The 139,322-nt window shown below is 54.4% G+C and overlaps 3 protein-coding genes across 15 annotated transcripts in view; 1 reads left to right on the top strand and 2 right to left on the bottom strand.

The window, feature by feature from the left end:
• Positions 1-3,724, top strand: part of CCNQ (cyclin Q) — a 13,102-nt gene extending 9,378 nt beyond the window's left edge. For 4 of the 5 annotated variants that reach the window (XM_066356748.1, XM_066356746.1, XM_066356747.1 and 1 more), the window contains one exon: positions 3,186-3,724. In XM_066356748.1, coding sequence (XP_066212845.1) covers positions 3,186-3,275 — 90 coding nt within the window. In that variant the 3' untranslated portion in view covers positions 3,276-3,724. The remainder of the gene's footprint in view (positions 1-3,185) is intronic. The other variant, XM_066356745.1, reaches the window with a different exon arrangement.
• An 18,034-nt stretch (positions 3,725-21,758) lies between these two features.
• On the bottom strand, positions 21,759-96,122 carry ATP2B3 (ATPase plasma membrane Ca2+ transporting 3). Of its 8 annotated transcripts, none has more exons than XM_066356190.1 (23): positions 95,908-96,122; positions 75,441-75,631; positions 74,755-75,102; positions 70,684-70,881; positions 70,218-70,475; positions 69,683-69,808; positions 68,782-68,907; positions 65,393-65,434; positions 63,547-63,711; positions 62,972-63,186; positions 61,871-62,113; positions 61,291-61,532; positions 57,470-57,704; positions 52,693-52,872; positions 52,448-52,535; positions 51,712-51,818; positions 50,537-50,728; positions 48,462-48,675; positions 45,646-45,857; positions 44,498-44,605; positions 41,963-42,145; positions 35,919-36,005; positions 21,759-24,747 (listed from the first exon to the last, which is right to left on the bottom strand). In XM_066356190.1, the coding sequence occupies exons 3-23, from the start codon at positions 74,960-74,962 to the stop codon at positions 24,427-24,429; spliced, it is 3,750 nt and encodes a 1,249-aa protein (XP_066212287.1). In that variant the 5' UTR covers positions 74,963-75,102; positions 75,441-75,631; positions 95,908-96,122; the 3' UTR covers positions 21,759-24,426. The 8 variants fall into 8 exon arrangements, with proteins under 8 accessions (XP_066212287.1, XP_066212289.1, XP_066212288.1 ...); XM_066356192.1 differs by lacking the exon at positions 95,908-96,122 and adding an exon at positions 75,902-76,079; XM_066356191.1 differs by lacking the exon at positions 95,908-96,122 and adding an exon at positions 75,920-76,079.
• Positions 96,123-103,947: 7,825 nt separating this feature from the next.
• Positions 103,948-119,440, bottom strand: BGN (biglycan). 2 transcript variants are annotated; one of them, XM_066356842.1, is made up of 9 exons: positions 119,300-119,438; positions 111,375-111,472; positions 109,164-109,415; positions 108,700-108,812; positions 107,530-107,743; positions 106,933-107,043; positions 106,678-106,771; positions 106,459-106,597; positions 103,948-105,149 (listed from the first exon to the last, which is right to left on the bottom strand). In XM_066356842.1, the coding sequence occupies exons 3-9, from the start codon at positions 109,411-109,413 to the stop codon at positions 104,952-104,954; spliced, it is 1,119 nt and encodes a 372-aa protein (XP_066212939.1). In that variant the 5' UTR covers positions 109,414-109,415; positions 111,375-111,472; positions 119,300-119,438; the 3' UTR covers positions 103,948-104,951. The 2 variants fall into 2 exon arrangements, with proteins under 2 accessions (XP_066212939.1, XP_066212938.1); XM_066356841.1 differs by lacking the exon at positions 111,375-111,472 and having other exon boundaries at positions 119,300-119,440.
• Positions 119,441-139,322: the final 19,882 nt, after the last annotated feature.

The following is a 139,322-nucleotide window of genomic DNA, read 5'->3' as shown; positions in this document are numbered from 1 at the left end:
ATATAGATAGATGGTAGATAGAAAGGTATAGTAGATAGTGAGACAGATAGATGACAGACAGATGGATGTATGCAGGATTAGATAAGATAGATGATAGGTGGAGAGAGAGATGAGATTGATGATTGATAGATTCCCCTGACTCCCCCAAACTGACACAATCCAGAGTGCAGATGGTAGAGAGTGAGCTGAAATCTGTTCGTGGGAAGGGCTGTGCTCAAGGACTTCTGCGATCCTGTCAGATTTTCCCTGACTAGTCCTATTGTTCCAAAATGGAATTTTGAGTTTATTTTCTGTTTTTTCTTTCCCATACTTGAAGCTTGCTGTTCCTTTCTTCATAGCACCTCATTGTCTGGCCTTGTCCTAGAATGAGGTGCTATGTTAGCAGAACTTGAAGTAGCTGAAGGTCTCTACTTTTTGTGCATCACCCCTCCTCCACAAACCCACAAGTGGTGAGAAATCTTCTAAATGTGTCTTATTTCCCTGAAGGAAGTGTGCCTCGTGGGTGCCATCCTGGGCCTGCTCCTTGCTCCCCCTCCCCTCCTGCAGCTCTTGGCTTAAATGGCGCCTCCCCCTTTCCTTACACTCCCTCCCCCTGGTCTGCCTGCCCTTCGTGGGAGACCACAGCTTCTCCTCCTCTTTGCTGGCATTTATTGTCTGTTGAATCCCTCCCCCCACTTGCTAGATTGTAAGTGACCAGGGGTCTTGTCTGCTTTATCAACTGCCCTGTGTCCAGTGCCTAGACCTTGCAGGTGCTCACATGCCTGAACAAATGCACCCATAGGTTGATCTTGGGCCAGATGCACCCCCACAGCGGCATGGGGGTGAGAGGGCGTCTGTGTGGGCAGGAAGGATTGCTCCAGGCTGAGGCTTCTCAGGGAGTCCTACAGCATGTGCCTGCAGTGTCCCTGATCTGTTGAAATCGGGGGGGGGGCAGAGGTGCTGCCACTTTATGGCACTGCTTTCTGAGGACATCTGGTGGGCATGGAGGCCCCAGTCCCTCAGCTGCTTGGATCTGCAATGTCGTCACTGGTTTCCCATTGTTCCTGCTGCCTCCCTTCTGTGTCTGCCTGTCTGCGCTCCTTTCTGTTCTCTTTCTCCTGAACTTCACTGGGCGCCACTCCCTGTACTGCCTCTGCTTCACACTCTTGGTCCGGTCCTCACGAGGGAATAGCGCCAGGAAGTAGCACCCCATGAGCCTGTTTTCTGAGTATCACAGACTTAACTAGTAATTGTTACACTGGGAAGAAGTGGCTCCTTTGGGGATGGTCCATTCATGTCTGCTTGCAGACCTGTTCTGGATGGCTCCGTGCCATGTGCACTGTGAGCGTCCAGAACCGGGCACCCTTTGGACTTGTGGACTGTGAGGGCCAGCTCCCAGTGATGCCGTGCCTGCCCAGCCCCGGAACGCTTAGGTCCGATCTGTAAAACGCATGTCCTGCTCAGTGCTCTCTGCTGCCACTTTTTGCAGCAACCACCTCTCTGTTGTCACTTGTCTGCTGTGGGCTGGGGTTCCGCCGTGCTGGCCAGGAGAGTTAGCAAAGCTTGATGCGCTTCCCTGCCAGAACCTTGCCTGCACTCGAACGTGCTAGTGGCAGCAGGCCCTTGTGCTCAGCCATGGCAAACCTCCGGGTCCCTGAGGCACCACCTCTGCATCAGTCGTATGTGTATATGTGTCCGAGTGTTCCTTCTCGTTAAGGCTGAATACTGTGCATGGTCTGGGTGGACCACACTGGGTTTGTTCAGCCCTCCTGGAGGGCCGCTTGCTGCCTCCAGCTTTTGGCCCTGGCCTGCCTTTTAATAGTCACTTCTTGGCTTGAGGTCTCCAGGAGCACACAGGTAGTGGACCCGGACAAGCAAGCTTGTATTTCTGAAGTATATGTTTTCCACAGAGTCCAGGGTGAGATGGCCAAGCTTCCTGAACCAGGGTTCGGGGGTTTTCAGGTCACTGTTGCCCACCTGAGGTGGTAGCCGGTGTAGGAGTGGGACTCAGGTCCAGTTTTTGTCCTGGCTCAGCCCAAGGCCTGATGCTCATGGCACCTTGGTTCCCTGGGCAGCAACCACCTGGCCCCGGGCGCCACAGTATCCAACCAAGGGCTCTTTGTTTTGCTTTTTACTTCCCATGTCATCAGGCGTCCCTAAGAACACTGCTAGGCTTGATGCTTGGCTAGCAGGACTCACAGACTCAGAAAAGCCTTTACACTTGTGGCCATGGTTGTTAATGGTTAATACAGTGAAAAGCTACAGGTTAAAATTGACAAAAACAAAAGGAGCATACTTGAGACCAGGCGCAAGCTTCCGGGTCCTGGCCAGTGGAGTCGTGCGGATAGCACAGTTTCTCCCAGCAGTGACGTGTGACAACCTGCACAGAGTGCTGCCACTGGGGACGCTCCCCTGAGCAGAGGTGTCTAGGGACGTCACTGGGGCTCGATCCTATAGGCCTGGAGTGCCCACGAGGCTGACCTCCGTCTCTCAGCCTCCAGCTTCTGGAGGTCAAGCTCATATTTTCGGCCCAAGCCCCCATCAGAAAGCACTGTCAGCAGACTACCCGGCAGGGCCCTCGGCCCAGGCAAACCAAAACCTTCTCTTTAGGCAGGACAGCCAAGGACCTAGAGGTCCCCTCCCAGGAGCCAGGCAAGGACCAGACCTTCCTTGGGAATTGAAGGGTTAGCGCTGAGCTGCACACCACTTTTGGTTTGGGCCCCTGGGAACTTATCTTACAATTTTGTGAACCTCTCGGGCACAGTCAAGAGGATGTCTGGTCCAGACTATAGAGCAGGTCCCGGTGTTCCCCAGGGCCCAGGCTAGTTTGAGGTGGGGTCCAGAAATGGATAGCCACCCCTGACTCTCCCAAGAGCCCAGAGACACCTGACCTGAGAGCCTGGACAAGGTTGGGGGAGGCAGGAGCCCGTGGTCTCGGCCCTGCTCTAGTACCAACTCCCTGTGTAGCTAGGACAAGTCCCCTTTCCTCTGGGTCAGATTGTCACCCAGGCCTCTTCTGTCTGGAATGTTCTCTGCTTTGTGATCAACCTTGGCAGGCAGGAATCGAACCGCCTTTGCAGAGAGCCAGTTCCGATAGTGAAGTCCTCGTGCCATTCCCCCTGTGCAATGTGACTGCGCTTAGTGGCAGGAGCCTTGTTTAACACAGAGGGAGTCTAATCAGAGCCTGTTTTCCTTCTCCTTTCTAGGTGTTTAGTGACGACCTTACCAAGCCAATCATTGATAACATTGTGTCTGATCTCATTCAGATTTATACCATGGACACAGAGATCCCCTAAGGCCCTGGTCCAGGCCTGCCCAAAGAGAAGCCTGGGACGCTCGGTTGCCAGGGGACGGCGCCACCACATCGCTGTGACTGCCAGTCCCCAGAGGACTGGCTGGGAGGACTGGTTTTGTGCTGCTGGAGACGGGCTGGTGAAGGCGATGACATGCTGCCACTTTGATTCTCATGCTTTGACTGTCCCCGGCAGCAGCAGCCGTGGTCCAGATGGTGCCGGAGCTGAACCTGCAGGGCAGGAGTGTGCTGTGTGGGCCGGCTCTAAGGCGTCCGTGTCGCTTGTGTCCTTTGAGAGGCTGTAGACTACAGTTCCGGTTTGGAATCATGAGAAGGAAAATCAAAGACTAGATGGAACTGTACCCCTGGGGATTTTTTAAAGGCCAGATTTATAGAAAATATGAATGTATAACATAGATGAAATTTTATTTTGTATAATAAAAGATGATACAAATCAACAAAGACACCTTGTCTTTACTTTGTAGCCAGTGCTGCCCTGGGCTGTTTATGGGTACTGCCCAGATTTGATTTCTCCTCGTTTCTTTGTTTGTTTAATTTTAAAATTTTATTTAGCCTGACCCGCGGTGGCGCAGTGGATAAAGCATCGACCTGGAACTGATGACATGGAACAAAGCTGAGGTCGGCAGTTCAAATCCCTGGGCTTGCCTGATCAAGGCACCTATGGGAGATGGTGCTTCCTGCTCCTCCACGCCCTCCCTTTTCTCTCTCCTCTCTCTAAAATGAATAAATAAAATCTAAAAAAAAATTATTTAGAAAATTAACTTTAATACAGTGACATTGATCAATAAAAGTACATAAGTTTCAGGTAAACATTTCTACCATTTGAACTGTTGATTATGTTGTATAGCCATCACCCCAAGTCAAATCATTTTCTGTCACCTTATATCTGTCCCTCTTTACACCTTTCTCCCACCCCCTCCCTATCCTCCTTCCCTTGGTAACCCCTTCACTTTTATCTATGTCTAAGAGTCTCAGTTTTATATCCCACCTATGTGTGAAATCATACAGTTCTTAGCTTTTTCTGATTTACTTATTTCGCTCAGTATAATGTTCTCAAAGTACATCCATGTTGTTGTATGTAAATTGGAATATGTCATCATTTCTTATGGCTGAGTAGTATTCCATTGTATATATGTACCACATCTTCTTTATCCAGTCCTCTATCAAGGGAGACTTTGGTTGTTTCCATGTCTTGGCCACTGTGAACAATGCTGCCATGAACATGGGGGTGCATGTGTCTTTATGTACTAATGTGTTTGAGTTTTGGGGGTAGATACCCAGTAGAGGGATTGCTGGGTCAAATGTTAGTTCTATTCTTAATTTTTTGAGGAACCAACCATATTTTCTTCCATAATGCTTGTACTACTTTACATTCCCACCAACAGTGAATGATGGTTCCTTTTTCTCCACAGCCTCTTCAACACTTGTTATTCCCTGTCTTGTTGATAATAGCCAATCTAACAGGTATGAGGTGGCATCTCATTGTAGTTTTGATTTGCATTCTCTAATAGCTAGTGAAGATGAGCATCTTTTCATATATTTGTTGGCCATTGTTATGTCTTCTTGGGAGAAATGCCCTTTCAGGTCCTTTCCCCATTTTTTAATTGGATTGCTTGCTTGTTTGTTGCTGAGCTTTGTGAGTTCTTTATGTATTTTGGAAATTAACCCCTTATTGGAACCATTATTTGCAAATATCATCCCCATTTAGTTGGCTGCCTATTGATTTTGTTCTCAGTTTCTTTTGCTGTGCAGAAGCTTTTTAGTTTGATATAGTCCCATTCATTTATTGTTGCCTTTACTTCCCTTGCCTCTGGGGTCAAATTCAAAAATTGTTCTCTATAGCCAAGGTCCATGAGCTTAGTACCTATGTTTTCTTCTATCTAATTTATTGTTTTGGATCTTATATTTAGGTCTTTGATCCATTTTGAATTAATTTTTGTGCAGGGGGACAAACTGTATTTGAGTTTTATTCTTTTGCATGTGGCTTTCCAATTTTGCCAGCACCATTTATTGAAGAGGCTTTCTTTTCTCCATTGTGTGTTTTTGGCTCCTTTGTCAAAGACTGTCCACATATATGTAATTTTATTTCTGGGCTCTCGATTCTGTTCCATTGGTCTGTATGTCTGTTTTTCTGCCAATACCGTGCTGTTTTGATTATCATGGCTCTGTAGTATAATTTGAAGTCAGGTAGTGTGATACCTCAAGCTTCATTCTTTTTCCTCAGAACTGCTTTGGTTATTCAGGGTTTTTTGTGGTCCCATACAAACCTGGTAATATTTTGTTCTATTTCTTAAAAAAATGACATTGGGATTTTGATGGGGATTGCCTTAAATTTGTGTATTGCTTTGGGTAATATGGCCATTTTAACTATATTGATTCTTCCAATCCATGAACATGGAATATTTTTCCATTTCATTGTGTCTTTTTCAATTTTTTCAGTAATATTTGTAGTTTTCAGTATATAGATCTTTCATATCCTTTGTTAAGTTTATTCCTAGGTATTTTATTTGTTGTTGTGCAATTGTAAAAGAAATTTTTTTTAGTTCATTTTCCAATGTTTCATCATTGGTGTATAGGAAAGCAGTGGACTTTTGTATATTGATTTTGTATCCTGCCACTTAACTGTATTGGTTTATTGTTTTTAATAGTTTTTTAGTGGAGTCTTTGGGGTTTTGTATGTACAAGATCATGTCATCTGCAAAAACTGATACCTTTACTTCTTTCCTGATATAGATGCCTTTTATTTCTTTCTCTTGCCTGACTGCTCTGGCTAAAACTTCCACAACTATGTTGAATAAGAGTGGAGAGAGTGGGCAACCTTGTCTTGTTCCTGATTTTAGAGGAAAATCCTTCATTTTTTTTTTACCATTTAGTATGATATTAGCTGATGGTTTGTCATATGTATATGACCTTTATTATGTTGAGGTACTTTTCTTCTATTCTGATTTTATTGAGTGTTTTAAACATAAGGGGTGTTGTACCTTATCGAATGTCTTTTGGCATCTATTGATAGGATCATATGGTTTTTGTTCTTTGTTTTGTTGATATGGTATATTACGTTGATTGATTTTCGTATGTTGAACTGTCCTTGTGCTCCTGGAATGAATCCCATTTAATCGTGATGTATTATTTTTTTAATGTGTTGTTGTATTCAATTTGCTAGAATTTTGTTTAGGATATTTGCATCTGTATTCATTAGAGATATTGGTCTGTAGTTTTCTTTTTTTGTGTTGTCTTTGCCGAGTTTAAGTATGAGGGTTATGTTGGCCTCATAAAATGTGTTGAGGGATATTGCTTCTTCTATTTTTTGGAAGACTTTGAAAAGGACAGGTACTGAATCTTTGAATGTTTGGTAGAATTCAGTAGTGTAACCATCTGGTCCTGGACTTTTGTTTTTGGGGAGGTTTTTGATAGTTGTTTTAATTTCCTCCCTGCTTATAGGTCTATTTAGGTTTTTCACTTCTTTGTAACTCAGTCTAGGAAGATTGTATCGTTCTAGGAATGTATCCATTTCCTCTAGGTTGTTGAATTGGGTGCCATATAATCTTTTATAATATTCTATTATGATCCTTTCTCTTTTTTGTGTGTGACAGAGACAGAGAGAGAGACAGAGAGAGGGACCGATAGGGACAGACAGACAGGAAGAGAGACAAATGAGAAGGATTAATTCTTCATTGCGGCACCTTAGTTGTTTATTGACTGCTTTCTTATATGTGCCTTGACTGGGAGGCTAAAGCAGATCGAGTGACCCCTCGCTCAAGCCAACAACCTTGGGTTCAAACTGGTGAGCTATGCTCAAACCAGATGAGCCCGTGCTCAAGCCGGTGACCTTGGGGTTTCAAGCCTGAGTCCTCTGTGTCACAGTCCAACGCTCTATCCACTGTGCCACCACCTGGTCAGGCTGCTATGATCATTTCTATTTCTATGATGTCTGTGGTAATTTTTCCTCTTTCATTTCATATTTTGTTTATATGAGTCCTTCCTCTTTTTTGGTTTGTGAGTCTAACCAGTGGTTTGTCAATTTTATCGATCTTTTCAAAGAACCAGCTCTTTGTTGTATTAAACTTTCTATAGATTTTGTTCTCTAGTTCATTTAATTCTGCTCTAATTTTTATTACTTCCTTTCTTTTGCTGACTTTGGGTTGCCTTTGTTCTTCTTTTTCTTGTTCTTTAAGGTGTGATGTTAGGCTGTTTACTTGGGATCTCTCTTGTTTCTTGATATAAGCCTGTAATGATATAAACTTTCCTCCTATTACTGGTTTTGCTGCATCCCAGCAATTTTGATATGTCATGTTGTCATTTTCATTTATCTGTATATATCTTTTGTCTCTGCTTTTATTTCTTCTGTGACCCAGTCATTTTTTAGAAGTATGTTGTATAATTTCCACGTTTTTGTGAATCTCTTTACTTCCTTTTTATAGTTGAATTCTAATTTCAAAGCCTTGTGATCAGAAAATTTTAATCTTGACTTTGTTGATGTTAGTTTTAGGGCCCAACATATGGTCTATTCTTGAGAATGTTTCATGCCCACTAGAGAAGACTGTATAATCTGATGTTTGGGGATGAAATGTCCTATAAATATCTATTATGTCCATTTGGACCAGAGTATCTTTTTTTTTTTTTTGTATTTTTCCGAATTTGGAAATGGGGAGGCAGTCAGACAGATTCCCACATGCACCCGACCGGGATCCACCCGGCATGCCCAGCAGGGGGCGATGTTCCACCCATCTTGGGGCATCGCTCTGTTGCAATCAGAGCCATTCTAGCGTGTGAGGCAGAGGCCACAGAGCCATCCCCAGCGCCTGGGCAAACCTTGCTCTAATGGAGCCAGCCCTGGCTGCGGGAGGGGAAGAGAGAGACAGAGAAGAAGGAGAGGGGGAGGGGTGGAGAAGCAGATGGGCGTTTCTCCTGTGTGCCCTGGCCGGGAATTGAACCCGGGACTCCTGCACGCCAGGCTGATGCTCTACCACTGAGCCAACCGGCCAGGGCCATGGACCAGAGTATCTTATAAGGCTGATATTTCTTTGTTGATTTTCTGTTTGGATGATCTATCTAAAGCCGTCAGTGGTGTGTTGAAATCTCCAAGTATGATCATGTTTTTGTCTGCTTCTAATTTTAGATCAGTTAGTAGATGTCTTATATATTTTGGTGCTCCCTGGTTCAGTGCATATATATTAAGAAGTGTTATTTCTTCTTGGTACAATGTTCCCTTTATCATTATGAAATGTCCATCTGTCTCTGGTTACTTTTGTTGTCTTGAAGTCAGCATTGTCACATATAAGCATGGCTACACCTGCTTTTCTTTGGATATTATTTGCTTGGAGAATCATTTTCCAACCTTTTACTTTGAATCTACTTTTGTCCTTGTAGCTTAGATGTGTCTTTTGAGGGCAGCCTATTGTTAGGTTTTGCTTTTTGATCCAATCTGCTATTCTGTGCCTCTATATTGGTGAGTTCAGTCCATTTGTATTTAGGGTAATTATTGAGGATTTCTTATAGCCATTTTATGTTTTGTTTTCTTATAGCTCTGTGTCTTGTTTGGTCCTTCTCTTTGTGGTTTCTGTCAGTTGTTTTTGTTTGGTGGTATTCCATACTTCTTCCCTCTGTTTCTTCTTTTTTTAAGCTGTGTACTTCAGTAGTGGCTTTTTCATGGGTGGTTACTATTAGGTTATTTAGAGAAAAATGTTTATATATACAAGAGTTTTTTGTCTTATGAGTGCTTCTGCACTCCATCCTCCTTTGCTACTGCAGATCCTTATCCTCTCCCCTTTTATGTTACTGTTGTCACAGATTATCCTTGTTTTTATTGTGACCTTGTTGGAGCTTTTACTTGTAGTTTTTGTTTTGTTCTTTGTATCTGGTTGAAGAACCCCCTTGACTATTTCCTGCAGTGGGGGTTTTCTGGTGATAAATTTCCTCAGCTTCTGTATGTCTGTAAAACTTTTTATTTATCCTTCATATTTGAAGGGTAATTTTGATGGACATATATTCTTGGCTGGCAATTCCTCTCTTTTAGTACTTTGAATGTTTGAGTTCACTCTTCTGGCTTGTAGAGTTTCTGCTGAGAAGTTTGATGATAACCTAATGGGCCTTCCTTTATATGTTATATTCTTTTTTTCCCTAGCTGCCTTGAGGATTCTTTCTTTGTCATTGATTTTTGACAATTTTATTAAGATGTGCCTTGGAGTAGGCCTGTTTAGGTTGTGGTAACTCTTTATTCTGTTTGCTTCTTGGATTTGAGGCTCTTTCCATAGGCTTGGGAAATTCTCATCAATTACATATTTGTTTGAATAGGTTCTCCATTCCCTTCTTCCTCTTTTTTTTTTTTTTATTAAATTTAATGCAGTGACATTGATAAATCAGGGTACATATGTTGAGAGAAAATATCTCTAGATTATTTTGACATTTGATTGTGCTGTATACCCCTCCCGCAAAGTTAAATTGTCTTCTGTCACCTTCTGTCTGGTTTTCTTTGTGCCCCTCCCCTCCCCTAACCCCTCTCTCCTTCTTCACCCCATCCCCCCTCCCCCAACCCCCCGCCCCTGTTGCCATCACATTCTTGTTCATGTCTCTGAGTCTCATTTTTATGTCCCTTCTATGTATGAATTCATCTTAGTTTTTTTTCTGATTTACTTATTTCACTCTGTATAATGTTGTCAAGGTCCATCCATGTTATTGTAAATGATCCGATGTCATCATTTCTTATGGCTGAGTAGTATTCCATAGTATATATGTACCAAAGCTTTTTAATCCACTCGTCCTCTGACGGACACTTGGGCTGTTTCCAGATCTTCGCTATTGTGAACAATGCTGCTATAAACATGGGGGTGCATTTCTCCTTCTGGAACTGTTCTATGGTGTCCTTGGGGTATATTCCTAAAAGTGGGATAGCTGGGTCAAAAGGCAGTTCGATTTTCAGATTTTTGAGGAATCTCCATACTGTTTTCCACAGTGGCTGCACCAGTCTGCATTCCCACCAGCAGTGCAGGAGGGTTCCCTTTTCTCCACATCCTCGCCAGCACTTATTCTGTGTTGTTTTGTTGATAAGCGCCATTCTGACTGGTGTGAGGTGATATCTCATTGTGGTTTTAATTTGCATTTCTCTAATGATTAGTGATGTTGAGCATTTTTTCATATGCCTATTGGCCATCTGTATGTCCTCTTTGGAGAAGTGTCTATTCATCTCTTTTGCCCATTTTTGGATTGGGTTGTTTGTCTTCCTGGTGTTGAGTTTTACAAGTTCTTTATAAATTTTGGTTATTAACCCCTTATCAGACGTATTGTCAAATATGTTCTCCCATTGTGTAGTTTGTCTTTTTATTCTGTTCTTGTTGTCTTTAGCTGTGCAAAAGCTTTTTAGTTTGATATAGTCCCATTTGTTTATCCTGTCTTTTATTTCACTTCCCCGTGGAGATAAATCAGCAAATATATTGCTCTGAGAGATGTCCGAGAGCTTACTGCCTATGTTTTCTTCTAAGATGCTTATGGTTTCACGGCCTACATTCAAGTCTTTTATCCATTTTGAGTTTATTTTTGTGAGTGGTGTAAGCTGGTGATCTAGTTTCATTTTTTTGCAGGTAGCTGTCCAATTTTCCCAACACCATTTGTTAAAGAGGCTGTCTTTACTCCATTGTATTTCCTTACCTCCTTTGTCAAATATCAGTTGTCCATAGAACTGTGGGTTGATTTCTGGGTTCTCTGTTCTGTTCCATTGATCTATATGCCTGTTCTTATGCCAGTACCAGGCTGTTTTGAGTACAACGGCCTTGTAGTATAACTTGATATCAGGAAGTGTGATACCTCCCACTTTATTCTTCTTTTTTAAGATTGCTGAGGCTATTCGTGTTCTCTTTTGGTTCCATATAAATTTTTGGAATATGTGTTCTATATCTTTGAAGTATGTCATTGGTATTTTAATTGGTATTGCATTGAATTTATAGATTGCTTTGGGTAATATAGACATTTTAATGATGTTTATTCTTCCTAACCATGAGCACGGTATATGCTTCCACTTGTTTGTATCTTCCTTGATTTCTTTTATCAATGTTTTGTAATTTTCCGAGTACAAGTCTTTAGTCTCCTTGGTTAAGTTTACTCCTAGGAACTTCATTTTTTTGGTTGTAATTGTGAAGGAGATTGTTTCCTTAATTTCTCTTTCTGACTGTTCATTGTTGGTGTATAAGAATGCTTCTGATTTCTGAGTATTGATTTTATATCCTGCCACTTTTCTGAATTTATTTATCAGGTCCAGTAGTTTTTTGACTGAGACTTTAGGGTTTTCTATATACAATATCATATCATCTGCAAATAATGATAGTTTTACTTCTTCTTTTCCAACTTGAATGCCTTTTATTTCTTCTTCTTGTCTGATTGCTGTGGCTAGGACTTCCAGGACTATGTTAAATAAGAGTGGTGAAAGGGGGCACCCCTGCCTTGTTCCTGATCTTAAGGGTATTGCTTTTAATTTTTTCCCATTGAGTATGATGTTGGCTGTGGGTTTTTCATAGATGGCTTTTATCATGTTGAGGTATGTTCCCTGTATTCCCACTTTGCTGAGAGTTTTGATCATGAATGGGTGCTGGATTTTATCAAATGCTTTTTCTGCATCTATTGAAATTATCATATGGTTTTTCTCCTTCTTTTTGTTTATGTGATGAATCACATTGATTGATTTACGAATATTGTACCAGCCTTGCCTCCCCAGAATAAATCCCACTTGATCATGGTGTATGATTTTTTCCATATATTGTTGGATCCGGTTTGCTAATATTTTGTTGAGGATTTTAGCATCTATATTCATCAGAGATATTGGCCTATAATTTTCTTTCTTTGTGTTTTCTTTGCCTGGTTTTGGAATCAGAATTATGCTCGCCTCATAAAAGGAGCTTGGAAGTCTTCCTTCTTATTGAATTTTTTGAAATAGCTTGAGAAGGATAGGAGTTAGTTCTTCTTTGAATATTTGGTAGAATTCAGTTGTGAAGCCATCAGGCCCCAGACTTTTCTTTGTTGGGAGTTTTTTGATAACTGTTTCGATCTCATTTGTTGTAATCGGTCTGTTTAGGTTTTCTGATTCTTCCAGATTGATTTTTGGAAGATTGTATGTTTCAAGGAATTTGTCCATTTCATCTAGGTTGTCTAGTTTTTTGGCATACAGTTCTTCATAGTATTTTCTTACAATATTTTGTATTTCTGTTGTGTCAGTTGTTATTTCTCCTCTCTCATTTCTAATTTTATTTATTTGAGTCCTCTCTCTCTTTTTCTTGGTGAGTCTACTTAAAGGTTCATCAATCTTGTTTACCTTTTCAAAGAACCAGCTCCTAGTTTCATTGATCCTCTGTATTGTTTCTTTAGCCTCTATGTCATTTATTTCTGCTCTGATCTTTATTATTTCTTTCCTTCTACTACATTGGGCTTTACTTGCTGTTCTTTTTCTAATTCTTTTAGATGCAGGGTTAAGTTGTTTATTTGAGCTTTTTCTAGCTTCTGAAAGTGTGCCTGTAGTGCTATGAACTTCCCTCTCAGCACTGCTTTTGCTGTGTCCCATAAATTTTGAGTTGTTGTATGCTCATTGTCATTCGTTTCTAGGAATTTTTTTATTTCTTCTTTGATCTCATTCTTAATCCATTCATTATTTAACACCCTGCTATTTAGTTTCCATGTGTTTGAGAATTTTTGAGCTTTTCTGCTGTGATTCATTTCTAGTTTCATGCCGTTGTGATCGGAGAAAGTGCTTGATATGATTTCAGTCTTCTTAAATTTGTTGAGAGCACTTTTGTGCCCTAACATGTGGTCTATCCTAGAGAATGTACCATGAGCACTTGAAAAGAATGTATATTCTGCTGCTTTAGGGTGAAAGGTTCTGAAGATATCTATTAAATCGAGTTGATCTAGTGTTTCCAATAAGTCTGCTGTTTCTTTGTTAATTTTCTTTCTTGAGGACCTATCTAGTGATGTTAGTGGGGTATTGAAATCCCCTACTATTATAGTATTGCTGTTGATCTCGCCCTTTAAATCCATCAAAGTCTGTTTTATATATTTGGGTGCTCCTATATTAGGTGCATAGATATTTATAATAGTTATATCTTCCTGTTGGATTACTCCCTTTATCATTATGTAGTGGCCTTCTTTATCTCTTACTATATCCTTTGTTTTAAAGTCCAATTTGTCTGATATAAGTATTGCTACCCCAGCTTTTTTTTTTTGCTGTATTCTTTTCCCACTTTGATCTGTTTACACCAGGCCCCTTAATATTTCCTGCAGCATTGGTTTGGTTGTAATGAATTCCTTGAGTTGTTTTTTGTCTGGGAAGCTTTTTATTTCTCCTTCGATTTTAAACTATAGCCTTGCTGGATAAAGTAGTCTTGGTTGTAGGTTCTTGTTCTGCATTACTTTGAATATTTCTTGCCATTCCCTTCTGGCCTCAAGTGTTTCTGTTGAGAAGTCAGATGTCATCCTTATGGGGGCTCCTTTGTAGGTGATAACTTTTTTTTCTCTTGCAGCTTTTAATATTTTCTCTTTATCGCTTAGCTTTGGTATTTTAATTATGATGTGTCTTGGTGTAGGTTTCTTTGGGTTTCTCTTTAATGGAGTCCTCTGTGCTTCTTGGATTTGTGAGAGTTTCTCTTGCATTAATTTAGGGAAGTTTTCAGCTATGATATGATTGAACAAAGTCTCTATCCCTTGTTCTTTTTCTTCTTCTTCAAGAACCCCTATGATGCGGATGTTATTTCTCTTCATGTTGTCACAGAGCTCTCTAAGAGTTTCCTCTGACTTTTTTAGTCTTTTTTCTCTTTTCTTCTCTGCTTTCATGCCTTCATTCCAGTTGTCCTCTAACTCGCTGATTCGATCCTCTGCTCTATCTATCCTGTTTTTAATTCCTTCCATTGTGGTCTTTATTTCTGATATTGTATTTGTCGTCTCCAACTGATTCTTTTTTATACTTGCTATTTCTTTATTTAGGTTTTCAAACTGCCCCTCCATTGTTGTTCTAAGATCCCTAAGCATCCTTACAATCATTATTTTGAACTCCGCATCTGGAAGTTTGATTATTTCCATATCACTCAGTTCATCTCTCGAAGGTGTCTCTTGTGGTTTCATTTGGATTGCACTCCTTTGTCTTCTCATCTTCTTTTTTTTTGTTTTATTTGTAGAGTTGGTTGAGTCTAGGCTTGGTGTTGTCTGCCTCCAGTTTTCAGTTGTGTTATTTCTAGGTCTTCTTGGGTTGGTATCAGCTATTATTTGTAATCCACTTTCAGATTTGGGCAGCTTTGAAGTCTTGATTTGTTTGTTTTCTTAACAGGTGATAGTCTTGTTAACTGATCTCAGCAGGGGGCTTCCTTGAAACTGTAACCAGGAATGCTGTGGGTGTAACCTGAGACGCTGAAGGTCTCTTCCACCAACTAATCTCACTGGGGGCAGGGTTTTTTCTCAGCTTCAGTAGGGGGAGGTGTATCTCAGATCTCCATGGAGAACTGAGTTACTGCCCCTCCTCCCCACTTCTTGTTTTCAGCTGTGTCTTGTTGCGCTGATTGGAGCTGGATAGATGTCCGGAGATCTCTGATCCAGAAGCACTTCAGCTCTGTTTTGTGAAAGGTTCAGTCCCTCCCCCAGCTATGGCCGCCTCCAGCATGAATGAGTCAGCTTTTTTATTTCGTTTCTTGCATACCTTAGCCCCTCATAGTCTGTCCCTCTCCCTGTCCTTTCCACTTGGGAGATAAGCTGGTCTTTTCAACCCACCTTGCTCCCTGGTTGCCAGGTAAGTGGCTGTGAGCAGTAGTTTCTGCTCTTTTTCCTCTATGAAATCCTCTCTGGGCTCTCAGCCTCACCCCCCCCCCCCCCTTCCGTTCCTATAAGCAGAGGAGATTCAGGCACTCCTTACCAGGATTATTGTGGCTTCCTCTTTGCTCCTTGGTTTTTGAGAGCTGTTCTTGCAGTTCAGTGTTGGTTTTTCATGCTGATTTTTCCTAAATTGATTTGTATTCCAGTTTGGTGTTGAGAGCTGGGCGTCTGTGCGTCCGCCTACTCCGCTGCCATCTTGGAGCTCTCTCTCTTCTTCTCATATACCCATTAGTCTTATATTGCTCTTTCTGATAGAGTCAGACAATTCTTGTAGAGCTCTCAGTTTTGTTTTGTTTTTAGTTTGTTAATCTCTCTCTTTTCTCTGTAGCATCTCTAGTTGCCTGTCTTTGTCACTGATTCTTTCCTCTATCTGGCCTGTTCTGTTAGCTAAACTTGCTACCCCAGTCTTCAATTTATGGATTGAGTTCTTCATCTCTGTTTTAAAAGTTTCAGACTCCTTATTGAGATATTTGTTTTACTGACCTGTGGTGGCGCAGTGGATAAAGCGTTGACCTGGAAATGCTGAGGTCATCAGTTCGAAGCCTGGTCAAGGCACATATGGGAGTTGATGCTTCCAGCTCCTCCCCCTTCTGTCTCTCCTCCCTCTCTCTGTCTCTCCTCCCTCTCTCTGTCTCTCCTCCCTCTCTCTCTCTATCTATCTCTCCCTCTCCTCTCTAAAATGAATAAATAAAAATTAAAAAAAAATAAATAGAGATATTTGTTTTGTTCACTAATATGTCTTCTGAGCTCATTAAGTTGTTTATTGATGTCTTCTAGCATCTCATTGAGTATTTTCAGAACTTCAATTTTTAATTTTATATCATTTAACTCCAAGGTTTTCATGTGATTGAGATTTTTTTTTCTGAAGATTTTAAAATTTTCTTTCTGAAATATGTCTCTGTCTTGTGTAGTCATTGTATTCTAGTTCTTCTTCCTTTATGGCATTTGAGAGTGGTATTATTAAGAACCCTAACAAAAGAAAGCAACTAAAAAAATAAAAAAACCCTAGTCACTCCTGGTTTGTCTCCTCTCCTCTCCAAAGCCCACTGTGAATATGTTTTATCTTCTGCCCTCCCCTTCACCCCATTCCACTGTTAGTCCATTTGGTGCATTAATTTTTTCAGGCACACCTGTGAGCCCAGCTGGTGTTCCTTCATTGCATTATAGTTGTTCGATTTGTTGAAATTTCAAGGGGAGAGATCAGGAATGTCTTTAATGCTGCCATTACTCTCCAATTTTCCCTTAAATGCTCTGCTTTCCAGATGTGATTGCCCATTTTGCTCCCGATATGTTCCTGTGGCAGGTCCTCCATCACTTCCTGAGGGCATGATGGCACAGTGTGAGCCCATGTCATGTCGGTGTCTTCTAAAGGAGCCTATGTGTTATCACTCCTACACTGGGATGTTTGCAGGCCTTGGCAATCATCCTGCTTGGTGAGTGAGCATAAATTTTGGAAAGGAAGGTTAGATATTATCATTTGGATTCAAAAAACGCAAATATGATCAAAATGTAAGTACGAAGTAATAAATTTTTAATGTTGAGATACTGATTCTAGATGGAGTGTCTAGAGAATCTCAGAGCCGTGGCACCCCCTCCCCCAACTCCCACTCAAAAAGCACTCCTTCATGAAGGACTATTCTTGGGTGCATTAAAGAAACAGACCAGCCTGGTTTGTTCTCCCTGGAAATCCTCACTGGGCTCAACATACATTGGTGGGACCATCCTGTCAACAGACAATAGCACAGGTTCTGGGAGACTGTCCCAGGTACTTTGTTTCATTTAAGAGGTTGTTACCAGGAGAGTGTGGGCTGTGGACACTGGCTGCCATGCTTAATGGCACCCCCTGGTGTGGAGGATGGCTGGAATGCCTGGAGTACTCAGCCCTGGTTGGGGGCACAAGGACAGGTCACACTTCTTGACATGTCACTCAGTGGGGCTTGCTTGAGTTTACAAAGTGATTGTGTTATTTATCTTCAGGGTGAGGGATTCAAGCAAGTGTCCCCTTTTCCCACCGTGTCCTTTCTACATCTGTACACCCAACTTAATTGGGAGCCCTTTGAGGCCAGGGTTGGCACCTAGGCTCAAGACCCAGGGCTGGGACTCTGAGCCTAGAGGGTAGTGGGTGAGGCACCCAGTCCACAGGCCTCTGAGGACAACTTCAGTGCTCTTGCCGATCCTTTCTGCCTTCTGCTGTTTAAAAAACACCTTGCGCCTGACCTGTGGTGGCACAGTGGATAAAGCGTCGACCTGGAAATGCTGAGGTCGCCGGTTAGAAACCCTGGGCTTGCCTGGTCAAGGCACATATGGGAGTTGATGCTTCCAGCTCCTCCCCCCTTCTCTGTCTCTGTCTCTCCTCTCTCTCTCTCTCTCTCTCTCTCTCTCTCTCTCCCTCCCTCCCTGTCTCTCCCTCTCCTCTCTAAAATGAATAAAATAATAATAATTAAAAAAACCCACCTTGCCTCTATCATGCCCTTCTTCCCCACAAACCGGGCACAGGCACCCCTGACCCTCTGTTCCCCAGGCCTTGCCTGTACTCTGTTGACAGGGCACTGTCCTTGGCCAGTGATACTTTGATTTGAATGGAACGAAAAGATGAAGCTTCCACTTTTGGATTCTTTTTTCAAGATCACAAGCTCCTACAGAAGCTTCCATTTCTTTGGCTCTCCTCAGGCTCAGCCTCCAGCGAGGCGGCTGGCCCCCATGGCCTTGATGAGAGGCCATGCTTTCAGCTCTCAGAAGGCAGAATCCCCTGCTCTGGACAGGAGAGCTCTCCAACTACACCTGTTCCAGTTCATCCTCTCCCCACACCCTGCCCCAGGACAGATCACACCCGGGGGGGGGGGGTGTCGGAAAAAGCTCCCTAAGGATTTAAGGACCATCCCCACCCCCCACTGGTAGCTACCACACTGAACCAGCAAAGCACAGTCTGGAAAGCTCTAGGTGACAGGGGCTAATGCAGTCACTGGAGATTTTGTGGGTCTAGCTTTCCTTTTCTGATTACTAGATGCCAGGCGAGTGGCTCTCTATGGGACTCAGTTTCCCACTTTATAAATTGAGTGGGCTGGACCAAGTCATCACAGATTGTGCTTGCCATTTTAAAATCCCTTGACAAAAAAAAAAAAAAAAAAAAAAGGTGAGCTGGGGGAGAAAAAACAAAAAGAAGAAAAAAAAATCCCTTGGCTTGCTTGTTTGTGCACCTGTAATAGGCTGGGGCCTCCACCTTCAGTGTGTATTGTCATTGGAGTAGAGATGAAGAGAAAGTATCGGGATGTATGTGACACTGGGAATATGTGACATGCCAGCCCTGCTTTGTAGGGACACTCGGCCATAGATATAAAGTCAGTGGTACAGGGTAGTTTTGGTTTGTTTGTTCATTTTGGCTTCTATTAGTGAGACTTTTGTAAAAAGTAATGGGGATTGAAGATACACAACTTCCCATATTCTTTATTTTAGGTTCAAAAATGTCAGCAATGGGAGACTGAGGTTTTCTAGAACCTGAAGCTTCCAGGAACTTCGTAGTCCGGAGCACATTTTAATTACTGTAAAGTGACCAATGGCGGAGCCTTACTCAGCGTGTCAACCTGGTAGAAAGAGGAGGGCATCCAGGTCCTACGAGGTGCTGGCCCCATCTCTTCTTTTCCGACTGCGATGGAGTGAACGCATCCTCCAGAAAAGGTGTTCACATCCCAACCCCCCCGGGAGTGAGACCTGAGTTCAAAATAGGGTCTTTGCAGATGTCATCAAGGTGATATGGACCCCATAGGAGAGGGGGCCCTAACGCATCATGGCTTGTGTTCTTATAAGAAGAGGAGAAACACACGGAGGGAGAAGGCCACGTGACAACGGAGGCAGGGACAAGTGATGTAGGCATGAGCCAAGCAACGCCAGGGATTGCCAGGCACCAGCAGAGGCTGGGAGAGACAAGGGAGGATCATCCCCAAAGCCTTGAAGGAAGTGTGGCCCAGCCGACTCCTTGATCTCAGACTTCTGGCCTCCAGAACTGTGACAGGATGAATGTTTGCTGTTTGAACTCCGCTAGTTTGTGAAACTTTGTTACAGTAGCCCCGGGACACTCCTATGTGGGCCTTCCCCAGATTACCAGTATGTGCCCTCGGTCCCAGGGTGTCACTGTGTGGTGAAGATGGTGCCGGCTTTGTGGGAGGGAGGATGGGTGTTGTAGTGTTTCCTTGCCTCAAGCCATTTGGCTAAGTACCAGTTTTGTCCCATGTCATATTTGATAGTGTGAATCAGTGGAAAACAGAATCCACAGACGCAAATTAATGATTCTTTTGGGGGAGCATAATATCTCTCCAGAAGGTGCTATCTTGATATGGTGTTTGGCTCAATCTAGACTTACTTAGCTGTATGGTTCAAGAAGGACTTACACATCAATGAAGAAGCAAGGGCTCTTCGTTACTTGTTTGCAGTTTTTAGCTATTTGTCTTTTTGCCTTTTTCAGAAATATAGATTCTGGTGGTTGGGAGGGAACTGAGAAGCAATTTTTCTCCTTTCTTGGCACCTTCCCTGGAAAATGTATCCTCTGGCACTACCAAGTCTAAGAGGGTGATGGCCAGAGTGGAGAAATAGAAATATGAGAAAATGAGATGCTGGGAGTCTTGGTGCCGTCTCTGCAGTTGTCACTGGGAAGTCTCAGGCTGGAGTTGACTTTGTGGCTCTGCTGGTAAAGTGGAGGGGGTGGGCCACAGACCACAGATGTCTTGTCTCCTTGCACAGGTGTTCAGACACCTAGTAATTAAAGTATGAATAGGGGAATGACCCATGGAGCAAGTGAATGAGTGAAACAACAGGCCTTTTTCCCATGGATTTCGGTTGAAGAGAAAGTCTCTGGGACACTGGGCAGGGGGGCGGGGATAAAATGGTACAGGTGTATCTGACTGGCGCAGTGGATAGAGCGTCAACCTGGGATGCTAAAGTCCCAGGTTTGAAATCCTCGAGGTCACCACCTTGAATGCGGGTTCATTAGCTTGAGTGTGGGATCATTGGCTTGACTACAGTATCATTGACATGATCCCATGGTCACTGGCTTGAGCCCTAAGGTCGCTGGCTTGGAGTTCAAGGTCACTGGCTTGAGCAAGGGGTCACTGGCTCGGCTGGAGCCCCACGGTCAAGGCACATATGAGAAGCAATCAATGAACAACTAAGGTGCCACAACTATGAGTTATACTTCTCATATCTCTCCCTTCCTCTTTCTCTCACTCCCTAAAAATAAAATAAAATATAAAATAAAATAAAATAGTATAGGCACTGTGGTATACAATTTGGCAGTTCCTCAAAAAGTAAACATAGTGTTGCCACGATCCAGCAATTCCAGCTCCGGGTATATACCCAAACAGATTGAAAGCAGAGACTCAAACAGATATTTGTACACCCGTGTTCACAGCAGTAGTACTCACAGCAGCCAAAAAGTGGAAGCAGCCCAAGTTTCCATTATTGGTGAACAGATAAACAAAACGTGTTTTATCCGTGCCGTAGAGTGTAATTCAGTCTTAAAAAGGAAGGAAATTCTGATACATATCCCTACATTGATGAACCTCGAGGATATTATGCTGAGTGAAATAAACCAGTCACAAAAGTACGAGTATGGTTTCATTCTGTGAGGTTTCTGGAGGAGTGAAACTCATAGAGACAGAAAGGGAGAGGGTGGGTGCCAGGGGCTGAGGAGGGGGGAGGGAAGTTAGTGTCTAATGGGGCCAATCTCAGTTTGGGAAGACGAAAAGTTCTGAAGATGGGTGGGGGCACTGCAATGTGAATGTGCCTAATGCCACTGAACTCGTTAAAACGGTTAACATGGTCACTTTTTTTTTTTTTTTTCTGAAGCTGGAAACGAGGAGAGACAGTCAGACAGACTCCCGCATGAGCCTGACGGGGATCCACCCGGCACGCCCACCAGGGGCGACGCTCTGCCCACCAGGGGGCGATGCTCTGCCCCTCCGGGGCGTCGCTCTGTCATGACCAGAGCCACTCTAGCGCCTGGGGCAGAGGCCAAGGAGCCATCCCCAGCGCCCGGGCCATCTTTGCTCCAATGGAGCCTTGGCTGCGGGAGGGGAAGAGAGAGACAGAGAGGAAGGAAGGGGGGGTGGAGAAGCAAATGGGCGCTTCTCCTATGTGCCCTGGCCGGGAATCGAACCCGGGTCCCCCGCATGCCAGGCCGACGCTCTACCGCTGAGCCAACTGGCCAGAGCCAACATGGTCACTTTTATATTATGTATATTTTAAAATAAAACGAAGAGGGGGTCTACCTGTGTGTCAAGATGCTGGTGTTGGGTCATTGTGATCATCTCTAGTCCCCCCACCCCCACCATCCTCTGAGGACACACCAGGGTAGACATTTAGGAGAGGCCCTTCCAGGTCAAGACAGTTACAGGATCACCGTGCAAACCTCTGCCAGGAACACCCCTGACCCCACGGGATGGGGGAACCCCTTCCATAAGGATTAGAAAGGCGGTCGTGCACTCAGGGGAACTGTGTCACTGCCAGGGCTTGACCCAGCTGGGCGAAGCAGATGAAGACACTTTTCTTTTGTTCCAGATGAGAAATCACCAAACAATAAATCACACACATTATCCAGAACAGGATTGTAGGAGCCTTTCATTTTTTTTATACACAGAAATTTTGGTCTAGTCTTTAATTGGGAAATTCAACTACAGACTTTAAATTATTATGCATCTGTGGTCTTCCTCATTAAGATATTTTTTGTTTATCTTTATAACAAGCAGATAAAAATGTAAAACATATTTAATAACTGAACACAGTTGACCAAGCCATTCCATATAATATAATGTTTTATAGAGAGGGGCCCCCTGATGGGACAGGTCCCTCGGCCTGAAGATGACAGAAACCAGAGCAACAATCCGAGGTCATGGCCCCCCATTTTGAACCACACACCCCACAAAAAAGGCAACCTAGGGACTAAACAGTCGACACGTACAGTAGGCAACTTTGTACAGCAGCAGCGAGGGTTTTTAAATATAGATGGACCATTTGTTCTATCAATGTGTCTACAACAGTGAAAAGAAGCCCATGAGTGTAGCATTATGGAGTTTATCTTCTTCAGGTTGAACATTTCCAATTTTATTTCTTGTTTAAGAACACACAGACCCTCAACAAATTGAGTTGCCCTTTTTGTTGTGGTTGTTTAAACAAGGACATAGGGAACAATTTACAAATGGGTAACATTCTCAATGTGCCCTTTGGAAAAAAAGGGATGGCTTTAAGTTATCTGTAGCTGGCATTTTAAGTGGGATTTTCTTTTCTAACCGAAATTCCTTTGCCCGAGATTTGACTACTCCTGCTCAGGGGTGACGTGGCACTCATGTTATAGTGGAGCCCCATCATGTTTTGGCTGCCAGCATGGGTGCCCACAGATGCAGATGGAGGTAAGACAAGACCCCACTGGTGGGCGCTGGATGGAGTGGGGCGTGACGGGCGGACCAGCCTTGCCACCAGTCCAACTGCTGCCCAACTGCTGAGTGTGCCCATCTGCACCTGCGGTTTCCATCCTGACCCTCTGTCCCTCAGTTCCCAGCTGTCCCCCAGTGGCTCAACCCCAGGCTCAAGTGACAGGCACACAGAGAAGCTGTCGTTGGACCCCAACTGCCTCTCTGAAAAACGTGAGACATGAATTCAGATGGTAAAAGAACCTTTGCTTTTTCTACATTTCTCTCCCTGGCTAGGGTGCATTCGGGGAAACTGAGGCTTGGCACACTGGGTGCCTACAATGCAAGGAGAGGATCCCGAGGGAACCATCTGGGGAGCCCAGGCCCAGCTCTCCCCACCTGCAGACCAGGTGTTCAGCCGATGTGGTGAAGCTGACCTCCTCAGCCTTCCAGACTCATGAAAAAGAGCCACAGGTGGAATTAGAGCAATAGCCACGAGGTGCCACGGCTCCCAGTAGTCGTCTGCAGACACAACTCCATGCTATCATGGGTCATGGTTGTCTCTGAACAAGAAGACTGGGCTCGGAAGAGCGCTTTGGCGGGCTGTGACCAAGAACTTTTCCCAGTTGCTTCACGGGTGCCTCAGCGCCAACTTCTTGGCATTTGTCAAAGCGAAGAGTGGGAGTCCAGCTGGAGGCGCCCAGAGGGCCGTTGTCTGCACCGCGGCCGGGTCAGCTCCTCTTGGGTTTTGATGGTACCTCTTTCTTCACTGCTTTCTGTCTGACTTTTGTCACTGTCACTACCCCCTCTTTTCAGGTCCCCCATGGGGTCAGAGGCAGAAAGGAGCAGAGTTTCATGCTCTTGAAGTTGGATCTTGGACAAAGAAAGCCCACCAGCCAGAATTCAGCACTTGGAATTGGAGTTGAAGCCAAAGGAAGCTTAAAGCAAAACTTCCCCTTCTACCTCCTGGAAGGGGTCATTCTCATTGATACTTTGGTATTTTCCTTTTAAATAAAAATTCCATCAAAAAGGTTTTTTTCCCCTCTATAGGCAGGGGTCTCAAAGTGCAAATGTTCCCATTGTAACTGCTTCCACCTTAACCTTCCCCTTCCCTCCCCTGACCTTCTACTGGGAATCTCAATGGTGACGTTGCCAGGAATGGTGACAGGAGGAGGGACGACAGAGGGGAAGAGAAGGGGAGCCTGGAGCAGGGCAAACAACAACAAAAAATGCTCTTGCAGTCTAGTTCCCTGGAAAAAAAAATTGGCACAATAAATAATGAAATTTCAAAATAAAAACACCTAATAAGAGGAATGGAAATATGCCGGTAAATAGTTCCTTATTCCTTAAATATGGATCTGGTCATATATGTACGTATATGTCTATACGCACACACGCGCACACACACAGGGACTGCACAAATGTCCTGGGTGCTTGGCGGTTTGGGCACGTTTGCAGGCAGCTCCCTCAGGTGGGCTGTCTGGGTAGGGGCGTCCTTCCCACCTGCAAAGCAGTGCTTGCCTGTTTTCCTTTTCTGTGAATCTGTTGATCCAAGTGCTCTCCACTGGATGCAATAAAGTTCCCAATAAACCAAACCCAAACCAACCCCCTGCCCCACTGCACAGCCCAAATGACAAACATCTAGTGGCATTGTAGTGTTCATTTAAAAATAAGCTTCGATAGAAAAAAAGAGGGGAACACAGCTCTTTTTGTCCTCTAGTTTTTCCTTCCTCCTCCTCTATCTTCTCAGTCCCAGGTAAGAAGCCTTAAATGGATTGGCTTCTTGCAAGTGCTGTGTGAGCAATGTCTTCAGCCGCCCTGGCTGTGCCCTCTTTGCAGGCTGTACGTCTGCCTGGGTGACCGTGTGTGCAGGGGTGCGCGTGCTGAGAGCAGTTATGCTTAGAGGGATGTCTCCATGCTGTGGAGCGGACTCCCGGGTCTGGAAGAAAACACTGACGAGGTAGCTGACTTGGTGCCATGCGTGGTCAGGTAGATGCCGCTGTCTATGGCGTTGTTGTTCTGGTTGGGGGATGGGGCTGGGAGGGCCCTCAGGCGCTCCTCGTTCTCGTCCACGTCGGTGTCATCTATGAGCGGAATATTGTGGGTGTAGTCATTGATCAGAAATTCAGGCGTTGCCATGAAGTTATGGATGGAAGTCTTGGATTCCGGTTTCTCCAGGCCTTCATAGAGCGAGCTACGGAATGCTTTCACCACTCGGATCTGGAGCAAGATGTGGAGGGACAGGGGCCCGAGGTGGGAGCATGGAGGGAAGGAGGGAGCGAGGAAGGAGGGAGAGAGAGAGAAGAAAAGAAAGGAGACAATCAATGGCAGACTGGTGCCAGCAAGTTCCACCCACATCAATGGCAGGGGGTCGCTGTGTGACAGATGTCATCCATTGGAATGGAGCAATTGTGGTGGCTATGCCTGGCTGTGGTAAGGGTTTCAGTTTGGGTCTCAGTCTTGTCAACTGATCCACATGTGGTACAAGTGGCAGTGGCTTTCTCTAGACTGGCCTGGGCAGATATTCTGGAACTCAAGAGTGACAGAAACATTGGACTCTTGGCTGCTACCTCCCCTTTCCCTGCCCTGGGGGAGGACTGGCTTAGCTAATCTGGGGGTCTCTCCCACATCTGAATTCTAATTTGGTAGAACAGAAAGATAATCTGAAAGAGGGAGAATGCTGGATAGTGGTTTCTCTATTTTCTCTTACCAGAAAATCTGAAGAACTTCCTGGTAAGAGAAAGTCCCTAGCCTATGGTTACACTGCCAACCTTTCTTGGGTCTCCCTCTAGGGTCCTCTTTTCGGCCTTCCCAGATCTCCTGGTCACAGCCAGCACCTGCCATGCCTAGACCCAACTGGCCATCAGTCTCCCTGCTAAGTTCAGCAGCCATTTCTGTGTATCTATCGTATTTGATCCCTCAGGCACACTCAACCCAGCAGACTGTCCCTTTCTGGAAACTTCTGGCTTCCCTGACATTGGCCACGCCTGGCCCCCCTCCTACCTCACTGGCTACTCTGGCCCCATCTCTTCCACTGTCCCTTCCTCTGTCTCAGGGTGCCCCAGAGCCCTGGCCTGGCCCTGGCCCTCCTCTTCTCTGTCTACACCCGCGGTCCACCTGCCAGCCCTGGACATGGCTCTGGAACTCATCTGCTTATAACCCCGGACTGTGGTCCAGGCCCTTCCACAGAGCTCCGGGCTCGAGAGCCTTCCCGTTCCCCATCTGGAGGCATCCAAGACAGAAAATGGCCCCACTTTTTATTTGCTTCGACTAAGCCTGTCTCGCCCAGATGCCCTGATCAGCTGTGGCAGTTCCTTGTGTCTCTTTCCAACCCCCTGGCTGGTGGCTGGGCACATCTCATTGGGTCATCATTTCCCTTAGAAGACCCTTCCATCCATGCATCTCCTACCACCAGAAGCTCTTTGCAATCTGGCACTGCATGCCCTTCCAGCCTTTCTCATGCTGTGCTCTTCTCCTCTTCAGTCTCCAAGACAACCTCTTTCAGTCCTTCCAATCAGGCCTTTCTACGCCTTGTTCCCTGGCCACCCCACTACCATTTGCTCTGCAGATCTCAGATCAGCATAACTCCCCACAGGGAAGAGCTTCACACAATGCCCTGCTCCCAGGCCATGGCAACCCTCTGACCCCTGCACCTCCTGCAAGACCCTGCTCCCACCCTTAGCCCCGCCCCCATCTCTCTGACCCCTCCCTTCCTTGGTGCTCCACCTTACATGTGTGCTCAAGTCTCATCAGGTTTACAAGTCACAGAGTTGCTGCCTCTCTTTGCTTACTTCCTGGCCCCTCAGCCTGGGCTCCCTCTTGCTTTTAGAAGCCAGAGTCAATAAGAAGGCCTTTGCTGGGCCCCACTTGAGCTAGCTGGCCTTGTGCTGAGATGGAGAAGCCAGCCCCTCCTTCTGTGAGTGAGTGAACACATCAGTTCCAAAGTCATTCTAGGTCCAAGGTTCTAGGATTTGGTTTTCTTGGTTTAGATAAGGTGTTGGCAAACTGTGGCCCAAGGGCTAATTCTGACCCTCAGTCTAGTTTTGTAAATAAAATTTTATTGGCACACAGCCACGCCCTTCATTTATTCATTGTCTATAACTGTGTTTGAGATCCCAGGCGAGAGTTGTATTGTTGGGACAGAGACCTGGCCAGCAAAGCCCGTTTTAGGAGAAGTCTGCCGCCTCCTCATTTAGACCATGAATCGCATTGTTGACAATAAGTCCCTTTTAACTCGAGCAGCTGGACCCTCAGTGTTGCTCCACTAAACACAGGGCTCCTCGATCAGTTTAAACCAGGCAAACCTCACAGTCTTTCAAGTGCAAAATAGTGAGCCAAAGAGCTCCATAAGATTGGAATTTTCTACCTCCATATATTAAATCCAGTTAGGGCTTTCTCTGAATTAGGTGAAATCACATCTTCCAGACTCAGACAGCCATCTATTTACACTTCGTTCCTGAATTCTCCCAGATTAACTTTGGAGATAGGGGTAACACAGAAATTGAGCATTGTTTGACATTTTTAATAAAAAGAAACAGAGTATACTTTTTCTAGCCATTGCAGATCTTCATTATTTGGGCCTTTTCTGGTACCAGAATTTGGGGGGAGCCACTATCGTGGCTGTGTGGTGGTGGTGGAGTACCTATTCTAGCTGTTGGCCACACTCCTGAAGTCACAGAAATGAGAGCAAGCTGCAAGCTGTTGCCTTTGACCCCGGGGGCCTTTTGTGGTGGTTTTGCCAGCAATGATCCGGTGACTCTGGCTACACCCTTCCCTTTGCTAAGCTGGTCCTCTCACTCGGACCTGGCACAGAGCAGCCACTCAATCACCAACTGGGGATGCCACGGCTGTCTGCTCAAACATTCTGCTGGTTGGGGTTTTCAGTTGGCTTTGTGCCATCCTGAGAGTCTGACCTTCAGGCTTTGTTCCCCTGTATTCTAATCGTGGGCTATTAACAAAGGGGTTGCCATTTGTCTTATGATGGGGGGTTTTCAGGCCACTCAATGCTGAAAGACATAATCAATCCCTGAGACACTGGCTTGGTGAGAAGCGGCAAACATGTTTAAGAGACAGCTGCCCTGGCAGCCCAAGCTTGCACAGAGGGTACAGAGACATTCCCATGGTGGAGGTGAGCGAGTGCCAGCGAGGGCTGAGTGGAACCAGTCCCTTTCCCCAACACGTGACCTGTACTGTCTGCTGGTCTGGGATGGTCCCGGGGGCTCAGGTAGGGTCCTCAGGTCACCTCTCCATTTCTACCAGTCCTAAAGGGACCTCACCACCCTCAAGGCTGTCTGTCAATGATGCCTGCAGCCCACAGACCACCTTGATGCTAAATATACCCTCTGTACCACTTTCAACTGAGTCTGCAGCCAGGGCCCACCCCTTCCCGGCATGCTAGATTATGTGCCTGCTGCTCCTTCACCTCTCCTCAGATGCTAAGGGGCTGGCCCCTGCTGGCCCTGACCCTCTCCCAGTCTTCCCTTCCCAGTGCAGGGCTCCAGCTGCACCTCGGAGGCACCTGCACACTTGTCCCCAGTGCCATACATCAGTGTGTCTGTCTTGTGGCCCCTAGTTCCCAACGTCTTCATGGTGGAACCCTCCCCGCCTCTGTTGCTGCTGCCATGTCTTCCAGGGCCCTGGAGGCCCCTTAGGGTCCACAGCCCTGTGGGCAGAGATCCCACCTTCTTGGTCCCTCTATCTTTTCCAAGCTCCTACCTGTGTGGCAGACATTCTTGGGGTCCCTTCTCTCTGACTATTGAGTCATACCCTTTCCTCCTCCACCTTGCCAGTGGGGACTCCAAACATCTCAGCAGGATAATTTAGAGAGAGAGACATAAGCAGCACTTTCCAAGGCTCTGGCCAGTTAGCTCAGTGGTAGAGCATCGACCCAGCATGTGAAAGTCCCAGGTTCGATTCCCGGTTAGGGCACACAGGAGAAGTAACCATCTGCTTCTCCCTCCCTTCTTCCTCCACCTTATTTCTCTTTCTCTCTCTTCCCCTCCCACAGCCATGGCTCGATTGATTTGAGCATGTTGTCCTCGGGTGCTGAGGATTGCTCTGTGGAGCCCCCACTTCAGGCACTAAAAATAGCTTGTTTGTGAGCATCGGCCCCAGGGGCATTGCCAGGTGAATCCCAGTTGGGGCACATGTGAGAGAATATCTATTTCCCCTATTTTCACTTAAATTAAAAAAAAAAAGAATCATTTTCCAGTAAAGAAGTCTTAGGGTTATGGCTGAGGCATCTGGGAAGGCTGAGGAAGATCAGGTTGGAGTGGGACTGGGAAGCTCCCTTAGAGTTTCCTGTCTCACTCTCATCTGAGGCCTGATGTCCCCCCATGATCCTGATTCCTTCTTTACTGCCTGGGTGCTCACCCTGGCCCCTGCACCCATTCCAAGATGCTGCCCGAGCCATCTCCCTCTTCCTTGTTTAGGTTACTCATTTGTCCTATCTTGAAAGAGACTCTCTCTTGGTGCCAAAGTCTCCTATTGGTGACACCCTGGAGAGAGTCGTTGGTAATCACGACCCCCATTTTATTTCACCCTGTTCTCTACTGCCCCCACTCCCTGGGAACCTCCCCGCTGGGCACTCAGTGCTCCCCACACCACACCTCTGTTTCCCAGCCGGACTGGGGTCTCTAGGTCCTCCTCCTTCCTCTCCGTAGCCTCTCACATCCAAGGGCCCCAGGCCTTTTCTCTTTTTCATCTGCATTCATGCATTTCCTAGGTGCTACTGTCTGCCATGGCCTTCATATCAGCTCCCTGGTAACCACTCTCACACCTCTACCTCCAGACTCAGAGCTCTGCTTGCCTCTTCCACTCTACCCCCTGCCTCCACGCCTCCTCCTTGGTCCTCCTGCTGTTGCCTAGACCTCTACAATCTATTCTCTGAGTGGCAGCCTGAGCAATCCTTTCAAACAGAAGCCAGAGCATGCTCTACCCTCCGCTGGTCTGACCCCTGCAATAGCTGTTTCACTCAAAGGAAAACCTCTGCTTCAGGCCATTCTCTCCACCTTCTGCCTTTGTTCTCTCTGGCCGAGGCCTCCTGTCTCTTCCTCACGGATGCCCACCCGGTATAACCCCTGCCTCAGGGCCTTTGCACTGGGAGTTCCCTCCGCCAGAAGGCTCTTCCTCTGTGAACCTCATGGCTCCCTCTCACCTCCTTCCTTGCTTAGAGTTGCAACCCACCTGTCTCCCTCAGCACCCCTGCACCCCTTCTGCTTCACTTGCTCCCCAACATGGCTCACCTTTAAACATCTCACACATCCCATTATTCTCTCCTGTCTCCTCTCTCTGGGACACGAGGCCCTGAGGGCAGGGGTCTGTCTGTCTGGTTCACTGACGTACTCAACACCTAGCACGGCACTTGCATCCCGCAGGGGCTCAGTGCGCTGGTGCTGACATCAGGGGGCCTGGCATGTGTCTGCCATGATGGCTTCACCAGACCGGTGGCTCTCTACTCACTAACTAGCTAGCCTGAGCTACCCCCACCCCTGGCCACGACACCTGCCCTGTCCCCTGCCTAGGCTGTCCTTCTGCCAGATCAGCCCATGCTGGCCCTTTCTCATTTGAAACTCAGTTCACATAGCCAGCCTCTTAGAGGCTGTCCCTGACAACCTTTATCTCAAATAGTGCTCCTAACATTTCTTTGCTCTGCTTTCTTCTCTTTGGAGGCTTGTGACCATCTGCGCTTGATGTAAACTAGCTTCTCTGCTTGTATTTGCTGCCTGCCCCGTGCCTCTGCATGTAAGCCCTGGCCAGCCTTCACCTGAACTGTAAGCTCTGTTAGTGGGGACAGTGGGTGACACTCTGGACTCACAGGACCACCCCAGGCACACCGAGCTGAAGCAAAAAGGATGCTTATGTCAGACTCCGCCATGTGACCCTACTACTGCTAGATGGTCAGGGCTCAAGCAGAAGGGGTGATGGTCACGGCTGACAGTGCATGTGCCCCGTTTTTGTTTTGACTTCACTGACTTGAGTTTGCAATGAAGGTGGTGGTGGGGATGGAGAAGGGAGGCAAGCCAAGGACTGAGGGAACACCTACCCCATTAAAGAAATGCAAAAACGGAACAAAAGGAAAAGAAGAGAAGAGAAAAATAAAAGCAAAGGCTCCTGAACAATGATGACGACAATAACAACGGAAACTGGGCCTGACACCTTCTGGCCTCCTCCCACCCCGTGCTGTCAGAAGAGCAGGCTTGGCGGGGTGTCGCCACGCTCTCTGCCTCACTGTGAGGCTCCCAGAATTCTTCTGACTCCTGCTCTCCCATCCGCTCTTCCCTGAAAGCCCCCACACACTCGACAAACACGCCTGTCTCTGTACCAACCACTCATCCAGACCTTCTGCAGGAAGAAGGGACCCATCACTCCCCTGGCATCTGGGCTTTGGGTTTAGAGAAAATTCTGGATACAGCAGCCAGGGAGAGCTATGGGAACTGTTTGCCGGGAACTGAGGACTTCCCAGATCCCAAACGTTCCTGTAAGTGAGGGGGAACCATTACTTTGAAAGCAACACAAAGAGCTGGGGGTGATGTGCCCCCGACTGAAGGGGCAGCAAGGGGAAGGCTCCCTTTCTTTGCCACAGGATTAGAAAATCTGAAAATGCAATCTCCAGAGCTGGCCCTTTCCCTGAGGGATTGAGTCTAAACCAAATTAGAGACACAGCACTGTGAATGTCGGCAAGCCAAATACTAATGCTGGTGAGTTTTGTGCAAGTTGCCTCCTATCTTGTGTGTAAGCATGTGGCCCCGGACCGGGAGAGCCAGACTCGTGCTACTAATGTAAACAGGACATTGCGTTGAGCTGACCCAGGCATGGTGAGTCCCGGGCTTTTCAGAGGGTTTGTCCTGTCTCTCATCCTGAGCACGCCCAGCGGCAAGGCTTCAGATAAGCCTCGTGAGCTCCCTGGGCCCTGGCTCCCAGCCTTGGGAATCAGCCTGGAAATGCCTGCCGGGAGAGCTCAGAGTAGTGGTTCCGGGGTCTGGCCTAGGCTGTGGGCTGCCATGTGCTTTCAGAATCGCCTGGACGGCCCTTCCCTGTGGTTGCAGGAAGGCTCGGAAAGGGCCGGGCTGATTCTGTTCCTCGTATGGAGACAGTGTGGACAATGTGAGATAGCCGAGAAAGAAATGCGAAAACATTATTCCCAGAAACCCAAGAGGGGAGACTTGGCTCTAAATCCATGAACTTCCTAAGAAAGGAGCACACGAGACCGCCTCTTCCTCTGTGGGCCTGCCTCGCTGACGGGAGCTGCTGCTCTGTGAGTGTGTGATGAGTATGCTCTTTCTGGGCTCCGCGAGGGTGTGTCCAAGGAAACCGTGGGGGGCTCACCTGGCCTGGCTTTGCACAGTTGGACAGGTTATAAAAGCCAATTAAAATAAAGCGACTGCCGTGATCTGGTTCCTGCGTGGTTAATCAGAACTAAGCAGCCCGGGGAAGCCCTCCTGGCCACATCTTACCACCCCTGTCACTTTTTCCAGGTTGGGTCAGAAGCCCTCTCATGAGCCACTGTCACAGTAAACGTTTGAGTATAGAGGCCCAGCATTGCTTCAGGAAGGGTCGGGCCAGGCTCAGCTGCCTGTTGGAATGGAGGGCCATTGGGGCAGGTTGGCAGGGAACAGGCTTTAGATGTGTGGCGGGGAGGGGCTGGGTGTGCCTGTGTGGGCCGGCTCGCACCCGGAGGCAGCTCTCCAGTGCCCTGGACTTGCTGCTCATCTCTGGCCACATCTTGGGGTTTCTGATACGCAGCTGGGGGATGTGATTGGGGCAAGAATGAGAGGTGGGGCGGGCTGACATACCAAGGCAGGATAAGATGTTGTCCCCTCTTGGTTTTGAAAAGACTGAAAATGGTTATTAAAGAATGCTTTTTCCTGAGCTACTCATATGGGCCAGCCTCAAGGCCACAGCTGAGGCTCTCATGAAATGAGGTGGTGGCCATGAAGGGGAATAATACACTCTGAGCTGAGAATGAAATAGCCATGATGGGGGAGGGGGAGGGCGCACCAGGCTAGGCAGGGTAGAGAAGTGGCTGTGCGTGTGGGGAGGAGGCAGTCAAGGCCATCCTGGAGCTCGGAGGTGATTGTGCAGCACCGTGGGAGCAGGGACCGTGTTGGGACTCCTGAGTCCTGAAAGGACGAAGGTACATGTGTGTACACAGGTGTGGGTTGTCTGGGGCATTAGAGGTTGGCTATAAAGGTGGGCAGGTATGGATGAGGACATGCTGAGTCTCAAAAATTCACAGCCTCTCTGGCTTCCCCTGGTCACCCCTCTGGGGAGTGCTTCTCTCCCTCTGGTTCCAAGGACATTCTCCAGACACTTCCTGCATTGGTACCATGTGCTCGGGCCTGCACTGGTGAGAGAGGTCATGTATCACTCTGACCTTCAGGCCCCCTGTCCACGCCCTGCACTGGGCCTTCCGTCTGGAGAGCCTGAAATTCTCACTGGAAGTGGTGCGGGCCCAGGGTGGTGGAGAGACTTGCCCCAGCACGTGGGATAAGTGCAGACTGGCTGGGAAGTGGGCAAGAACTACAGGAAACTTTGCACAAGAGTCGGGGGTTTTCTTTAGGAAACCTTGTGACCTGTGGTCACTGCACCTCCTACAATGCTGCCTTTTAGCTAGGCTGGGAGCTCGGTCATGGCCGGTAACCTGCCTTCCTTCTAGCAAGTTCCAAGAGAGGGTGAAGATCTGGGGCTAGCTCCCACTCTCCTAGGCCTTTCCCTGATGAGGGTGCTGGGTTTGGTGATTTCTGGGGTCCTCGCAGCTTGGACTGGGGGCTGGTTCAGAGTCCCAAACCAATCTGCCACACAGTGACGATGGCAGGAAGCAGTTTGGGCCAGCGACTTCCAGAAGCAGGTGTGTTCCCTGGTGTTGCCTGGTCCTCCAAACAGCATCTTTCTCCACAGTGGGCTCCTTTCTGAGGTGCTGCCACTTAACTGGGCTGACCCTGCTAGGCCCACCCTTGTAAGTCAGGGCATCGGGCCCTTTGTTGTCACATCAACGCCCTCCTCAGACAGAAGCTGCTCAGCTCCGCCTTGGGCCCCGCTCCCTGCTCCTTGTCCAGCAGCACGTGGTGTGGAGGGGACAGTGGCCCTCTGGCTAAGTGCCAGAGGTCCCCCTGGAGTGGCTCCTGACCAGTGGGAGTGGTGGCACTGCTGGGCTCCTGGAAGTGGGAAGGAAGGGGGCGTGTGGGGGGGACAGGGGGCTGCAGAAAGAAAGAAGGTACTAAGAACAAGGGACGACAGAGAAGGAGAAGCTGTCCCCAGGGAGAAAGCCAGAGGAATTCAGAGGGAACCAAGAGCCAGCCATCCTCACTAGGAGCACGGACGGGAGGCCTGGGCTGGCTCGGGGGCGGCAAAAGGCTAGAGCTACTGAGTAAGCCTGAGGGGCATGTGGTGTGGGCTCACGTCAGCAGACAGGCAGGAGGGCAGACAGCAAGCGCAGAGAGATGGCAAAGGAACAGGCGGGCAGAGTCAAGGGGGAGGAAGGGATAGGAGCAGGTCAGGGTGTGCTGCTCACACAGGCCCGTTCCCCCCTCGTCCCCTTGTCCCCAGGAAGGAAGGTGCTTCTGCCCAGCCGGGGCCGGGCTGAGATGCCCCTAGGAGGATGTGCACCGTTTCTGTCCTTAGCTGACTGTGGCCGAGACTCTGCAGACCTCTCTGGGTGCAGTGGTGGGGTGGTCTTTCTGGGCCAAGGCCAGAACTTTCTAGTTCACCTGGGATGTCTGTCGGCCAGTAGTTGTGGCCCAGGTGGGTGGCCCAGTGAGTGTGAGAGGGAGATAGAGGTGTGTGTGGCCTGTGGTTTGGAAAAGGGGTGTGTGTGCACCGTTTCTGAAGGGGAGGGAGAAAGTGGCCCGGAGGGGACCAGTGCAGCTCACATCCCTTCTTTAAAGGGCAGAGTGGCCTGAAATGACAGCTTTAGCAGGAGGAGGGATGCCCCCCATTGGGACCTCTCACCAGTTCCTAAAAAAAAAAAATTAAACAAAAAAGAAGAAGAAAACAAAAGGAAAAGGACAAGACAAGACAAAAGAAAAAAAGAAAAGAGATGAAATCAAGCAAAAGAAAATCCCAGGGTCTGGTGGGGGAAACGACGTGGTTAACGAACTGCCGTCTGTGGGGAAGGTGTGTTCACGGAGGTGAGAGCTGCCGGGTCTCACTGGAAGGAAAGGAGAGAGGTAGCATCGAACCATCCTGGCAGGGACTCTGGGCTCATACTTGAAGGTTTACTGTTTGGTTTTTGAAATCTCAAGTTTGTTACACGAAGCAGACTGCCTTGGGTGGGAGCAGGGGGCCCATACCATTCCCTGGGCTGGTGGGTTCCATGGTCGAGTGGCTTGCCCTTTGTCTTTGTGAACAGAGGTGAGCAATTCTGGAAGTTTCTACTTCTTTAGGATAGCCCCTGGGTTCTCTTTCAAATATGAAGGACATGGCAGGAACTTTTCACTGGAACATAGTAAGGGGATTGATTTCTCCCAGCTTCACAAAGGAAGATGGAGAAAGGGGGACCAGATCAGATCAGCTTCAGACCTTCCAATGCCAAGGCCTGTCTGGAGAGACTAAAGGTGCGTTGGGAACGAGTGAAAATGCAGTATATAGAATGCAGGCTCGGGGCGTGAGGAGGGCTCCGGCTTGCAGTCCACCCTCAGCACCTCAAATACCCGGAGGGACTCAGGCCAAGGGTCTACGGGGCAGGTAGTACCTGAGCGGGAGCAGCTGGCCACTACTGAGCCCACCTGGGAGCATGTGAAGGCGGCCTCCTGAAGCTCACATAGGTCCAGTGCCTTTGGGAACCATTTAAGGAGAGTTTTGGAAACTGACACTTGAGTCCCAAATAGGTGGGTTGGGCTCTTCCGCTGCAAGTGATGCCCAAAAGGCGCCTGCCTTCCCCTCCAGCCCTGGAAGGTGGCCCTGAGCCTGCTTGCCTCCCTTTTACTGCCCCACCGAGCACCGACCCAGGCCCCACCCTGACCCCAGACACCACTAGCAGCAGCAGCCCAAATTCATGAAGAACCATCAGCAAATGCAAACGAGTTCAAGAAAAGAAAACCAATGACAGGAAGAGCACCAAATGAAAACCAAAAAAAAAACAAACAAACAAAGAAAAGGACAGAAAGTCCAGCCGTGCCATGGATTCAGTACATTTCATAAGAGAATATGGCTTTCGAGAGACACACCATCTGGGCGGGAAGGACTGGACAGGGCAATAAAGAAAGAACGGAAAAGCCACGGTGAGCGGAGGATGCAAGACTGGAAAAAAGAGAAGGAAGAGTTGGGGAGGCTTTTTCTCCCCCAGAGAAGCCATTTATGAGAGAAAAGGGGACTCAAGACTCACTCCCAGCGGCACTGGTGAGATTGGCAGCAGAGAGAATTACGTGAGTAGGGGTAGAAAGATTGGTTACGTCATGGAGCTGGCTGAGGACCGAAGACCGCCGGCGCACAGCACCCTGAAATGAACCGCTTCTCTTGAAGGTACTCACTACCTCCATCTGTGGGAGAGAAAATGAGATAAAGTTTGGCTTGCACTGTTGTCCAGGCTACTGCATGGGGGAGGGGCTGGGCGAGGACAGGGATCATACTGGGCACATATCATGACAGCAAAGCCTCATCTAGGTTGCCCAGCTCCCTGGAGGGGGCTGTGGCCATGACCCGGGTCGGCCTCTGTGTCATCCACCGAGAGAGGGTTTGCTGAGCAAAATGGTTAGCACCCAGGAGACCTGGAGGGCGGGTGGTTAACAACCAGGCACACTGCAAACATTTAGTCATTTGCATTCACAGTAAGCTCATGGCAAGCTACTTGTCAATAAATACCTGTGTCTGGCAATACTTTGTTATCCTAGGTCAGTGGTTCTCAATCTTTTTTTCACCCCAACATACCTGAGGGATATGACACACTCTTATTAAAAACAAGGGTCCCTGTGGCAAACTCCCTCATGGCAGGGCAGGGGGGACAGGGGCTCTTCTTTGAGCCCGTCCTTTGTTTATACTGCACCTCACCCTGCCCAAATGCGCTTCTCCTCTATTAGGTGTGGCCACCACTCTCTGTCTGTGGCTCCTCCCAGTGACTGAGGGGCACCCAGGGGAACGCTCAGTAGAGAAAGGAATTTAAAAAGAGGGGGGAGGAGCACGGCAGCGAGGAGGACAGAGAGCCTGGACTCTGGGGAGCAGACACAGCTTTTGCTTTGTCCCCCACCTTTTAAGCTTCCTAGGAATCAAAAACGCAGTGAGTCTTCCGAAAATGAGAACCATGCGGGTGAATTCTCTGGGAGTCATAGTGTCTTTGGACCTCCTGACTTGGGGGCCTTGAACTGGCATGCGGGCCCAAGGGGGGATCAGACCCGGTGTGGGGTTCCAAGGAACTGCAACTGAGTGGCCACAGTGAACGCCCCACCGTTGGGAAACCATGTACCCAGATTCCGGGAGGCCAGCCCAGGGTGGCGCACTCTCAGCCACCTTTCTGAGAATGCCCTCGGAGCGGGGATTGGCAGGGTAGGGGGAGTCTTTGGTCTTGGTAGGCGGGTCTGATTTCTGGAAAGTGCTCTATAGTTCACTGGATGACGGGAAGAGCAAAGCAAGCATGCATTTCTGGAGCCTGGAGTGCACTGGTTATCTGCCTCGGGCCCGAGGACCTGCCCCACCCTCAAGCCCTGCAGTGGCTACGAGGTCACCAGCAGGTTCAGTGGAGTATCTGACATGGGACCAGGCTTCTTGAAAGAAGGCAGCTTGAGTGCACAGACTCCTCATACCCCAACCAAAATGAATATGTCTGCCATTTCAGTCCAGGGCGTGCCATGTAACTTATTGTTATGCGTAAAGACTTATTGGGGGCTGCTGACCCCGCTTCTGCGCAGCACATCCCATGCTTGAGCAGGGGGACCTCACGACCAGGACTGAGACCTGTGAGTAAGGCATACTGAGCCCCCGCAGGAGGCTGGCACAGTACTCAGTGTGACTCAACACACTGAAGGAAGATGACCCATACCATGATGTCACTGTCTCTTTAGGGGGGAGGTAGCATCTCCTCCTTCGACTGAGCAGATGTTTCTAAGGCCATGGAGACAGGTTTGTCTCCAGAGGGGACTCTTCCTGGGGCAAAGGTGAGGACAGAGGGGAAGATGCCTTTCCTGACTCTGATTTAGCCTCTCTGTGTGGCACTTTGATGCGATGATGACATCAGACAAAACCCTGCAAAATTGTCACCCATCCTCCACCCCTGGAAGTCCAGACTCTGCTGAAGCTTTGCATTAGTTTATAACAGAATGTGAAACACACCACATCATGAGCACTCCAAAAAGCTCCACATTCTGGGTTTCAAGTTCTTTTCTATTGTGAAATGGCACCGTAACCATCTGGTGCATTCATATGTCAGTATGAAGTAATGGTGAGAGCAAGCAGCAGTTACAAATGCCCTCGCTTAGCAACATAAAAAGTTGTTCTGACCTCCAAAATCTGGGGAGCGATTTTGTGGTTCACAAAATCCAGAAATCTGTGGCCAACTCTCTAGAGAATGTTTCTCTTAGCTTGGGGTACACATACAACCCGGGGGACTTTATTTCTGTTTTCCAAGCAGGTATTTTGAATGAAAAAGAATAGACAGTGTTAAAAAGTGAGCTAAAGTAACCGATTGGTCCAGCATTGTTGTGAAGCTGACATGAATGTGACATGACAGTCAAGAGCTCGTGGAAGAATGAGTGGCTCTGTGGAGAGGGCGGGAAGTATACCAGGGGGTCAGGGGACAGAGACTTGGTCTTTAGCATGCCCACACTCTTCCTTGGTGACCTTAGTTAAGTCCCTTCTCTCTGGGATCCACTTCCTCTTGTGTAAAGCAGAGAGCTGATCAGCCAGTGTCTACATGGACACTGGCAGCTGGAACAGCTTGGAAAGTCCAAGACTCTGACAGCAGGGACCTGCTCTACTACCTGGGCAATAGTGGCAAACCCTAGAGCAGGGGTCCCCAAACTTTTTACACAGGGGGCCAGTTCACTGTCCCTCAGACTGTTGGAGGGCTGGACTATAAAAAAAAAAACTATGAACAAATCCCTATGCACACTGCACATATCTTATTTTAAAGTAAAAAAAAACAAAACGGGAACAAATACAATATTTAAAATAAAAAACAAGTAAATTTAAATCAAGAAACTGACCAGTATTTCAATGGGAACTATGGGCCTGCTTTTGGCTAATGAGATGGTCAATGTGCTCCTCTCACTGACCACCAATGAAAGAGGTGCCCCTTCCGGAAGTGCAGCGGGGGCCGGATAAATGGCCTCAGGGGGCCGCATGTGGCCCGCGGGCCGTAGTTTGGGGACCCCTGCCCTAGAGCTCACAGGCACACAGAAGACACAGACACACAGGTGGCCGGGGCACTACTGACCTCCCCTGAGATGCCTCAGATCAGGACAGGGCTGCTTCTCAGCTGCTAGAAAAGCTAGGCTCACCACCTTCAGTTCACTGCTGCTTTCCCTCCCAGCCCACCCCTACCGTGGCTCAAGCTGGTTTCAGGCTCTGCATGACAGACAAAAAGAGCCCATCAGGGCCAGGACGGGGTGGGTGGGGGCTCACAGCTGAGTGGCTAGAAGGCAATAGGAAGACCTAGATATCTGACCGCAAAGGCTACTCCTGTTCTTCTACCCAGTGCTCACTGTTCTGTCAGGCCTAAGACATTCTTCCCTGGCCACACAGGCTTAAGTGCTCGGCACACCAAGAGGAACGAGGCAGAAACCCGGCCTCCCGCTTCCCCGCTACAGAAGCCAGTTGGACCCTCCCGATGGGCTCCTTAAACATGGAGTTCTTTGGTGCGACCTCACCCAGCCCTAAAGGATCCCAAGATCTGGGGGGGGGGGGGGGGGGGGCTGGACTGTGCAGCTTTGGAAAGTTCCGTACGGTATTCTGCTCCTCACTGATTCCAGCACCTCGCGCTGGGAGCACAGCTGGCTGGCCCCAGGGAGAAATAGCTGCTGTAAGTGTGTGTGCTACAGATCTGTGAAGGTCCATGGTGGCGGAAGGGAGTGGACTTTGAAAAGGTTTCACGAAGCAGGGGCCTTGAAGTGGGCTGCTGCAGGAGGAGGAGGGGCCCCGAGGGGACACAGCGGAGCTGAAGAGGCCTAGCGCCCAGACGGCGGCCCGCAAGGGGGCGCAGCTAAGCAGGCGGGCAGAGTGTACATCTGGAAAAGGCAGCAAGGGTTGCAAGGGTGCGGGGTGTGTGGGGTGACACCAAGAGGCAGGGGCTTGAAGGCTACGGACTAGAGCCTGAACCGGACCCTTAGGCCAGGGAGAAAGGCTATACAAGCAGAGGTGTAGAGAGTGGTGCTAGAGGGCCGAGTTAATTAAGCAAAGGCTGGGGGAGCTGGCAGGGGGCTGGGAATTTGCGACCAGAATTGAGGCTGGAGTCTGGGGAAGAGAGGAGGGCTCCCTGACGGTGAGCCCTACAAGCCCCCCAGGGGTTGTGCAGGAGCAGCTGCTGAGCCATGTGTACTGGGGACTGGACCTGGGTGGGGCAGGTGCAGGCTGCCAAGGAAGGGTGCTTTGGGCACATTGCATGGAAGATTCCTTGGGACGAGCCTGTGGCAATGTGTGCCAGGCTGGAGGGAAGACATCAGGGAGAGATGTGTCTCAGGTTCTGCCCCAGGCTGAGGGGCCCAAGGCAGGAAGGTGCCTAGACAGACTCTGGAGAAGGGCCAAGCCAGGTCAGGGGGTGTTGTTCCTTCCGGTGGGAGCCCCAGGAGGAGAAGCAGTTGGGGCTGGGTCAGGCGCAGTGGCGCGGGGGGTCGCGGACTGAAGGCAGGGCAGCAGGAAGCCCCGGAGGGGCAGGGAGGGGCTATGCCGAAGGCAGGCTGCGGGGCGCCAGGGTGGCAGCAGGGCTGGGGACTCGGACTGAGGGGCAAAGCTGAGCGGATGAGCCGTGCCAATGCACAAGTGTGCAGGGAGACAGAGGGTCTGGGGCGTCTCTGGGGCTGAAAGTGGGGGGCTGGCAGGAGGTGAGCTGGGGACTCTAGGGCCTGCGGTCTGGTCTGAGCCCAGTGTGGGTGCCATGAGGCATTTCTGTCTGGGTGTGGAGCTCCAGGATTCCTGGCTGGGCAGAGGAGGTGGCGGTGGTGAGTGAGGGGCACCGTGAGCTGGCCAAGAAGAGACCAGCATGGGGCCCAGTGGGGTGGGTTGTCAGGGGGTGAGGGAGAAGCCGGGAGAAAGGGGGCTCTGCAGTTGACTCGATGGGGCTGAGGGCTGAGGGTCAGCTCTCACCCGCTCCTCCTTCCTTCCCTATTGGGTCTGGTGCCCCCAGGTCTGTGAGATTTTCAACACAGAAGAACCACAGCAGGGTGGACCGATGTCTCAGCGGGAGGCGGAGTTGCCAGGTGGGAGCAGAGAGTAAGGTGGAGAGAGGACAGCAAGCTGCCAGGGAGAGCAGGGATGATGGCACTTCTGGAAGGGTGCTGGGAAGAAGCTTCGAAGCAGGAAGGAAGGACAGACAGCCTGACCCTGAGAGCGAGACGCCTTGCCAACCTTGACGAGAACCTCTGGGATGCTAATGGCGGAGGCTAGACTGTGATGGGGTCAGAAGTGGGTGTGTAGGAAAATCATGGAGAGACAATGAATATGGAACATTCTGGCAAGAAGGCTGGCTGGGAAGAGCTGGGGGCAGGGCTGGCTCTGGCAGAAGGGCTCACGAAACTTTGGCAAGTGCCCACAGCTGGGCGATCGTTGAGGCTGCATGACTTTATAGAGGACGGCAACCCTGAGATTTGTAAAGTGCAGTGAGCAGAAAGGACCCACTTGGTGGCCAGAGTCCACTTCCCAAATGATACTTTCCCCACAGAATTCATAGCATATCCCAATGAATGGTGAGTTCGCCAAGTGCTACTTGAAACAGCATCTAGTCAGGGGTCCCCAAACTTTTTATACAAGGGGCCAGTTCACTGTCCCTCAGACGGTTGGAGGGCTGCCACATACAGTGCTTCTCTCACTGACCACCAATGAAAGAGGTGCCCCTTCTGGAAGTGCGGCGGGGGGCCGGATAAATGGCCTCAGGGGGCCACATGCGGCCCGCGGGCTGTAGTTTGGGGACGCCTGATTCATCCCCAGAATGTCCCTTTCCCGTGATGTGGGGCAGTTCCTGCCAAATACAGCGAGGTCCAGCAGCTCCTCAGAGCCCCCAGAGGGATAGGCACCGTCACCACACACGCCTGTGGCTGCCGCCTGTTCTCACTACGGGGAGGACCACCGGGGCTCTGAGGGAGGTGCTGGGGACAGGTCATTGCAGTGCCACAGCTGCCGGTGGCTATGTCTGTGGATGGTATAGAGACACTAGCAGCTGTCCTGATCATCATGGTTGCAAGACCCAAGGGTTCCCTGTCAGTCTTGGGCTCACTTTGCCCACTCTCTGTCTTTTGCTTGCTTGCCGCCCTCTTAAGGCAGAAAAGCCGAGTAACCTGGTGGCATGGCAGCTTACCTGCGTCTGGATCCGGTTGAGGCCCCGGAACCAGAGAATCTGGCCTCTGCGGAGCTCCCGCTCGGCATGGTCGATCTCCTCCTCCCCTTCAGCCAGCTCCTCGTCAGTCATCTCGTCCTTCCCGGGCCCGTGCCCTGCTTCCTTCAGGCACTTGAGCTGACTGGTGGGAATGGTGGCGATGACCTGGGGGGACAGAGGCAAGGTGCAGTAGGCAGAAGTGACCACCAGAGCAGCGCTGGGCTTTTCAGTGTGGGAACTCTGCTGGGGCCCAGAGGGAGCCCATCTCCCTCTGACAGCGGCTGGGCCGGTGTCCGTGTCTCCCCACACCTGGGACCGGACATCCCTTCCTTGTTTCTGAGGCTACATACCTGGGCTGCTTTTGCCTAGTGGCAAATACACTGTCCAGTGGGAGAGCCAGCCTCTTTCCTCTGGCGGGCTTTCTTTCCCATGTTTAATCGAAGAGAGAAGACTCAGAGCAGTCCCTGGGGAGCTGAGCATGAAGTTATTTCCCAGAGAGGGGGCAGTGATATGGCTGGAGCCCAGGGCCCTAGGCTGGGAAGTGGGGTGGGCTACAGCACCCTAGTGTGTATGCCAATGCTCCTCCTCCTCACCCCCCAGCCAGCCCGAGGGCTGGAGGAGCAGCTGGTGCAACCTTCCCGCGTAATGTGTGAACTAAGGGATTTGCCTTACTAGAGGGAGCTCCTGCGTTGGGCCTCAGCTCCTGGGAGGGGACCTCTAGGTCCCTGGAAGACCTGTCTAAAGAGAAGGTTTTGGTTTGCCTGGGCCGAGGGCCCTGCCGGGTAGTCTGCTGACAGTGCTTTCTGATGGGGGCTTGGGCCGAACATATGAGCTTGACCTCCAGGAGCTGGAGGCTGAGAGACGGAGGTCAGCCTCGTGGGCACTCCAGGCCTATAGGACCGAGCCCAGTGACGTCCCTGCTCAGGGGAGCGTCCCCAGTGGCAGCACTCTGTGCAGGTTGTCACACGTCATTGCTGGGAGCTGGGAGAAACTGTGCTTGTCCGCACTACTCCATTGGCCAGGACCCGGAAGCTTGCGTATGGTCTCTCCTGGACCTACCCTATGTATTTTGTGTGTGTGTGTGTGTGTGTGTGACAGAGACAGAGAGAGGGACAGATAGGGACAGACAGACAGGAAGGGAGAGAGATGAGAAGCATCAATTCTTTGTTGTGGCAACTCAGTTGTTCATTAATCGCTTTCTCATATGTGCCTTGACCGGGGGTCTACAGCAGACTGAGTAACCCCTTGCTCAAGCCAGCGACCTTGGGCTCAAGCTGGTGAGCCTTGCTCAAACCAGATGAGCCCTCACTCAAACCAGCGACCTCGGGGTTTCAAACTTGGGTCCTCTGCGTCCCAGTCCGATGCTCTATCCACTGGTCGGGCCACCCTATGTATGTTCGATCTTGGACTTCCAGCCTCTAGAGCTGTTCGAGAATAATCTCTGCTGTTTAAGCCGTCCAGTCTGTGGTATTTGTTGTGGTGGCCTGAGGTGAGTAATGCACAGGATGATGTGGCTCGGGGACTCAGAGTTCTATGCCAGTAGTCTAGATTTCTGGAGAAATGCTTCCAGAGGCCCAGGCCGGCCCCTCCTGCGCTCTGAGCAGCCCCAGCACCCGGCTCTTCTTTCCTCACTTAATCCCCAGGTGCTGTGAACTCTCCTCTGTGCATGGCTCTAACTGCAGCCCACAGAGCTGGAAATGTCAGTTTCACTTTTCATCAGCTCAAAGTATTTCCTCATTTCCTTCGAGATTTTCTTTTTGCCCATGGAGGACTTAGCAGGTTGTGGTTTGTTTTCAAATATGTGGAGATTTTCCAAGGCTCCTAGTTTTAAGGCAGGGGTCCCTAAACTACGGCCCGTGGGCCGCATGCGGCCCCCTGAGGCCATTTATCCGGCCCCCACCGCACTTCCGGAAGGGGCACCTCTTTCATTGGTGGTCAGTGAAAGGAGCATAGTTCCCATTGAAATACTGGTCAGTTTGTTGATTTAAATTTACTTGTTCTTTATTTTAAATATTGTATTTGTTCCCGTTTTGTTTTTTTACTTTAAAATAAGATATGTGCAGTGTGCATAGGGATTTGTTCATAGTTTTTTTTATAGCCCGGCCCTCCAACAGTCTGAGGGACAGTGAACTGGCCCCCTGTGTAAAAAGTTTGGGGACCCCTGTTTTAAGGGATGCTTTTCAGGTCCTATCATGAAAAGGGGAGTGGCTAGTGGTTTTGCCAAAGCCCTGTGACATCCTAGCCATGGCCCCTTGCCTTCTTTCTGCTGACACTGTCACTTGTGGCCTTGTGCCTGAGTCATGGCATGTCCCAGCTCTGAGCCCTGCTGTGTGGTGCCACCCACATCAACGTGCTGCATGTTTTCCCAGGCTTGGGCTCGGAGGCTCTGGAGCAAGGAGATGAGGCAGGGATCCCCGGGCTGCCCACAATTCTCTGGCCTTGTGCCTGTCACCAGCACGGTTGCAGAGCAGGTGTAAAGGAGATAAGATTAGGACAGCTGATGAGGCAGACACTCACCTGTCCCCAGACCAGCTCCCCAACGCCAACAAATAGGCACCAGAGCCACTGCTCCGTGGACAGTGGGGAGCAGCTGAAAGGCTTTCCACCAAACTGGACGATGACAATCTGCAGGAGAGGGGTGGGAGGGAAGCAGGTCCAGCTGGCATACCTACTGATCCACCCTCCTCCGCCAGAGCCCAGGGCCCATCCTGCACTCTGGGTTGGTCTGGCCGCCGCTCACAGGACTCAGAGGGCTGCTGGTTCCCCAGGCAGATGGGCTCGGCCGATTAGCGCATTTCCAGCTTCTGCAACCTTGATGTTTTAACATCGACTCTGTGTGCGTATACTGGACATACCTGTTCTGGACACCCTGGTGACATGCCCGAGACACACTGTCTGGGCCTCCTGCTCCCTCCTTGCCTCCTCCTTGAGAGGAAGCTTCTGCCCAGTGATGAGCTTTTAAAATATAGACCAACCACCTCTGTTCCTGGGCTGTCCCATTCCAGGGCACTGTTTCTTGCCGTATTCACCCAGGGCCAGATTCCAGACAACCAAGGACAGCCATCTGCCCCAGAACCATGAAAGCACTGTCACTAGCCAGTCCTCAGCCTGCTCACCCCACCTCACAGTTCCTCCCTTAGAAACTGTAGCAAAGGCTCTTTCTTGTCCATGGCTCCCCACTCTCTTTCAGCCTCCTGACCGACCTACGTGCTTTCCTGGTGGTCCCCCATGGCGTGGCAGACCCCTCCTCTGAGAACTGCGAAGAACAAAGTGATCTGGCCTGTTCGCCTCACTATGCATCACATTTTTATTAATATACCTTATGTTCAAATGTTCAGTCCCTCCTGTAGAGCTGACTGAGCAGCCTGTCTACAGCACTGTGGTAGACAGACACCTGCATGGCGGCCCTGGGGACAAGGGCATCTCCGAAGGAAACTTTTGGAGTTATGGTGGCCTCCCACCAATGAAGCAAATGTACAACACAGCAGTGGCGGACCCAGAGGGACCTGTGAGAAAGTCAGGTCGGAGGAGGCCCACTGAGTCCCTGTGGACGCCAGCAGGCGGGCCCGGGGTGAGGCCTGCTTTGATTCAAACGGAGGCCAATAGCAAGGGAACATGGTCCCCTACTCCCCTGCCTTTACCGCGAGTGGAGCCAGCCCTCCTACCTGGATCGCAAAGGTGCCCAGGACGATGCTGCAGAAGATGGGGTTGCCGAAGATGCCGTGGAAGACGTTGCGCTCGCCGTGGATCTTGCGGGCATTGATCTCGTTGAAGAGCTGCATCATGACGAAGGTGTTGAAGATGATGGTGTAGTGCTCTGAGGGCGGCGAGTGCAGGGGCGCGTTCCTCCCACAGTCGATGTCGAAGAAAAGCTCCCCTGCGAGCCAAGGAGCACGTGAAGGGAGCAGGGCCCAGCGCCAGGCACAGCCCTGACCCCCTGATGCGACAACTGGAAGGAGTTCCTTGCCTCACACGGTGACAACCAAGGTCAGGCTGGACCTGGGGGGCGGGGGCCTGGCGCCGAAACCCAAAACCCAAGGCAGCAATGAAGAAGTTAAGAAAAACCTCTGAGGCCCTGGCCAGTTGGCTCAGCGGTAGAGCGTCGGTCTGGCGTGCGGGGGACCCGGGCTCGATTCCCGGCCAGGGCACATAGGAGAGGCGCCCATTTGCTTCTCCACCCCCCCTCCTTCCTCTCTGTCTCTCTCTTCCCCTCCCGCAGCCAAGGCTCCATTGGAGCAAAGATGGCCCGGGCGCTGGGGATGGCTCCTTGGCCTCTGCCCCAGGCGCTAGAGTGGCTCTGGTCATGGCAGAGCGATGCCCCGGAGGGGCAGAGCATCGCCCCCTGGTGGGCAGAGCGTCGCCCCTGGTGGGCGTGCCGGGTGGATCCCGGTCGGGTGCATGCGGGAGTCTGTCTGACTGTCTCTCCCCGTTTCCAGCTTCAGAAAACAAACAAACAAAAAAAAAGCAACAAAAAAAACCCAAAAAACAAAACAAAAAAAACAAAAACCTCTGGCACATCTTCTGTCATTTGCCAGTGGGGTCCAGATGGGAGCGGAAGGAGCTGAGGGCTGCAGGGGGCAGCCCCGCCCTCCTCTGCCCTGGCCCTGGGACCAGGCGGTCGTCCTAAGCCCTTGGGCAGACCACAAAAGGCTTCTGCTACCAAGGAATCAGGAAGGACCCCCAGAAATGGACATTTGGGGGCCCCCATTGTGCTCCCAAGAATATGCACTGAAAGCCAAGCTTCACCGGGTTCTGAGTAGTGTGCAGGCAACCCGGCCACCCCACAGTCCAGAGCTGCAAGCACATGGAGAGCAGCCGGCGTAAGGGAGAGAGATGACAAACAGGCAAACGGGCAAACCCAGCCCGTATAAATAAGGGGATCTGCTCACTGGGCCTGCCTGGCTCAGAAGAAAACTTGGAGGAGGACTGCACAGCCGGCACTGGCACCGGGCTTCCAAGAAGCAGCCAGTGTGCTCGAAGTCTTGGTGCGCTCCAAGTGGGGGCTGCGGGCACAGCCAGCGGCTGGGGGCCTGCGCTGTTCTCCCTGAGCCCCCTGCCTAGCCTCTCCCGGTCAGGTCGGCCCGCTCTGTCCACACTCTTGTCTCGGCCTTCTCTTGCCTCCCCTGCCCTTGCCCGCTTCTTGCTTCTTGATCTCTTCTTTCCTCCTTCCCACCTCTCCTCCACCTCTCCCTACTCCCCTTCCCTCCTCTATTCTTCCTTCTGCGCTCCCTCCTCCTCCCTACCCTTTCTCTCCTTCTTTCTTCTTTCCCTCTTCTCTCCTCCTCATCTCCCTTCTCTTCATCTCCCCCTCCAGCTTCCCTCCTCTCCTCTCCTCTCCTCTCCTCTCCTCTCCTCTCCTCTCCTCTGCCTCCCCTCCTCTCCTCTCCCCACCCTTTCCCTCTTCTCTCCTCCTCGTCTCCCTTCTCTTCATCTCCCCCTCCAGCTTCCCTTCTCTGCCTCCTCTCCTCTCCACTCCTCTCCTCTCCTCTCCTCTCCTCTCCTCTCCTCTCCTCTCCCCACCCTTTCCCTCTTCTCTCCTCCTCGTCTCCCTTCTCTTCATCTCCCCCTCCAGCTTCCCTCCTCTGCCTCCTCTCCTCTCCTCACCCTTTCCCTCTTCTCCCCTCCTCGTCTCCCTTCTCTTCATCTCCCCCTCCAGCTTCCCTTCTCTGCCTCCTCTCCTCTCCTCTCCTCTCCTCTCCTCTCCTCTCCTCTCCTCTCCTCTCCCCGCCCTTTCCCTCTTCTCCCCTCCTCGTCTCCCTTCTCTTCATCTCCCCCTCCAGCTTCCCTCCTCTGCCTCCTCTCCTCTCCTCACCCTTTCCCTCTTCTCCCCTCCTCGTCTCCCTTCTCTTCATCTCCCCCTCCAGCTTCCCTTCTCTGCCTCCTCTCCTCTCCTCTCCTCTCCTCTCCTCTCCTCTCCTCTCCTCTCCTCTCCTCTCCTCTCCCCGCCCTTTCCCTCTTCTCCCCTCCTCGTCTCCCTTCTCTTCATCTCCCCCTCCAGCTTCCCTTCTCTGCCTCCTCTCCTCTCCTCTCCTCTCCTCTCCTCTCCTCTCCTCTCCTCTCCTCTCCTCTCCTCTCCTCTCCTCTCCTCTCCTCTCCTCTCCTCTCCCCGCCCTTCCCCTCTTCTCTCCTCCTCATCTCCCTTCTCTTAATCTCCCCCTCCAGTTTCCCTCCTCTGCCTCCTCTCCTCTCCCCGCCCTTTCCTTCTACCACTTTCTCCTCCCTCCCACTCTCCCTCTTTCTTTCCATCTCTGTTCCGGTTCTCCTTCTCCCACAACTCCCAGCAGAGCACTCTGGTCACTGGCCCCTGGAGAAATAGTCATGGGGTGAGTGGACAGACAGGTGAATGAGCTGGGCCTGGGTGTGTTCTGAGAGGCTCAAGGGCCTGTGACCCCTGGGTAAGACATACATAGAGAGGGACAGCCGGGAGGTGAGGGTCGAGGGATCTTCAGTAACAGCCCAGTGTGCCCCAGGGCGAACCTACCCACAAACAGCAGCGTGAAGATGATGGTGAGCTGATAGACTGCATGGCCCAGAATGTTCTTCATCATGGTTCGGGAGATCAGGGGCTTGTCCCGGCCATACGGTTTCCGCAGCAGCAGCGACTCAGTGGGTGGCTCTGTCGCCAGGGCCAGAGAGGCAAATGTGTCCATAATCAAGTTCACCCACAACATCTGCACAGCTTTGAGAGGAGAGTCCTGTGAAGAAGAGGTAGTCACCCCAACGTGGGGTTGGGAACCCCACCCGTCCCCAGCTCCTGGAAAGAAACTCAGCTCAGGGTCAATGTCACTGGAATTTCACTCAAGCAAAAATGCAGCAAATCCGACCTTCCCATAAAACGTGACATCTCCGTCCCTATGTTTTCTTAAGGTTAGCAGAGAGTGTCCAATTCCTGCTCTTAAAATGTTGCCAGTCTCCCTTCTTCTCTCACCTGGTGGCAGTGGTCTAGAAGTTGCGGTCCAAATTGTTAGCAGGAGGTTGACAGTTGCCTCAGAGTGTGCAAGAGCCTGACTAATGGGCGGTACCCCGGTCTCCCACAGCCGATGGGTGGTACCCTGGTCTCCCACAGCCAATGGGTGGTACCGCGGTCTCCCACAGCCAATGGGTGGTACCCTGGTCTCCCACAGCCAATGGGTGGTACCCCGGTCTCCCACAGCCAAGGGGCAGGAAGAGGCAGAAACGCTGCACTGGTCTCCCTTCTCCTCATCATCTCTGAGTTGTTGGTTAAAAATAAGACTCACACCTGACTTATGGTGGTGACCTGGAATGCTGAGGTCGCCAGTTCAAAACCCCAGCTTGCCTGGTTAAGGCACACATGGGAAGCAACTATTATGAGTTGATGCTTCTCACTCCTTCCTCCCATTCTCTCTCTTTCTCCTCTCCTGACTCCAAAATCAATAAACAAAATAATAATAATAATAATAATAATAATAATAATAATAATAAAGGACTCACAGAAGCCAGACACCAAAGACCACATACTGTATGATTCCATTCTTATGAAACTTCCAGAACTGACAGATCCAGAGACAGAAAGCGGATGAATGGGAGCCAGCGGCTGACGAAGGGGAGAGGGGGGAGGGGTTGCTTAGTGGAGATGGGAGTGATGGAAAAGTTCCGGAATGGGATAGTGGTGATGTTTGCACAACATTGTGAATGTACTCAAAACCACTGAACTGTACACTTTTAAATGCTTAAAATGGCTACTGTGGTGCAGTTTATGTTACGTGAATTTTATCTCAATAAAAAAAACCTTTGAAAGGGAGATAAATTCTAGATGCTCCCTAATAAGGAAAATTGGACTACTGATAAGGTGAAGAGGCTCTTTCAAAAGGTTAAATATGGAGTTCCCAGAGGACGCAGCACTTCCAGGAGAAATGAAGATGTCAGTCCACATAAAGCCCCATTCATGCACGGGCACAGCAGCATTATTCACAGCAGCCAAAAGGTACAGACAACCCAATGCTCAATGGATGGAGGAACAGGTACACAACATCCGCCATCAAAAGAAATGAAGTACTGATTCATGGGATGGAACTTGAAAACATTGTGCTAGGTGAAAGGAGTCAGACACAAACAACCGCATGTTGTTTAATTCCGTTTATATGAAATGTCCCGGGTAGGTAAGTCTGCAGAGACAGAGAATGGATTGGTGGGTGCCAAGGGCTGGGGGAAGGGGGTTGGGGAGTGCCTGCTAATGGGCATGGGGTTTCCTTTTGGGATGATGGAAATATTCTGGGACTAGATAGAGATGATCATTGCAGAGCACTATAAACGCACTAAGAGCCACTGAACTGTTCACTTTCAAATGGTGAATTTTATCTCAGTTAAAAAAAATCAGCAAAGAAAACACTTGGCTCTCTCAACTGGGCCCGCAGGTGGGAGCTCTTTGGCCCACACACTCCTGCCAGCGGGGTCCCCTGGGCTTGCTCTCCACACTGGGACCCAGATGTATGGGGCAGGTGGGGCCTCAGAAACCAGCTGCCCTCTGCCGGCCCCATGGGTTGTGGGAGGGAGAGCCCAGGGTCCTCCTTGGGCAAGGCGGTCCCCGATGCTCACCTGAGTAATACAGGCCCCCGTGAAGGCCACGATCACCGCCACCACATTGACAGTCAGCTGGAATTGCAGGAACTTGGAGATGCTATCGTAGACGTTGCGGCCCCACATGACCGCCTTGACAATGCTGGTGAAGTTGTCATCAGTCAGGATGATGTCAGAGGCCTCCTTAGCCACATCAGTTCCTGCGATGCCCTGGGAGCACACACACAGTGTCCATGGGCCCATTCGTCACCTCCCTTCGACCACCCAGCCCACCTGGCTGACTCCCTGCCTTTCCTTCCAAATGGGGCTCCCCACCAGCTGGGAGCAGCTCTCATTTCATCCAACAGGTCCTTGTACTACAAACGGTAGGTCACCTTGCAGCTTTGCTCATAAATAAAGAGGGAGCCATCATTGTATGGCCATCAACAGGTCATTCATCCAGTCTTAGCATGCTAGAGCAGGTAGATAAGGAGCCCCGGAGTCCTAAATGGAGATATCTTTGGCAGAGTGAGGACATGTCCTTCTGGCCCACACAGAGGTGTCTGGAGAAGGACCCTCGTCCTTGCTGCTCGAAGGCTCTGATGCAAGAATAGCTTGGTTCTCACAGCATCCAGGGACTGGGGCTTGGTCCCCATGTGGGTCTAGGGTTCTGGGGAAGATTGCCCATGATGAGCCACACTGAATGTGGCAGCGTGAAGGGCACTCCTCAGTAGGGTAGGAGAGGGGCTTGCTGGATTTTTGCCATCAGTGGCCAAGCACAGCTCCTTGCAGAAGGCCATGGTGCCAGGGCCAACCACCTAGACAGCACCAACCAAGTCACCCTGCTCGGTGGGGTCAGGGCTTTACAGGAAGAACTAGCTCCCTATAAGCCACAGAAGAGAAAAGCTTGTTTGGGGAGCCTGCTGATCCCACTTGGGGAAGAGGCCCACTTAGACAAGATGGAGTGGATGAGGCAGGTGCCCAACTGACAAGACACCCCCCGCCCCAAGTCCCTCGGCTTTAAACAAATCACATGTGTGTCCCTTGACTGGCAGAGGCTGTGAGGCCCAACTGGCCAGGATGTGAGAAAAAGAAATTCAGGCACTCCGCAACTTGCTTTAACACTAACTTCCAGGTTCCTGCATAAAGCTAACATCCGAGAGACACAAAGCCCTGCCGGGCATGGTGAGCCAGGCTGGCACAGGGTGGCTTACCATGGCAAAGCCCACATCTGCTTTCTTGAGGGCTGGCCCATCATTGGTGCCATCCCCGGTCACAGCCACCACCTGCCGCTGCTCACCGGTGGTGCTGTCAATAATTCCTGAAACACAGTGGGGTCCTGTGTGACCAGTCTGGGGGTGGCAGGGGGGCAGTTAGCTCTGGCAGCCCTCAGGGATTTTTACTGTGCCTACCAATCTTAATCCTCCATGCTCCCTGTCACCTTCACGACCAAGTCTCTGTTCTTTGACTGGGAGCCCCGTCCCGCCCCTCCTGCCCAGGCCCACCGCCCAGTGAGATAATACAGGGTTGTGTGATTCGGTAGAAGGCAGGGGCTCAGCACTGTGTGGCCTGGATGAATGCCTTCCTCTCCTTGGCCTGTTTCCCCATCTATTATGATGAGAGACTAGGCTCAACTGACACCTTCCATTCATGTTAGCCCAGAGAAATGGAGGGGTGAGCTCTGGTGTGTCAGCCCTTTAGGGGGTCTCCGTTATATTCTTAATGAGTAAACTGAGGTTCAGGGAGGACTGGTGACTTGCTCGTAGACACAAACATACTCTCCAACAAGTTTAGAGCTAAGGACCTCACTTTTTAGGCAGGCTTTGGAGACCCTTTTGGGAGCTTGGTTTTGGGTGTCTGGGGACAGAAAACACGTAGGAGTGACAACTGCATCATGCCACCTCAGGAAGCGGAAAGGGCAGAATGAGCAAGAGTTAGATGCTCTATTACCTTTGACCAGAGTGTGCTTGTCTGTGGGAGACGATCGGGCAAGAACCCTCAGCTTAGGCCACACCTTGTCCAGACGGTCCTGTTCTATCTGGGAGGGGGAAGCACACAGCCGCTGCACAGCCTGGGCGAGCAGGCAGGCGGGGCTGAGCAGAGGTGGTGGGTGGGGGTGGAGAAATAGCCAGAACCCTGGACAGAGCCAGGCAGACTTCTGGGGGGGGGGGGGGGGGAAATGGGCTGGGAACTACCTCGCCTTTCTCATTGCGGATCCTCCGGTTGAACTCTTTCCCCTCCAGGCACAGGAAGTCCTCTCCAGGCTGGATGATGCCACACTTGGCTGCAATGGCCCGGGCCGTGTTGATGTTGTCCCCGGTCACCATTCGGACTGTAATGCCAGCACGCTGACATTTGCGAATAGCTTCTGGGACCTGGAAGAGACAATAGAAGTGGGTGGGGCCATCAAGGCAAGACACTATTGTGTTCAGACTGACCCTTTCCTCCATCGGGTCTCAGCACTCGCGCCAGCCCTGGGGGCCTGAGCAGAGGCCTCTGTAGAGGGGTGGGACTGGAGGAGGCCTGCAGAATGGCTTGTATGCTCTGCAGATGCCATCAACCTAGCCTTTAGTGGGCAGGGTGCCTCCCTCAGTCCCTCAGCCTCTATGCCCCCACGGCACCTCCTTCACCGGGCTGGGCCCCTGGGACCAGCAACGACTCAGATCCAGGACCTGACACCACAAGCAAGGCTGGGAGAAGCTACTGGAAACTAATGGAAACTAATACTCTGTCTAGGGTCACTGTCCGAGTTGTGTATGGAAAAATGACTGTAGAATCACCCAGTTCCATAAACATCACTTTCCACTGCGATACAGGGACCCAGAGCTGCTGGGCAGGACCAGCGTGGCTATCAGACTGGCTGACGTGGTAGCTGTGTCAGTTAGCTCTGGAAGAATGACAAAGAAACCTCTGTCCCCAGCCACCCTTCTAGACGTCAGGGCCCTCTGCAGCCCTGTGCCTGTGGGGCCTGACCTAGGGCAGGCTCCTGGCTGCCAGCTGGCTTGTGCCAGCTCTCCACCTGCTTTTTTTTTTTTTTTTTTTTTACAATTTTAAACCTAAAACATTTAGAGCTGCAGGTTTTATTATTCATTAGAAGAAATGGAACATTCCTTGGTTATACCACATACATTTTCATTTTCCCAATATAATATTAGATTCTGGGAAAGGGGGGAAGAAAAAGAGATCCCCTTAGTGCAGAGCGGGAAAGTGGCCGAAGGGAGTTGAGACCAGCCAGGAGGTGGTGTATCCTCCCAGGGAATGGAGATGCTCTTACGCCCACACCAATGACAGCGGCTGCAGGGCTCGGAACTTGGGAAGGAAGGAAGTCAGGCTTAGGCCTGTCAGATGCCCAGATGCAGCCCCAACACGGGGTCCAGCCCAGCACACCCACCTGAAGGGTACTCACTGCTCCCAGCTGAGACAAAGGCCTGAGGACAGGCTGAGCCCAGGAGAGAGAGTGCAAGCGTGTGGTGTCTCAGGTGCGGCCCAGCACGCAGGCCTGGGAGCCTAGGGACAGGGGCATGAGCCGGGCCACCAGGTGGTGGGGATGGGGCAGTGCAGCTGGGGGACCCCAGGGGAGATGGACAGCAGGTGGGGTCAGGAGGGGTGCAGTTGAACACTGACTTGGAAGGCCCCATGTGCCGGTGACCCCTGAGGTTGTGGGAGGTGGCTATGATCTCAGCCATGGAGAAAGTGGGCATGAGAAGGAGACAGGGGCCTTGAGCCCAGTCAGAGGGGCCCTGATTTCAGAGCTGTAACAGAGTGACCTCATAATTCCCGAAGAAAGTACTGACAACTGGCTTGGAAGGCTGAGCCTCAGGAAGGGGGCTTGACTCCCACACACTTAGTAATGTGCCTTAGGGACACTGTTCTTTGCGGCTCTTCGGGTGCTTGATGATGAGCTACAGGGACATGATCCCCTTTTGAGTTCTTTCCTGTCCTTAAAGTGTCTGTCAGCCACCTCTCTGCTGCCACCAAGTGGCAGTGATGAGCCTGAGCGTTGGGAGCCCTGCATCGGAGCCTGGCTCCCCTGCTCCATGTAGGTGGCAGGAAGCCCCCCTCCCTCCAAGGGCACCCTCTCTTTCATTAAGCGACTGTTCTTCTTCACTTGCCTTCCTGTGGCCCAGCCCTGGCCCAGCCTGCTTGCCATTAATCCAGCCTGCTTCCAGGGCCCCTGTGACCTCCTCCCCCAGGGCAGAGACTTCAGTCCTCTTCTGGCTACAGTCACCTGGGACCCCAAGGTTTAGCAGAGACCCACTGCCCTCCTGTCTGCATTCGCACCCAGGACTCCGCTGGGCCCTGGCGCTCACTTCTTGGCCCCTACCCTGCTGTTTGGTCTCTGTGAGCATCTATCTGCCCGGCCCACCCCCAGCTTGATCGTGTCACCGCCATCTGCTGTGCGGACTCTCACTCAGCCACTCTCAAGCCCGAAAGGAGCTGTCCCTTTCCCTGGGCCTTGTCACCAAGGTCATTTGTGGATTTGAAACAAAAGCAGTCATCGCTGGAGTCAGGCCTCTGCTTCTCCAAGCTCCTGCTCCCTGGCAGCTGCTGCAGCTGGAGCTTTATTGTCCCCTTCAAAGGACTTATGCCCATGTTCCACATTTTCTAAGATGAAAACTTACCAAAATAATAACATCCCACTCTGAGCAGAACACTGACCAGGAGCAAGGCTGGGCCTCACCCCGTCCCACCCTGTTCAGCCACTCTGACAGTTCCATCCGCCCCAGTCGCCCCTAGTCTGGACTCACTGATGCTTCTGTAAGTAAGCCAACTTGGACAGGAGATATACAAATACATCTAAGGTCTCTAGCCTTACATCTATGACTCAGCTTCAGTTAGTTCAACAAATATTTCTACCAGCAATCAGGGCTCTTTGGCCCAGGAAGTGAGGCCAGAAGAGCTCCTTGTGCTGTGCGGCCAAGACTGTTCCACACCTCGCACGCCTCCGTCTGGGCAAGCGGCTGAGGTGGACGGGGAGGGTGCGCTGGCTATGACGGTGTAGAAATGGCCTTGGCCAAGGCCCTGAGACGCAGGGAACATCATCTTCCTGGGTCTGTGACACACTCCAGAGGAGCTCCGGCCTTCTGGCAGTGTCATGGAGCTGCAGAAAAGTGGGTGGAAAAGTCTAGAGCTGCCACTGTACTGCGGACAACTCCCAGGAAGGGAAAAGGGGACAGCCACCACCCTGGGAGCACCTTGCAACCCCCATGGGGCTGCAGCCATCCTGGGGGGCAAAGGCATGTGAGAATGGCTCCATTCAGAAGGGGAAGGCCATTAGGTCTATGCAAAGGCCACACGGCTTTATGACTCAGCTTTGCTGTGTGGACACAGCCCTCCCCTACTCTATGCCTCAGTTGCTTCCTGGTCCAGTGAAGGGAAAGGCCTGGCCCCTGTCTCCCCGGGGGTGACCTTGCTACCCTCAGCAGAACCCTCTCCCCTTGCTCTCTCGGGATACTCTTCCCACAGCCCCCTTCTCCGGGCCTGTTCCTCTGTCTAGAAGTTCCTCCCCTCCCCTCTACCACTGTCCACTTCCTCCAGGCCACCTCTCTGCACATGGGGGTCCCAGTCTCCTCAGAATTCAAGGGCATGTGGTCGCTGACAACCTGTAGCCAGTGTTCACATGTGGCAAGCATTAACTTCTGAATTGTGGATCTTTTGTGTATGGTCTAGTGTGTGAATGCCTGTCCCCTGAAGGAGAGCCCAGAAGCTTCTCCTTCATCATGGCAGCCCCCAGGGCTGCTGGTCCACATATACATGCTCAGGCTGATCGACAGGATGAAAGGGGCCCTGCTTCTGACATGAGGCGAAGAGGCCCTGGGAGGAGAGTGAGGGTCCCTCCCTGCCTCTGGTAACCTGCACGCCCCGTGCCTCACACACCCCCTCCAGGGTCTGGTGTGTCACAGCGGCCACTGGTGCCTCGCTCTGGGGCCAGCCTGGTAGGCTCTCCCTTCCTGGAGGATCTCCCATCTTTAAGGACCAACTACCCTTTCCATTGGTCCTTCACTTCCTACCATGGTCAGCTTCTGGGCTGTTTCCCTTCAGAAAAGGTCTCAGGAAAGTTGTCTGCATGCCCTGGCTCCCTGCCTCACCATCCCACAGAAGCTGCTCAGTCAGTGAACTCTTAATGTGTAGAACTCATCTCTACAGAGACCGGGCTAAGCTGTCCTCTTGCTTTGGCTACGTGGCCCTCGTAGTCTCCTCTCCCTGCCTGGTCCTTTCCTTCGAGTTTCATTTGAAGGCCTCTACTCCAGCTGCAGACTCTCCCCAAGACATCATTCATATAAAGATGCTTCTGGAATCTCTTTTCTACTAGGACCATTGCTCTGAGCTCTCCATTCCTACAGCCACCTTCCTACTTGACATGCCCACAGGGATGTTCTGAACTTCACTTGGCCTCAACCAAACTTTCAACCTAGAACTGTCCCCATCTCCCCACAACCTGGGTCCCCTTGGACCTCCCAGCCCAGGGACAGCAACGTCATCCACCCACTTTGCCAAAACAGGGCCCTGGAGCTGTGCTGCCTCGCCTTCTCCCTCCATCAGTCCTGTGGGTGTCGCAGATGTTGAAGTTCTAACTGCCACCTTCTCTCACCTGGTGGAGGCAGAATCTGAGCCAGGGCAAGAAGGAGGGGGCTTTCCAAGGGGCGGGACAGAGCCTCCGTGCGGGCGCGAGGCTGAGAGGACAAGCTGTGTCCAATGTGCTGTGGAGGGTGTGACCTGGGGTGTGCTGGCTGTGCCCCCTGGAGGACTTGAAGCTCTGTAATCACCCACTTTTCTGGACACTTGTGGGCAACCAGTTTGCTCTACCTGTAACTCTGGAAAGAAGTGATGTGACAGCCAAGAAGGCAAGATAAAGAGGTGCTTCTCTCCTTGTATTTATGTCCAAAGGCCACACTATGGAGGCCAGATGAAGAGAAGGATTACCCTGCCCCCAATCCCACAACCTCTTCCAGAGGAGAGGGCGGCGGCTACCTCAGGCCGCACGGGGTCCTCGATGCCCACAACGGCTATGCAGGTGAGATCGCCCACAACTTCATTCTCATTCTCCCAGTCAGGCTCCTGGGAGGCAGAGAAGTCTCGGTAGGCGATGCAGATGGTGCGGAGGCCATCGCAGGCCATTGGTTCAATGATCTTCTTCACCATGTCATCGCGGTCCCGAGGGCGGAAGTTGCGCAGTTCACCATTGCTGTTTAAGATGTTGGTGCACCTGGGGCAGAGACAGAGCAAGGGGAGCCAGGCTGGCTGAGAGTCTGGGTGGGCTGGATATGAGCCTCCATCCAACATAGCTGAGGCTTCTCCAAGGAGGAAAGCACTCTGCTTGTAGGGGGTTGAATACTAGATCCCTCCAAATTCATGTTCTTCCCAGAACCTCAGAATGTGACGTGATTTGGAAATAGGGTGGTTGCAAAATTGAGGTCACACTGGATTAGGGTAGGCCCTCAATCCAATGACCAGTGTCCTTATAAAAGCAGAAAAAAGACACAAAGACCTACATGGGGACAAAACCATGTGATGATGGAGGCAGAGACTGGAGCAATGTGTCTACAAGCCAAGGATTGTAGGCAACAGCAGAAGTTAGGAGGCACAAGGAAAGACCCTTCCCTGGAGGCTTTGAAGGGAGTGCGGCCTTGCCAACACCTCGATCTCAAATTTCTGGCCTGCAGAACTGGGAGAAAATAGATTTCTGTTGTTTTAAGCCATTAGGTTTATGGTCCTTTGTTCTGGCAGCCCCAGGAGCTAAAAACTCAAGAGTGCTGTAGGCTAGGAGGCTGGCAGGAGGCCAGAGCACAGGGTTCATCACAGGTCTTCACAGACTCCTCGGGCTTTAGGGCAAGAGTGTGGCTCACTGGCAGAAGCTGAATGCCACGCAGTAGACCATGACAAAGCGGAAACCTTAGTATGAGCTCTGGTGACCCTGGAAGCTTCTCAGAAGGGCCAGGGTTGGGACAGCTGGCAGAATCTGGCTGTAGAAGACGAAGGAGCCAAAGAGCCAAGGGCCCCAGAGACAGGCATGCTGGAAGGGTGAAGGAGGAAAGAAGGATGTGGCTGTGGAGGCCGGGGAAGGGGGTGCACGATCACAGCAAAAGCTGGCATGGATTCACTCATGTAATTCTTACAACACTCGCGGGAGATAAGTATTTCTGTTATCTCCATGGTACAGGGGAAACCGAGGCCCCAGGAGCGGGAGGGACTTGTTCGCATTCACACTGCTGGAGCCCAGTGGCCAGCTACAGTCCTCTTCTGTGCTTCTTCAAGTTCAGTAGCCACACTCACTGGGACCCAGTGGGAATGGCTTCAGGGAGCAGGTGGCCTTTGAACCACGCTGGGGAGGCTGAACATGGGCAAAGTTTTGGGGAGAGCATCCTGAGTCAGGCAGTGGTCGGCAGAAGCCAGGACACAGCCAGTGGGGGGTGCACTTAGTCGTCCTATGGGTGCCAGGAGCCCCAGATGTCCTGCTGGGAACTCTGTCCTGAAGGCCCTGGAGGGCTGGCTATGGGCACAAAGGCACAAAGAAGGTGGCTCTGTAGTAAGTTATTTGCCAGGTTGGCAGAGGAGGCTGGGTGGGGCTGCTGCAATATTGAGGAAGAGAGAGGCCAAGGCCAAGGGGAGGTGTGGCGGCTGATCAGGTTTAGGGTGATTGGGGTACTTGGAGGCAGAGCTGCATGCTCCCTCTCAATTTTTCTTTCTTTCTTTTTTTTTTTTTCATTTTTCTGAAGCTGGAAACAGGGAGAGACAGTCAGACAGACTCCTGCATGCGCCCGACCGGGATCCACCCGGCACGCCCACCAGGGGCAACGCTCTGCCCACCAGGGGGCGATGCTCTGCCCATCCTGGACGTCGCCATGTTGCGACCAGAGCCACTCTAGCGCCTGAGGCAGAGGCCACAGAGCCATCCCCAGCGCCCGGGCCATCTTTGCTCCAATGGAGCCTTGGCTGCGGGAGGGGAAGAGAGAGACAGAGAGGAAAGCGCGGCGGAGGGGTGGAGAAGCAAATGGGCGCTTCTCCAGTGTGCCCTGGCCGGGAATCGAACCCGGGTCCTCCGCACGCTAGGCCGGCGCTCTACCACTGAGCCAACTGGCCAGGGCACCTCTCAATTTTTCTAACAGTTTTATTAAGATATAATTCTTTTTTTCTTCTTTTTCCAAGTGAGAAGAGGGGAGATAGAAAGACAGACTCCCACATGCGCCCTGATCAGGATCCATCCAGCAACCCCTATCTAGGGGACATGCTTGCAACAGAGCTATTTTTAGCACCTGAGGCAGAGGCTCCACAGAGCCATCCTCAGTGCCTGGGGCCGATGCGCTCAAACCAATCGAGCCATGGCTGCGGGAGTAGAAGAGAGAGAGAGAGAGAAAGAGAGAGAGAGAGAGAGAGAGAGAGAGAGAGAGAGAAAGGAGTGGGGGACATGGAGAAGCAGATGGATACTTCTCTTGTGTGCCCTGACTGGGATTTGGACCCAGGACAACCACACGCCAGGCCAGTGCTTTACCACTAAGTCAACCAGCCAGGGCTGAGATGTTATTCTAAGACCACAAAATTCACCCTTTAAAAATGTATAATTCAGTGGCTTTTAGTATAGTCACAGAGTGTGCAACCACCACCATAGTCAACTTTAGAACATTTTCATTACCTGTAAAGGAAACCCTGAACAGGCTACAAAAGGAAGAAAAGAGATAAACTGGATTTCACAATTGAAAACCACTTGTGCATCCAAGGACAAATCAAGAGTGAAAAGAAAAAAAAAATCTATCAAGAGAGTGAAAAGACAACCCACAAAAATAGAAGAAAATATTTACATATCAGATATGTGTTAAGGATCTAGTATTCAGAATACATAGAGAATTCTTATAGATCAACAATAAAAGGCAACTCAAATCAAAGATAGGCAAAGACCTGAATAACATTTCTCCCAAGAAGATGTGCAAATGGCCAAGGAGCACATGAAAAGGCGCCAACATCACTCATCATCAGGGAAATACCAATTAAAACCATGAAATACCTCTTTACATCCACTATGATGGCAGTAATAATAAGAAGAACAAGAAGAAAGTAACACAAGTTGGTAAGCATGAAGAGAAGTCGGAACCCTCAGACATTTCTGATGGGAATGTAAAATGGTGCAGCTTCTGCAGAAAATACGATGCTGGCTCCTCAATAAGCTATTCACAGAATGACTATATGACTCAGTAGTTCCACTCCCAGAAATATACCCAAGAGAACTGAAAACATGTTCAAACAAAAACATGTACAGCAATGTTCAGAGCAGCATGATTCACAGTAGCCAAAAGGTGGAAACAACACAAGTGTCCGTCAGTGGATGAGTGGATAAGCCAAATGTAGTCTATCCGTGCAATGGGATATTATTCAGCCATAAAAAGGAATAAAGCACTGACCCATGCTATGATGTGGATGAACCTTGAAAACATTATGCTGAGTGAATGAAACCAGACACAAAAGGACAAATATTGTATGATTCCATTTATATGAAATGTCCAGAGTAAGAAAATCCACAGAGACAGAAAGATTCGTGGTTGCCAGGGGCTGGGAGGGGGATGGTAGCGACAATATAGGTTTCCTTTTGGAGTGAAGACAATATTCTGCAACTGGATAGCGGTAATGATGCACAACATTGGGAATGCACTTGATGCCACTGGACTGTGCAGTTTAAAGCCATGAAAATGGCCAATGTTATGTTTATTTTAACCCAATAGTAATACCAGAATGCTTATATTCTTCAGTTAGCCCCCAGTCCCTGGCATCCCCAGCCCTGGGCACAGCCGTGACCCACTCACTTTTTCAGCAGGATCTCTGAGGCACCCTTGCTGAAGAGGCGGAAGCCACCGTCTGGCATGCGGATGACTGTGCTCATGGACTTACGGACCGAGTTGAAGGTGTACACTTTGTAAAGCTTATCTTCCGGAATCTGTTCCCGCACAGGCTGGAAGTCCCGCTTCAGGTCCAGAACGAAGCCCAGCAGAGCGCATTCCGTCTTGTTGCCCACTTGGCGTGGGAGGGCACCTTCTTTCTCTGGAGGCTGTGAGGTGAGGTAAACCAGCATGGCGCCAGGAGTCCAAGTCCACCCTCCTTGCTACCCTTGGGGCCCCAGCCTGACCGTGGCCGCCACTTCTTTAGCATGTGGCGGCAGACAGCCATGGAGCGCCTCCAGTGTGGACAAGATGGGCAGCTTTCCTACCATTCGCGGGGTTTGGAAGGTGCTTGCAAAGCCAGCAGCCAGGGCAGGGGTACTGGCACCAGGGACAAGGGAAGGGTGACCAGCACCCCAGAGACCATGATAGTTCCGGTTAAGAGTTCTTAAGAGAGCATAGTAAGCCCAGGGCCCCTTCTCTCGTCCCAGCCCCAGTGTTGGCTCACTAGTATTTTGGTGGTGTAGGCACTGTTGATGGAGATGGCGTGGACCAGGAGGTCGAGGATCTTGGGGGTCAGGGCACTGGGGGCTGGAATCTCTTTGTAGTGGGTGTCCCCGAGGTAGGACTGGACCACGGTCATACGGTTGGTGGTGAGCGTGCCTGTCTTGTCTGAGCAGATGGCTGTGGCATTGCCCATCGTCTCGCAGGCGTCCAAGTGTCGGACCAGGTTGTTGTCCTTCATCATTTTCTGTAAAGGGCACAGATGTCATGTATGCCTCTGCTCTGCTCAACCTGCTTTCCGTGTGGCACTAACTGACTGAGGGCCGACAGCAGTGCCCAAAGGCAAAGCTTAAAGTAGCTGCGGGGTGGTGGTCAAACCTAGGCAGCAGGCCTGTAAGGCCTGAGGACTCTCATCAGAGAGGCTGAGCGGTCTGCTCTGGGAAATCATCTCCCCAGAGCTCACCTGGGGCTGCCCTGCAGCCCAGGCCCATTCCCCTGCCCACAATGCTCTCTCAAGTCACATGCTGGCTCGGCAGCTCCGCCCCCATCTCTGCCATGCTCCGCCCACTGTCTCCCAGTGGGACCTCCCCTGATCATCCCCTCCTTCCCCCACCATCTCTGCCATGCTCCGCCCACTGTCTCCCAGTGGGACCTCCCCTGATCATCCCCTCCTTCCCCCACCATCTCTGCCATGCTCCGCCCACTGTCTCCCAGTGGGACCTCCCCTGATCACTCCCCTTCCCCCACCATCTCTGCCATGCTCCGCCCACTGTCTCCCAGTGGGACCTCTGCAAGTAGTGCCAGTTCCCTCAGCTCCTGGCCCCTCTGTGCCCCCTGCTTTCATCCTGTAGGTGCCAGCTCTATGCTCCTGCCCACCTACTTTCTGGCTCATGTCACTGTGTCCAGGAAGCCAGGTGGGCAAGAATGGCTGAGTTCAGCTCTGAGTCCCAGCTTAGCCTCCCTGCTCTATCCTTGAGTGATGGATCCCAAACTTTCTCTAGTCCTCACTGTGTCCAGAATGCTTACCGACTTCACACCCTACCTTTGGGGTTTGTATCCTGGAATCACAGATTCTTAGTGATACTACTGTGCATCATATTATTACCTTGACAGAGTAAGCTAAGGAGATGGTGACAGCAAGAGGCAGGCCCTCCGGGACAGCCACAACCAGCACAGTGACACCAATGATGAAGAACTTCACGAAGTACTGTACGTAGACCGGTGTGCACTCTGCCAGCCACACCCGACCTTCCACGACGAAGTTCTCGATCACGAAGTAGAGGACGAGGATAATGACAGTGATGGCGGACATCACCAGCCCTGCCCAGCCGCAACAGAGGCGGCCGAGGTGGGGGGCAGGAATGGGGGCAGCAGGGGTGAGAAAGGGAGAGAGGAAGAGGGAAGAGGTCAGGGGTGCTGCAGTGGTGCCAGCTTGAGCTGAGCTGGGCGAGGTGCTCCCTGCCCCAGGCCTTATGGTGGCTTTAGAATCCACACTCGCCAGAAGGGGCTGGACCAGGCCCTGATGGCCTTCACCCCCCTGGCCTGTCCTCTTGCTGTCTGGTTCACACCACCTGCCACATCTCTTTCCCACTTGCTCCCCACGGCCTGGCCTTATATCCAGGAGACTGGGTGTCCTCCTTTCTCAAGGGGGGCCCTGGGCGGCCACGCTGCAGCTCCCACCTGCTTTCCCGATCTGCACGGCCAGTTTGGTGAGCTTGCCCTGCAGGACCGACTTCTCCTTCTTGGGCACGCTGGCTTTCTTCTTCTCCCGCTCCTCCATCTCCCCGCCCTCTGCACTCTTCAGCGGCTGCATTTCCATGGCAACTGCCCCGTCCTGCTTCTTAGCTGTGCACAGAGGAAGCCCACAGCCGTGGTTAGGGCCTGGTTGCTGGGCTGCAGCTACAGGGGCTTTCATAGGGAAAGACATGCCACACCATACAGGAGGACACGGGTTCAGGGTGTCTCTCTGATTTCTGAGTGCGACACGGCACGGGGCTTTCTCCTCTCCCTCCTGTCTTGGCAGCCCAGGCTCTCCTGGGTGGGACGGAGATGGTTCTGTTGAGGCCTCATTAGGGAAGGGAGGACAGACACAAGCACAAGTAACCTGGTCACACAGACAGGGCGGCCAGTCCTGTAATGCCCCAAGTCTCAATACCTAAAAGCAGAGGCCTGGGGCCCAAGGAACATTCCAGAGCCCTGAGCTGACTGACTTATCTGCCCAGTAGTTTCCAAGCCACCTCCCCGCTCCTCGCACGGAGACCCAGGAGCCCTGCGCCCTCCTCTCCTGCTCCCTGCTCGGGCTGTCTCTTTTCCTGCCAGCCCCTTGACTTCCAGCAAGGACCCCGATCACCACTGCTGTTCTCAGCCCGCTCCCTGGCTGCTGAAGCCTGTTGCCCACACGGACTGCCCTGGGCAAGCCTCGCACCTCCCTCTCTTCACGGAGCTACTCTTGCTGCTCTCCTCCAGCCACCAACCACCCCGCCTCTTCTCTAGAACAGGCAGCCCCCTCATGATTCCCCTAGTAGCCCCGCACTCCTCATGCTGTCCCTGATGTGGTGGTGTGTCCCCTACCCTGCCTCCATCACATCTGTCACCTTACAAACTCTGTGGCCTGGGGGTCTCCAACTGCGTTGCCTCGAGTGATCTTGTCCATCCCTCACCTGGAGGGAATCCAACCCTGCCACTCCTCTTTCTGCCTCCCTGTCCTTGTCCCTGCCCAATGGAGCTCTTGGTGATCCTGACACCACCCCTGCATGCCTCCTGCCACCTCCGTCTGTGGGCTGCTCCCTCTTGCTTCCCATTTTCCCACCCATCCCTTCTCCCTCGGCTGCTTGGGGCCACTCACCAATGGCTTCTTCTTCCCAGGAACCTCAGGCCAGAGCCCACGGCCTCAGCAACACTCAAGGCCCTACCCAGTTAGGCCACTATAGCCTCGTGCCCCACTGTCACTCTCTGCCCCAGCCTGGACCCTAACCATCAGGCTGTCACCCTGTCCCAAATGCCGTCCCAACCCCAGGTATGCTCTGAATTCTTATTTGCTTGTCTGACCCTGTCTTGGTCCCTGGGTCCCATACTGCACTTGACTATCACCCTTGGTTTCATCTATCTGGACTGTGACCTTCCTGAGGGTTGGGACAGTGCTTTATCCACCTTTGGATTCCCCGTGTCTACGAATGACCATTGACAAGTCTTCATCCTGGCCACAGAGGCCTGGCTCCCACCAGGCACTCAGGCTGAGAGGAGAGCGGGCCTCGGTCCCTCGGATGCCTGCCCAGCAGAGAGGCAGCTGATTGGGAAACCCTTAGGTCTGATTAGGCCTTGGGCGAGTCGTTCTCTCTGATCCTGTTTCTCCAGCAGGCTGCCAGCTCACAGGTGGTCTCTGCACACTCCTAGCAGGGTCTGCAGGGGGGTCCTGCCCTACTCACCTGCTCTCTAAGTGCTGCTGCTACAGCTGAGGTGGGCAGCCCCCCACCCGGAGTTGTGCCCTCCGTCTGCCACCCCATACTGAGCGCAGGGCACACATTACCTTTGGTCTGGCTACTCTCCATCGCCCCATCCTGCTGCTTGCCTACAATGGAAAAGGAACGACAGACACGGAGACTTGAGAACATCCACGTGGCCCTGGCACATGCACACAGGACAGCATGGCACAGGCAACCCAGCGGTGAGCACAGGGGAAAGGCAGGAGAGAGGGGAGGAGGACCCTGTCCTCTCCAGGTTCACACTCATGCCCTCTCGCCACTTTCCAGGATGTGGCAAGTGGGCGCCACGAGCACCTGGCCTTCCTGAGCGAGACCCCTAGCCAGGGCTCCCCACTGGGTCTTGGCCCCAGCCTTCCAGTGAGCTCACTAAGCCAGCTTTCAATGGACCCTAGGTCACGGGTGGCTGGCAGTACGAGGTTTCCCAAAGGGCCATCGCCACGGGGAGTGCGAGCTGCCAGTGTCTGGTCCTAGCTCTGCCTCTGGTTGGGATGTGTGCTTCCCCCAGAACCAGCACAAGGAGTTGAGCTAGATAGTTCATAGCCCCTGCTGACTTACAGATCGGCTTTCTTTGCAGCTTGGCTCATAGTTAGCTCTATGTGTACTTTTGAGGGACAAAGGAGACTCGAGAAACTTGTCAGGCTTGGGGCACCAGGTTGGGCACTGGGCACCTATCACTGGAAGGTGCAGCAAGGGCATGGGATGGGCACGGGCCTAGGTGAATTTATCCAGGGGGCTCAGGGGGTCGTTACACCTGAGGGCAAATACCCAGCTTGCCTCCTCCATAGCCCCTGCGCCAACAACTGTCGCACAACTGCAGGAGCTCCCTGAACACGCTCTGCAACCACAAAGCCTGCACCCGGGTGTCAGGGCCTTTGCAGTGACAGACACCCCAAGGCCAAGGTAAATAGTGCTGCTCGCACCTCTGGTTTCCAAGGGCTGCAACTCTGGAAGGGCCCAGGAGACCAGACAGGCGAGGGGACTGTGGCAGGGAGCCTGCACTGAGCTTGGGGCCCAGCTCTGTACCCTGGCTCCCCCTGGAGGCCACATGTGAGCTGGCAGGATCCAGGGATGACTGACCTGGGCAGGAGGGGCTTATAGGCTGACTTGCCAGCCACCACCCCAAAGCTTGTATCACTGGGGATCTACGAACACAGGGTGCCAGGTGGATCTCAGGCAGTAGGGTCTGGTCTGGGGGTCCCAGGGAGGAGGGACAGAGCCCTTGCAGAGAAGGGTGTGGTGTGGGTTGGTTCTTCTCTGTCTAGGACCCCTGAGGAGGTGCAGGGGCGTTCAGAGGTGAAGGAGACTTCTAGCAGGAGGGGAGACACCTATAGACACACAGTGACAATACAGCACAAGAAGGAGGTGTTGCTGGAAGCCCTGGGGTTAGGGAGACCCAGAGGAAGAACAGACTCAGAGGACCTAGGCTGCAGACAGGGCCGGGTCAGGCCTGTGGAGGACGGAGGGAGGTTTGGGATGAGCACTACAGGAAGAGGAAGATTGTGCCCAGCCTCAAGAGGGACAGGAGCTGAAGGAGGTGACAAGAGGGGAAGGAGGACCCTCCAAAGAGAACGGTGGCTAGGAATCAAACCCAGAAGGTAAGAAACAGGTGTGGGGGTCAGCAGGTGGACAGAGAATGTTGGGCAGAGAGACTGGGTCAAGATGCAGCAAGTCAGAGGGAGGCACTAGAAGTGGCCACCTTCCTGTCTACACGGTGGCCCGGTCCTTGGGCTTAGACCTCAGCAAGGGCTCGTGGGTACTGCTGTCCTGTTCCCTGAGCCTGGCTAGTTCTGCTCCCCCTCCAGGGCCTCCTCAAGGTTCCCCTCCTCCAGGAAGCCGGCTGGTGGAGGTGCCTCCTCTGACTGTTAAGCAGCCCAGCCTGGGATGCTGGAGAAGGGCAGGGGGGAAGGCCTGTGGGCGCCAAGGAAGGACTGTGGAAAGGGTAACCTGCCAACTAGCTACCAGGGTAGTGACGAAGAACCACCAGGCAGTCAGCTGGGTTTTCCTGAGACAGGCATGGGAACCCCAGCCCAGTCCAGATGAGGTCCAGGGCCTACCTGCCCACCCACTCGCCCATTGAAGGACCCTCAGGTGCTCACTGTAGAGAGACACTGGGCTGAGCCCCGCAGGATAGGGGAATGAGTATGGCAAAGGTGGACGAGGGTCCACTGGTGACAGCTGGCTGTGAGGAGTGGGCCTGGCCGGCCAGGAGCTAGAAGGTGCCAGGAGACAAGGCCCATGGAAGCTTCTAAGCAACGGAAGCTCATCTATCTCCTTCACCACTTAGGAGTAGGGTGGTCAAGGGTTGGGGACACTAGCATGTCCTTCCTTATGCTGACCTGTTCCCATGTTGCTGGGGCTGGACGGACCAACTCTGCCTGCTCTTCAGGCCCAGTGGCCTTGACTGACTTGAGTAGGGTCAGTACCTGGCACCTCTCTGTCCCCCGCCCCGCTCACCAGCCCCAGGATCTCACTGACTCTGAGGCTCCGCCTGCAGGCTTCTAGCACACGTTTCCCCACTTGTACGCAGTTTATTTATACCTCTAGTAGGTCCTGGAAGATTCTCTTAGAGGTGAGGCACACTGCTAGAAAACTCTGTGCCCCACCTGGTTTGACTACAGGACCAGGAGACCCAGGTCAGAGCACGGTAAGTCGTGAGCAAGTACAGGCCGGCATCATAGAGAAGACTGGGGTCCTGACCTGAGGGACCAGGACAGGGGGCGGATGCCGAGAGGAAGTTCTATAGCTTTGGAAGCCCTGTTTCTAAGGACTGGAGAGGACACTGGCCATGCCTGGGGCTCAGAGCAGAGGCAAGGGGAGGCAGCAGCAGGCCAGGGTGGCTACAGAGCTGGGTTTGCAGAAGACATTTGTCCTTCAACATTGCTTTCCCTCAGGGTGAGGACCCCTGCCCGTTCTAGCTTCCTTGGACCCTGGACACCCTTTAGGGGTCCTTTCTGTTTGGGAGCCCTCCACCTCTGGCTGCCCGGCGTGCCATTCCTGGTTGCCGTATTGGCCTGAGATCCTCAGCATTTAACTATGGCGGTTGAGCACCCCTGAGGGTGGGCAGCATTCTCCCAAGCCTCTGCCACTCTGATCCCATGCTTACCAAGGCAGGGCACTCCCCCACCCTGGCACACATGTCCCGAAGCCTTTGGGGAATAGCCATTGAAGGAAGCTACCCTTACATAGAACTTGGAGGGGGGCTGACCTGCTTGGCTCTGGGGCAAAGACCCCAGAAGAGGGGTCCCTGAAAGGAACCAGAAGAGAGGGTATGGCCTCCTTCCACCTGTCTCTCCCAGATCCGGAACCAGAGCTAGAGCCAGAGATTGGGCCAGCAGGGGGCCGCCGGCAGGAAGGCAAAGAAGAAAGAGCGAGCCACACAGAAAGGGCGCAGCCTCTCATTGGCGCTGGGAACTGGAGGTCTGTGTGGCCTTACCTTTCTTATCCTTCTTCTCTTCCTCTTCTCCACCAGCGCCAAGCAAGGTAAAGATGATGCCTGTCTGGGAGTTCACACCCACAGCTGTCACCACCATTCTTCCAGAACCTTCCATCACATGAGTGCCTGGCACAGTCAACATAGAGACCGAGACAGAGATTTGCATCACCAGGTGAGAGACATGTCAGCATCCACAGGTTCTGTCCAGGGAATCCAAGAAGGTCCCCGGAGGCTGTGTGGACCCTAAGCCTAGACCAAGGCCTCATCCCTGGCTTGGAGCAGCTACTTCCCCAGAAGCATGGGGTGAGCTGTTCACAAGGCCCACCCGGGGCCCCCAGCCTCCGTCCTGCTGCCCACTGCACTTGCCACTGGGATATAAACACGGCTAAGGCAGAACCTTCTGAAAAGGGAACACCAGCCCTGGCCGAATAGCTCCATTGGTTGGAGCATTGTCCCAATATACAAAGGTGTGGGTTGGATCCCCAGTTGGGGCACATACAGGAACAGATCGATGTTTCTGTCTCTGTCTCTTTCCTTTCCTCTGTCTCCCTAAAATTAATAAGTTAAAATCAAAAAGGGAACACCATCCCCACTGGCTCTTCCTGAGGCCCTGGATTGGAGCATGGCCTGGGCTGACCCATAGCCAGTCCCCCTCTGGGGTTGGAAAGGCCCATGTCCTTTCTTGGGGCTCGAGTGCCACCACCGTGCCTCCCACAGCTGCTCCGGCCTTGAGGAGGGTGGAGTCTTCAGACTCCCTAACCGGAAGGGCTCATCAGGGGGAGCCTGGTTGAGGCTGTTGGCCCAGATGGCTTCCAAGGCTCCTTGGTGCTGGGCTTGTCCAAGCAGTGGTGGCCAGCCACCTCCCGGCTTCCCATAGGCGGCCAGGGCCCCGAAGCCTCACCTGAGAGCAGCATGGGGTCTTTGTCAGCTGACTTGCGCACGTGGTCCGACTCTCCTGTCAGGGAGCTCTCATCGATTTTGAGGTCATTGCCCTGGATGAGCACTCCATCGGCAGGCAGTAGATCCCCTAAGGCAGGCCAGGCAGCAGAACCACAGGCTATGGGTCTGGGCAGCCTTCTTCCCCGTTCCCTCCTGCCTCACCCAGGGCATGTTCTGTCGGATGCAGGGCCCTCTTCTTCCAGCCTCCCTTTTTCTGGGGAGAGCCACCCACCCCTAGACCTGTGGGCCCGCTTCCAGAGAATGGGGACAGCAGAAGCATCCTGCAGTGCTGGGGAAGCCCTGGATAGGACATGGGGACAGCCTGCTTCCTGGGGCCTCCTGCCATGATCCCCACCTCCAGCCTCCCACAGGGGAGGGCACACATGCTCCTGGGAAGAAGGTCTGCACTTGAGGAGGGGGGTCTCTTCTGGTTCATGCCACCCCCGAAATGAGAACTAAGCTTCCTTTTCAGAGTGGGCGATGGTGAGGACACTCACCATACTTGACCTGGGCGATGTCCCCCACCACCAGCGTGGCCACAGGAACCTGGAGGAGCTGCCCATTCCGGATAACTGTGAACTTCTGTTCTTGCTCTATACGGCTCTGGAGGCCTCGGAACTGCTTCTCCTTGCTCCAGTCGTTGAAGGCCGTGACCAGCACCACGCAGATGACAGACAGCAAGATGGCTGCCCCCTCGATCCAGCCAGCCTCTGCCTCCCCTTCATCTTCTGCCCCAGCTGACACATTCCCGCATGCTGCGCACGAGGACAGAGGGAAGTAGAGAGGTGGCAGGGGAGTCACTCAAGCTGGCTCCTTCCTGCTGCTGGAGTAGGGCTATCCTGTGATCCTCCCTTATTTCAGGTTCCACTCCTCTCCTCCTGCCAGCTTAGCTGTGCTGCTGCCCTTGTCTGGCCCCTTCCTGCCAGGCCCTCTCTCACCAGCCCTCTGGGCCCAGCTCCTCACCTTCACTCTCCTCTCCGGGGGGTGCGTAGAATGACAGGCCTAGGGAGACAATGGCAGCCACCTCTAGGATAATGAGGGTTACGTCCTGCAGGGCCTCCCACACCAGCTGCATGAAGGTTTTGGGCTGCTTGGGAGGGATGAAGTTCTGCCCGTAGATCTGCCTGCGCTTCTCTAAGTCATTGGCGTTGTCGGCCAGGCCTGCAGTGGAGAGCAGAGGCACAGAGATGATGGGAAAGGCAGCACGTAGGACTGGCCCCCGTGACCCTGCTCCTTCTCCCTCTTCTCCTGAGCAAGTCTGTTTCTCCTTCTAGACTGAAAGCACCACAAGGTGGAAACTGCACTGGCCTGGCAAACCCTGGGGGCTGGTATGTGGGAGTGCCCACATGGCCCCTCCAGCAGCCCGTAGAGTGCAGGCATGTGACCATTAGACAACGCGGAGCTCCTAGAATGAGGAAGGCCTGGACCATCTTCCTGATATGACTGGGGAGGTCTAAGGACTATTATGGGTCCCTCTGAAGGCAGCTGGTCAGTCTTACTCATGCCATCGAGCAAGGACCTGGCACCCAGCATGCCTAGGAGGTGTACAGAGACTACTCCCAGCCCTGTGCTCTCATGGCCTTTAGAGCATGAGTCTCCTCTAAGCCCATGCCCGAAAGGACCAAAGGCTTCCTTCCATGTGGGACTGGCATCCAGGCCACTGCCTTCCAAGGCCGAACAGCCACTTGGCCACCTTCCCTAGGCAGGCAGATGGGATGACACAGTCCCCTGGCCCCGCCCTTAGCCCTCAGGATTCGGCTTCCTTCCTGGCTCAACTGTCCAGGTGCTCCCTTTGCCCTCGCTTCTCTTTCCCCAAGTGTCCAGCGCCACACTGACACCCGGTGGGCCGATAGCGACTTGCAGTTCCCAGCCCTGAATAGCTGCCACTCCCGACGGCGGCGTCTTTCAGGGACAGGGCCCAGCAGAAGGGGTGGGGTCCAGCCCACAGGGTGCCCCCAGACAGCTTGGGAAGGCACACAAGACCAGGCCCCACAGGACTTGAGAACGAGAGAGTGATAAGTGTGGCGCCGAAGAAGGCGGGAGAAAGGAAGGTAGGTATGTGCTGGGGAGGAAAGAAGGGTTCTAGGGAGGGGCAGAGCGGGGCCCCTTGGAGGGGAAGCGCTGATAAGAGCAAAAGCCCACAGCCGGCACAGACTTGGCATACCCCCTGAGCGAGGCGATGGACACACGCTGTCCTCCCCACCCAGCGGAGCCGCAGCTGTCCCTGCCCTTCTCCCCTTGGCCTCATCATGCAGGGCCAGCTGTGGCTCAAGTTTCTGGAGCCTGCAGCTTCCCAGTTGGGTGTCTGGGGGAAGCTCAGGACCTCGGTGCCTAGGGGCCAGGGAGCCAGCTGAGGGCCGGTGCCCCACTTCTGACTGGGCTTGTGTCTCTGACCTCCAGGAGATAAAAAAAAAAAAGTGTCAGGACTAAGGAAACATGTGAGCTGAACCCTGAGTCTCCCAGACACCCGGGTCTCCCTTCCCCCTGCCCTAGGAAAAAACACTGATCTGGAGCCCTTGAAGGGAAAGTTGCCTCCCTCCCAACCCAGAGCTTATGGTCTGTGGCACCACATAAATCAGCGCCCTGTCTGCCCCGCCCCACATGTCCAGCTTGTCCCCAAGGGAAGCTGGGCCCTCAGGGGGCCTCCTCCCCAGGAGCCCCCTCTCTCCCTTCCTTCCTCCCTCCCTCAGCCTGCCCCTTGGCCTTGATGCTGCGGTAATACTTCTCTCCCCCGTGCCCTAGACCAGCCTGAGGCCTTCCTCTGGGCTCAGGGGTCCTGACAGCTGCCGCCACTGAAATACTCACAGGGTGGGGAGGCAGCTGCAGCCCCTCTGGTTCCAAGCATTCCCTGGCCTAGCAGGTCCCCAAGGGTGGCCCAGGTCCAGGGTGCGGGGTTAGGCGCTGTCCGTTGGCATGGACACAGATAGGCGCCCTGCCCAGAGCAGAAGCCAGATGCCATTGGAATTGGATTAAGACCATATCGTGTGACTCCAGGCTAATCCGCCCTCTCCTTTCCGTGACTATTGGCGAAGGCCAGACAGGGGAAGGGCCAGTACCCAGGTCCCCCAAGCAGGCTGACGACTGAGCTCGGCCTCAGACCCAGGTTCCTTGGCTTCTGGAATCCTCCTGGATTGCTAAAAGTCCCAACCCCCAAAACACCACACACCTCCCCACCCTCCCCAAAGCACCACTCCGCCAGCAGCCTCAGTCTGCCCACCTCACCAGGGGGCTGTGAGGGGCCTGGGCCATAGCTAAGCTGGCTCTGCCCATGAACTCTGTCTACCATGTCTGAGCGGGAGTGAGCGGAGGGGCTGGGTGAGAACTCTGGGACTAAGTCAGCAAGTGTGAGGATCCCACACTAGGTGGAGGGCCAGAGTCAATCACTCTTGGCCACCAGACCTTGAGGACTTCCGGGGTCAGAGAGGGGAAGGGCGGTCCTTGTACCACTCGTCTTTTGGGACACAGACCAGGCCTGACTGGCTCTTTCTGTTGGAGCTGAGCCATACACCTGGGCACCTGCCTTTCTCCATGCCCGCTCCTCCACGGACACTGAGTGCGCTCCAGAGCCGCTGTGGCAGAATCAGTCAGGTTCCCAGGGGCCTTGACATTTTAAATATTTAACAAAGCTTGACAGGCAGAGGAAAGAGCTGCCAGCTGAAACCCATCTGCTTCCTTTTATCTGGGGGAGGCCAGGGCTCTTGTGGCTAAATGGCCCCAAATCATGGGGGAGGGAAAGGAGGAGGGAAGGAGAGAGATCCTCTGGCTTAGAGTCAAACCATCTGCCCCCATGACACCGTATCAGGCTGGGTCCCTTTACAGTGCAAACCAAGAGAGACCTGGGAGTCTAGGGAAGGCCACCCACGTTGGTGTTCCTGACCTAGTCAGATGGGTATCCTCTCATCTCACTCTTGGGCCCATCTCCATTCCCTGTCCCAGCCCATGAGTCACCCGCAGACAGATGGGACCAGGGAGCAAGAGACAAGGGCGACGGGCAGGGCCCTGGGTGGATAAAGATGTGACGGCCCAGAGCAGAGCTGATGAGATCAATCAGCACTGGCCCAGAGCAGGCTGGCACTGGGATGGGACAGCCCCACAAGCCCTGCCAGGGGGGTGCTAGTCGGGCTAGAAAATGCTCCAGCTCCCGGAATTCGGAGGCAAGCCTGGCTCCTGGTGGCCTGGCTTCCCAGCAGACCCAGCAGGCCGGACTGGGGAAGGCTGGGACAGGGCAAGGCAGAGACTGCCTCCAGATCAGGGGAAAAGGGCCGCAGGGCAAGGGCAGGGACACGGCTGGCAGTCAGGCCTCCACTCCTAGCACCGTCTAGACTCAGAGGATGCTTCCCAGGCTCCCTCGAGGCTCCCTGCAACAGATCAGCTCCGATCTACGCTGCCTCAGGCTCGCGCCTCTTTGGGAAAGCCTGCCGCCTGTGTTTCCTCCACTCGGCACTTTGGGCACCACCTCCCCAGGCCCCACTGTCCCCAAGCCACCTCCTTCCTTTCCAGGGAGAGGTCTCCTGCAACCCAGGCCCTCAGAGGACCCACATTGTGCACCCCTTCTCCCTCTTCTAGTCCTGCTTAACTGGACACATGGGGCACCCTGAACACACAGAAAGGGGCCATCCTGCCCGCATGCGCTGACACGGAGCTGTCTCTTCCCCTCCCCTCCTCTGTCACTCAATTTCTATTCGTCCAAAAAAGAGATGACAGCAGGGAGCTGCTGATTATGAAGGTGTGGGAGCAGGGGTCCAGCCATAGCTCCTTGAAGACTGCAGGTTGCCCAGAGGGTGACCTCTTCGCTCCATGCAGACCATCTCCTGCTCAGGGGGAAAATGGCTTCCCTGGGAGGGCATGGTCCGGGTTAAGAGTGCCTCTAGGAAGTGCAGCAGTAGCTCCACCCCACCCAGCCCTTGACCGGGCCTGCCCTGGGGGTAAGGAACATCTTCAGCATACCCCTAGATGGCCGTGAGGAGTGTTGGGCACGTGGCCCAGAGTCCCCTGGAACACTCGGCTGGGCTGGCTCCCCGCTGGCGGACTTACCCTCTGTGGGTGACGTCTTCAGCCTCCTGCAGAGCCCGCTGACATCCCCGTAGGTTTCTTGGACCTTCTGCAGCGCCTCGGCCCCTCGGAGCTCCATGAGAGAACGCAGTTCAGCCAGCGTGCACCCAAAGCCACCTGCATGGGGGGCCTCCCGCTGCTGCTGGGGCTTGGGGTGGAACTCTATGGAACTGTTGGCCATGTCGCCCATCCTGCCTATTGCACTGAGAGGCTGCGGGGCCTTCTCACAGGTGCGGCCTCAGTCAGGGGCAGGTGGCCACCTGAGGTCACAGTGCCTGGGGGAAGTCTATCACAGGTGGTGGCAGCAGGGAAGTGGCCAAGTGTGGACACCTGGGGAGAAGGAGATGAAAAGAAGCCAGGGGCACAGTTGAGACAAAACTGAGGTTCACTCTTCTAGAACATTCTCTGAAAATCTGCACTCAAACTAAGTCATGACTCACTAAGTGCAAAATTCAGCCCCTAGGCTGGGCCAGTGGCCCTCATACCCTGCCGGGCTCAGCTGTCAGGCTGCCCCCTAGTCCCGCCCACCATCAGTGCCCTGAGCCTGGAGGGCGGCATTGATTAGTGATGCTCTTGCCCTGGCGTGGCTGCGTTAGGTCTGCCGTGGCTCTCTCATGGCCACGCCCCTCCTCCAGCAAACCGTCCATCCATCATGCTCTGACTCTTGCCTGATTAAGACTGGCCCTATGAGGCCCGCATGCTCGGATCCTGGCGGCAAGGCGGTCTTCTAGCACAGCCTCTGCTGCTTCCAGCTCACGGTTTTAGGCCCGATGATGCGCAGGGGTCTGAGGAGCAGGCCGAGCCATGGGCAGGGCCAGCTGGGTGCCAGGTCAGGGTGTCGCTGCAGCCCTGTGAGTACCTGGGAATTGGGAGCAAAGAAGGAAGGAGGCCCAGAGGAAGTGGGAAAGGAGACAGGGAAAGAGAGGGAGAGGGAGGGAAGAAGGTGTAGGGATGAGGAAGGAGGGAGAGAGGGAAAGGAGAAGGGAAGGAGGCAAGAAAGGAGGGCAGAAAAGGAGTAGAAGGAGAGGGGTGGAGCAGAGGACATGGGAGAAATTGGAAAGCAGCCACAGGTCACTAGTGACATCTCTGCCACCCTGCCCAACCCGCTCCCCTGCCCCATCCCACACACTGACAGCAGTGAACTGACTCCTGGGTTACACCAGCTCCATTCCTCTGCAGAACTTCATGAAGTTGTCATCCATCTCACTGTCCTAATACCCCACGACCACTGCCCACACGGGCCCGAGGAACTGCTGGAGTCTGGATGCCCGGCCCTCAGTCTTCACAAGGCCTGGCAGTTTTGGACCCCAGGGGCTCGCTGGGCTCGCTGCACCTGCTGGGCCCCCCTGTTCCAGGCCCCTAGCTTCTCCTGTTGGTTTTCCCCTAACTCTTCCTCCTGGCCTGCGGCCTGCCTGCGCAGGAGTGGAAACAGCCCCCAAGGCCATGAGCTAAGCTCTTAGGGCTGAAGCGGTCTCAGTGTACATGGCCTTAACCTTCACACCAGCAGAGTCCTCCTAGCAACGTGGCTCAGTGGGGCCTGATCCCTCACCTCTGAGAAGGCTCCTGGCTTAGAAGAATCCTCTTGGAGGCAGAACCTGGCTAAGGATTTCTGATCTAGAATCACCCATGGAAACATATAGCGCAGACAGAGCCCTGTGGCTTGCTGCTCTCAGGAGAGACCCCGGCTGTCACTCAGAGCCTAGTGAATGCTGGGAGCGGACACACTACAGCTCTCAGGGGGCTTAGAACATGGTGGGGGACTCAGTTCCTCTGGATGCCAGTCCCACCTGTCAAGAAAAAGCACGTATACATGGCGTAGTTCTTGTCCGCGAGGCCTGGCAGGCAGAGAGGCACCTCAGAAAATGACTATCTATGTTTTAAAAGTTTGGGCACCTCAGTGTTAACTCCCTAGACACCTTCCAAACAGCTGTTTTCATTGCTGGAAGATATGGGAACCAAGTGGCGGAGCCACAGATGTGCCGTCCTCTCCCACATCCACACATCTCTCCATTGCTCGTCCTTCCAGCTCCCCATCTGACAAGTTTTTACTGAGCATCTATTACATGCCTGTGCCGGGAACAGAGGGCAGACAGGACAACAGAGAGGTGGACAGGACTGAATGCATGCCCACGCTTTCCATCTGGCTGGGAGATGGGTACGTAGCAGGCCCCACTCGTGAGAAACCGGCCTCCGAATGACGGGGGCCCAGTTTCAGTTGAGGCAGGGGTCAGGGAAAGTATCTTAGAAGGAGCACATTTAAGAAAAGACCAGAACAAAGTGGTAGAGTGAGCCACTCTTCTAGAGGAAAGAGTGTTAAGACACCAGAAACAGGTCAGTGGGGAAGGAGGCTGCAGATCCCTTGGGGCCATGAGTGACATGGGCCACCACCTATCGGGGCTCCTGGGTGAGGACAGACAGGAGCAGCAGGAGCCAGGGGCGGAGGGCAGGGCCTCGGCCAGGCGTTCTGCCGGCCTGGGTGAGAGCGGGGCAATGGGAACGAGCTCTGAGCCCAGGGGTGTGTGGGGCAGCAGAACGCTGGGGTTCGAGGGAAGCAAAGCTCTTGTGGTGTATGAGGCAGGTTGGACTCCTTTCGAGGTGCTATATGAACGCACCCCCCCCTCAGGTGGGGCACAGCAGGAATCCTCTGCCATTCAGCAGGGTAGGAAACCAAGGCTTAGCCAGTGGAGGTGGCACAGCCCTGAGGGCACCCAGGTCTCTTTCTTCTGACCACAGGCCTTGGCGGGCCAAAGAAGCACTGGAGACAGCGATAGAACCTTTCAACTGTCACCTGCACTCTTTGGTCCTCTCCAGAAAGCTTCAATCTGGCACCTCCATCTCTGCTTTTTGTCCCCACCAGCTTCGTTCACCTACTTCAGACCTTTGCTTAGCCTGCTGGTCGCTGGAGGAGAGAGACAGGGTCTGTGCAGACACCGGCCTCAGCCAGCATCGGGCCTACAAAGTCCCTCACGAGTCAGCTCCCTGGGTTCAGCTGTCTACCGGCCCCGGGCAGGCAGGGTTGCTGGGAGACGACCAAGCCATCGGTCCTGTGAGTGCTGGGGCCAGGGGCAGGGCATCCAGCATAAATGTGAGTCAGCTGTCCCTGAGCAGAGTCCCCAGGCCATGTAGCCCTGGCAGTACTGGCTGAAGAGGGCGGCGGGCACTCACCCCAGGCTCAGATGTCCTCCCACGTGTGGCCAGGACAGCAGGGGCCAGCTGTATGCCTGCGTTGACTCCACTGAGCCACCTAGGGATTCTACGGGGGGTTTTTCTAAAAGGGAAGCAGATGGACTATTTTCTTCCGTTGGAACCTTTTATCTTTTTAGCCTCTATACCCACTTGATAAAACTTGGTTGGGAGGCATTGACTCCTGCCATATGGCACTGGTGGGCTCTGGGGGTGACAGAGTGAATGGTACATAGTTAGGCCAAGACAGAAATGCCCGTTCCTCAGAGCAGGGTACCCTGCAGGCTGGCAGCACAGCATCCCTACCCACCCACCCCCACCCCTCTAGGGTTCACTGAAGGCTGGCTCCGTCCTCCCCATCGAACTCCCTGCGCCTGCCCCCCAGTATGACCCTGCCCTCAATTAAGCAATAGCAGCCCAGACAGAGCCACGCTGGGTCTTTGATTTGCTCCTAACTGCTGAGCTATTGTTGCTGTGGCTGACTGGGCCCACAGAGTCTCATAAGGGGACTAGGCAGGGAAGGCAGACCTGGTCTTCTGCCGGGGCACAAAGCATTTTGCCCCTTGCTGTGGCCTCTCAGCCGGCCCTGCATCCTTCCATGCTTCGGTATCCCTTGACACCCTGCGCCTGCACCCATGGCCTGTTCCTTCTTCCTCACCCCCCACCAAGCAGGCCCCACATCCCATATACCCCCTAATAAGTCTCCTTCCACTTGGGTGGCTTGTCACTACCCTGCTCTAGGTCACTACCTTCCCTGGTTTGGGCGTTGTCACTCTCTCTGCCTTCCTGTTGCACTGGCCTCCAAAAATCCACATCCCTCTTCAATCCCCTCCCTCCCTTCCCCCCATTAAGCATAAGGCCTCATTCTTTCCCACCTGGGCCGGTTCACCCCTCCTTAGGCAACCTGGTGGTCCCCCGCTCCCGGGAGGTCACCATATTGATGCCGAACTTAGTGCGGACACCAGATCGGCATAGCGCACTACAGCCCAGAACTCCTGGGCTCAAGCGATCCTCCTGCCTCAGCCTCCCGAGTAGCTGGGACTACAGGCGCGCGCCACCACGCCCGGCGGCCTCATTCTTTCAAAGGACCTTCCAGCGCCTCTCTTGCTCTGGCCTGTTCAGCCGCACGTCACACTGGTCGCCCACGCACCACTCACCCTGCCACAGCGAACAGTCTTGCCAGCTCCGAACACTTGGCACGGGCCTTGCCCTGTTCACCCTCTGTTCCATCTCTACTTGATGACCCCCATTGAATTCGAGTGGCCACTCAACTCAAGTGGAACGTTCTCCAGAAAGTATCTGCCAAAACCGATTGCTGCCGAATCTAGAATCCCAAGACCTTCCCTATTTCCCTTTGCTTGGCACTGCAACAACCTGTGAGCACGTCTTTCCCGCTCTTGGGGTCGTAAGCAATTTGAGAAACGTAGTTATTGAATTGGTGGCAAGACCATTGCTTGGTCAGCCCTGGGTGAGGACAGAAGCCCGGAGAAGTGAGTGAGCGGGGGCCTGGCTGGCCAAGGGGGAGCTGGGTACCTTGGGAAGGGGATCTCTGTCCTGGAGAACACAGGGTAAGGTGCAGAAATGAAGGGCAGGGATGCCCATGACTCCCAGCAAGCCACTCTCAGTATGCTCAGGGGCCCCGCTTCAGCTCTGGAGGCTTCTCAAGTCCAAGATGGTGCTTGTGCTAACCTTCCTCGTCTTAACACCACAGACCACAGGACAGGAGCCATCCATTAAGTCAAGGTCTATCTTTGACTGTTGGTCACTCTAGAGACCGAATGGCATATACTCTTGTTTTCCTGGGTTATCTATAAGTCTGGGCAATGGCCTCCCTTGGTCTGAATAAGGACAGCAGCCACCACTGAAATGGCCGAGAGCAGAATGACTGGGCCTATCAGTTCTGCAGGCCTGACAGAGATGTTCCGGCCTGGGCTGGCTGCCTAGAACAGTTTATAGGCACCAAAAGGGCAAGGAATGTATCATTTCTGTACTCTTTCATCTTTCAGACTTTAATTGGCTTAATTGGATTGAAAACCTCCACAGAAGGGGACTGGGACCTTCTGGCATTTGCTCCACCCTGGCACAAATTGGCCGGCATGGCGGGTGGCGAGAGCAGAAATCGGCGGTGGTCCCCTTGCCTGTCGCACCCTCACTCTGTCATTTTCAACAGGCTGCCACCGCAGGGGGTTGCCGGGGCACTGCAATAGATAACCTAAGTTTGAGCCTGTCCCCCAACTGCCTCCTGAACCTTTCCCTCCAGCAGGGCCTGGACATCCAGAGGTCTCCTGCCCCCAGCCCTAGCCTCTCGTGTCCCCCTGATTAGAAACCCAGGAATCCTCTCCCCATCATTGGCCTTTTTTGGCTCCTTCTTTTCAGGCTTTGGGCACTCTCCCAGTACCTCTGATTTAATCTGCCTGGATCCCCCACGTTGTCTCCTCCCCTCAATCCCCGGAGCTCCCTGAAAGAGATGGGGGCACCTCTGTTCCCAGGGTCCCCCCTCTTGGGGCCCTCATTCCAGATGCTTTCTTCCCTGCACTCTCACAAACACCCTGTGTGGGCTGAGGCAGGTTCTGTGATCAGACCTGCTGGCCATGTTCCTGAGGGGAGTCACGATGACCTGAGCAGCTCAGCCCGTTCGCTGCCAGGAGATGGACGCTTTCTGCTTCTTCAGCTCTGTGTGGGCTGCCCAGCTTTGCCTTAACAGAGGGACAGAGAATGGGGGACGGAATCCCACTGTCGTCCTCCAAGTCAGAAGTTGCAAAGCATTAGAATACAGCCCGTTTGCGACTGCGGAAACACGGTTGCACAGCAGCCTCTGTCCACCAGCAGTCTGCACTTGCTGGGGTCTGAGTGGGCACCTGTCCCCACATCGATGGTAGGGCATTTGCTGCTTCCCAGGGGCGAAGCCCGGTTGGCAGCACCAGCTAGAAGCCAGGCAGTCTCAGTTCTCAGTGTCGCTCCTCAGTCACTGTTTGAGTCCAACAGACCAATGACTGAGGATAAAGGCCTGGGTCCTGCCAACCGGGGGGCTTCCCCAGGCCCAGGAAACCATGCCCTGAGGCAAGAAGGGAGCATCACCCAGCAGAGCCAAGTCTGACGGGTCTGAGCAACCCCCGCAGCACGTGCCCTCCACTGCCACCCTCCTTGAGGTACACTGCCCTTTGGCATCTCCCCACAAATCCACCAAGCAGGGGCTCACCTTCTGGAAGAACCCGCAGCACCTGGCCTGTGGTGGCACAGTGGATAGAGTGCTGGCCTGGAATGCTGAGGTCGCCGGTTCAAAAGTCCAGGCTTACCCAGTCAAGGCACATATGAGATGCAACTACTATGAGTTGATGCTTCCTGCTTCCCCCTTCCCCTCACCCCCTCTTATTTTTCCTCTTTCTCTTCTTGCTCTAAAATCAATAAAAATAAAATCTTAAAAATTTTTATTTTTTTTTTAAAAAAGAACCCATGGCTCAGCAATGTGACTCACTGTGAGGATTCTTTGAAATAACAACCCTTCCTCTCTCTACCTCCAGGCACCTGGCACCCAGGCCAGGCCCCACAGAAGCAAGAGCAGGAGCCCCCCCAGGCCAGCCCGGGTCCCCCGCACAGCTGCAGACACCGGTGGGGCTCGGTCAAGCACGTTAGCAGCAGGTGGAGAGCAGGCAGGGAGCAGGTGCAGAGGCCCTCGGGGGTCCCCAACTGCCCTGCCTTCTCCTGAGACTGGTTTGATCCAGGCAGGTGAAAACAGTGGTTCAAGGTGCCCGTTTAACCCTTGATTTCCCACAAAGCCCTTCCTGGGCTGGGACCTAGTTCTCTTGCCAGGCCCCCTGCCCCCTCCTGCTGGACCACCGTGGCAACCACCCAGTAGGGGAAAAGAGGGCTCTAAGGATGAGGCCTGCATTTAGCCGGGGAGGGAGGGCGCGGGGGAAGGAGTCGAAGCAGAGAACAGCCTCATTAATATTTCAGAGGCACCGTCACTGCAGCTCCTGGGCCCTCCACAGCCCCACCGCTTGTGCTAGCGCTAGCTAGCAGAGGAAGGAGGATGGGAAAAGAAAAGGAAAAAAAAAAACACAGAGAAAACAGACTTAAAGGGACAGCCCCCATTCTTCCTCCTCCTTGTTCCTGGTACAATCTGTGCACATGTCAAGTGTCTCTCCCAGAGAACAGCTTTAGGCAAAAAAAAAAATTAACAGCAGAAAAGGGTCAAACACTGCCACGGCATCCTGTCTGTAAACTCACAAACACACCCTCTTACTCGAACCTCCAACCCTGTGGGGCTGTTCCTAAGGGAGGGCCTGTTGTGCTGCCACCAGGGCACTAGGGCCACCTCAGGGACCCATTGAGGGCTTCCAGCGAGGCCAAAGGATGCCTCCCATTCAGCACCAGGTTCAGATTCCAAGGACCGTCTCAGGCCAGCAAAAAGACAGATAGATGCACAGAGTCCGGGCTAATTAAAACCCAGCCAAGGAGGATTCAGGAATCTGGAAAAAAACCAGCAAGTCTAGATACCTGGAGGTGGCAGGCACCTGGGTGGGTGACCCTCTACAGTACCCCTTGAGAATCGGTAGCTCAGCGCTTTCATGTAGAGTGGCAGACGCCAGACCTGGAGGGGGACTTCAAAAATGCTTGTTCTCAGCCGGAGATTCACAGGCAGAAGGAGGATGGCACAGACTCTCTGAAATCCCCCAGGGGATTCTGAGGCCCAGCCAAGTTTGACACCACACATTTACCTGCCTTCAGAGGCTCCAGGGAAGACCCAAAACTATACAGTTAAGACAAGCTCCAACAGAGAACGTGAAGTGGTGCAGCCACGATAGAAAACAACGTGGCAGTCCATCAGCGGAGGTGTGGATTAAAAAACTGTGGTACATAAACACAATGGAATACTACGGGGCCATGAAAAAGAAGGAAATCTTACCTTTCTCGATGGCATGGATGGACCTGGAGATTATTATGCTAAGTGAAATAAGCCAGACAGAGAAGGGCAAATATTTTATGATCTTACTTATATGTGGAATCTTTTCATTTTTTTTTATTTATTCATTTTTAGAGAGGAGAGAGAAAGGGTGAGAGACAGAGAGAGAGAGAGAGAGGAGAGAGAGACAGAGAGAGAGAAGGAGGGAGGAGCTGGAAGCATCAACTCTCATATGTGCCTTGACCAGGCAAGCCCAGGGTTTCGAACCGGCAACCTCAGCATTTCCAGGTCGACGCTTTATCCACTGCGCCACCACAGGTCAGGCGTGGAATCTAATGAACAAAGTGAACTGAGGAACAGAATAGAGGCAGAGGCAGGGTCACAGGGAGCAGCAGAGGGACAGCTGTCAGAGGGAAGGAGGATGAGGGGACAGGATCAGAGAAGGTGAAGGGTCAGTGAAATTATACTTAACCCAGAGATACGGATAACAGGACAGCATATCCCAGAGGGAAGGGGGGAGGGAGTTAGGGGAGAGGTGAAAAGGGGGTGTAACAGGGAATATGGGGGTGGAGGTGATGGTGTTATATTGAGTGGGACACTTGAATCCATGTTAACACAATAAAATAAAATTGATAAAAATGAAAAAAAAAAATGATGTGGCGCTTCCTCAGTAAAATGAACCATACAATTACCATAGGATCCAGTGATCTCACACTGAGGTATCTGCCCAAAAGAATTGGAAGCAAGATCTCTAAGAGATGTGCACGCCCATGTTCATAGCAACAGTATTCACAGTAGCCGAAGGTGGAAGCAATCCAAGTGTCCATGGACAGAGGAATGGATGAACAAAATGTGCTTTATTCATACAGTGGAATAATATTCATCCTTAAAAAGAAGGAAATTCCGACACACGCTACACATGGATGAAGCTTGAGGACATTATACTAAACGAAATAAGCCAGTCACAAAAGGACAAATAGATATATGATACCACTTATATGAGGTCCTTAGAGTAGGAAAATTCATAGGGACAGAAAATAAAAGGGTGTTTGCCAGGGGCTGGAGAAGAGAGCGTGGGAGTTAATGTTCAATGGCAACAGACTTCAGTCTGAGAAGATGGAAAGATCGGGCGACGGACGGTGGGAGTGGTTGCACGAGCTAATGCACTCAGTGTTGTTGAACTATACACTTAAAAATGGTTAAGATAGTAAATTCTATGCTATGTGTATTTTGCTGTAGTTAAAAATACAAACAGGGCCTGACCAGGCGGTGGCGCAGTGGATAGAGCATCGAACTAGGATGCGGAGGACCCAGGTTCGAGACCCTGAGGTCCCCAGCTTGAGTGCGGACTCATCTGGTTTGAACAAAAGCTCACCAGCTTGGACCCAAGGTTGCTGGCTCAAGCGAGGGGTTACTCGGTCTGCTGAAGGCCCACGGTCAAGGCACATATGAGAAAGCAGTCAATGAACAACTAAGGTGTCGCAACGAAAAACTGATGATTGATGCTTCTCATCTCTCTCCATTCCTGTCTGTCTGTCCCTATCTATCCCTCTCTCTGACTCGCTCTCTGTCCCTGTTAAAAAAAAAAAAAAAGAAAATTATGAAGATCAAACAAATACAAATAAACAACCAAAAACTCATTAAAAAAATACAAACAGGCCCCACCAGCCCTTTTGTTCTATGTCCAGAGTAGCCTCCCATGGTGCCTCGGGCCACACAGTGAGAGTAGGAGTTCCACTGCCTTGCCTGCCAATCAACTGATGATTTTGCCCATATAGATTTCAACTTTCAGGAGCACCCCGTACCTGGAATGAAACCCTACGCAGGCCCTTCCATACGTGCCTCCCCCCACCCTTTAGTCTCAATGACCTCTGACACCGCCTTCGTCCTGCCTCAGCTGGCTGGTTGCCTATGAGGTGGCAGAAAAGCAGATGAGTTGAGATGTTGGGCTTGCTGGTGGCCGTTGCCAGTGATCTTCTTCTTACTCGGAAGCGGTGTAGCCCTGGGTCCCCCTGCCTGCCCCATTTCTTGCTGTTGGTATGCATTTCCTCAGAGGCACGGACCCTGTCCTGTCCTCAGAAGGGACCAGAAGGGATGGCCAGAACACTTGGGGAAGGTCTGGCCTCTAGATCACTGGTTCTATTAGTATAAGATGACTTTAAGAGGCACTCACAACCCCAGGAGGTTGTGACAGAGACCTGCTAGGCATTTCCCGATTTCTAGTCCCCTCTTCCCATGTCGTATTTTATTTTTTAGCTAGGTGTCTTGTCATCCAGCTAATGACTATATTCCCCTAACTCTGGTGCAGCTACATATGACCATGTGACTGTCCTGGCTAATGAGATTTGAGCAAAAGGGACAGGGACATGCCTTAGTCACGGATACCATTAAGGTTTCTCAGCACATGGAAGAAAAGGCATAAGGCCAACTTCAGAGCTGTGTCCTTAAAGGGAAGGAATGTGATCTCCCCGGTCCCTCTCCTCCTTCCTGCCAGCTAGAATGCTGATGCAAAGATAGGAGCAGAGGCGGCTCTTGTACTCCCGCTAGCACGCTGCATGTTGAGGATGGCAACACCATCAAAGGAGCACCAGGCCTTGATGGCCAGCTAGCTGTCATACCAGCCCTTCGTTGCCTAGACTTTTGTGTGTGAAAGACATCACCTTCTCTGTTTCCCACACCTCCATTAAGCTGGGTCTCCATTGAAGAGGTCAAGCCCGTCACCTAAGTAATTCAGGAATGCAGGGAGGAACCCAGCCTCAGTCACCAGATACGATGGCTGTCCCCAAAGCCAGCTCTTGTTCTGAGAGAGCCAGGAGACCTCCGCAAAGTCTACATGACTTACCAAACCCCCATAATTTCATGGGCTCCCTAGGACATGTAATGATTCAAAGCTGGGCTCCCTCTCACCTGTGCCAATTGACATTGTCTTAGAAGTTCTAGCCCAGGGGTCGGGAACCTATGGCTTGCAAGCCTGATGTGGCTCTTTTGATGGCTGCATCTGGCTGGCAGACAAATCTTTAATAAAAAAAATAATAACGTTAAAAATATAAAACATTCTCATGTATTAAATCCATTCATTTCCTATCGCTCATGTTCATGGTTGCAGGTGGCTAGAGCCAATCACAGCTGGCCTCTGGGACAACACCACATTTTTATTGGATAATGCGTAATGTACATGGGTATGGCTCTCATGGAATTACATTTTAAAATATGTGGCATTCATGGCTCTCTCAACCAAAAAGGTTCCCAATCCCTGTTCTAGCCAAAGCATAAGGAGATAGAACCACGAGAGTCCTAAAGACAGAGATAGAATGACAATCTGGTCATAGGTACTGCCAAGTTCCCGGGCCGTGTAGGGCACTCTTCTCCATGCTTTGGTGGAATGATGCGTTCCCTCTGTGCTCTAAGCCTCGAAGACAAGAAGACCGATTACCCCCACTGTAGAGATGGGGCTGCTGAGGCACAGAGAGGTTGAAGAACTCACTGAAGGTCACAGAGTCAGCAAGGAACAGAGGCCGACTCAGATGGTCTGGCTCCAGAGAATTCTATACTATTCCTCTGACAAGTGACTGCTCAGAAAACTCCAGAAAAGCAACAAATACATGCATAAAGCCAATTAAGAGTTCCACAAAGGAAATCTTTGTGGAAAAAGAGTTCCTAGACAAGAAATCTGTCCCCCCTAAACACAGGTTTGGGAGTACAGGTACTGGGGTCAAGCCTGGCTGTGTGAACCAGCACAAGTTACTCAACCTTTCTGGGTCTCCACTTTTGTCTCGGAAATGGGTCCTTGTTACTCCTGGCTGGGTTGGTGTGCGCTTCTAGGACAGGAGTCACCCCTTCTCCCTAGAGGATTTCTTCTGCAGGAAGATGAGAGACATGAATGTTTCTTGTTGAGTCAGCCTGGCTGCCACACGCACCCTCCCTCTGCCTGCCTTGAAGCCCTGAGTTCTATCTGAGCCCATCTGGACCCCAGAATTCACAGGTCAGGACCAGGCTCCGCCAGTGAGGCCGGAACATTTCTACTTGGCCAGAGACGGGCCCCATACATCTCTCAGATGCTTCCCTGTTGCTGGGGCTATCCTCAAGCTTGCTCCAGCTCCAATCTGTACCGGAGAAGGGTAGGCACTGCAGGGGCAGCCGGCTCCCCAAGATGCTTTTGGAGGGAATTATGCACTCCCACGTGGTGGTCCTCACAGCACCAGGTGCCCTTGGGTCTGAGAGGGAAGTTGAAAGCCCCTTTCTGGCTGAAGCCTTGAAGTGTCATTAAGGGGGTCACAACTCTACCCTTGGAGGGGTGGTCATTTGTTTCCTTTCAGAGAAGGCAAGAGAACTGGAAAAGGAGAGCTGGAGAGAGCAAGAGAGTGAGAAGTGATGGGCAGGAAGCATAATGACACTAATTATCCAATTAGAGCAGTTGTGGCAGAGAGAGCTGCATTGCAGCAGGGAGCTGGAGCCAGCCGCCCCCTCCTCGCACTCAGAGTCTGGCCTGTTCTAGCCCACGCCCCTCCTGCTTCAGTCTGTCTGTGCGCAGTTGCTGGGCAGCGAGGTTCTCTGTGGTTTCTGGGGTGAGGGGGTGAGGGGGACCCAGAAACACCTTGGCTGGCCTCTGGGACACGCCTTCAGCCTGCAAAGAGCAGAGAACACACATCTGGGGTCTAGGAGATTGTAGGTCCCTGTCCTCCAGCCTTTCACAGTCAGAGAACATGCGGACAGGATAAGGGCGACCAGTCCCAATCCTCCCCAAAGTCGCTCCAGCTCTGTCCATGGTACCAGGTTGTCCACCCTGCCAGCTTCTAGTCCTAAAAGCCAGCTCCAAGCCAAACAGCCAAGGCCTAAACAGGTAATTAAATGACAGCTAACTGGAGGCCTTGGGCCACTGCAGGCCCAGGTGCGCTTAGAGAAGGAGACTTCCAGGACACACATGTCTTCTTGGGGACAGGCTCCATGGCAGCCCCACTGTAGGTCCTGGTGGGGAGAGGGTCTAGTTTTGGGGAACAGGTTGAAGCCCTTGGGAATACAGACTTGGGGTCTCATTTTATAAGGTCAGGACCCAAGAGCTGTCAGGGAAAGAAATGCAGTTTTCTATGGCCAATAAAAGGGTCTGGAAGGCCAGGCCCCAAATGGGGGACCAGAGATACGTGAGCTAACTTGGGCTCCACCCGGGGGTGTCTCTGATTACTGGCAGAGTAGGCTTTCTTGGACCTTGTAGGAGCTCACTTGGCTTGAGGTTAGAAGAGAAAGAGCTGATGGGGATTGTCATCATACAGGGACCCTGGGCACAGGTCACTCGGAGCACATGGGCAAGCCGAAGGTGAGCAAAGGTGTGTGCAGACTAAAGATGGGAGTTGAGTCTAGTTGGCCTTCTGTGACCCAGAGAAAAAGAACTAGCACAGCAAAGCATTCGTGCTACCTTTCCAGGCTGACCATGGAGGTACATCTGCTACCAAATGCAGGAGTAGAGAGCGGCCACAAAGGAGGAGAGAGTAGCCAACAATAGCAACCCAGAGGACACCTCAAAAGCTGTAGCCCAGGGGGGGATCTGCAAGGCCTCCAGGGTCCGCTCCAGCATCCTTACTAACCCCAACAGGCGGCGACAGCAGGACCTGAAAGTCACCAAGGGCCTGGCTACCATCTGAATCACCCAAATGGAGCCGTGCTAGGTCCTGAATGGCTAGTTCTGACAAAGGACCCCAGTATGCAAATCTGGAAGCATTTGCAGCAAAGCCTTGAGAGGATACCACCAAGCTCCTGCAGGCTCAGGGGTGTGGGTAGGGAGTGGGTACAGAGGTCCTACAGAGCCACAAGGGACCGTCATGTGGCTCCTTGACAGTGACGACATTGTTGGGGTCTGAGTCTGTCCCCTCAGCATGCCCCACACCATGGCTCATCTACCAGGGGCCACAGGAAAGACAGCAGATAGGGTGTGGGCTGCCCAGGGGGGGCCTGTGCTCCCGCCCCTCCCTCCGGTCATGACGCAGGCTCTGGCCACATCGGGCGGAGCCTCCCTCGGACTGCAGGGGCCGCCCCCTCCCAGGGCAGCACTCAGGGACCTCAGCAGCCTGAGCAGCCCAGACCACGCGGCCCTGGGCCACGGCTCCAAATCAGGACACGACGTTTCACCCCAACTTCTTCCAGAAAGACCGGAGCTGAGGCCCATGCTGGGGTGTCAGGGCAGGTCCGGGACCTGTTGTGGCAGGTGGAGGCCCGGGTTTGACCCGGGAAGCAGGTGCCTGGCCATTCCTCACACTGAGCACCAAGGGCGCTGAGCATTTTCAGCTGGGCTACTCCACTGTGGAGGGGGCCCTCCCTGCGTGGTCATGCCCCATGCCACCATCCTGGCCTGTGCCACAGATGACATGGACAGTGGTTCAGCAGAGCCTACTGCTTCACAAATGTCCACCTCGGTTCAGGGTTTGGGTCAAAACGTGAGCACGCAGGGTCCAGTGTCAGGAGAGTCCAGGGACTGACGCGGCTTCTGAGCCAGGTGAAAAAGGTGACCGCAGTGACTCCTTTGAATGTGCCTTCATTCGGGGCAAGCCAGAGACGTGACTCCCAAAGGGAAGCAGAAAGAGCAAAGCCCTGTCCCCAATAGCTGGAACGGAGCCAGCCAGCAGCAACTCCACATCTCCCTGTCCCCTCCTCGGTTGCTGCCTTTGTTTTCCTGCTTCTTAATCAGGAGGGTCTGGTGTTCCTGGGCCGTCTGGCCATCCTCAGCTGTGGGCCTTCGCTTCTGATCATGCTCTCCTGCCTACACCCGCCTCTCCTGTGTATCTCTGGGAGGAAAACTCTTGGAGAGCCAGGCGTCATCAAGTCTGTGGGGATACACCCACACAGCTCTGAACTGTAAAGAGATCCAGAGAATGCATGGCCGAATGCTTGATTTGGGGGAGACAGAAAAGGGACTGGCCAAATGGTTCTAACGTTCAGCTGACAAGTGCTTTAAGATTACTGAGCTGGGACCTGTAGGTCAGGTATTAAAAAAATCAAGGTACAAGAAGTAAACGCATATTACCTACATTGGAGCCCATAGACAGGTCCATGGAATGGGGCAGACAGCCCAGAAATAGGCCCTCCCTACTACTCATCAGAATCTGTACTGAAGGAGGCATCACACACTAGCCAGGGGACAAATGATCTGATAAAAGAAATGGGGATGTTGGGTTAGCACTCAAGAAAATGATGTATCTTGGATCCTCACCTAACTTGATTCCTCAAGGCAAATTTCCTTTGGATTAAACAGGGTTTGGCCCAAGGGCCAAACTGGCAGCCAAGTATTTTTGTGAATAAAGTTTTATTGGCACACACCCACACCTATTCATTTCTGTTGTGTCTGTATTTGTGCTTCTACACAGAGTTGAGCAGTTAGGACAGAGATTGTGTGGCGCACAAAGTGGAAAATTTTTATTATCTTACCCTTTGCAGAAAAAGTTTGCTCTCCCCTGGATTAAAGAGTTAAACAGGTTAAAAATGCAATGACACACACACTTGCATACGAATAGTTCTCAGATTTCTGTAAGCCTAGAAGCAGTGGAAGAAATCACACCAAAAAAATGTGAAACAGAAAGTGTTTACCTTTTGCATGAAAAAATAAACAGGCAGAGAACATAATAATTTTAGAATTACTTGCAACAAGCATGTAAAATTGTCACTATCTTTCAAGTATAAATTTATTCAAAACCACAAGGGAAGCACTTGGACCTCAATAAAGGTGAGGAAAAAACAAATTGCTAAAAAAAACAAAAAAGACATATCATTAAAAAACTTTGTGGGAAAATACTCACCTTCACCAGCAATAAAGGGAACAGAAACTAAAGCAGGTATTTTGGAACAAGATAATTATGCCAGATTGCTTATGATAGACTAGCAAGGCCATAGTGAGCCAGCCCTTGGGGTGCCGAAAAGCCCTTCTGGAGAACAATTTGGCAGAATGAGCTTCAGTCTGGGCACCGTCCTCGGAACAGGATGACCATTACCCACTTAGGTGCTCAGCAGAGCCTCACCTATGAGAGTGAAACGAATCCGACTGCCTAGATCTCCACAAATACCCAAATAATTAAGTGAATTACATTCTCTTGAGAGAATATTATTCATCCATTAAAAATTGTAATTACAGCCCCGAGGACCGCTCTGATATATCCTGGGTGTTTGATAAATAGCTGTCAAATGAATGAATGATTATTTGTAGTCCCTTCTTTGCATAGCTCAGGTTCGTTCTTTATTTTTGCAATAAGCACTACTGCTTTCATAGCCTTAAAAAATTAAACTATATCCATTTTGAAAAAAATTATTTAGAAAAGAATTATATTAAATAAAATGCATATGTGAAGTAAAAAATAGATCACACAATTATACCCATGGCATAATTACAGTAATATAAAAATAAATAACCTATGCAAAGAAAAAGGAGCAGAAATGAATCCAATGAAATGAAAACACTGGCTTGCATTTTGATAATAGGATGAAAGGGCCTTCCTATGTCCTCTACTCTGTGTTTTATGAATTTTCTATAGAGAGCATATATGTTAACAGCATTGTTTTTAAATGGAAAAAAACAAACATCAGAACACTATGATTTTTTAAACTCCAGAGTCTCGCTTATCTGTGCAGAGCCGCCCGGGCCCCACCAACATGCCCCAGTAATCCAGCCTGAACACGTGGCAGGGGCCTCACCAGAAAAGAACGGGGCCAGATCTGGGTCTCCTCAAGCGGCGGGCTGGGGCCACTGGGGTCGGCATGCGGCCAGGCCAGGCTGGGCTTCCTCACTGTGTGGTGGGCTGCTCTCTCTCATCTGCCTCCCCCATGTAGAGGGGGCACCTGGGCCAGCCTTGCGGGTATGGCAAAGGGCCCCAAATTCTGCAGGTGGCAGACAGGCTGCACCAAGGCATCTACAACTGCTTAATCTGCTCCCTTTCAAGGAGCCACGGGGTAGTAGGTATGGGAACGGCCTCCAGGTCTGTGTGAGGACGTAGGACTACATTGGCTCTAAAGCAACACTGTGACAGAACCTTCGGAGTGATGGAAACGTTCTCTATCTTCACCATCCAATACAGCAGCCACCAGCCACATGTGGTTACTGAGCACTTGAAATGTGGCTAGTTTGACCGAGGAACTCAATTTTAAATTTTATTTAATTCTACTTAAATCACCACTTGTGGCTACTGGCTACTGCACTGGACTGTACAGTGTTGAAAGTGCCTTGAGACCGCGGCGGAGGTGTCTCTCAAGTGCCTCATTTGAATAAAAGCGTCCCCCTTCACTGAGGGGACCCATGTACAGAACACTAAATTAGGCCCAGAACCCCTTTAAATAAGGCATTCTCCAAGGATCTGACCGTAGCATCTCCTTCGTACAACTCTGATTTGGACCCAAATCTCTGAAAACCTCTTATGCCCCAGTCCCCTGCCGGTCCCTGAGGTGGGACTCAGGACGAACCTCAGCCCTTCCCTCCCACATCGTCCTGTGGCCCTGGTTTGGGCCCTGCCACCTACTGAGCCATGTACCCTTGGCCTCCTTTCCTTCCCAAGTTTGGGCAGTCCAAGATGCCTGGCCTTGGATCCAACATCGAAGGGCCTCTTTCCCTCCGTCCTGGTGACGTGTGGGCTCAGATCCTGCTCTCCAGGCGGCATTCCCAGGCCCACTTCCAGCACCTCCCACCCAACAGAAGGTGCACAGGCAGGGGAGGGCTTTCCAGCCAGGCGCCACTTGGCCTGGCTTCTGCCAGCTTAGCTAGGACAGGGAAGAGAGAAACAGTGAGGAGCTGGGGCCCCAGATAAAGAAGTAGCCTTCTGGGAAATGACAGCGGGAAGAGAGGAGACATCTGCACATTCCAGGTCTCTGTTTGCCATTCCCAGCAAAGTCACAGCCAGAACTCGGCATTTGGGCCCATCTCACAGATGGCACTGGTGAGGCTCCAGGGCAGCAAGCCCTCAGTTAGATTCAAGTGTCTGCCTTTGGTGTCACAGCCCAGGTCCCCATCTATTAGTTTATACTCACCGAGACTGCCCCCTCATAGAGATGCACTAGAGGGGCCATGCAGAAGACTTACTGAAATGCAAGTCATTCCCCAACTTGCTTCAGATTGACATAAATCCAGTTTGTCTATTTTTCTCAGTGAGTACATGGGGGAGGGGGCACAGGAGGCTCAGCTTCTGAGCTGAGGGGTCTTTTCAGGCCTGGAAATGCCCTCAACAATCAGCTCACGTGCACAACACTACATTCTGCTGAGTTCAGAACGGACTTCTGGAGACTATGCAACCAGTGACTACATGCACAGACCAGACTCAGGAGCCTGATGGCCTGGCTTCCCATCCTGGCTTTAGCATCCACTGACTGTGTGACCTTGGGTAAGTTGCTTAACCTCTCTGGGCTTCAGTCATCTCATCTGCAAAGTGGGGATAGTAACAGCCCTTGCTTTGTTTGGTTGTTGTTTCAATGAACTGAGGGGATGTTTGTGAAGCACTGAGAACAATGTATGGCACATGACGAGTGCCATGATTATTATCCGTTATTACTTAAAATATTTGATGTGCTAGGAACCTCTGATAGAGACAGCAGCCGTCAGTTAAAGACACACACACCCTCAGTTTAAAATCAGAAGAGAGTGCAATGGGCATAGCCCACATATGTGTTGACAACTCACTTTGTGAGGTGGGAGGAAGGAAGCTGGGCCTGGATTTGCTGGTTTCAGGTGTCCCCATTGAAGGTCAACTCTCAAAGCCCCCAGTGTCCCAGGGCGCTCTCATCTTGTCCACCAGGGAGGCAGGGGGAGAGTGGAAAGGGGGGCTCAAGCTGACGACCTGGGCTAGGAGGCGACCTGGGCTGGAGAGAGCTCCCTGACTCACTGCTGGGCATCTCCCTGCTTGCTGGCAGATGATTCAGCCTCTGAAGCTCCAGCTGGGAATCCTGAAATGTCACCGGAGTGCACTGAGACCCCTCCCCCCTCCCAGGTCTGGAGAGGGAAGGGACTAGGCCAAGGTCACAAAACCATCAGTTCCAGAGCTGGCAGCAAACCCAGGAGCTCCCCAAGCCTCCTTTACCACTCGCGGGCCTGCTGCAGCGCCTCTGTGCCTGTGGTTGTAGCTCTCTCCTCAGCCCCAGTGCTCTTAGCCTTGGGCTTCCTTTCCCACAGGCCTGGCTCTCCTTCTGGCTCCATGCAAAGCCCTCTCCCACGCCGCCCTAGTGCCATCTGCCTGCGTTATCCCCCACACGTCTGTGCCAGAGCTGCCTGCCCCTCTGCTCAAACTACCAGGCAGCACTGGGCATGGACCAGGTTGATCTGAGCAAGACTGGCTGTGCCCTTGGCCCTCCTTCCCCTCGAGGCTAGCAGCAGGGACAATCAATACCCTGGGGCCACAACTGCCCAGCCCTTTCCGACACCCTGGGACCCTCTGCCAGGTCTCAGCCAAGGCCCAGCAGGGACCCAGGCAGCCCCCAGCCCACCCCTTGGAAGGCTAGTTTAAGCCGGGGTTCCTACTGCCCAGGTCTGAATCCCAGCTCCTCTCTCATGAGCCCCATGGCCTTCGTTTACCTGTCTGTGAAAGGGGACAATGCAAACGGTATCTCACACTTGGTGTTGATGATGAGACTGAGCTGAGGATTCAGGAAGCCTCAGCTTAGAACTGTGCCTGGACCCATCTATCTGCCCATCCAGTCAATGCGGGGTCAAATCTCTTCCCTTCTCAGGTCCTCAACTGCCTCATCTGAAAAATGGGGCCAAACACCCAGGCCTTGCTTCCTCGTTGGGTGATTCTGCTGATTCAGTAAGGTCAAGGTCGTGTGTGTGCCACACAGAAACCTGTGCTCCCTTGGAGCCACACCTGGGTCTGGAACGTGATTAAGAACTGGCACATATTAAGAACTAGTCCCTGCCTTAAGATGATTTCAATCAGTGAGGGTGACAGCAGGGCTGAGGGCACAGAGCTAGTGGGCAAATGAGGGGATGCCTACCAGGCTGGTACCCAAGTTTTTGCACAGAGCCAGGGGAGACTGAGAAGGCCAGGGTCAGGCTGAAATCAACCCTGCAGCTGTCAGGGACCCACTTGAGGGTGCGAAAGAGGCCAGTGGACTCATCTTTGACATATTCAGTGGCCCCACTTCTCCACCCCAGTCTGGGAGTGTCAAGTGCCTAGTGCAGGGATGCTAGCTAGCCCTGCCCCTTGAGAAAGATTCCCTCACTCTCTCCCAACTCTTCACCCAGGCCCTCCCTCCCAAGGGGCTCTTCCAGGTCCCCTTCAGGCCCCCACCTTGCCTGCCACCCACCCTCAGCTGGCCTGGCCACTCACCCCTGCAGAGCCAGCAAAAGGAAGGAAACGAGGTCGTAGAAAGAAAATCAGAGCACTGTTCAAGGGTGAGACCCAGAGCTCCCTCATCTGAGACCTTGCCCCCCCCACCCCACCCCCACCTCGCCCCCAGTGCTCCAAATTCCTGAATCCTAAACCCCTCAGAAAACTGAGGCCCGGACAGGAGAAGCCTTTTGGCCAAGGTCACACAGGTGAGGAGGGCGAGGACAGCTGTGCAAGAAGGGATGGAGAACAAGTCACCCAAGTGTGGCCAGAGCGGCTTGCCATTCGCACCGCCAGTGCCCGCGGAAGGGTCAGCTAGGTGTCTGTGTGGGCGTGCAGGGACAGTATGGGAACGTGTGCGGGTTTCTCAGACCTTGTATCGGCGAGAATAACAGTGTGAGGGCGCGGGGGAGGGGTGTCGCGAAGCTCGGAAGGTGCGTGCGAGAGGCCAGCTTGGCCCAGGCCCCACGCCGCGACTGTGCGCTGCCGAGACCCCGCCGGCAGCCCCCTGCGGCCCTTTTCCCCAGACGCAGATGCGCGTGCGCGCGGGATGCGGGGCTCAGGGTGCTGGCTGCGGGGCGCTGCCCGCCTGGGGCTGCGGGGTGACGCGCGGACGCGGCGCCGCAAGGACACGCAGGCCCCACGCGGGGTGCAGGTGTCGCGGGCAGGGACCCGCGTCTCCCCACCTGCCAGCCTTGCCACCTGCCAGGCCTCCCGCCCCGCCCGCGCCCACCCCAGGACGCCCGTGTGCCTCAGGGCACCGCTTACCCGGTCATGGACACGGCCGCCGCCGCGGCCTCGGCTCCGGAGGGCACTGCCGCGGCAGGCGGGCGCCCGGCGGGCAACGATCCGCTCCAAGGACGGAAAGACCCGGGCACAGGGCAGCCTGGCCGGCGGCGCGGGCGCGACCCTCAGCGGCTGGCGAGGGCTGCGGCCGAGTGCTCCCCACGCTCCGCACCGGAGGCGGCGGGCGACGCGGCGCGCTCGGCTCCAGCCGCAGCTCTGAGCGCGGAGGGAGGGAGGGAGGGAAGCAGGGAAGGAGGGAGGGAACGCGGGGGGGGGGGGAGCGGTGGAGGAGGAGGAGGGAGGAGTGATTGGGCGCGGGTGGCGGCGCGCGGCGCGGGGACCGTGGGGCTCTCGAGCCACGCGCCTGGTGCGCGCCCTTCTGTCCCCCAGGACGCGCAGAGCGCCCACCCTCCCAGTCTGGCAGTGCTCCCAGAGGGCGCTGGCCGATGGGGTGGGCGCGGCTGGAAACTGGGGGCCCTGGCAACTGGGAGCGCAGAGAAAGAGCTATGACCAATCGACTAGGGCACCAGGCTGCAGCTTCCTCCCAACACCTCTGCCTTCTAGATCTGTCTCCCTGGAATCAAGCGGGATGTGGAGCTGGGTTGCTAATATGGAGTGTGGGGTCCATGGGCCCCTACCCAGGGCGGAGTGGGAAGCGATCGTCCTGAAACTGCCTTCTAACTGTTGGGAATGCAATGTCTAAAGGTGTTTTCGGAAGGGAAGCTGGAGTTTCCAACAGATTTTCCAAGTCGGTGATCACAAAAGGTTATCACACAAACCCTGTTATACGGAACACAGAGAAACGCTGCACACAGGTGGACACCAGAGACAGACACAGAAGGACACAGACATTCATGGACACAATGCAGACACAAACTCCAATGCAGAGAAGACCATAATCACAAATGCATATGCACATCGTCGGTGGACAGACCCAGGTGTGTGCCCATGGACACCCAGGCAGGAGCTGGCTGGCTTATGCCACTCTTTACATCCCCAATCTTCCCAGCTCCAGGGACAGTTGGTTCCTCAGAACTCACGTCAGGCCTTTGCCACCATCTGTGAGCAGAGAGTAGAAGTGTATGGGGGTGGGGTGGCACCGGAAGGAGGCTCGCTGTGTAGGCAAGAGAAGTGACAGGCCCACAGTGAGCATCACCGCCCTGGAGCAGGCAGGGTTTAGAGCCTGACGAGGTGGCCCGGACACAGCCACAAATTCTTTCTCGTATTGCACAAACGGAGCCCCAGGGTGTCCTATGTGCCAGGTCTAGACAGGGCGCTGGGGGCACAGCAGGGACCACAGAAGAGGGAGCTGGCTGGCAGGTAGAGAGTAAACGCATGGTTAGGCAGTGGGGGTGCAGGGCCAGGGAGACCATCGGCTGCGGGAGAGGAGAGGAGAGGCGGGGAGAGGCGGTGCTGAGAGCGAAGGAAAGACTTCTCTGAGGAGGCAGCCCTGTGATGGAGACCTACAGGACACAAAAGCCCCGCAGGAGATCTTCCGTGGCCAAGGGACTGTCGCACCCCCCACAGTCTGTCCCTCCTGCAGAAAGCAGCTGGTTCCATGGACAGCCTTTGAGACCTGACACCTCTCCGTGCAGGCAGAGGTCACACGCACACTCACACACACTCACACATGCACGCTCACACATGCACACTCACACACACTCACACATGCATGCTCACACATGCTCACACACACACACTCACACACGCTCACACACGCTCACACACGCTCAACTCACACATGCTGCCACACGCTCATGCATGCTCACACAATCATGCACGCTCACTTACAGATGTTCACACACATTTACTCACACTCATGCTCAATCACACTCACACATCTACACACACAGGGTCACAGGTACATAGCTTACACTCACACACACGCTTAAATCCCCACACATGCTGACACATGCTCATGCATGCTCACACACTCACATAGCTCACGCATGCACAGTTACAATGCCGTTATTGACACACTGCCACTCACTCACAACATACATAGTCACGTGCTCATACACACTCGGCCACACACATTCCTAATCACTCACATCCACACTTACAGTTACTCATGTATATTCACACTCACACCCGCTCAGTAACACAGTTACACTCTGTCGCACACACATATACACTCATAAGTCTCACATAGACTCACACAGCTATTCATACTGTTTCACACAGACTCAAGCAGTTCACACTCTTTTTCACGTACAATCACACATTCATTCACACATGCTCACTCAACACACACTCTACTTCCAACCCAATCCCAGCCACTTTCCTGGGCATTTGCTCTTTGAGAGTGACCTGGCTGTCGTGCAGGAAGAAGGTACCCCAACACAGCGGTTCAGCTGTCGTGGGCTTAGCCCCCCATAGCCCACAGAAGCCCCAGAGCCTGGCCTACCTAATCCACTGTGCCGAGATAGGAAAGATAAAAGCTGAAGCCAACCTCCAATTTATTACTTCGATCTTAGCCAAAAGGCTGAGAAGTGACAACCCCTGATTTCCTGGACACCTATCACAGGCCCTGTGCTGGCCATGGAGTCTGCTGTCATTGTGTGAGAGCCAGCCACCTTGGAGTTGCTCTTCCTGCCAGCCCACACTTGGAGGGGCCCCAGATGTCACCTGGAGCCAGTTGTGAAGCTAGGCTTTCATCCTGGCCAACAGATGGGATGCCAGCTGCCCCTGGGCACCCATATGATGGGAAAGGAGCTCCAAAGGACGGGAGCGCCTCCTGAGAGCACCAGGCCTCCCGTCCCGGCCAGGTTCAGTCTGGGTCCCCTTCTTGGTCTCCCACAGTGTGGCAAGCTTCTTGGGCACGTCCTTCCATCCCAGACCTGAGGTTCCTGTCTCTAGAGCCAGAGGAGGCAGGGGCAGGCTGCTTCCTTGGGCAGGGGGTACACCCCGGGTGATAGCAAACACCTCAGTTATCAGCCAGCCTCCTAACAGACACGTGCGGGCAGCTCTGGGAGGACAGGTGTGAGAAATGGGGGCTGAGAGGGGAAGGGACAGACCCACATGTGCAGACTTGGAAGTGGTTAAAGGAAAGATAGAAGACTCCCCTGGGGCAGTGTCATTGCCTTCCTTCAGAGACCCAAGCAGCTAATGGGCTCAGGGAGGTGATGGCCCCATCCAGGTTGTCCCTGGGGGCATGTTCGTGTTCCCGATGGCTGCCGTCCACATGGCAGCATTAGCACCAGCATGTGAAGTCAGTCCTGCCCCCAGCGCTGCGAGCCAGCTGCCATGGCTGGGAAGTTACGTGCAGGCCTCTTCTCTTCCTGTGCTCAGCACAGGCCCCCTCTTGATGGGAGGGAAGAAAAGTTTGAGGTAGGGATCACCTACCAATGTCCTTGTGCCTCTCCCTTCTGGCCTGGGGGCACTGCCAGAAGAGCAGAGCTAGCCCAGGTAAGAGTGGGCTGTGCCACATGCCCCTGTGATGAGGCCCACCAAAGCCAAGGTCAGCTGGCTAAGGAACAAGGTATGTATGTAGCATTCAGGAGGGCTGAAGGCACGGAGTCGCAGCCCTTCAGGATAGCATCAAAGCCCTCAGTCCCTAGCAAACAGCAATCTCCGAGCATCTGATGGGCCAGGAGAGGAGATGGTGTGGGAGTGGGGGAGCCTCCTGTGTGTCACTGATGGCCCTTGCTCATTGGCCAATCCCTCTTGTTTTCTCCATCTGTGTAGAGGTGGGTGGGGAGAGCTTCTCTAGAAAATTCTTCCTCAGATCAAAGCCTGTCTTCTTGCACTGGAAATGCTTAGGGAGCAGCCCCAGGGAGGCCCACAGCCAGGGCTGGGGCTGTGGCAAAGGAGGAGGGTTGGCCTAGTGGCCTAGCCCTCTCTGCCTCTGTGCACCACCCTTCATCCCTTTCTTCCTGTCTTATCTCTGGTCCTCATTGTGCCCTTGTCTCCTACTGCATCTCACTTCTACATTGTCCACAGCTCCTGCCCACTGTCTCCTCCCACTCCACTCTGATACTCTCAGCCTGAGAGACAGCCGAGCTCGAGAAGCCTGCTCTCAGCCTGTGCCTCTCACACACTGCAAAGGAGCCCACTCTTCCTTTTATTGTGTGTGACAGAGACAGAGAGAGGGACAGAAAGGGACAAACAGACAGGAACGGAGAGAGATGAGAAGCATCAGTTCTTTGTTGCGGCTCCTTAGTTGTTCATTGATTGCTTTCTCATATGTGCCTTGGCTGGGGGGCTACAGCAGAGCGAGTGACCCCCTTGCTCGAGCCAGTGACCTTGGGTCCAAGCTGGTGAGCCTTGCTCAAACCAGATGAGCCCACGCTCAAGCCAGTGACCTCGGGGTCTCGAACCTGGGTCCTCCAGGTTCCAGTCTGACGCTCTATCCACTGCGCCACCGCCTGGTCAGGCCACTCTTCCTTTTCCTCCTGGCCCATAACCCCTCTCACTTCTGGCCTCTAGCCCTCTTCAGCCCTCACTTTCCTCCCCCACTTTCTGAATGCTTTCTTTCCCAGGTCCTCGGGCCACCCCACCACCTACCTCTGCGGGCCTGCAGCTGCCACCCGCTTCGCCCTTGCCTGGTTTTCCTCCTGCCACTTTTGGTGTGGCTGTCACAGCCTTCTCTAGGGACAGCAATTCTTCAGCCCAGCCTTGAAGTGAGGGAACCTCTGGTTGGGCTCCAGGTCCCTCTATTTTTTGTGCGCCCACTCTTTTTCTGGCTGAGATCATGGACCTCCCCTCCCCCAAGGCCTTGAGGGCCGTCAGTGTTCACCTGCAGCCTCATGGCAGGCTGAGACGCCCCCAGAGAGATGTGCGAGTCCTGCCCCCTGGAACGGGACTGGGACCTTATTTGGAAATAATGACTTTGCAGATGCGGTTAACTTACTGGTCTTGAGATGGGGAGACCATCCTGAATTGTCTGGATAGGACTTAAATGCAGTGACAAGTGTCCTCACAAGAGGGAGGCAGAAGGAAAGGAAATTTAACAGGCACAGACACAGAACAGCAGGCCATGTGAAGATGGAGGAAAAGACTGGAGTGATGCAGCCACAAGTCAGGGGACGCCTGGAGCCACCAGAAGCTGGAACAGGCCGGAAGGACCCTCCCTTAGAGCCTTCAGAAGGAGTGTGCCCCTGCTGACACCTTGATTTTGGACTTGTGGCCTCCAGAAACACGAGGGAATCAATCTCTGAAGCCACCAGTTTGCGGCCCTTTGTTACAACCACTCAAAGAAATTCATAGCAGCCTGGCCCTGGCCCAGGCCTGCAGCGCACCTCTCTACAGGCCTTCCAGATTCTGGGGCTTCATAGATTTCACCCCAGAGGTTCTGGAAACCCAGGGTTGCATCTCCCAACCGCTCAGGGCTGGCTACAAGGAGGTGGTCCCTCGAGCACAACTCCCAGTTGCCAGACCAGCTCCAAACTCCAGGCAGTCCTGCCCTGCCCTGGCAGCCCGTGTTCAAAGAGCACTGGGGCCCTTCAGTGGGCAATGGCGCCCTGCTCCATGTGTCCAGAGTGACTGGAGTCCAGAGCCCATAGGGGCGGAGCCTAGAGACCACAGGGGGACCGGTCGTGGATGAACACTGCACCCTAAGTTCTCAGAGCAGCCCTTCTACTGGTCCTTTAGGCTCTGCAAGGAGGGGTTGGCCCTCTGAGGTGCCCTGTCCCCATCCCTGGCCATGGCCTGTGGATACCTGGCTGGCTGCCCCTCTGACAAGACCTGACTTGTCTAAACCTAAGCAGTGAATTCGGCTTAGTCTCCAGCTGGGTCCTGCCACATCCAGAAGGCACCTGACCAGTAATAAGTACTCAGAAATGTCCCCTACCCCACCTCCATGTCATTCCAAGTCTGATCCTTGGCGGCCTCTCCGTTCACGGGACTGCCCTCCCTAAGGGGTTGTCCCCGTGCCTTTCATTGCCTTGTGTGTGCGTGTGCCGGTGCACGCACATGCGTGCCAGCCCAAGCTCGCCCTCTGGCTCAGACCTTCCTCTGAGCTGCATTTGCATGCCCATGACTCCTGGGGTGCTCCTAGCCCTCGGGTAACATTTCTCTAGGGGCCTCAGACCTGGAGGCCCCACACTCCCACCCTGCCCACTTCCTTCTTCTCACCTCCTGAACAATCTGCCACCAAGTCCAGGAGTTCCTACTCACCCCAAGGTCAGGCTGGAACGTGACTGCTCCCCCACCTTCCCTGCACTTTCTACCTGAGCTCCCCTAAGCCCACCGCTCACCTACAGCTCAGCGTGCTCATCCCAGCTCTCTGCAGCTTTGCCACCCTGGGGATTCTTCTAATCAAAGCTGGGCTCTGAGCTCCGCGAAGAAGAGGCCACGCATGTCATGAAGTGTATGTGAAACTGCACGTGGGAGCTGTTGGCTGGCAGAGAGAACCTTGATGTTGTCGTCGATTGGTTTGTTTCTTTTTAAGCCCAATCAGTGTCAATTTCTGTATTCATATTCGCCTTCTTCTTCTTACTGTTATTCATCATCTAATAGTTTGCAACACACCTGATAGCAGAGTGAAGCTCAGTAACTCGTCTTTGACCAACTGCGCTGGGTGTGGAGCCCCTTAGGCTCCCCTCCAACCACACTCACAAGCCCTTTCGGAGGGTGACCTATTCAGCTCTCTGGGCTCCTGTTTCCGGGCCCAAGCATTCCCCTGAGTGTCTCACAGCCTTTGGTCTGGACAAAGTATGGGTCCCACCTGCAGGACACTGTCCCCTACCCACCAGACTTACAGGACACCTTCCCTGGGCTCCAGCCAAAGGGGTCTCCTCTGCGCCTAACAACGTTATTGCTCTCGTCCCACTAGGTTGTCATGGCACCTGCGTCCCTAGAGAGGGAGGCAGAGAGCAAAGAAATGGCAGGAAGGCTGAGAAGGAGGTAGGGAGAGGAGAGACCCACAGCGGGGATGCCCACAGAGAAACAGCCTGAGAGCTCCATGCTTCTAGATCACCGGGATGCTTTCTCCATGCTTCTGACTGCCCCTCTTCCCTCCTCCCGACCAGGGAGGGGACTTGACCAAGGCCCTGACTCCTGGCCCCTGGCCAGTGCCCTTACCCTGAGCCTCCCTGACTCAACAGATTGCTGGGCTATGGAGCACATGGCCCAGAGTAGTGTTACGATGCCAATGGGTGACATTCTATCGCTGGGCCACCATGATGAGTGGTGCCCCCCCATTCCCAAAAGGAGAAATCCAGGAACACTAGGCGCCCTGGTGCCAAGCCAAGTGGAAGGGCAAGGCGGCTGTGTGCTCAGAGGCAGTGCGCTGCACCTCCGGGCTCCTTCTCTCCCGGCGGACCCTGCCTGCTCCACTTTTGCGAGCGGCCTGTAGCTGCCTGGGGAAGCCCTGGCTCCCACCACTGGAAGCAGAGGCCCTCCGTGTGGGATGAAGGAAGAGCAGCCGCCTCGGCCCTTTGGGCATGCCACGCAGGGAGCATTGTTCTGGGGACTGTCCTCCCCACGCTGCCCTTTCCAGGGCAAACTCATGTCCCCAGGTTTTCCAGGCTGTGTTCTGGATCCTCTCTGGGGAGCTGGCACCAGCACGCTGCAACCTGGGCTTGGCTCTGCCAGCGCAGCGTGCCCTGCAAGGTGGAGGTCATGCCAGGAGCCCAGGCCAGGCCGGCGCAGGTGCTGCCACAGGAACCCATCAGGACGGGCGGTCAGGGGGCCCCTAGGGTTCCCTGGCTTCCCTGGGAGGGGGAGTTAGCCTGGTGCTCTGCAGCCTGCAGGGGCACAGCCAACACACCACTCCGGAAGCACAAATGTTACCTCGGTGGGCTCGCTTCAGGAGCCAAGTCTAAGGACAGCTAGGTCAATGGAAGTGCTTAGAAGGGGGGAAAGGGGCCAGACTGAGGTCACCTGAGCTTCTTTGTACAGCCCCATACCTGGGGGTACCCAGGGCCTTTGCCCTGAGGGCCAGGAAAGCAGCGAAGAGGAAGCTCCAGGCTTGGAGGGGGCACAGAGAAGCAGAACCTGGGAGCTGGGCAGAGGCGGTCCGTAGCAGCTCCCTTTTCTGCTTGGTCACCAGTACCACCCCAAGAATGGTGACACACAGAGCCATATTGCACAGTGTTTCTTTAATTGAAAGATAACAACCAACCTCAGAAGCAACCCCTCCTCCAGCTGAGTGTGAGCGCTCGAAACCCCACCACCAAGGGCCAGAAGCGAGGCAGGAGGAAGACCTAACCATCGTGGGGGGAGGGGGACAATGAAAAGCGTGCTTGGGGCTCCAGTGGGCTGCCGAGCCCCTCCTGGGGGCCAGACTTCCAGGCCTGAGCCCAGCGTTTCCCCTCTCGACTAGAATGTGTGGGAGGCAGCACCTCCGCCTGCCTCCTCCAGGACAATCCAAGCTTGGGGGAGAGGTTTGGGCAGGGCAGGCAGCTGTGAGGGGAGCTGCGCCCCTTCCCCAGCTTGTTGGCTAGGGGCTGGGAAGAGGCTTATTGCGACAGAGATCCCATCTAGCCCAAATATGTAAGAGGAGAGGGAGGACAAGAGAGACAGAGAGGGAGAGGACTGATTTAGGAGCCAATACAGCAAGGAGGCTTGGATGGATGGACCATGAATTTGCATAAAGGTGGAGAACCATTTGAGGTTAAAGGTAGCAGACCAGGTCAATAAGGGCCAGAAGCTGCAAGTTCATGTGGAGGAGGAATGTTGAGTGGGCCCAAAGGGGTCTGCTGTCTCCATCCTTGCTTGTTCCCCCCACCCCCACCCCCAGTCCTAGGAACTGGTTTCCCTGGCCTGGAGCTTCGAACAATTTAGTTTCAGAGTGAACTAGAAGAACATTTGGTGGGGATGCCTCTGAATAGCTGTGGTGGTGGGAGGGGCAGCTCTGAAGCCAAGGGGACCTGCAACCGGGTCTGGGATTCATGCCCCACCTGCATGCTTGGGGGCCAGGGTGAAGGTGTCAGGGGACAGCAGGTGGGCGTTGGGGGTCAGGGCTGGGGCTGGGTTGGGCGCAGCTGGGCACCAGCTTTGCTCCATTGCTCTGTCTCCCCTTCAGGATGTTTTCTGTGCTCCCCAAAGACCCAGCCCAGGCCAGCACAAGGCTGCTGCCGCCTCTACTTTTTGTAGTTGCCAAATTGGATGGCCAGACGGTCAGTGACACAACGGAAGGTGGCTGGCTGCACCTCCCAGTAAGGCACAGGGTTGTTGAAGAGGCTGATGCCATTGTAGTAGGCTCGCTTGACTCCGAAGCCCATGGGGCAGAAGTCGTTGACGCCCACCTTGGTGATGTTGTTGGTGTGCAGGTAGACCACCTGGGGCAGAAGAGGGTGGCCTAAGTTCAGTGCCAGTGGCCCAGGAGCCCCAACCATCTCTCCCAAGTCCGTCTTGACGACCACCTTCATTACCAGCATCACTTCGTTGTATTCCATTTGCACCACAGCCCTTTGAAAACCCGGATGTGATTCTCCCACTGGGAGGAGCAAACCAAGGCTTGAATATGGTGGTCAGGCAGACCAGGGGCCGGGATGAGAGGCTTAGGTGGGTATGTGGTAGATGGGAAGTGAGGAGCACTTGGTGGGGAATGGTGTGGGGGTGTCCATGCTGGAAAGATGGCACTTTGGGCTCACGGAGGGTCCCTGGCCTTCCCTCTGGGTTCACAGAACTCCTTCTGGGTCTATACATCTGAGCCTCTCACTCCAGGGACTCAGAGGCATGAGTGGAGAAAGAACCTTCAGGGTGATTTCCTTTTCCTCCCAGTCCTCAGGAGCATTTACCCTCTATCAGCCTCCCCCAACTCCCTGAAGCCCCTCTCTAGGGGAGGGACAGAGCGGACAAGAGGGTGAGTAGGTTAAAATGCCCAGTGACGGGTGGCGGTGGTGAGGAGCTCATCTGCAACAGCGCCCTCTAGAGGCATAAATGAACCGCCGCTAGAGGGCGCGCTCAGCCCAGCACTGCCAGCTCTGCTGCGGCAGCTGGGCTGTCCTTCACATAGGACTCTGATAGACTGGCTGGACAATTTCTGGGAACGGCGGGTCTCCTGACAGGTGTGAGTGGGATTGAGGAAGAGACTGAGGGGCTAAAGCAGGGCTAGGCAAAGCCAAGTTCATCCGTGTGACTGGAAACCAAGCCAGGGAAAGGGCCCTTAAGAGAACCCCAGGTAAGACCCCGCAAGCCGCCCCCACCCCCCGCCGTCAGCCCACTTCTTGCGAATCTATTTGTCCATCCCCATGCCTTAACCTTTCCCTGACGCCCCAGCCCTCCCCTCCTAGGAGACCTTCAGCTCCAATATCTAGCAAGCCACCTCCTGTTCATCTGTTACAACCTCTCTGTGCCCTTGCCCCGCCCTCCGTGCTGTCCTGCCCTCCTCCTCCTCTTCCCCAGCACAGACCATTGGCCCCGAGGAAGGGGTCCTCCTGACTGCTCCTTCCAGATGAGGAGGCAGAGGCAGAGAGAGAGCAGGAGTAAGCGGTCAGACCATGCAGCTGCCACCTGCACAGTGAGTCCCACTCTCTACCTGGGGCCCGCACCAGGAGGGGCCGGGGTCCACGGAACTGCCCTGGGGACATGGACTGCGCCTCTTCCGCAGTGGGTACTGGAGGTTGCTCCCTAGCCAGCTCTCACCTGGAGTAGCTTGAGATCTGCAAGGCCAGCAGGTACCTTGGACAGCTTGTTATTGTCCAAGTGCAGCTCCCTCAAGGTGGGCAGAAAACTCAGGCTTCCGTTCTCGATCATGCGGATCTGGTTGTGGCCCAGGCCCAGCCTGCAAAGGGGTGGTTGAGACGGACTGAAAGGTCAGAGGAGAAGAGGGCGGGGGCGGCCGCCGCCCTCAGCCCCGCCCACCTGTACAGTTTGGAGTAGCGCAGCAGGTCCTCCAGCTCGATCGCCTGGATTTTGTTGTGGTCCAGATGGAGTTCATTCAGGGTCTCAGGCAGGTCTGCCAGGGGAAATAGGGTGCTTTCAGACGAATGCAAGAGTGTGTGGGCTAGCGCAGGGGAGGGGGATCTGATGAAGCCCTCCCTAAAAAGACTGAGTGGCTATAGAAGGCTCTAGACCCCCGGCTCTTCCCAGCATGAGCAGAAAGGGGTTTCTTCCTACCTTTGGGGATGCCGGTGAGCTTGGCTTCAGAAATGCGCAGGTAGTTGAGCTTCAGGCCATCGAAGGCTCCAGGTTCAAAGCCACTGTTTTCCAGGGGATTCCCGCCCATCTCTAAGAGAAAGGCTCCCTCAGCCCCAGCGCCAGAGCCAGAGCCAAGCTGCTCCCTGTACACCCCAGGGTCTGCTGGCTTTCTGACTTGGGCTGGCCTGACAGACCTGGCCGATGGCCTGCTACCCTGTCTCCCTCTGAAAGCAGCCACTCATTTATTGGGCAAATCGCATACTTCTAGCTGTTCAAGACCACTAGCCCACGAGGGCACTGGCCCTAGTATCAGCCTCAGGGGGCAGGGCGAGCAGGTGGAGAAAGGAGCCCGTGGCAAGCCCCCGCCAGCTGTCTGGTGGCATTGGTCCTTTCCCTCCCCTTTTTCTACGGTCCCCTGGTTTCTCTTCACCTAGATTTGGCTTCTGTAGGGCATGCCCCTAGGACAAAGCCCGAGAACGTTCTGTGAGACCCTTATTGACTGGAAGAAGTCCCTCTCCTGGACCCTTCCCCCCAGCTACCAAGGTGAGGGCCACCCCAGGCCAGGGCCACACTCACCGATGCAGTTCATGTTGCGCAGCCCGCTGAACACACCCTTGGGCACCTTCCGGATGTGGTTGTCATGGATGCGGAGCTCCACCAGGGAGCTAGGCAGGTTGGGAGGGATCTCCACCAGGTGGTTCTTGGAGATGTAGAGTTTCTGCAGCTTCCGCAGCGGGCTGAAGGCCTTCTCATGGATCTTAGAGATCTTGTTGTTCACCAGGACTAGAGCCTGAAGACAGGTGGGCGTTGGAGGGGAAGGGCCAGCTCCCTAGTCCACCCAGGGCTTTCTTCTCCCTCCCCTTCTCTGCCATCTGAGCTGGAAGTTATTGGAACTTCACAGATATCTGAGTCCCAGGTGGGCCTCAAGGGGATCGTCTGCTTGTGGGCAAAGTGCAGCGCCGTGATCCAGGACTCAGGCCTGGAGATGCCACTACTGCCTAGTGCAACCCAGTGCTTCTCCAGGCCTCAGTTTCCCCACTTGCACCATGGCTACAGTGAAATATGTTCTTGGGGAGAATCAATAAAATGAAAAAAGTTTCCAGCCAAAAAGGGGATGAAGCTGAGTGACTGTCCTGCACTTATGGTTGCTGACACCCACACACGCGGCCCTGACCCCCAACGCTGCCTCCGTGCCCACCTCCAGACTTCTCTCAGGACTCCACATCCCCAGTCCCTTCTTCTTTTTTTTTTTTTTTTTTGCATTTTTCTGAAGTTAGAAATGGGGAGGCAGTCAGACAGACTCCTGCATGCGCCCCACCGGGATCCACCCGGCACGCCCACCAGGGGGCGATGCTCTGCCCATCGGGGGCGTCGCTCTGCCGCAATCAGAGCCATTCTAGCGCCTGAGGCAGAGGCCACAGAGCCATCCTCAGCGCCCGGGGAAACTTTTGCTCCAATGGAGCCTTGGCTGCGGGAGGGGAAGAGAGAGACAGAGAGGAAGGAGAGGGGGAGGAGTGGAGAAGCAGATGGGCGCTTCTCCTGTGTGCCCTGGCCGGGAATCGAACCTGGGACTCCTGCACGCCAGGCCGACGCTCTGCCACTGAGCTAACCGGCCAGGGCCCCCAGTCCCTTCTTAACCTCCACAAGTACATGCACCCATCCGTCTGGACCCAACGTCGCAGCTGGAGACCGCCCACTTCCTCTTGGCCCCTTGAAAGGACCGGCGTGGGCGCAGGGCGGGCTTACGTAGAGGTGCTGGAGGCCTTTGAAGTCATCCTTCCGGAGCTCGGTGATGTCATTGCTCTGCAGGTCCAGCAGTGTGGTGTCAGGCGAGATCTCCTTGGGCACAGCTTTCAGACCTGGGGGCCAGCACCACCGTCACCAATGCGAGCCCAGGCCACAGCCCCAGGGAGGCTCAGAGCCCGAGGACACGCACACACGCAGGTGCACAGCCAGGGCCTCCACCGCAGACAGGCGGGAGCGCCAGAGCTGGCAGACAGAAGTTCGTCTCACTCTCCATTCTCTTGCAACCAGACAACTGGACACCCTCCAACACTGAAATCAGGACCCCCGGGCCTGCTCAGGGCCAGCCCATCTACGCTCCCAGCCTTCCGCGCCTGGACCACAGGACAGACATGTCCCCTTGATAGGGGCACCCGGGCTGCGCCTGTGCCCCCACACACTCCTCCCACCGTGGCCCCAGGACTGACCCAGGTCAGAGCACTGAACAACCCGCAGGTGGCAGTGGCAGCCGAAAGGACACATGGCGCTGAAAGTGGGCGTGAGGGAGTCCAGGTCCGGGACGCCCGAGGTCGTGTCGGCCCCCGAAGCCTCCTCATCATTCAGCATGGGCAGCCCATCGTCCAGGGTGAAGTCCCAGAAGCCCTTCTGCTCAAAGGGCAGGGCCTGGCTCAGGGTCAGCAGGGACGTGAAGAGCCACAAGGGCCACATGGTGGGCATGCCTAGGAGGCCAGGGCGAGGAGGGGCCGTCAGGAGCGCCTGGCCGGTGCCCTCACCCACCCTCTCACCCCTTTCTCAGCCACCCCCCCACACCAGGGTCTGGGCTTCTGGATGTGTTGTCACTGTGTCCCCCATCCATCACTGAGGCCCGAGCGCCAGAGAGAGGGAGTGTGGGCATCCAGGAGGCACCTGTCAGGATAGCGGCATCTCCTTCTGCTCCCTTCTGCTCCCAGGCAGGAAGGACCTGGCTTCCGTGGGAAATGCAATGTCTTTCCAGTTAGGGAGACTGCAGCACCCTCCCCCAACACACACACACGCACGCACGCACGCACACGCACACGCACACACACACACACACACACACACACACACACGCCACTGAGTCAGCTGGCAGCTGCCTGGGGGGTCAGTGAGGTAAGTGGAGGAGGCCAGGGAGAGAAACCCAATCATTTGCCCCCCACGCGCTTTGAAGATACCACTGTGGCCCTGGGCCAATCCCACATGCTCAAGGCAATGTGGGCACAGTCAGGGTTGAGTAAAGGGATTATGAGTAGCTTCCTTTCCCGCCTGAACCCCCCACCTTGAAGAACACCCACATTTTTTCTAAGAAAGTCAAGAGGCCAAGGCACCAGTCTGGGCACAGAGGCAAGGTGGAGAAAGAGACGGGCATCCTCCATGGCCATGAACAGAATCACCGTTAGAGGAGACCTCCCCCCCGCGCCACTTCCCCCCCCCCGCCACTTCCCCCATCCGCCGCCACTTCCCCACTGCTCCTGGATCCTCAGCTTCCCCCCCCCCCCCCCCGGGGCCCACAAGCCTCCCCTGGCGGGGCCCTCAGAGCCCTGGGGCTCCCACCGCTTCTTCAGTCCAGAGCCCAGCTCCCCGGAGAGGCACCCCAGGGAAGTAGACTGCCACCGGGGTAGTGGGCAGGGTCAGACTTGTCTGGAGACCCCCCCAGGCCGGGCAGCGAGGTGTGGGGGTGGAGGAAGCTGCCCTGCCTGAGCCTGCCCCTGGCACCTGTCTCTACCAGCGTCCTTCTTTAGCCAGCAGAGGCCGCCCCCTACCCAGAGGCTGCTGGACCCAGCTAAGGCTCCGTACAGGAAAAAGCCAGAGCCCCGTGCCTCTCCCCTAACCCCCTACCTACAAGGATCGCCTGCGACGGCCCCAGCCACGTTTTCCCTATCTGTTACACAGGAATAAGAGTACTCACCCTGCTTGCCCCACAGGCTGCCTGGGTGCATCTGTGGGCAGGGAGCCCAGCTGACTACCAGGGTCTCCTGCAGATCCCACTTGGACCCACCCCAGGGAGGACCTTACTTAAGGCCCACGTTGGCCAGGGGAGGGGTTGCTTGGGGCATCTGTGAGGCTGGGCGAACACCCCAAGCCTGACGGCTAGCTGCAGAAGTAGAAGGGGGACCCTGGAGGTAGAGGGCTCTGCTCAGCCCAGGCCAGCACCTTTGGAACAGCTTGGCCGTACCTGCTGCTTTCCCGGACAGGCCCAGTCCACATGGGGCTAGACTGGCTGGCACAAAGCTCCGCCCCTCAGATGCTCATCCATCTCTGTCTGCTGTCCTTTCCTGCACTCCTCCTACCCCCTAAGAGGTCACATGGCCTGCCCTGGCTCCCACCATCCCCGAGGACAGAGTTGCGGGAGGGGATGGCGGGAGGAGCCCAGGACATGGTTCAGTTGACTAAACTGCTGAGCCAGCCCCAGAGCACCCCCAGCAGGGACCAACAGCCCTCCTGAGTGCATTGCCTATAGTGACAGGCTCAGAGACGTTGCCTGCCTACCCTGGGTTACACAGCAAAGTGAGGGTCCCTCGCATTGGGGCAGCACCCAGCTTCCTTGGCTTCTTTAATCACACCACAGGTTACACCAGCCCCAGGCTGGCCATGCAGGACTCAGGGGACCCCCAGAAGGCCTTGGCACAGAGTAGGGAGAAGGACTGGGGTTTGCCTACCTGAACAGCAAGTCCGTCCTTCTTCCCCCGAGTTTGCAACTCTCAGGGCAGAGCAATGCGCGCAGGGCCCTTATCTAGGTGCCACTGGATGCCCAGGCCTGGGCGGAGGAGGAGCAGTGGGAGAGAGAACAGGAAGGGGAGGACGAATGCAGGAGAGCAAGATGGAATGGGAGCGAGGGAGGAGACTGCTCCCCCCTTTGTCTGGCACCCTTGCCAAAGCCACTACCTCACAAGGGGGATGAGTCAGGGCTGGAATGCCCAGCAGGAACCTTGGAATTATCTGGGACCCACAGTCCACTGGGACAAGTAGGAGTGGGGTGGGGTGGTCTGGCCAGGCCCAGGAGAGACCGGGGAGAGGTGGGCACAGACAGGCGCCGTACAGCCTGCTGGAGCTAGAGAGAGCTGAGGAGCTCCACAGGAAACATCTGTCCTGCCGTCTGGCCCTGCTCTCAGGGGGCAAAGAACGGACAGGTGCTGGAAAGGCCAACCAAGTGGTCTCACAGGGCCTGCCCTGGCGGGGATGGAGGCTCTAGAGGAGTTGAGCTAGCTCAAAGCAGCTGGGCCTGATGCCGCTGCATCTTGGGGCCAGCCTGGCCCCAGGAAGACTCACTCTGAGGGGAAAGGAAGCTGAGGGCTTGGAGGCCCTACACCAGGGTCCCGTGATAGAGGCAGAAGACATGGTTTGGCTGGTTCGCCCTGGTTCCTGGCCGGGCCCGGGCAGTGGGCAGGCTGGCAGGGAGGGGTCTGGGCGGGCTTCCCGGCACAGCCATCATTTCCCCTCGAGGAACTGGCACAAGACTCAGGCAGAACTATGCAGAGGGGTGGGGACCAGCTGAACACTAAGCCTGAAAGAGGCAACAAGAGACCCCTACAGAGCCAGAAGGAGACAGGAAGGAGCCTCAAGGGGCTGTCCAGGAGGAGGGCTCCTTTGCATCTAGTGCAATTAGTATCTCCATTTTATGGAAGAGAAAATGGAGGCCTAGAGAGAGGAACAGATTTTCCCCAAGTCAGCCTGAAAGTTGGGGTCCAGCTTGGGCAACTCTGAGCTGTCAGACGGCAGCTGTGCCCCTCAGCACAGCATGAGGGCAATGGGGCTCTCCGGGCAGCGCTGGCTGGCTCAGTGTGGGCAGTGCCAAGAGCCGGGGGAGGAGATCGAGGGGGCTGATGATCGAGGTGCGGAACTGTAGTGCTGTAGACAGGTCACGCTGCCCCACGTTAAGCATGTCCCTGCCTTCTCCTCACTGCCTCACACTGCTCCCTATTTCAAGTACACACACACGTAGGAGTCAGGAAAGCCACAGCCCAGGAAATGAGAGCCCCCCCATGGACACATACTGTTCCACAGCAAGCCCCCACACTACCCAGGCCTCTGGGCCTCAGTTTCCCTTCATTGGCCTACCTAGGCATGTCCCCAAGGACTTCAGAGAGGGCCTCAAGCTCCATCAAAGTGTGCTTTGAGTTCTCTGGACCCCGCCTTCTCAGAGCAAAGGAAAGAAGTGGTCATGGCCGTGAGGCCTCAGGCCTGGCGCCCACAGGTGTGAACGAGGGAAGAGGCTGGGCTTCCTGGAGCCCGCGCCTCCAACCCAATAGGGCCCTTTTTGTCTGGCCCTCTGGAAGTCAGAGCAGTTCTCCGAGCAGGATTGCTCCAGGTTGCAGCCAAACAAGACACATTGGCAGCCTCTGAGAACATGGAGAGGGCGTGCCAGGCATTCAGGCCAGGCCAAGGGCAGCGGGAGCAGGACTTGAGGTCTGGCATGCTCTGGGAGCTCGCCGGCAGATGTGTGGCCCGTAGCTGCCAAGTTGTAGATGCCAGGCGCTGTCCCTCAGCCTCAGCCTGAGCTGTCTGGCTCCAATGAGCCACCCAACCTGACCTCTGACACGCGCATCGTCCTCTCCTCGGCCCTGCAAGGTCCCTGAGACTGCGCGGGTGGGTAGGGTGAGAGAGAGACAAATGATTCAAGGCACCCTTCCTCCCCTCTTCCTAACCCCATTCGCCAAACCCTCTGGGCCCAGCTTCAACCAGTAGGCTAGAGGCAGGGGTTCCCAGGTGGACCCTCGACCATTCCCTACTGCCTTCCCAAGCCCTATGCCGCTGGCCCCCCAACAACTCCACTCCGCACTTCGGTGTCAACCAGAGAGAGAGGACATGTGTCAACCATGTGTGTGGGTGGGTGGGGGGACTGTATGAAGGGCTGGTGGCCGGAGTGGGGAGGGGCTGGGCCTTGAACCCTTCCCTGGCTGTATCTGCACACCGGCCACCCTGACCCCGTCGCCACCGCCTCATCAGCATGCCTGCCAAGCTACAGGGGGAACAGACACCAAGTATGGCTTGTCAGGGCAGCTTCCTCTCGCCGTGGCCCTGGCGCTTCTGGGGTGATTGTACAGAGTTGGGTCTTCGGGGACAGTCTTGAACTGGACATGGGTGTTGGAAGCTGCAGAGAGCCAGCCCATTGGCTGCAAAAGGCTGGCGCGGGTAGGTGGTAAGGCAGACTTCCCTCCCACAACATTGAGGAGGACCATCCATGCCTGCCTCCACCCTGGCAGGAAAACTCTGGAAAGCAAAAGGGTCAAACTCCTGGCCTTCTGCCATGTTAGGGGCCAGGCAGCAGAGGACCCAAGTCAGCTGGGGGTCCTGAGGTTTCTGGTCCTTCCACACCTAAACTGTGTGCCTGTCCTCCTCCTCCCACTTACCAAAGAAATCCTGAGCTCCTCACCACGTTCTACAGTCTTTGAGGAAGCGAGAGGATGCTATCACCTCCCGGGATGGAGCAGGGAACTCAAATGATTTCCCAATGACCATCAGAAGGAAGCACCACTTTTTACTACTTAATGAATGGGTAAGTTGAGGCTCAGAGTTTGTCCAAAACTCTTGCCCAAGGCCACACAGCAAGGAAATGTTAGAGCTGGGACTCTACCCTAACCCTTACCCTAACCCTAACCCTAAGCCTAACCCTTACCCTAACCCTAACCCTAACCCTAACCCTAACCCTAACCCTAACCCTAACCCTTACCCTAACCCTAACCCTTACCCTAACCCTAACCCTAAGCCTAACCCTAAGCCTAACCCTAACCCTAAGCCTAACCCTAACCCTAACCCTAACCCTAACCCTAACCCTAAGCCTAACCCTAACCCTAAACCTAACTGGCCATGTGTCTGGCCCCACCCTCTGCCATAGACGGCAGACTTCTCTGCAGGCCCCAAAGCCATGAGATCACACACTCTTTGGGCTGTGTAGGGGCTAGACCAGCCCCTAAGGTCCCTGGAGAAGACTCCTCGGTAGCTCCCTCACCCCAGCAGGGAAGTGAGGCTGTTGGAAGCACAGCCCTGCTCTGTGGGTCCTGCGCCCCCTTGTTTGCAGCATGAACCCTTTAGAAACATAGCACCTTTCTCTGACTGCCACCATCAGTAGCTTCCCACTGCCCAAGGGGCCTACCCCCTTCATTGATGGCTCTGGTGGCGCTGTTTTAGCCTAAGTGTACCCACCAGGCCAGCTCTGCCTCCGCCTGCAAGAAAGTCGCCTGGAAAAGCCATCACCCTGGCAGGCTAGGGAAGTCTCCTGAGCATTTTAGGCCCCAGCAGGCGCCAGACCCCCCAGGGTGATGTTCTCAGTCTGGCTACCAGAGCCTGGGACCCTGCCTGCCTCGCTTTCTGGTTGAGCTGGGCCAAGACAAGGGAGCTTGGCCCAGCTCCCAGGGCCGGAGAGCTGCCAGCAACCCTGAAGGGAGACCCTAGCGCCCCTTCTCTTCGTGGGCCTAGCACTTCCTGCATCCCCTTCCCTACACGGGGTCCCGCTGTCTTTCACGGGACCCTCTTTGGCTGGGGTGGGACCTAACCCTTGGCAGCCAGCTCAGAGGCTCCAAGGCCAGTTCACCTTCAGCCCTTCCCAGCACTCCCGTGCTCAGGCCTCTGTAGCCGGGTAATCTCTAAGGCCCAGGGGACCATAATGAAGGCTGAACTGGGACTCAGACCTCGGAGAGGATCAAAGTCACCCTCTCTTCTGCCTCCAGGACTTCCCCTGTCTCCAAGGACAGAACTCCCAGAGCCAGCCTCTTTGCCCTCTGCTCCTCTCTTTCAAACCCAACTTCTATTCCCCAAATCTCTAATCCCGCGGCCACACGGGCTTCTGACTGCTGTGTCCCCACTGGCCATCCGTCCTCCTAGAGCAGCGGTTCTCAACCTGTGGATCGCGACCCCGGCGGGGGTCGAACGACCAAAACACAGGGGTCGCCTAAAGCCATCGGGGTCGCGACCCACAGGTTGAGAACCCCTGTCCTAAAGGCAGCTGGTAGGGGAGAAGCAGGGGTGAGTTCAGAGTCACACAGACTCTGGGACCTTTTCTAGCCCACTGCCCCCTAAACCTGAGAGATGTGTCACCACAGGGAGGGAGCAGATGTGAGTCATCTGAGTCCTTGTACCATCCCTGGGCTCAGGAATGTCAGGGACGCTGGTGCTGCTCTGTGTGGGCTGCAATGGGAGCTGACCAGCATCGAGGCGCCCGCCATGGCCGCTCGAGGCCCTGCCCCTGTCCAGTGCAGAGAGGGTGGGGAGAGATTAAACAGGGTGGGCTGGGTCCCCTTGGAGCCTGGAGTCCCAGTGGGGATGAAGGATGCTCTGGGACCCTCGGGCTGTATGCTCCAAGTGGGGGAAGGGCCTTCACTGCAGGACCTCCCATTTGGAAGGTGGGGAGCTGGTCTGGAAGGCTGGAGCAGGGCCTGGCCATGGCGCTGGCCAGTTACTCTCAGTGGGCCTCAGGCCCGGGGCAGGACTGAGCAGACACAATCCCCATGCTCCCAGCACAGCCGCCGCTGCCTGTCCCCGACTGGCTCCAGCTAAGACGGGATTTACAGAAAGGGTTCCGTGGCCCAGTGTGTGAGCAGGAGAGGACAGGAGGGAGGGGAGGGACGGAGCCGGCAGGGCCCAGGTCTGCCTGCCTTTAGAGGGAGCAGGGGCTCCCCCCTACCCCACAGGTTATAGGAGAGTACTCCGGAGAGTCACTGTCACCTCCTAGTCCCTTGCTTTGAGGCAAGTCTTAGGCTGGTGCGTCCCCTCCCACCAGCAGGGCCGACAGATGTGGGGTGGAGCAGCTCAGGTCAGGCCCCAAGTTCTCCCCCTCTGGGGTACCTGATCAGGAACGGGATGAAGTCTTGACAGGGCTAAGAAGACTCTTTAACAATCAGGATGGACAAAGATTGTGAGGGGTCCTTGAAGTGTCACCTGCAAGAGCAGTGGCCCAATGGGTGGGGCTTCAGAGGCCAGGCTGTCAGTGGGAGAAGAGGGAAGCCCCCTGAAAGGCCTTACTTGCAGACCCTGGTGTTTGGGCTTATTACAACCCCCTCTTCTGGGCACCCGATGCTGGCGCTGGAGGGGACGCTCTGTGGGCTTGAGTGACCGCAGAATCTTGCCGAAGAAAGGAAACTTGTCTTACAAATACTCCCTTTCCTCCTATTCTTCCCTGTTTATACACCTCCAGTGGGCCAGGGCTTGGGAAAAATGTGGGCCAATGCTCAGAAGTCACCCTACATTGAGGTCAGAGGGCCAGCACCCCAACTTTCTGGGCTGACAGAACGGACACCAGACCCACCAGTAAAGGTGGGTCTCAAGTTCCTTCCCCATCTACTAAACAAGGGCCTTGGTCTCCGCTCCAGGGCGAGCTGAGCACAAAAGCGATGGCACGGTTAAGACCCACAGAACCCTAGGTCCTGGGGGCTTGAAGTGGACCAGGGAGCAGGTGGGCCAGGGCAGCCACTCAGCAGCTCACATGCTATGGGAGCCCTCTCTGCTCAGACTCCCAGCTTGCTCTCGCTGCCTGGCCCCTGCAGCTTGGACGCAGCTCTGGGCCTTCCTTTCTATTGCACCCACACAGTCTTGCCCTCACTGGCTCCCCCATGCTGCCCCATGATACCCAGACATGGGCAAGCGCTATGCGGAGGTGCCTCTGCTCTCTAGCCCCGGCTCCCCAGGATGCGGGTGGCGCGGGCAGCAGCGCGTTGCCAGGAGGCGCTTACCTGCGTGGATATAGTCACGTGCATGCATTCTCACTCTGCATGAACTTGCACTCCTGGATGCACATCCCCAGAAACCTTCCTTTCTGGCAGTAAGGGAGGCCTGAGCACCGCCAGCTTGTCTCAGTCCCAATCAGGCCCTAAGGGCAGCGAGCTGGCGGGCCAGGGAGGGGCGAGGGCAAAGAGGCAGGAGCCTCCTGAGGACGGACGGGACTGGCTGCGTCTGCAACCCCAGCGGCCCTTCCGAAAACTGTTCAAGAACCATCTCCCTGGCTTGAGCGAGGTCTGCTCCACTTGGAAACACCCACCACCTTGCCTTGGAGGACCCTGGGCCTTCTGCTCCGCTCAGCAGCCTGCACTAACCAGTGCCCAGGCCCCAAACCAGTGCAAGATGCAGTGAGGGGTACTGTCACCCCCACTCTTCCAGGGCACTCGGGGCCACACCCACAGAGCTCTGTTCTCTCTTTTTCTTCTGGGTCCCTTGACAGGCCCCTCTCTATGCCAGCCATCTTGAGAGCTTGCTACCTCCCACACAGATCGTCTCGCAGTACAGTTGAGCACAGGCTATTGTCATCAACACTCAAGTGACTTTGATGATTCTCCGGGTGGTATGGGGTCAGTATAGCCAGAGTCTGTCAATCAGAAGCCCTGGGTCCTGACCTCAGCTCTGCCCTTGACTGGCTGTGCATGCAAGCACGAGCAGGTCCCGGCCCCTCCCTCTCCGGGCCTCAGTTGCCTCCTCTGTACAATAGACGGGGTGGGGAACAGGCCCAGCAGGAGCCACCCTCCCTTCCCAAAGGGCCCCGGGGGAAACCTTGCAGAGACCCGGGACTCTCCCCCCATTTGAAAGATGCCCTCCACGCCAACGTCTGGGCTGGCCTTGGAGGACAGGGTATCTGGTCAGGGAGCTCTGGAAGTGCACCCGTCCCTAAAGGCACCCCTCTTGGGATGAGGGCGTCCCAGTTGGAAATGGGTTTGTAGTCTAACATGTGCCCAGAGTCCCTAGAAGTCTTCCAGGGCCCCAAACCAAGGTGACACGGCATCGTTGCCTGAGTTTCTCTCTGCCTCTCCCCAATTCCGAGTCCCGATCCAATGGGGTTCTGGGGAGACTGGGTTGAGCTACCCAGGCAGCACCACCCAGAGCCCTAGCGGCCAGGGCTCTGTGACCCACAGCTCGCTCAGAAGGCAATAGAGGCAGGACATTAGCTTGTGGGTGAGTGAGGAATATCTGGGCAGGCGTGCCTGGGAACCAAGTCTCTGAGCCCCCACAAAGGACTGGCCTGGGCAGTGGGGACCACTCCCTGGTCACGGAAGCTCAGAGGTCTTCTGGACCTGGACCAGGCAAAAAACCTCGAGCAAGGAGGCTCGCCTGCCTGGGCGGAGAGAGCAGAATGCAGAGACGCCAGTGGGAGTGCAGGGTGCACCCGGGGCCTCGCAGTGCAGGGAGGCGGCATTGGCAGAGCCGGGGTGCCTCGGTGATGCTCCGGGCAGCAGCCAAGGAGAACAGCCCGAGAGGAGGCAGCTTGGGTAGATGTGGGGCTGAGCTAAGCCGAGCAAGGTCAGAGGGAAGAGGGGAGGTGGGGGTGGAGAAGGCGCCTGGAGAGGGAGGGGAATGGAAGCAGAAATGGGGCGCAAGGACCGAGGGTGCTGCAGGGTGGGGATGAGGGAGAGAAGAGGTGAGGACCACGAGGCAGCCGCAGGGCAGTGCCCTGGGAGCCTGCATGCGGCCTGGGGGCAGGAGAGGGCAGTGCGGGCAAGGGACAGCAACAGAGGTATGGGAGGGCGGCGTCGGGGCGGCAGGGTAAGGGTTGGGACTTTCTGAGAACAGTGAGAGGGCAACAGAGCCAGGCATGAGACATGGAGGGCAGCAAAATGCCAGCGTGGGATGCGGGGACAGTGAGTGGCTGGCGTGGAGGCCCTACCTGGGGAGGGGAAACGCTGGGTGCAGGCTGGCTAGTTGGCAGGCTCGGGTGTCGGGCAGTCCGTGAGTCTGTCTGGTCTGTCCGTTGGGCCGTCCAGAGCAGCTGCTCACTCCTGGGCAGTTGGTGGAGAGAGGGAGACAGAGGCGATGGGAGGGAGGCTAAAGGCTGGGCGGGCCGGGCCAACAGGGAGGGGGCGGGGAGGGAGGAAAGGAGGGAGGGGGCTGGTGGGGCTGAGAGGGAAGGAGAGGGAGGGAGGAAGGGAAGGAGGGGGCAGGCTTCCCGGCCCCCCTGGCAGCTTCAAAGGGAGCAATTTTCTTGTAGACGGCTGGGCTAGCTGCACCCACTCCCGGCTCCCGCTCACACCCCTCCACCCCACACAGTGCAGGGACACACACGCTCTCTCACAAGGACCCTTGGCGTCTCTGGGCAGGCGCAGCCTTAGAGATTCAAACTTTCCACTGCCCAGATGGGGACACTGAGGCCCAGAGAGGGGCGGGAACTGGCTTTCTGGCACTGGGTCGGGCAGAGGAAGACGAGAGGACAGAAATGAGGGAGAGATGAGGGGGAGGCAGCTCTGGTTGCTAGTCCAGCGAGTGGCCCCAGAAGTCTGAGCCTGCCCAGAACCTGTGGCAGCCTGGGCCTGGACAAGGAGGTGCTTCTCTGGGATCAGGGAGGCAGCTGTTGTGAATTTCTGGAAGAGCTTCCTGGGAACTCTGGACACCGCCCCCCGCCCACCACATTCTCTCTCTCTCTCTCTTTCTCTCTCTCTCTCTCTCTCTCTCTTCAGCCTTTTTTTCCCCTAAAAAAGAGGAAATGGTCCTGTCAGTGTGATCTCAGAAAGGGACTCAGCTGGGGGCAGCAGGAGGGCAACACAGATTCCTGGACCGTCCCTAGCTTGCCTGCCCTGCAGCTCAGACAGGCTGAGTGGGAAAGCTGGTTCAGCGAGAAGGAACTCAACGAGTCATCTTTTTGCTCAATCTGTGCTGGTCCCCTAGGGTGTGATAACCGCTCTGTGGGTCGGCACTTCCTTAGGGCTCGAGCTCTGTGCTGGACACTTACTCACTGGGCCAGCCAAACATCCCAGGAAGAGGCTGTCATCCGCCATGACACCCATGCAATCACTAGAAGCTTGGCCACTTTCTGAGGACCCATGCGAGCCCACCTCCAAACTGTGTCTAGAGTCCAAGGGCTCCCTGTCCAATGGGGTCCCATTCCTCCCCTGGCCCATGTACCCAGCGTGCAGCGGGGCCAGGCCAGAGCCAGCCTCTGTCATGGGCTGACACTGCATTGAGGGATTCCCACAGCTTCCTGGAGACAAAGGAGGTAAGGAGTGACGCTGAGATCTGCACAGGAGTCTAGGAAGCTGAGAGGGGAAGACACTAAGTCAGGTGACACAAGGCAGGACACAACTCCACAGAGACCAAAAGACAAAAGTATACAGAGAGGAAAAGCCCAGCACACAGAGGCGAGAGAGGCAGCCCAGGAAAGGGGGCCCAATGAGTGGAGAACAGAGGCGAGGTCTAGGGGTCCAGCCCATCTGGCCAGCTGTCATTCATTTATTCAGTGCTCAGCCCAGGCCAGTATGCAGGTGGGGTCTAGAAGGTTCTGCCTGGGGGAGTGGTTGGGCTCAGGACCCCTTTCTTGCCCCACCATCAGTTCAGGGCTCCCAGCCAGGACTTGGAACACAAGATGGGCCCGACCAGGCTGTGGTACTTGCCTACAGGAAGCTCCCAGGCTGGGTCATGAAGAAGGGAGACCTGGGAAAGCAGAGTCCGGATTGGGAGCTCTGGCTCCTTCTTATTTTTGTGGACGAGGCGATGCGAAAGGTTGTGACCAGGAGCCCGGAATGGACACATGCCCTTCCAGACAAGGCGAGTCAGTTTCTTTGCATGTGGGTTTTTTTTTACTGTTTATTGGAGACATATTCCAACATCTCTGGCAGTAGAAAGACTAAGATGGAGCCCATGGAGCCTTACCATGCTTCAACATTCCCAATTATGGCCTTTAGGAGGAGAAAGAAGGTTCAAAACATGTAGACAACATTGTGCTTCATGAAAGAAGCCTGTCACAAGACCACCGATTATATGATTCCCCATGAAACGTTCAGAATGGGCATGTCTATCGGGACAGAAAGTAGATGAATAAGTGGTCTCTTAGGGCCAGGGGAATGGGGGATGGAGGGGTGATAGCTAAAGGCATGAGTTTTCTTTCTGAGATGATAAAAATGTTCTAAAATTGACTTCAGTGGTGTTGTACACTCTGTGAATACAGTAAATAAAAACCATTGAATTGTACATTTTTATTTATTTATTTTTGTTTTTGTTTTTTTACAGAGACAGAGAGAGAGTCAGAGAGAGGGATAGACAGGGACAGACAGACAGGAACAAACAGAGATGAGAAGCATCAATCATCAGTTTTTTGTTGTAACACCTTAGTTGTTCATTGATTGCTTTCTCATATGTGCCTTGACCACGGGCCTTCAGCGGACCAAGTGACCCCTTGCTCGAGCCAGCGACCTTGGGTCCAAGCTGGTGAGCTTTTGCTCAAACCAGATGAGCCTGCGCTCAAGCTGGCGACCTCGGGGTCTCTAACCTGGGTCCTCCGCATCCCAGTCTGACGCTCTATCCACTGTACCACCGCCTAGTCAGGCTGAATTGTACATTTTAAATAGGTGAACTGTGGTATGTGAATTATATTTCAATAAAACTGTTTAAGAAATGAAAAACAGAAGTCCACGTAAGGCACGCCCCTCACCCCAGGAGCCCCAGCGGGCCTTGTGCTCGCAACCAGCCCTCTGCTGCCCCCGACGCTGCTCTGGGTGCCGGCGCGGGGCTGCTCATAGCAGCGGAGGCCCGGGAAGGCTTCCTGGGGGTACTTTGGACAGAGGAGCGGGGAAGAGGGATGTGTTGGTGGTAGAAGGAAGAGAACACAGCAAGGTGCAGTGGGTGTGGGGAACAGGGGGTAGAATGTCACTGAAATTTGGTGGGGAGGCCTGGTGGTGGGCCAGCCTCAGTGTCCCCTACACAGCACCCACTTTGGCCGTCAGCCTGGCATGTTCCTGGAGGGAGCATGGGGGTGGCAGTGTGGTGGCACCCTGCAAGGGGCACATATGCACCTTGGAGATCTTGCCTTTAGTTGGGGGACGCATCCAGGGCAATATTTCTGTAAATACAGTTCTGGCTCCTGGAAAGTTCTCGTGTCTGTGGTTTGCAGTCTGCAATAAGCCGTGACTGTACACCCGGCCCGAGGCCCACTGAGTCACTCGGCCTGGCCCTCTAATTTGGGGGAACTCGCAGACCAACTAGGCAGCACCTCAGTCCTGAGCGCCCTTCCCCCCTCGTCTTCCTTCCCAGGCCCCAGCTCTCTCTGCAGCACAGGAACGACCCAGACCCTAGCTGGTGCACACTGGGAACTGTAAGTCCTCGCTGGCCAGCGGGAGGCCAGAGGCCAGGGCTGGGAGGAGGCAGCGGGAGGCAGGGGAAGGCAGGCATGGGGTGGGGGAGGGCAAGGCAGGAAGGAAGGGAAGGCATTTCCTGAGGCCCCGGGCTCTGGAGGAGGCTGGTGCGCAGCTGTCTGAGCTCCGCAAGAATGAAAAGAATGAATGGTGGACAGTGCTGGCCGAGTCACGGGGGGTACTCATAAAGAGGGGGTGGGGGGCAAACCCAGTGCCCCTCAGCCTGAGCCTGAGGAGGCCCAGAGTCTTCTCCTACCATGCCCTGCATCTCTGGGACACTGCCGAACAGGTCCCCGAAGGGCTGCAGAGGCCTGGGTGATCCTGCCGGAGTGGGCTCGGCCCTCAGCCCAGGGTCCCCCACTCTCCCTGCAGGCCCCTTCTCAGAAGGCCCCCTCCTGCCAGAGGGAACCGAGAACTTGACCCGAGAAGGAGCCCAGTGGCTGGTACAGCCTTCCCGGGAAAGGCCCCGGGCCACACTGCTGGCTGCCAGCGCTCCCCTAGCCTTCATTGGGTCGCCGCTACCCCAACCCGCTTTCCAGTGCCCAGCCTGGGGCTCCAGAGTCAGGGCGGGTGCTTGAAGGTAGCAGGGTGCTGAGGGTGGGGGGCAGAGACAGAGAGCTGAGAGTAGGAGAAGGTAGGGATGGCAAGCAGCCGGGCGTGGGGGCACCCCAGGCAGGGCAATCTAAGCCCATTGCCACCCTGGAGGTCTGTGTGTGGAAAAGGGCCTGGAGTCAGCTGCAGCCTGTCCACCCACAGCTGGCTTACAGCTGTTTGTGCCCTGGCTTCAAAGCTAGAGAGGGAGGACCAGGAGAGAAGCGGGGCATCTAGAGGGCAGGCTTCAGGCTGCTGGTCCCCTCTAGGCACAAAAGCCTGCCTCTGGGGGGTGGGGCCTGGGAGTCGGGGAGGTGCTCAGTAGGTGGGGCTCCCAGGGGCTAAAAGGAGGCCTCTACAGAGGTGGCAGCAGGGAGAATCCCCTCTGAGCTCCAGCCCACCCGGCTGCTGACCCTCTGAGCCTGGGGCCTGGGAAGAGCAGCCAACCTGGAGCTCCAGGGGCCTTCTGCTCGCTTCCTTCTGGGGCTTTCCTGGCCTTCCTGCCCCGGTACATCCAGCTGGCTCCCTGCTCACTCTTGCTTCTGCACATGGTTCCCCTGTCTGTTCTTTTTGTCGGTTCCAACCGCTGCCTTGGGTCTCCCCTTTGCCTCTCTGTCCCATACTTGGGCACTGAGTAAGTTTACAGCCTTGACTTCCACCGTTCCCTGCCCCTGAGAGTACATGTGCTGCTGGACCAGAAGCGAGGATGTTCTTGCAGAAGCAAGATGATGATTGAGTATAATGAGTGATCCAAAGGAAACAGGTCGGGTTTCGGTGGTGGCATGGGATGGGGGCACAGGGAGGGCTCCTAGGAGAAGGCGGCTCTCCTGCCTCCCAGCCCATCCCTGGAGTGCTCACACAGGCTTCTGGCAAAGCCAGCCCAGAGCAAGGAGTCACGCCCAAGGGAGCCCCTTTACGCTCACTCCAACCTCCAGGACAAATTCCCAAGCAGGGACACATCACACACGCACATCAGGGTCACTTCTTGAACAAGTAACTTTGCCCTGAACTCAGCCGAGACCTCTGACAAGGCCCTTGAGGCGCCCGGGTGCTGCAGCCGCTGAACCCAAGCCTGTGTCCTCAAGTTCACGGCCTTCTGTAGGCCTCACTCAAAGCTGGCAGACTTCATCCACCCCCAATCTCTGCACTCTCAGGAGCTAGGCAGGGGAGGGTGGAGGGTGACAGCCAGGCCCATAGTCACCAGGGGACAGCCTCACCTACCTTGAGGCCAGAGTTGGGACATCCTAGAACCCCAAGGCAGACCACATAACTTGTGCCCAGGAGAACCTTCTGGGTGCAGGGGGCTGGAATCATTCCCCAAGAGGTTCGTGCTAATAGGCCCAAGGGGGAGCTGAGCTGCTGTGGAACGGCTGGGACTCCATTACCCTGGAGCTTCCCAGTGCTGACGGCCGATGGCTGAGGTGTGGCTGGTGAAAGCTGGCACTCTCTATGCCAGAGCTTTTTTTGACCTTCCCCTAAGGACATAATCACACAGTGGCTCTCCGCCCCAGGCTGCCAGGGCTGTAATTTCAGGGCCCGAAGGGGGCTCTGTGGAGGCTGGCCTATGGCTAGCTATCTTTAGAGAGGCACGGTCTGGGGTGTGGCCAGACAGGAGATCTGCCGACTGCCTAGGAAACCTGTGGGACACAGAGATGCTATGAAGCACCCCAAGGCCCTGTGTTCTTCCCCTGGGGAGGCCAGCCCCCAGCGCTTGTGCTCAAATCTGTGAGCTGCTTACAGGGCCAAGAGGCTCTGCTGCCGCTGTGGGTGAGCGTGAGTGTGGGGGTGCATGCAGCCAGTGTCTCCTGGCCTGGCCCTACGTGGCTGCCATGGTAGGGGAGGCATGGCACCGGGCATACTATCTTAGATACATCCTTTGCCTTCTTCTGCTCCCTGTGCTCCTTCCTGGGCCTGTCTCTTCTGGATTTAAGAGCTGGAACCAAACTTGCTACCACGTGAGGTATGAGGCAAGAGGAAGACATGTACCCAGATGTGCAGGAGGCTAGACAGGGAGACCCGCAAAGGAGCAGGTAGTTGGCCCTCAAGTCCGGGCACTGGGGACAGAGAGGAGTACGTCCATGGGTTGGAGAATTTGGAGGTCGATGGGCAGGACTCTGGTCTGTGGCTGGGGATAAGGGGGTCAGACGTGCAAGATTCCATCGAGGTCCCAGAGGGGAGATAGCAGTCCGACCCCAAGGAATGCATCACTGTTCCCTGTCTCCATTCTCTGCCTCTCACAGTTGTTAGCTTATATGTCCTCCTCCCAGTCCCGACTGTCCCACTGTCTTTACCCTCAGTCCCACCCCCCACCACCTCCTACTCTTGTCTCAATCCAGGGACCAACCAGTGCCTCTTTTCTCACCACCTGAACCCAGTCACTCTTACTCTGTAGGCACCGCGATTACAATTCTCAGTGTTCCCCCAGATCCCCACTGATGGAGCCAGCACCGGCCCTGAAGGGGAGCATGGTACCCGGCCCCGTGCAGGCACGAGCGAGCAGAGGACAAGGGGTTGGGCATGGGCGGAGAGAAGGCAGGCACCAGGTGACACTGCATACCCACTGCACTACAGTTGCTCTCCTGGCTGGGGCTCCATCTGGGATGTGCCTGACCGGACTGCTGATCGTCCCCTCTCACTGGGGGCACACTGTACTGCCGCTGCCACCTCCCTGTTCGTCCTGACCTCTAGCTGCTGGCACCCTTTGCCCTGAGCTCCTTGGCTCCTAGGGAATTGTCTGGGCTGGAGAGAGAGCCCTTGGCCCAGTCATGTCCCCTTGTTGGACAACCTTCTAATGATGACAGGGGGATAGAAAACCTGGTTTCCTTGCCCCAATTCAGGACCAGCTCAGCATCAGAGCACCCGCGGGGCTTGGCTGGGCCTGCGTCAGTCGTTGCAAGCCAGCTTTTTCTTGGGCCACTTCCGCTCCTGTCCTCCCCACCCCTAGGTGGTGGCCTCAAGAGCTTCCCAGTAAACGTCCTGCACGTTAATTCTCACCTCACCATTTGGCTTCCTGGGAGCCCAATGGCAGGCACCCATGAGGGGCTCTGCTGTCTGCTGGCTTGGGCCTAGTTCCGCTCAGGGTCACTGAAGGATTGGCCTGAGGGGCGGGGTTCAGCCCACCTGACAGCAGCCCCATGGGCATCACCTGTGGGCTGCCTGCTCCTCCGTCCCCAGCCCTCCTCTGCTGCCTACGCCCTCGGGCCCCATGGTACCTCGCCCTTCTTTTTCAGGCTCTCTGGCCTCATCTGGTCAGTGGAGGTAAGAGCAGTGGGGAAGGGAGGGATTCACACAGCCCCGGATTCCTGTGCCTTCCAGGGCCTGACCTCTGACTGTGGGGAAGGAGGCCGCTGGCTGGGGGTTGACAGAGCAGGAGGGATGGGGAGGAGGGGTCGTGAGAGCTGGGGAAGCAGCAACCCTCCCCATAGGGGCCAGCTCCTCAAGGGCTGCTGACCTCTGACCTAGCCCAAACAGGAAGTGCCATATTTGTAGGCCCAGGCCGGGTTGGAGAAAGAATGCAGGGATGAGTCCAAAGCAAACACTCCGCCAGCTTCCCAGGCCTCTCCCCGCCCACTGCCAGAGCCTGACCCTTTCTCTGTTGTGAACTGGAGGAGGTGGGGTGGAATGGGCTGGGGGTGGGTGGCTACAGAGAGGGAACGATGTAAGGCTCACAGTTCCCAGGCTCAGCCTCTAGCCAGAGCCAGTGGCAAGGCCAGGTCTCCGCAGTGGGCACTCGTATCCTCCCTCTTTCAGTCTATCCACATCCAGCGGCACAGAAGGCTGGGGTCAGTCCTGCTCCTATTGCATCCTTGATGCCTATCTCTTGGCTGTCTCTCCCAATCCCGCCATGTGCCTCCCTCCCCCTTCCCTGGTTCCTGGGGCAGGAGCTGGGCCTGCTGCGCTCCCTGTTGCTTGTGGCCCCTCCTCTGCCCCTCACCCTTCCCAGCACTGGGCATGATGGGATCATGAGCTGTCAAGGCTGACCCAGTGACCCTGCCCAAGTCCTGGTGGCTCTGCTCACACAGGCAGGGCAACTGTCCCAGTGATGTCATGGGGCTTTGAAGACCCTGTGTCCCCACCCAGCACAGCTGGCCAGTCCTGTCCTCAAGGCTCGGCAGGGCTGAGCCACCACAGCCGGCTTGTGTCTGCATCTGTCTCCCCCACCAGGCAGACAGTCAGCAACTTTGGCCAGGGTGCAGCCACCGCTGGGTCACCAGGGCCTGGCCTGGCCTTCCAGGGACCAAGTGCTCCTTTCCCAAGAGTTGTTAAGCGGATGCTGCTCCCAACCATCCCCTGGCGCCAGGTCACACGAGGGCACATCTTGATCCCACATCTTTGGACGTCTGAGGCTGCCCCTGAGGGCTGTGGGGGGTGAGGCAGCTGGGGACCCACAAGATAGATTGGAGATGGTTGGGCACTGGGGCTGGGAGGGAACCAGAATGAGGGCCCTGGGACTTGGAATAGGGGGAGAGAGAGAGGCAAGGTGTTCCTGGCCTGGGTAGCTCCAGGACAGAGGGCCAGCACCAGGGGCCCTGCTCTGCTGGCTAAGCCCACCTCTGTGCATTCACATCCAGGACAGGGACGCTTCTTAGAGGACAGGTCCTGTTGCTGCTTTGAGCAACAGAGATGAGACTGGCTACCAGATGGCTTGGGGACTTCAGGACCCTGGCCAGAGCAGGTGGGGGTGAGAAGCTCTCGGAGAAGCTTCTGGAACCAGGTACTCTTAAGCCTCTGCTGATGAAGCAATGTCCAGGATGTGGGCCCCAGAGACTCCATGCACAATGGAGACCCAGCATGCTCATGTGGCTTTGTCCAGGACGGAGGGAGGGAAATAGTGGAGGCCACGGCTTGAATAAGACACATTTATTACGTTCAGTCCAAACCAGCACTGCACCCCACTGGGCTATTTATTAAGTGAAGGGGCCCCAGCAGTCAACAGGAAATGGTCACATTTGAAGAATCAGGGTGTTCTAGATCTTTCTCCAAGTAATGCAAAGATCAGTGGAGCTGAGCCTGAGTCCCCCTCCCCAGTCCAGAGCAGGGGTTGGGGAAGCCCAGCAGGTCGGGGCTAGGAGCTCTCCTCTTCCCCCTGCTGGGGCTGGAGGACCACGCTGCAGAAGGGCCCCGATGCAGGACAGTGCGGTAGGGAGGCGGCGCCTGTTGATGAGGTCGGAGTCCGGGGCTACCCGTGTGTCACAGATGGAATTCAGGGGCACATGAAGTGGGGGTGGCAGGGCTGAACAGAGGAGAGAAGACCCGAGGAAGGAGAGGCAGGCATCACAAGTGTAGAGAAAGAGAGGGCCCCACAGTGAAGGGACAATGGGACCATCATGCAGAGAAGTGACCCAGGGCAGAGGGGCAGGCAGGAGGCTCAGCCCTTGTTGCTCTGGACTGGAGCTCTCCTGCCTTCCCCTTGCCTATCCCCTGCCCGGATTCTGACGTATGCTGCCCCCCACCTTGGCCTTCCAGGCCTGAGAGCCGCTGGGCTGAGCCTCCCATCACACCAACCAAGATGGGCGGATGGGGGCGGTGAAGGATTCCCCAGGCCAGCCCTCCCTGGCCCACCTGGCAGGCAGGGCCTCATGACTTCAGCCATGTCTGGAGGAGGGAGGCGTGCGCCAGCAGGACAGGCGCAGGTGGGCGGCCCTGCCCGACCTTGTTGTGGCGCAGATGCAGCACCTGCAGCCCCTTGAGGCCCAGGAGGCCACGTGGGATGGCCTGCAGCTGGTTGTTATCCAGCAGCAGCTCGGCCAGGGAGGCGTGAAGGCCCCAGAAGGAGACGCCGTGGATGCCATCAGCATGTAGGCTGTTGTGGGACAGGTGCAACAACTCCGGGGCTGGCTCGATGTGTGCCAACACATACCAGGGACGCGCTCAACGCGGCTGTGGTGTAGCGTCAGGTGCTGGCGGCTGCTCGGCAGGAAGGGGCCGAGGGTACAGGAAGGGGCGGGAGGCGACATACACGAGTCGGTTGTGGGACAGGCTGAAGATCTCCAGCTTCCTGTGGGGCATATGGGTGCGGGGTGAGCTGATGGCTGCCCAGCCACAAACACAGGCACAGCTAGAGCCCAAATCAGGGTCCCTGGTCCACACCCAAAAGGAGAGTGGGGATTTGCCCCCAGACACAATCAAAGCTACAGCTCACAAAGAAAGTACCAGCGGAGGTGCTGCAACCTGGGGAAAGGGTGCGAGAACTGGGGCAGTCGAGGTGACACCTGTCTTCCCCAGCTGGGCCTGTCCCTGCTTTGTCCTTCCTCGGTCTCACAGTCTTTTCCTCTTGCCCTTACACATTTTTGTCCTCGTCCTGCCTCACCCAGGCTAAGCAGAAGAAAGATGGGGAGGAAAAAAATAGATCCCTCAGAGGGTCAAGCCCAGGGGACCCTGAGGGATCGAGGAGGCAAGCGGTGAGCCCAGGTCATTCCATGGTGGGTGAGGACAGGGCGGCCAGGGAAAAGCAGGAGCAGAGGGTGCTGATGCTTCTAGAATGGGTCAGAGCAGGGGAAGTGGCTTCTCTCAGTGACATCCCCCACCCCCTGTGGGTGGGCTCAGCCCTCGGCCTCGGGGCCCATGCTGTCCTCAGCCCACAGGGCTGGGCGCTCAGGTGTCTCCTTGAGCCTCGGGAGACAGCAGCCCCCTCCCCTTCCACCAGCCAGAGGAAAACTGGGCGGTGCCAGCCCAGGCCTGACTGGCTGCCAGCGCCTGGCCCAGGCTCCATGGCAGGAGTGGAACAGCAGCTGGGCGGCTCCTCCCTGGGCTGCTGTCTGCTTTCCTTTGCCCCCTTGGCAAGACTGGAAGAGGAAAAAGAAATAATTAAACCCAAACATTCTGGTAACTTTTTCCTGGAACACGAGAACGCAGGGCGGGAGGCTCTGACCCCTGCAATGGTAGATCGGACTATCTGTTGGCCTCTGTCTCTCCGAACCCCTACCCTTCCCCCTCGGTGGCGGTGGCAGATCCCAAGGACTGTGTCTCACCAGCCTTCCTGCTGATCCCGGGACCATGTCCTGACTCCTTAGGGCAGTGTCTTTAAGGACCGGGTCTCCTCCTGGACCCCCCCTGCCTGCACTCCCACCCAGCTGTCCAAACAGGATCACGGGACTCATCCCGGAGCCTTCCTGTAGTGGGATGAATAGTGGCCTCCAAAATACATGTCTACCCAGAACCTGTAAACATGACTTTATTTGGCAAAAGGGTCTCTGTACATGTAATGAAGTTAATGATCTTGTGATGAGATCATCCTGTATTACCCAGATGGGCCCTAAATAAAATGACAGGTGTCCTTGTAAGAGATAGGAGAGAGACACAGAGACGGAGCTACATAAAGACAGAGGCAGAGACTAGACGCAGGGGTCCCCAAACTTTTTACACAGGGGGCCAGTTCACTGTCCCTCAGACCGTTGGAGGGCTGGACTATAAAAAAAAACTATGAACACATCCCTATGCACACTGCATATATCTTATTTTAAAGTAAAAAAACAAAACGGGAACAAATACAATATTTAAAATAAAGAACAAGTAAATTTAAGTCAATAAACTGACCAGTATTTCAATGGGAACTATGCTCCTCTCACTGACCACCAATGAAAGAGGAGCCCCTTCCGGAAGTGCGGCGGGGGCCGGATAAATGGCCTCAAGGGGCCGCATGCCGCCCGCGGGCCGTAGTTTGGGGACCCCTGGACTAGAGTGATGTGGTCATGAGCCAAGGAACATCTGGGCCCAACAGAAACTAGAAGAGGCAGGAAGGACCCTCCCCTAGAGCCTTTGGAGGGAGCATGGCCCTGATGACACCTCGATTTTGGACCTCTGGCTTCCAGAACCATTGAGAGAATCAAACTCTGTTGCTTCAAGTTGGCCAGTTTGTGGTGCTTTGTTACGGCCACCGCAGGACACTCATGCATCTCTCTTTCCCGTGTCCCACCATCTCTTCCATGACCATTCTACCTCTGCTGCTTCCTAGCTAAACCCAGCACCAGGCCAGCTCTTCCCACCTGCGCTGCCCCCTCGTCCAAGCTCACGGCACCTCTTAGGTGAGCTTCCTGAGTTTCTTAAGGGCAAGTCGAGGCACGGGCAAGGGGAGGATCCCCAGGCCTTGGGGATCCTGCCAGGTAGGAGGGACAGGAAAATCCTGGAGGAGCAGGTGGTGGCTGAGGGCCCAGGCTACCCTGAGCCCCTGGTGGAGAGATGGCTGACTCAGGTGACTCACCTGAGACCAGTCCCAAGCAACACGGCCACCCACAGTGCTCTCTGCCTTCCCGCCTGACTCTCGGGTTCCTTTGGGAACATCTTTCCTCTCTGGCCTCTGGCTACCCACTGGGGTGAAGCTTGGGTAGTGCCAGGGTGGTGGTGACACTCACGGGAGATTGAGCCAAGCTCGGGGCACCAGCTGGTCCTCCTGGAACCAGTTGTTGCTGGGCACCAGCACTGAGGCTGCGGCCGTGGTTCAGTGTGCCCTCTCTCACTTCCTCAATGATGTTGGCACCCAGGTGCAGCTCCTAGGTCCGAGGCTCCGAGTGAGGGGCTGGTTGGCCACTCAGTGGTGGCCTGCTCCCTGCCCCCTCCCACCCGGCCCCATGTGTGGTACTTCAGGTGCCAAAGTCTGCTCCTCTCAGGGCCGTGGTCATCTGTGCAAGGATCCCAGCGACATCTGCTAATGGTGCCATGGCTCCTTAGGGTGCCACAAGACAGCCCAGAGAGTCTCACCAAGCACAAGGGGACCGTGTGGTCCAGAGAGGGCATGGACCTTGTTCAGGGACATCAGTGGTCCAAAAAAGTCCTTGAGGCCCAACTCTGGGATTCTGGAAAGTTAGATCAGGTAGAGGGGAGGCTTTTGGCACTGAGGCCTTGTGGGTTTATTGTCAAAATTCTTCCCAAGAGGCCTGACCTGTGGTGGCGCAGTGGATAAAGCGTCGTCCTGGAAATGCTGAGGTCGCCGGTTCGAAACCCTGGGCTTGCCTGGTCAAGGCACATATGGGAGTTGATGCTTCCAGCTCCTCCCTCCTTCTCTCTCTCTCTCCTCTCTCTCCCTCTCTGTCTGTCTCTCTCCCCCCCCCCTCCTCTCTAAAAATGAATAAAAATATCTTCCCAAGGGCAGCTGTACAAGCCAGTGGCAGATGTTCTGTTCATTTGACCACGATATCGCCTCTTCTGGCCTTGGGGCTCCCAGCTCACCTGCAGGGAGGTGCTGTCCATCCTCAGGTACAGCAAGCTGCGTAGGGGCTGGAAGGCCAGTGGGAAGATGTGCCTATCATGCAGCTGGCTCCCTCCCACCTCCAGCATCAGCAGTTGCCTGAGCCCTGCAGGTGGGTGGGCAGAGGGACACCTGAGCCAACCGTGGAGCTCTGAAGGCCTACGGGGAGCTGCCTGCTGTAGCTCCCTTGGAGGCCACCAGGGTCACTTTCCCAGGCTGCTGCTTCCTCCTCTGCCCTCCAGCCAGGCTGTCCTGGTAAGACCCTCCCCTTGCCCACAGCGTTCCAAGGCCTCCCTGGATGCCCAGGCCTGAGTGCTTGGTCCCTGCCCCCAGGGCCTGCACATCCTGGGAGCGGCTGCGCCGTAGGCCCTGCAGGCTGTCGCTGAGTTCGAGCTCCTGCAGGAAGGAGGGCAAGGCCGGCACTGTGGACAGTGAGTTTCCATCCAGGTTCAGCCGCTTTAGCCGTGTCAGATTCTGGAAACAGATGCGGGAGAAGGGGCTGGGGGCTGGGATGCTCTGTGGGCCTGGAGCAGACTTCAAGGCTAGGCCTTTTAGGTGTGGCTTTGGGCTCATCCCACCCAGGGGTCACCCCTATTGGGTTGCATCATGGCAACCTAGTTCCCGCTTAGACCAAGCCTGTCTGGGGGTTCCAGACCCCCCTTAGTTTCTGCCAGGAGTGCTGCTTTCTCATGGATCCCCATAATCTGTGCTGCCCTCCACACTCCCAGCTATGGACTGTGTCACCCCAAATCGTCCAAGCCCACCATGCTGGTTACTGTGTGCAGCGCTTCTTCTAGGCCTTATCCCCCAGGCAGGGTGCGGTGAGGAGCAATGGGTGCCCGGGGCCATTTCAGACTGGCCCAAGCTCCCTGAGAGAGCAGGTGGGAGGACTGCAGTGCTCCTTACAGGTGTGGGGGTGCAAGCCTTGGGCATCTAGCTTGTTCTTACTCAGGCCCAGCCGTTCCAGGCTAGGCAGCCCCCGCAGTGTGTGGGCCAGGATCTTAGCAATTTCATTCTCTGTGCGCACACACGGGGCAGCCATATTGCACATCTCCTCGTCTCCCTCACCTCACCCACTGTGGCTCCCCCATTCAAGCCGGAGGCAGTAAGGACACACTCCTTGAGGGCGCTGGCTCTTCTGGCTGTCCCTGGTCAAGGCATCTCTTCACTCCCAACCCATGGGAAGGTGAACTATTTCTAAGATACAGCGGGGCGAAAGCCACAGCGGCTGAGGACCACTAGCAGGGGAACCTGGATGTGTGCATTTTCACCCTTGCTGCAGGGTTGGGTGTGGGGAAGAAGACCACCCGCTGCCAGTAGAGCATGGTCAGGCCAGGGTCAGTCAGAGAAGGGATGTGTTTCATCTCGATATTGCCACGGGTGATGGCTGCCTGGCCCAGGAGGCATGAGGCTGGCTGGGAATGCGTGACCTGCTCCATGGTGCCTGGGTCTGCAGGCCCATGCCTGTGCCGTTGCCTGCTTCCAGGCCTTTTCTGCCCATGGTTTGTGGTCTCTGAGGTGCTGCTCCCACTGTGGTCTCAGCTGCAGTCCCCCTGAGCCAGGTTGGCGGGAGACCCCTGGAGGACAAGACATCGCCCCAGTCTGGTCACATAGCAACAGAGGCCTGCCAAGGGGCAGGGCCTTGCCCTGGGCCCCTACATCTGCCAGCAACTCAACCAGCTGGGCTGGAACACCAGGCCACTGGGCTCCCTTCCCTAAGCACCAAGAGGTAGGGTGTGGAAGGGGTCCAGCCTTGGAGAGCTCCCCTCTTGCCCCACACATGAGGGTGCTAGGCGTGGGAACATTGAGAGTGGGATGGCGTCTCAGTGGCCGGTGATGCTCGTGTGATTGGTGGGGGTTGGACCAAGGCTCAGCCTCATTAGACTCATGCACGGCTATTACCTGCACAGGTTCCATTGGGGCACTGCCTGTCCTGGTCAGTCCTCACCTTTGAAGGGCCTCCTGGGCTTCAGGCCCATTCTTCTGGCTTCCCAGCCTCCTGCCTTCCTGCTCTGGCCTTCCTCAGTGGTCACTGCCCCCTCTTGCGCTCAGGGGACCCCGCTGGTTTGCAAGGCCCTGAGTTCTGGGGTCTCACGGCTTTAGCCAACACTGTGGCTGTGGCCTGGGCAGCACCTGCTTGGGGTTGGGCCCCTTGTCACTCCGCTCTTGCTCCTAGGCTGCTTGGGGTGACTCTCTTCTGGGACAGCCCTGGCCTGGCAGGGTCTTTCCAGCTGGAGACTGGGGCCTGCGTGGGGGCTCCATGGCACCCTCTTCTTCTGGGACAGCCCTGGCCTAGCAGGGTCTTTCCAGCTGGAGACTGGGGCCTGCGTGGGGGCTCCATGGCACCCTCTTCTTCTGGGACAGCCCTGGCCTGGCAGGGTCTTTCCAGCTGGAGACTGGGGCCTGCGTGGGGGCTCCATGGCACCCTCTTTGCAGATGGGTGACTCCTGTAGCCAGTCCAGCTGCCGGTCCTCCGGCCAGTCCTAGCCGCCATTCCCAGGGATGTGTTGTGCTTGACCTGCAAGAAGGAGATGGTTTGGGCAGGGGTGGCCAGGACTCCTGCATGGCTGCCAGGCAGCACCCCCTTCGCTTCGGTGGAGGGTCAGCTGCAGGCTGCACACCCTCCCTTCCCCCTCTTCCCTTCTTTGCCCAGGCCTCGCTCTGCCTTTCTGTTCTCTCCTCAGGAGCTCACATCCTCTGTCACAGACCCCCAGGGCTGGCTAATGTCAGAGATGTCCTGGTCTTCTCCTCACCTTTTCATGGCCTTAGAGTAGGGGACCCCTAGCACCAGAGTCACCCTGCTTGCCTCTCAGAACTGGGGACCCTCTAGCCCTGGGGTGGGCCCAGGAGAGCCCCAGGGGCCCTAGGCAGAGGGGCTGGACCTGCTCCTATGCTTCCGGGTCCCTGTGGGTGCTTCCCGAGCAGGGTGTGTGCGGATAGCCTCGGGGAGCTGAAGGAGTCACTGCCATCTGGCAGTTTGCTTTCAGAAGTAGGAGCCCCAGTGCCTGCTGGGAAGGAAGGTTGTTGTAGGCGAGGTGAGCCCAGAGACCACCTAAAGGGTCATCAGCCATGGCAAAAAGAGGACCAATAGCCCCCAGGCCTCCCCTCCACCACGTGACAACCCCACTTAATCAGTATTGACCGTAAGCCTCCCCTGCAGGTCCACCCCTTGACCCCTCCTGCCCCACGTGGGCTACCAGCCACTGGCATATGGGATCAAGGCCACACTGTAGCTGGTTTCCTGGGGCCCCTTGTGCCACCCTATCCCAACCAGGGGCCCCTCACTTCCAGTAGGTCTAGGGCAGCCAGCTCAACTCCCCAACTAGCAAATCTAGATCCATTATTCTAGTCCCAGCTGCAGCAGCTCCGCCTGGAGGAGGGAGCTCTTGCCTTCCCCACTCCCACCTTGGGTGATGGGCATGAGGCTTCTAGAGTCTACAATCCCCCTCTTGCCTTCCAGGGAGGGTTCCCTGAAGACTATGGAACCCCCTAAGGCTCCCCTCCAGCACCTAAGGTGGGCACCAGTGGGTAGCCTCAGGGTGACTAGCTTTTCCTCCCTCTGCCCCAGCCCCAGGGGGAACCCACAGTGGAGCAGGGCGCTCCTCGCCTACCAGCCTCTTCCTGCTGGTACCACCTACTCACCATCGGAAGGCCCGGGCAGGGTGGGCAGCAGCGGCTGCAAGGTGGGCATGCCCATGGGGGCTAGTGGGGCCACGGGCTCTCTCAGGCTCAGCCCCCGCTTGGCCAGGGCCCCTTCAGGGCAGCACCCAAAGAGCCAGGACAGGGAGCGACACGCTCTTCATGGCCACTGTGTGCTGGCCGCGCAGGTTGCCCGGGTCAGCGGAGAAAGTGAACAGCTGGGAGAATGGGAGCAGCGGTCACAGCAAGATGGGACACATTGGGATGGCACTCAGTCCTGCTTCCTGAGCTCCTGGCCCTGGATGCAGAGCTTAGAACCTCCCTCACCCACCCTGGCCTTCCCCCAGGAAGCTCCCCCTCCAAACAAATACCTCTCCAGGCCTTGCTCTCCATTTCCTCCCAAATCCCCTGCTCCCACCTGAGGAGAAAGAGCGATTGATTTTTTTCCTTGGACCTGCGCACTCGCCCCTTTTCTGTAAGGCCTGCATTTATTCTCCACTGGCCTGAGCCCAGTGGCCCCCATGAATGGGGCTTCTGTCTCCACACACAGCAGGCCTGTGAGGCCCACCACAGAGCCGGCCACCCACCCGAGGCTGCCAAGTCCTACCTCCACGGCTGCGAGAGGAGAGGGGCTGGGCCTTGCAGGCAGTGAGCCCCGGGACCTTTCGGGTCCTCGGGAGAGGGGGCAGACGTCAGGGCTATCTGGGCAATGGTGGCTCTGGCACCTTTGGGAACTTGTGGGCTTCTGCCATAGGCAGCAGTACTGAGGACTCCCAATTCCAGAGGGAACAGGATACATGGGCAGAGCTAGGGTGGCAAGTTGGACTCAACCGTTGGGGCTCCAGGACCACCTGAGCATGGGCTTGCCTTGGGATGGCACTGGAGTACACAGCTCATCTCCTAGGCCTTCTACCACCTCCTTGACTACTTCTGGGCAATGCCCTTCCCTCCAGGGCTTACACGTCCCGTCTCCCCCGGCTGTGCTCCCACCCCCACATTGGAGTGTGTGTTGACCAGGGGCTGCCAAGCTCTTCAGGGGCCCTTGGCCTGGGCAGCCTGACAGTGGCCTGGGCAAGGCCATCTCACAGGTACCCCCAGATTTCCTGGCCAAGAGTTCCAGGTCCAGTGTAACCACTGTCATCAGGTGCTCCTGAGATGTCCCCGTGCCTCACACATGTTCTCTGGGTCAGAAGGACACCTATGGGTCAGGGTGAGGCAAGGCAGAAAGGAGACCAAGCCTGAGGGCAGGGGCGGCAGGGTCTATCTAGCAAGAGGCAAAGTAGGGGGTGTTTGAGCACAGGCTCAGGGGCCAGCCCTCAGAGGTCCCCAGCCCCAAGCTCAGCTCTGGGAGCCAAAGGCAGCTGGGGGGTGGGAGATAGCCAAGAGGCTGGACTTACCACAGGCTCTTCAGGGCCAGCGTTGAGGAAGCTTTTCCTACAGCTCTGTCCAGTGTTGACTTATGTTTGGAAGCGATCTTAAAAAATGAGTTAATTGTGGGCAAGGCTTGGGTGGAGGAGAAGATGGGGGAAGGGTGGAGCAGGACTGGGAAGGGCTGTAGGGAAGGAGCTTCCTAGCACCAGCTTGGATTCAAGGTCTCTGTCTGGGATTACACGGGGGGGGGGGGGGGGATGAGACCCTGGAGGGGGATGGTCAGGGTGAGGAGTCCCTGATGAGTGGGTGTTCAGTGGGGTCCTCAGCATCTATGCACTTGGGTCTGGGTAGCAGCCAGATGGATAGCACGCAGGGTGCAGCAAGAAGACCCCATCCCCTGTCCAGTCCGGGGCTCTGGTTTACAGCCTGAATCTGGGACCATGCCACATGCAGACCAGAAATAGGGACAGTCTGTGGAGCGAGTGTGAGCAAGCACCTTGGGAGCCAAGAATGAAGCCACCATCTGCCCGTGTGCCTGGCCCGTGGATGAGAGAATGTCCTGGGATGGCGTCTGCTGAAGCTAAGGAAGGGGCGGACTCAGGCATGGGAGGCCCGAGGTGTGACTGGGAGTCTAAGCGACTAAGACTAAGCAAGATTTCCTCAGGGATCCTGGAAGACTCAGCACTCCAGACCCCCTCCCCCAGTACAGAGAAGGAACCAAGAGGGAGTCGGGCTCATCCAAATCAGATGCCAGAAGCCAGGCTCACTGCTCACCCTGAGGTGGGGGCAGGACCCCACTTGAGGTGAGCCCTTGGAGACAGCTGTGGTGGGAGTCTCGGCTCTAACCCTCCTCCTGCTTGGGGATAAGTCCTGGAATCCTGCCCCCCAACCCATTTCCCCTGTTCACTGCTCCCCAGGCGCTGACTAAACATCCTGCCATCTGGTTCCCATTAGCTGGGCTGGGGATGGGGGGAGCCTGCTCCCAGGTTTCTTTGGCACAGTGGCCTGGAGAAAGGAGGGACCCTTGCTGCTAACCCCCTAGGCAGGAAGGGGCGAGGCCTGGCCACTCACTTCTCCAGCTCCTGTGGAGTTCTGTCCTAAATGCCCTTCCCCCGCTGGGGGCTCAGTGGCCACCTGGCAACCTACTTTGTCCAGTGTCAGGGTGCCCGGGCATCATGGGAACCTTGAAGGAAGCCCACGGAACAGAGCCAGCCTGCAGAGTCTTGGCAGAACCAGAGGGGCCTTCCCACGCCCATCCCTCCTGCACACAAAGCTCACTCGTGGACTTGGGCCGGGGCAGGCAGGGCCCCAGGCCAGCACTACCCGGAGCCCGGTGTCTGGAGCACAGGGTGGGAATGTCGGCATTTTCCAGGAAACAGGGATACAGCCTGGGGTTGCTGGAAAGAGTTTTGGGCTCCCAGCCTTCCCTGGACAGACAGGCCATTTGATGTCGGGAGCAAGCCTCTCTGCTCAGGGCCTTAGTCTCCTCATCTCAATGTGGTGCACATGGGCTCCTTAAAAAGTTCTAGAATCTGAGAGCTAGAAGGGGCCTAGAGAAACTGCATTAGCTGATCAAGGTCGCTTCTAGTTACACACTCTCAGAATTCTAAGGGCAAGGAAGAGGCTCCTGTCCCCTTTTCTCCTGCCCTTCTTTTCCATGTGGCCTCCTGTCCACAAGTGCGTGCACACCAAGCAGTGCTCTTTGTCCCTTAAGGCTCCTTAGAACTGCACAGCTGAGACCTCTCCACCTACCAAGGGAGAACTGAAGAATAGATTCTTCACTC

Source organism: Saccopteryx leptura, chromosome X, assembly GCF_036850995.1.
Source record: "Saccopteryx leptura isolate mSacLep1 chromosome X, mSacLep1_pri_phased_curated, whole genome shotgun sequence".
Lineage (NCBI taxonomy): Eukaryota > Metazoa > Chordata > Mammalia > Chiroptera > Emballonuridae > Saccopteryx > Saccopteryx leptura.
The sequence above is the reverse complement of the archived record's forward strand: the minus strand, read 5'-3'. Positions and strand labels throughout refer to the sequence as shown.

Excerpts from the sequence above, each read along its gene's own strand:
- ATP2B3 (XM_066356190.1), bottom strand. The coding sequence starts at position 74,962 with ATGGGCGACATGGCCAACAGTTCCATAGAGTTCCACCCCAAGCCCCAG. Across the intron at positions 45,858-48,461 it reads CTTCACGCTGCTGTTTGTGG|GGGAGCTTTTCTTCGACATC; the intron begins GTAGGTTCGCCC and ends CTTGGCTCGCAG. Across the intron at positions 24,748-35,918 it reads TCCTCAGCCAGCTCCATGAC|ATCCGAGTGGTGAAAGCATT; the intron begins GTAACCAATCTT and ends ATCTTGCTCCAG.
- BGN (XM_066356841.1), bottom strand. The coding sequence starts at position 109,413 with ATGCCCACCATGTGGCCCTTGTGGCTCTTCACGTCCCTGCTGACCCTG. Across the intron at positions 107,044-107,529 it reads GCGCAACATGAACTGCATCG|AGATGGGCGGGAATCCCCTG; the intron begins GTGAGTGTGGCC and ends CCTTTCTCTTAG. Across the intron at positions 106,598-106,677 it reads CGCTACTCCAAACTGTACAG|GCTGGGCCTGGGCCACAACC; the intron begins GTGGGCGGGGCT and ends ACCCCTTTGCAG.